This window comes from Rhinolophus sinicus, linkage group LG03 (genome assembly GCF_036562045.2).
Source record: "Rhinolophus sinicus isolate RSC01 linkage group LG03, ASM3656204v1, whole genome shotgun sequence".
In the NCBI taxonomy this organism is placed as follows: Eukaryota; Metazoa; Chordata; class Mammalia; order Chiroptera; family Rhinolophidae; genus Rhinolophus; species Rhinolophus sinicus.
The window spans coordinates 188,814,159-188,958,337 of NC_133753.1; the positions used below are offsets into that span (position 1 = coordinate 188,814,159).

Consider the following 144,179-nt stretch of genomic DNA (forward strand, 5'->3'; position numbering starts at 1 on the left):
TTGAAAAAATACAATCAACGTCGTATTAAACATTTTCTTTCTGTCTAAGCATTACTAACACGATCACTTTGACGACTGGGGATTTCTTCTACGTGTTTTTGGTTCTAAACCCACTTTATTAGGATAACATTTTGTTATACAAGTTGGATTTTTTCTTATCATCACTACCACCTCTCCTAGAAATACAGGTCTCACTCTCATTGCTATCATCAAAATATGTATTGTTGTTTAGCACATGGATTTCAGCATAAATGATATAAGCATGTCCCTTTATTTTAAAACTTAAGTTACTGGGAGTTTGTCATATTTCAAGTGTAATTTTTAGTTTCCATAAAGCTAATCTTAAAACCCAAATATCCTTTGAAATCAGGGGAACGTCTCTTCATTGAGTATTGAAAATTAAGCCGAAAGAAAGTAACTCTTACTATTTTGTTATGAGTTGCCCCTTGCTCATGCATTACTTTTAATCTGATTTAAATTAGCGTTTCATTGTGAGCATATGTCCTTGTATTATGCATAGCTGGTCCAATTAGTCCTTGTGTCACTGTCCTTTTCTCCTAATTGTTTCTACTTCTTTCAAGATTAAAAAAAACAACTCTAATATTTAACTTCTCATTTTTTACTTCTGAAACTTTTTAAAAATAACATCCTTCTTTGTGTAGTTTATCATTTTCTTTCCAGGGTTGCTTTTAAAATTTTGACTCTCTCTGCTATACTCAGATCTTGGAAAGAGTTTTGCTGTTATTAGGGCAGGGCTTCTCTGTATTGGCACTACTGAAGTTTGGGGTAGATAAATTATTTTTTGTGGGGGGCTGCTCTGGGTATCATAGGATATTCAGCAGCATCCCTGGCCTCCTTCCAACTCCATGCCTGAAGCACCACCTCCAAAATGTTGTGACAACCACAAATGCCTCCAGACATGGACAAGTGTCTCCCAGAGATGGGGGTGTGGGGCGGGAGTGGGAAAAGTTGCGCCCTGTTGAGAACCACAGAGCTAGTGAAGTAGGAACATTTTCCTGTGAGTCCCCAAATGATGGCAATGATGTTGGATTTGTCAACAGTTTCTGGGCGTGGGTCGGGATCCTGTCTCGCGAAGCTGAAGGGTGGAAACCTGGACCAGAGAGTAGAGAGAGGCAAAAAGTTGTAAAGGAAAATCGTTTATTAGAGGCAGGAGAAGAAGTTGCAGCTCCTGAGGGGGGGGGGGGGACCCGAAACTGGGAAGCTCAGTGACTGAGGCAAAAGCTGTACTTTTATACCTTCCCTTCCCTGTTTGGGGAGGGGGCTGGAGCCTTCTAATAGAATTCATGTATCGGGTTTCTCCTATTTGCTCATCCTGAAGGGATTAACGAACCAATCCACTCCTATCTATCAGATCTGCTCCTTTGTTGGCCAGAAGGGATTTGAGATAATTTTTAACCTCAAGGTGCGGTCTCATATCTTTGTCCTGGAATGAAGAAGACATTCCAGAACCTGGAGTTTCAGGATATGGCTGCTTTTTGTTTATTACACCAGGGGACCCCCCCCCATCTTCCCACCCCCCACCCCCCTAGCCCTCCGTCTACTTAACAACATGCTAACTAACGTGTCTCACGAGGGTGGGTTTTAGGCTTGTCTGTTTTCAATCATGATTTATAAATGAATTACTCTCTAAAATATTAAAATGAATAGGCTTTTTGCAGCAGGATATTTTTTTCAGACAGTACACAGATAAGAGACTAGAAGTGTCACACTTACTCCACTCAATGTCCCTTCTTCACTCTTGTTATTTTTCTCTCAGTCAGTGGCATCAAAAACAATTTTGAGAGTGTTGCTATGACACATCACGCTATCAATCTCAACAGGTCAGACATGTAACAGGGCAACCCCTGCCACCCCCATCCTAACTCTCCCTGCTATTCAGGAGCAGAAATGTGAAAATGTAGATGAAACTCAAGTTTACCTCTGTTAAAAACAACAACAGGCCTCAAATGGAGTCATTATGCTAAGCCCCATGTCACCAAACTGAGACTTACAGTTCCTGCACTCCTAGAAATGGATTTTAACCCGTCAGTCAGGAATTGCCTGATCAGTACTAGTGAGGTCATCTGCCTGATAGGTCCCTGCCATCCCCTAAAGGAAAGTGACTTTGCAACAACCAACCCGCTTGTTTGCCTTGCATAACTTCCCTGGTCCTGCTTCCTCTGCCTGTAAAAGTCTTTCATTTCCGGCAGATCCTTGGAGCTCCTTCCACTCTGCTAGATTAGATGCTGCCCACTTTGAACCATGTTTTACCCAAACTCTTAAAAAAAAAATCTTAATATGGCTCAGTTTATCTTTCAACACTGCACTCCCACGTTCGTTGCAACGTTATTCATACTGGCCAAGACATGGAAACCACCTAAGTGTCCGTCAGAGGATGAATGGGTAAAGAAAATGTGGTCTATATATACACAATGAAATATTATTCAGCCTTAAAAAAGAAAGAAATCCTGCCATTTGCAACAACATGGATGAATCTTGAGCACACTACATATACTAAGTGAAAAAAGTCAGGGAGAGAAAGACACATACTGTGTGATCTCACTTATACATGGAATCTAAAAATGTTGAACTCAGAAGCAGAGGGTAGAAGACTAATTTAAAAACTGAGATTTGTTTGATTTTGAACTGCTGAAGCTACATTGATGATCTTAGCCGCCTGTAGCAGCACAGGTTTCTTTTCTGGTCTTCTCTGGAAAACAAAGAGGGAAACAAACACAGGAGGAATATAACTGAGTGATTTAGGGGAAAGGCGTGGGAGCTACAATATGTGGGTGCAAAGGCAGCCTCTGTCCGGTGCTAGTTGTCTGAATGGGGACAATTCATCTTCTCTGGCCTCACTTTCCTCATCAGTATAACCTGCTTCATAGCACTGTGGGGAGGATTAAATGAATTAACACTTTTGAAATGCTTGGAATCAAGCCTGACGCAGTAAATGATCAATCGATTTTAGTTACCATTGGTTAAGTGCAAAAGAATGGTTCGTGTAGTTGAAGGCTCATCTATTTTTAACATAAATCTTTTTTAAAAGTGTTACAGCCACTTCATTTTTCTCGTTCGTTATATAAAACTTTTTTGAATGCCCATTATAGACTGACGCATGAGTATTAAGCACTGGGGACAAACTATAAATTTTACACGTATATAAATAATCTGGCCTCCAGGAACTTTGTGATCTGCTGGTGGAGAAAGACCAGAGATAAGAGGAGGGTGCTGGTGGCGCATGCCCACAAGGGCTCGGCGCAATAGACCAGGGGCAGCGCCTTGGTTTGCGGGTGGAGGGAGAGCAGAGGGCTGCCCAGAGGCCGGCGCGTGTGAATACTTTTTAAGTTGGTTATTGTTAAGTGGTAAATATTTGTAAATAACCATATTGAAAGGGAATCTTCTGAACACGTGTCTCACCATTCTTGAACTGTTCGTGGGACTCACGCCCTTCATTGTGAATGTCAGGGACGGCGCATGCGCTAGGCGAAAAGGCAAACAACCCCATCGGCTTGCTAAACTGCACAGAGAGCTGCTTGCTTTTGTTTTTTTGCTATCATTATTTGGGTTAGAAATTGTAACTTCCAGCCCAACTCTGCTTATCTATCACTTGTTCTCCAGTCTTAATTAGATAGCACATTTTGGGCCAGGTGTTCCATTAGGCCAGAATTTAAGAGAATTGTTCAATAAAATTTAAAGATCTGTCCTCCTCCCTGTGGGAACAGTGTATGCCTGAGCTCAGGCAGCTGGCAGGAGGGGAAGCCTCTAGCGACCACCTCCTGCCCCACCGGAAACAAACAAACAAAAAACAAAGATCTAACGTATTTCCAACATGAAGTAACTAAAATTTATTCAACTATTATTTTTCTGTAATTTTAAAATTCAAGAGTTACCACCTTAGTGCCTCTTCTTGATACGGCACGTTGTTTCAGGCAATGATCTGATCAGCTTCCTACGCGAACAAGATTGCTTTTATTTTGTTGTATTCCCTCCTTCCCTTTTCCCGTTTTTTTCTCCCTCTCTCCTTCCTTCTCTTCTTTCTTTATCCTTTTCTTTTTCTAGTCCTTTTCTTCTGTCCCTACTTCTCCCCTTCTTTTACCCAACAAGGAATTTGGGGTTTTCTATCCATCTTTCCCATTCCATTTAATATGTAAATAACATTATATTATAGAATAGATAAAAAAATGATGATCCAGATGAATTAAAGATTTATTTCCCCAGCAAACAATGCTTAATGATGTACGTTTATTAAGACATAACTAATCTGAGAAAACAATGCACAATAATTGATAATAATAGTAATAATAATAATAAAAATAAAGAAAAGAAGAAGGAGAGGGAGGAGGGGGAGGAAGGAGGGAGCAAGAGCTGTTTGCTCTTAAATGGACTCTCACTACTTAGATTTTTAAATTACTGGGTGGGCTTTCTTTGGGGGGAGGGCTAGACTATTAACTATTTCCTGAAGCTGCTTCTCTGCTTACATCTCCAAATGTATTACTTGTGATTTGCTGTGGAAAGGGAAATTACCAGGTAAGCATATGTATAAGGATTCTGTTTAACATCAAATAGAACAGAGCTAGTGGTCTGACCTGCCAGGAAGTGGAAACATTAGTAAATGGATGTTTATGCGAATGTTAGGTGGGCTGCAGTGGGCTATTGGAGGCTGATTTGCGTATTTCCTGGTTCTCAGGTAGTTTGGGGTTACATTTGATGGACTAGTGACTTCTTGGTAATTAAATGGTTTAAATTCTTCTTACAGTGGTATCTTTCCAACAGAAGATGTGTCCCGCTTGTGGTAGTTCAGTGTGTAGTAGGTTCACTTTTATCTTACTTACCACTGTCTTCATGTTTTATGAACGTGGATCATATCGTCTCTCACCCTTCCTTGTCGCTATATTCTTCATTCTTAAGTCTAATAGCCACAGCAGTTTCTTTTATGTTCATGCTGTTGTTCGTAGCTGTCATGGAGTACTTCTGGCACACTTCTGTCTAGCCTTCAAAGCCCAGCTCAAATGACCCATTCTGAGAAATTTTTTTTAGAATGAATCATCTTTCTCATGCAGAATTGTTGGTATCTGTACTTCCTTTACACCTTTCGTCCGCATACTGTAACTCTTAACCTGTGTAACGTATTTATGTCTACATGCTCACCTTAGTTGGACTATGGCTTTTCTAAAGTCAGGTCCATCGATCTCTCAAAGTGCATTACCAAAAAATTGTCAGTTGATAATTGTTGATTGCACAAAAAGATGATGTTTTTATGGTTTGCACTCAATCCCTTTTTGATGATACTGATTGTGGGGTCCACCACCTACTCAGCCACTCACTCCCCCACAAATACACCAACTTCTTGGGCTCATATTTATATCAAAGATTGTTTTCCTTTCAATGTATTAACTTATGTCCGCTTATTCCAAATGTCCTGCATTTGAAAAGCCTTGAACAGCTGCAACTTATAACTCTTGGTTTTGCATTTCAGTATCTTTTAGAGTGTAGTTTCATATTGTTGGCTCAGTTGAGAGGGGCTAAGTTGGGGAGTTCAGCTGGACAGAAGGAAGGAGCTGACAAGTACTGTAAATCATATGGGCTAGAAGTCAAATTCCAAGATGTGGGGAGCGTTGGCATTTATTTGCATCTGTCAAACAGTCATTCCTCTGGAAACGTTTCTCTTCCTTTGTGGTGTTGCTCCTTACTCACCCAAACCATGTACTTTTGTTGACAGTAGCTTCAGTGACTGGTCAGCAGCTCACAGGCCAGACTTTTCCTCCCATTTCTAAGGTCTGGAAAAGGGGTGGAATATGAAATTTGTGATCTGGTATAAACATGGAGCTGCCCCCTCTTCTTGTTTGAACAGGTCTCTTCTAAGGCAGAGGGGAGCAGACCAGTGTTCCTAAGCTACACAGAAGCCCTTTGAAAGAAGTGGATACCCTCGGATTCTATGGGTAGAGCAACCAGGATTCAGGCCAGTAGCCTGCTGCAGCCACCCTCCAGCACAACATACTTGTCTGTTTCTTGCTTTATATATCCATTCTTCTCAGAAGGGTGGTGAAACTGTCCAGGTGCCCAGGTGGGTGAGGTGAATATCCCGAGGGAGAGTGGGCAGGGAAAGGGAGAAGAGAAAGGAAACTTGGGCATTTCACTGTGCTTATTCATTTCTAACTGATCCTTAGGGGCTCTGATAAAGATGTCCATAGAAGAATTTGTCTCTGATAGTGAGTTCTCTCTCTAGTAAACTAATTTTCTACTCTCCGTTCAAACATCATGAAAGCATAGCTATCTTGAAGTTGTTATTTACATGGCAGTTTATGAATAACTGTTTAAAAGTATGTATTAGTTCTTTTGAATGAAGATTTCAGTTAATGTTTACTTATTTAATCCACATTTACTGAGCTATGACTAATGTCAGCTATCATAGTATATGCTTCAGACAATAGGTTCATTAAACAGACTCAAACTCCAATCTAGCACAAGGGTTGAGGCGGAGGAGGGGGGGACCCAGATAAGTGCATAGCTAACCACAATGCAAAGCATAATATGATAAAGGTCAGAAAAATAGCATGTGAGTTTGGTAGAAAAATAGATGATTTTCAGCTGAGGGGAATCAGGGCTGGCTTTATTGGAGCTCTGTCTACAGCTTGGGTGGCTCTATCAGGTCATGCCGATTCAATGGCTTTCTAGATGGCAATCAGGTTAAGGATATCCAATGGACACAGCAATTCAACATACTTGTATGTCTTCACCCTGTCAGATAAAAAGCCGTTCAGCATTTGCAAGATTCAAGGCAAGAAAACTAAGGGAGAATATAATGCTTGGTTATTTTTTGTAATTTTAAAAAAATGCAATATGATCCTTTCCAAATCAAACATACTCTTAAGATATTTTATTGTTTTGAAGGTCCTCAAAGCATTTTGGGCTAGACTGAAGGAAGCACTTTTGGCAGAAATTAGGAAGCTAATTATCTCATAGTTTTGATGGTGTTTGTATGCAGTTTGGATACCCACGAGCTTTTGGAGGAGGTACCAATTCTTGGAGATATGTCAGGTCAAAGGAAGTTGGTGAGCATCAAGGAACCTAGTAAGGCTAGAGAGGGTTAGATTTGGAGGCCTCGAGTGCAAGAGCCAGCAGGGAGAGGGAACAATGGAGAGACACAAGAGGCAAAGAGAAAGAATGAAGGAAAGAATGGTACCAAACTTACGGGTAGAATTCACAAACGCAGAATGCAGTGGAGTGTAAAATCAAAGCAGGAACGTGATGTATCATCAACGAGATTGGTCAGGTATGGAGACCATCCATCCCTACTGCATCACTTTCCCTTAAGACCAGTGGCATGAATTTTCAAATAGCTGATGTATTTGTGAGATTAAAGTCAACCAAGACTTTGACTTCACTTTTATATGGTAGCAAATGACTAATTAGGCAGCAATTACAAATTACTAAGAGAACAGAATACTTTTAATTTGGTTCAGCAATGACCAAAAATATTTTGCCTCACATGATGTGCATGAAAATGCTGTGACTGTCCTTCATTGTCTTGCAGACTGCACTCCCACCTGGGGACTATGGTTTAACCAGCTGCACAGCGCCTTAAACACAGAGGCTGGCTAATAATTACCAGCTTGATTGTCTGAATTATTCATGTATTTGTTCAATAAGAACTGGTTGAGTAACTAGTCTGACTTGCACTCTTCTACTGTGTTTCCCCAAAAATAAGACCTAGCCGGACAATCAGCTCTAATGTGTCTTTTGGAGCAAAAATTAATATAAGACCCGGACTTATTTTACTGTAAGACCAGGTCTATAATATAATATATTATAATATAACATAATATAATACCGGGTGTAATATAATATAATACTGAGTATAATATAATATAATGTAATATAATATAATACCGGGTCTTATAATAATTTTTGCTCCAAAACACACATTAGAGCTGATTTTCTGGGGAAATACGGTAGGCACCGGGGACAGAGCAGTGAACAGTCTTTGATGGAGCCAGTGTTCCAGTGGAAGATGTTAGATGAGAAGCAGATAAAATATGCACAATATGTAAACATATGATGTTGATAGTAAAGCGATATGAAAAAGAGTAAAACTGGGCAAGGGTTAGAGTTACAATCAAAGTGGAAGATTCTATTTCAGACGGGAAGGTTAAGGAAAGTCTTTTGGTTGAGGTGTCCCTGGGCAGAGATCTGAAAGAAGTGAGGGAGTGAGCCATGATAACTGGAAGTGTGAAGAGGGAGTGCACTTGGAGAATTCTCATGGAGGTCAGCCTGGTAGGAATGAACAACAGGGAGGGGAGATAGGCTGGAGAGGAGGATATGGAGATGTCTTCACAGATGTATCCAGGAGCTAGACAGAAGACTTAAAGGGTGTGCTAAGATTTTTGATGTTGCATGAAGAGTGATGGGCAGCCATTGGTGGGTACAAAGCAGGAGGGTAACATGAGTGGACTTATATTTGAATAGGATCATTTCAGCTGTTGCAGGGGACGGATTCAAGAGTAAGAAGCACGGTCGCAGGAAGCTATTTTGATAGTCCTGGTACACCATGAGGGTGGTTTCAACTGGGATGCTAGGGGTGGAGGTGAAAAATAGTAATGAAATTTGATGTTTTGAAAGTACCTGAAAGAATTTTTTTGATACACAGCATATATAATATGAAAAATTACAGTCAAGGATGACTCTAAGGATTTTAGTTTAAACAACTGGATGAATGAACAACTGGTTTACTGGCATAATGAACGCTGGGAAATGCGAGCAAGTTTGGGGGTCTGTTTGCCTTTGGACTGGGTTAGTTTGAAATAAGTCTTAGGTATCTAAGTATAGTAGTCAAGGAGATACTGTGTGATACATAGGTCTGGAGTTCAGTGGAGAGGTTAGAATAGGAGATACAATTTGTGGACTTGTCTGCATGTGGCATTGTGTTGTGTGGTGTTGACACCGCTTTAGTCCTGGTGTACAACAAAGCTACATACTGCATTGCGTACTCACAGTACAGATTGTTCTCCGCTGTTCTCTTTAAAAGTGCCCCTCCCACCCACACAACATAACCTGTTACTCTGTTACACAGAGTTCTTCATTTCTTTTCTCTCAGTTATTTGAGGACAACTAAGAATTCTGTGTATTGTACTCAGTGGCCACAAAGACAAATTAGTGCACTGTAAAGGTGTCAACTGAACAATTATGGAGCATCTGGAAGGGCTAAACTTAATAGAATTGGAAAGCAATTCTAAAGAGCTCCCTAGGCTAACTCTCCTTTTGTTTGGAGGACACATCAAGGTCACCATACCTAATCTAGCTTCAAGGTCATTCTGAAACCATTCTGACCTAGTGTACCCTAGATTGTTTTCTAGCTAACAACCCTGAGGTGACTGCAGGGGACACCTCCAGAATGTGGTCACTAGGAAAGACCAAGAATATCTATTAACATCATTAGAGAACTTTTGGGGACATACTTGCCTGAGCCCCTCCCACTTCTCACCTATCCTTGGACTCAACTCTAGAAAGTCCTGATGTTTAAGAGGTTTTGCACCTTCATAAAGAAAAGACCTCTTTTAGTGAAGGGTACATTTTACTGTGTGTGTATGTGGGGGGTGGGTCGGTAGGGGGGTAGACATGAGAATGGAGACTTTTCAAGCATTTGTTGTCATATTTTTCTCTCTCCTCATTTATACAGGTTGAAGTAGGTTGGATGTGCCTTTCAGCATTTGCTCAAATTGACAGAATTGCCTCTCATTCATTTTTTAGTTGGTGGAGGCACATCAGCTGTTGTATGGCTGTCAGTGGCTGTGGGCCCTGAGGTTCTTCCTCTGATGTCTGTATTTCTATCATTTCTTTCACTCGGGTGTCAGCAGCTGACTGTGGTTCATCTTTTCTGTGTCCCGCATTGTTCTCCATTTTTATGGCAGAGGATGAAGTCCAAGTTACAGAGGTGTTTTTCCTTCATCCATCGAAGACTCACTGAGTTAACTGAAGATCATGAACAAGTTCCCGGTTTTCAGGGAGAGATCAACGTTGGCGGTCACAGAAGTTGGGAAATAATGCTTTTATGGGGCTACTCACCATATCCAGGAAAGGTAATTTTTTTTTTTTTTATGCTGGAGCTATTTTTCAGAAACAATCAACTGAGAGGACACAGCTAGCATTGCGGCCATTTCCTCCTTTATCTATGTGACTTTGCTGTCTGAGTCATTCGGCATTGTTTATACAGAAGCCACAGCTTTCATGCTGTCCTTCAAATAATGTACTTTATCACACCTGGTAGAAACTTACTAGTTATAAATTGACTTAGGGGATTTAAAAAAAAACAATTTAGACACCTTCTAATTCACGAACTTAGGACCAAGGTTTATGATTATCTTAAAACTGTAGCAATATAGAAATTGTGCAATGTCATTTTGACAGGTGAAGACTGTGAATGAAAGCCTATCTACAACCACATTTCTTCAATGTGATAAGTTCCTAGGACATTCAGGGATTATTATTTTAAAAATGTGCTTGCTGCCTGCCACTCTGCTACCAAAAATAAGCTAGTTTGAGGGGCCTAAGTGTTAAGAGGACATTCCTGGGAACCATTTCATCAGGGACCATTTGTGACAGCATACTTGCCTTTTCTTTTACTACTTTCTTTCTCTGCTTTTCTGTCAAAAGAGCTGGGGCATTTATTTTTTAACCAAATATCCTTCTTACTGCCAAAATGTATATTGGAAAAATTAATTTAAGCGGGTAGGTTATCTCAACTATTTCTGAATATCTATTAATGGGAGTCAGTGCCATCAAATATACTTTGTAGTGCAATACTGTTTTAGGAAGCATGAGAGAAGATTGGAAGAAAAAGTCATTCTGTGTTTGAGCTAGAAAATCTGGAGTCAGTGAGCTCCAAAGTTCTTTGTTAGTAGTCTTGTGACCTTGAACACGTTACTTTACCTGTCTTATTCTGGGTTTTCAGCTATGAAATTCAGCCAGACAAGACAGTCCAGTGTGAGTCTGTTGTGTCCTAAAAGGTGAAGTGCTACACTGGTGCAAATCACTACTGATTTGGACAGACACGTTGCAGTACAGCAACGCAATGCTGTCATTTTACACTGGGCTAATTTGGCATCCAGTGCGTGTGCACGGTCTTCTGTTTAGTTCCCTGACGGTAAGGTAGTTTATTTTCAGAAAAGGACTGCGGGGACTGTTGCCCTGGAAGATGAGTCCCAGACAGGTTTTGCAAAGTGGAGTTACGGAGAAACTGGCTCCACGGTGGGTATGACTGAGCTCGCAGGTTGCAGCCCCTTCTAAGGGAGAAGGAGAGGTGTCACTTGAGTCCTTTATACAGTTGGGATGAAAGTGACCACCCGCCACAGAACGTGGCACCAGGTTTCCTTAGGAGGAACCACTCCAGGAAATGATTCAAGGTATTTACAAATAAATCGGGATACTCACTGTAGGAGAGAGGGGCGCGAGTAGGCTAGATGGAGGACACAGGTTCCAGAGACTTCTGTTTTAGCGCTCTGGTGGCTCAGTGAGGGTGCTCTCGAGGGCAGGGGTAGGAGCAATCGCTGGGCGGCGGCGGTTACCTTCCCCAGGATCCGCGCGCCCTTTCCCGCGCCCCCCGCTCTACCTGCTCCGGCGTGAACAGGGCACCAGCCTCACGCGCCCGCACTCCCACGAGGGTCTCGGGTTCACCCATCTCCGCCCCACCCCGCGCAGCACCGCCTAACACCACTCGCCCACCCAGTAACGGTTCCTGGACCCGCAGCCTACGACCCCTCCCCCTGCCCGCTCACGGGAGCCGCAGTGCCGCGTGGTTTGCAAAGGGGTAATCCGCCCCGGAACCGACGTGAGACGCCCCGGGGCGGGGTCCGAGGAGGCGGTTGGGGGATCCCCCCGCCTCCGAATTCTGACCGGTGTTCTTCGCACCTCACGCGCGGTGCGCACCCGCACCCCCTACACCTCCCCTCCCCCAGAACACCCCCTTCGCTCTGCCGCTCCCCCTCCCCCCACCGCGCCGCTCTCACGCGCAGCCGAATTCCGCGCCGCCTCCGTCAGAGCCGAGCCGGCGACTCCGCGGAGCAGCAGCCTTTTCCGCCGCCGCCGCCGCCGGGCCCTCCGCGTCCCCTCCCCGTCCCGCCCCCAGCCCCTGGAGCCCCAGTGCTTCCCCCACCCTTTCCCTCCCTCCCACCCTCCTTCCCTCCCTGTCGCCTCCCTCCCTCCTCCCGCCCCCGCCGTTCTCCCTTCCGCGGCAGCCCCAGCCCGGCCGGACTGGCAGGAGGGCGGCAGCGGCACCACTATGAGCTTTGAGGGCGGCCACAGCGGCAGCCGGCGCCGCGGGGCGGAGAGCCGGGACGCCGAGCCGCCCCCGTCGCCTCCCCCGCCGCCGCTGCCGCCGCCGACGGGAGAGCCGACCTCGGTCCCCGGGACCCCGAGCTACCTGCCGCCGCCGCCCGCGTCCCCCGAGCGCCCCGCGGGGCCAGACGAGCTGCCGGTGGTCCCACGGCGCAGGGGCGCGGACGAGCTGCCGCCGCCGCCCCTGCCGCCCGCCGACCAGGAGTTATCGGCGGCTGGTGACTCCCGGGAAGGTCCCAGGCGCCTTCCGGAGGCGGCGGTCGCCGAGGCAGCGGCTGGGAAGGGCGGCCCCGGGGTGCCTGAGGCCGGCGCGGGCGGGGAGGGCGAGCGGCGGGGCACCGGCGACCAGCCCGAGACGCGCTCGGTGTGCAGCAGCCGCAGTAGCAGCAGCAGCGGCGGCGACCAGCGCGCGGGGCACCAGCACCAGCACCACCAGCCCATCTGCAAGATCTGCTTCCAGGGCGCTGAGCAGGTACGGCCCGCAGGACGCAGGGCAGCTGGCGGTGGGCGCGGGTCCGAGACCGCCGGTTCGCGCGCGGCGGCCGACCTTTCAGCACCACGGACAGCGCGCGCCTCCTGCTTGCACCACCGTGTGGCTCGTCTGGTCCCGCCAAGTGAAAGGTGTCTGTCTGGTCTATGTTCGCCTTTGCCTTTCTGTGAAGGCAGATGAAAATGTCCCGCTGGCGAATACAGGCTTTAATTTGATCTGCACTTTTCCCCCTATGTGGTGTTGCAGCTACACATTCCTCAGGTGCTTTAATTATAATGCCACATATATAAATAGTATCTCTTTTATTTCCTAAATGGATTTTGGTTTCTACATAGAAACAGACCTATATCCTTTTTCTACACATGTATCCTGAGGCAGCTCATGTTAGAATACAAACTGGGGTGAGTCATGTCAAAACCAAAAGGGCAACATCTTCCCTTATTGCAAATTTGATCACTTGATCTCAGTGATGTGAAATGCGTGTTACAGTTTTATGAGAGAAATAGGAATGTACTTTGGCCTTGTGAAAGAAAGGCTGTTTAGGCAACCATGTACTTTATATTTTGTAGAAACACAATTCTAAAATGTGAATTCCATTAGAGCTGCAAACAAACATATGCGAGTAGTCACGGAGACAGCAGGATAATATATCTCTCTATAAAATGTGTGGTCTGAGCAAACATTAGGTTTAATATTTTTAAAAGTAAGGAAATTGCATAAGAATATGCAGGCTTTCAAGAATGTAGTGCCCTTAGTCAATATTTATGATGCTACATTTAGAAAAAAATAAAAGCGTAATGCTATTGCAGGCTACTTTCTGGGATGCCATGCATTTCTTCTTTAGCAATGATTAAGAATAACTGCAGAGGAAATGCATCTGACCATCCACTTAAAAGGTATTAAAGAGATTTAATAGTACAGCTTTCCCCCAAGGGTATTGGGAGCTACATCTTGAAGACATTTTGTATGTTGGTAGAACATATATGTCATAACTCTAAGCAATGTCTTTGAAATAGTTTTAAAACTTTAGTTTCATTCCCATCAGAGGTATAAAAATTTAATTTCATTTTCTAGACTAGATTTTGATACTTGTATCCTTCTGGAAAATGGCTTTGAAAGAAAAGAAAGCAAGTGTTAGATTTTTAAAATAGAAACACAAACATAAATATTCATACTGAACTGTTTTCTTTTCAGGGGGAGCTGTTGAACCCCTGCCGATGTGATGGGTCAGTTCGGTATACACATCAACTCTGCCTGCTAAAGTGGATCAGTGAGAGGGGTTCCTGGACCTGCGAACTCTGCTGTTACAGATACCATGTCATAGCCATTAAAATGAAACAACCTTGCCAGGTAAACATTTGTGATTTTTTTTTTCCTGAAATAATTTTACTAAACATAAGTGCACTTGAGTTTAGTTATTACTAGGGATATTTACACATGGTACTTAAAAATATTTCATGCAAATTATGGTAAAACCAAGATTTAGAATTTGTAAAGATGTGCTTTGAAAAATCTGTGACATTTTTATCTGAGAAACTCAAAAGACATTTATTCAAATGGTTTCCTGTATTAATTTGTTTGCTGGTGAAATTATACCCATCTTGTTTCTAAAAGGGCAAGTTGGTAAAATGTCTTATACTCCAGTTAAATCAACTTTATTAATTAGAAATGTTACATGATTTATTTTAGTAATATTTTGTTAATTTAAGCTTTGAAACCCTGGATGGGCTCTATTTATAGAAAACAGATGCAAGTAAGGCAAAACTTTACTAGGATGGAAACTTTGTTTGAACCTATTATTCAAAGAACAATTATGATAATCTAGTTCTAATCTGAACACTTTTTTCATTTAATCAGGCTTTCTTTTTCATAGGAGGATTTTTCAGTTAAATTTTGATTTCTTTCATTCTTTGCTATGGTCAGCTGTGTAGAGATGCAGAAGTATTCCTAACAATTACTCTCAATAATACTACTGAAATTGTATATATTCTTAAACTTATTGTGTATAATCACAGTACCTATAAACCTGCAAATGCCCTTGGAAAAATAGGCTGTTGGTTTTTTTGTCATGGTGCAACTAATTCAGTTCTTTGAAAAGATTAGTGTAATGTGAAATACTAAATACTAAGGAAGACATATTAAACTAAGGCAGAATAATGTGTAATTGACAAGATCTGGTAGTGACATGGGGCTGAAGTTAAGCAGACATGAAAGAGTAGGGATCAAAGCAGACAAAGGAGGTAATGGAAGGAAAAGGAAGAGGCAATTGAAAAGTTAGGAGGCAAGAAAGTCAAAAAATCTAGTGTTCCCTGTTTCCATTTAAATTACCAAAATTTGTTTGCATTGAGCAGTATAAAATAGGTGAAATTATGTTTTCAGAAGGAACCTGGAAACTGAATTGCTACTATGTCAATAATTTAAATTTTGTAGTTTTTAATTTGTACATCCTTCACATAATTTGCAATTAATTTGCATCTTTGATAGCCACCATTTAAGGCATGATTAATAGGCATGAAATGAAAATATGAATTTTCTCAAGCTGACCTAAGGCTTATAAATAATCTGGAAAGAATAATAACACTGTGAATGAGTGATGTTATCATGCTGAAGACAGGCATAAACCTGACACACTTTCCCAGGACCTGTAATTGATTGAGCTACTTGGTTATCAACTTATGGATCCATCATAGTTGTCTTGAAAAGCAGATGGAACCATGTCCAAAGACCAAGATATGAGGAGTGCAGTTGAATCTGCAATAACTTTATGAATAGAAATACATGGCCGTGACAAATGGAGAGCTTTGAGGCTCCAGTGAAAAATCCCATGAGAAGTGCTATGGTCACGTGTTCAAGAGCTGAAAGAGAATGCTAAGTATTTCAAAAGCTTTAACTTATGAATACTATATATTAATTCATTTGGGATGATTACTTTTGAAACAAAATAGATGCAGATCCTTGATGTAATTTTAAAATAGAGAAGAGACAAAGGGCTGGGGAAAAATACAATTTACTATTTCTAATCCTATCACAAAATGAATGATTACCACTATGTTTTGCTTCGTTAAAAAAAAAAAAAGTAATAATTATTTTAACAAAAGCTATTTCCCAAAGTATATATATATTATGACCAAAAAATCAAAACAACCAAAAACCATAAATTAACCCAGTATTAATAATACATTTAAAATTACTCCTTATGACATATGCAAATACCACCATGATCTGTAATCTGATCTATTTATTGCAATGAACTAGAAAATAATGTTTAGAAACAAAGTTGGGCCGGCCTGGTGGCTCAGGTGGTTGGAGCGCCGAGCTCCTAACACCGAGATTGCCTGTTAGATTGGGCCAGTGAGCTGCGCCCTCTACAGCTAAGATTGTGAACAGCAGCTCTCCCTGGCGCTGGGCTGCGGTGAGCTGCTGTGAGCTACTGTCAACGGCCGGCGACCATTGTGAGTGGCCGGCAGCTGGCAAGAGCTGCTCTGAGCTGCCATGGGCAGCCGACTGAGGACTGGTGACTGACTGCCTCAGTCGGAGGGAGCGCAAGGCTCATAATACCAGCATGGGCCCAGGGAGCTGCGTCCTACACAACTAGACTGAGAAACAGCTTGAACCAGAGGGTGGGGGGAGGGGAGGAGGCAGAAGAAGGGGAAGGGGGAAAAAAAAAAGAAAGTTGATAGGAGTGTGATGATAGCCCAGATCACGCCAGAGAAAATAACTTACCAGGACTACATTATATGTATATAAAGCTCAGTTTTCTTTGTGTGTGTTTTCTTTATTTATTATTGTTTATTTCCCCCCACATATATATTTTTATTGAATTAAATTTATTGGGGTGACATTGGTTATTACATTATATAAGTTTCAAGCTCAGTACTTTTAATGAACAGAAATCAGTTATAAAGTTTCCAAAGTGTGGATTCTTATACCTAGGAGTAGTTTATTGTCAGATAAAGTTTGACTAATTACCTGACATTTCTGTTACAGATAACCCATAAACTGAGCTAGTTCCGATATTTGGTTTTATCGCTTGCTGGTTTGAGACCAGTTAGATTTAGCATTTATCACATCCATGCGTTATGGCATAGCAGAGATCCATTTCCTCATGGTGCAGGATCAACTCGGAAGCATATTATGGCTTCTCTTTCACTTGTCATATCCCTCTGTCTCAAGTATAGAGCCTGCCCATAGCGTTTAGCAGGTGGTTTCTTGGATGTAAAACAGAACAGAGAATAAATAATAACATTAAGGGAGAACATTTACTGAAGACTTACTCTGTGTCAGACACTGTTCTAAGTGTTTTACATATACTGATATTTAATCTTCATAACAAGCCTATGAGGTAGGGGATATTATCTCTGTTTTACACAAAGGGAAACTGAGGCACAGGAAAATTAAGTAACCTCTGCTGGGTACATATCTAGTAAAAGGCAAAGCCAGGACTCACACTTAGTCTGGCTCTGAGATCCATGGTCTTAGCCACTGTGCCCCATATTGGCAAGTGTTCTTCTCAGCTCCATCATAGCTGCCCTGACATTTCTAGGTCAAGGAGGAACTGGTTTCAGCCTGGGCTCTAAGATGGTCTAAAAAGGCTTTGACTATGTATCGCTGTGAAACAAACCATCTCCAATATGTAGTGGTTTAAACAATTATCATTTATTATCTCTTAAGGGCCTGGGTTGACTGAGGTTGACCAGGCGATTCTTCCCACGTGTGACCTCATATAGTCTGAAGCTATAATCATCCAGAGGTTTGACTGGATTGAATCATCCAATGTGGCTCACTCGTTTTACTTGTTCTTGGTGCTGGCTATTGGCTGGAAGTTCAGTTGGGGCTCTCAACTGGTGCCTCCGTTCTCTTTCTAGTGACTCGGACATCTCACAACACGATGGTTGCATTCCACGAAAGCGAAAGTTACACACAGATCTCTTTAAGGCCCAACCTTGGAAGTGACATTTTCATGTCTGCTGCATTTGGTCCTCACCAAGTCCAAATTGGTCAGCAGGCCTTTACCATAATTTTTCTCCCGGGGCTCAGAAATCAAGAAGGTTAAAAAAATGTCTGGGAGGTCGACTCCGTCATGATGCTTGATGCCTACCCTCGAGTCCTTTCAGAAGTGATTGTCACTGTCATGTGCCTCCTGGTGCTCAGCGGGACATGGGGACAGAGAAGGGAAGGGCCAGTCAGCCAGGAAGCAAGTGTGTGTGTGTCTGAGGGAATTACAGGCAATGAGTCTGAAAACCTTAGTTTTACTTGTTTTTCTCAATGTGATCAGAAATGTTTGAAAGTTTGGGTCTAAACTTCCCCATTTCGTTGTGACGCTCAACACCATGACCCAAAAGAAAAGTGATGTATCCTCTCTAACGTCCTTAAACCTTAATTGCTGTATCATTAGCAGTAGGAGTTAATTAAGACATTTGAACTAATTTACACGCATTTTCCTCCTACCTACTTCTGGAATCTATTTTATTGATGAACATATTCAAGATGATGCATTAATGATATTTTAAGGGTAAAAACCAGTTCTGTTTTGAATCTCATAGTATAGTATAAACCTTGTGAAATGTAAGAACATATACAATCAAATATATTTTGAAGTGTTGGTGACATTATAAACCAATTAAGCTATATTCAGGTATGTGATTACTTTCAATATTTTGTGAAGAAATATAGATGCTTGAAGAGATAACATTTACTAGATAAAGTATTGTACTGGAAACTTCAAACTTGCTGTAAGAGACGGACTACTCTGCCTAAACATGGAAAAATATAATGTAAGTGGAGGGCAAGAGCTGTATTACCCTGGACAAGTTACTAAACTCTTTGTGCCTCAGGTAACTAATCTTTAAAAGATAATAATAGCACCTGCTTTATCCATTGTGTTGAGGATTAAATACATATATATATGTAAAGAGCTTAGAATAGTACCTGGCACATAGTAGGTTCCATTTTAATGTTGGCTCTGATTATTATTACATATTCAAACAGATGGGGACCTTTAGTTGCTCAACGCAACAGAGCTCACCAGTACCTGTTGTTTTCTTCAGTCTCTTGTGACCCAAGTAAAGTTAATGATGCCTCTTTTCATACCATTCTTTATCCCTGGATTTTTATTCCCTTTTTCTGGGAGATTCCCATCTCAGTTTCTGACCAAATTTGGTACCATAAATAATGAATGAGTCAGCATTTTAAAAGTCAGGTGTAATGAAAGTAGTGATCTCTGAACGTTACCCTCCAGATGCTCCTCCCCTGGGTTGGAGATCACAACTGGAGTTAGGAGATGTTTTTGTAGGTGGCCACGTACAAGGCAGTGCTCTTCAGCTTCCTCAAGCTGCCATTGTTTGCTTGTCCTTTGTTTGGCAGGAGGTGGGGAAGCCCCAGAGATCCATGGGGGCAGTCACAAAGGGGCAGAGGCAGGTGGCCAAACATTGCTCATGAGCAGTGGCGTCCATCACCCTTCTCTCCTCCTCCTTCACTACTCAGAGCACCAGACGAAAGGACTGGAAAGGGACTTGCCTGGGATGGGATTGAGACTTGCATGTAGGCCATGTACTCTTTGCAGATATTAGGCCCTTGGCCAATTTTACAGCCTGTAACATTTTTATTAGGCTTCTTACTGCTTTTTCCTTTCAACACTTAGAATGTGCTGTCAGCAGCAGGTGCTCTCATAGCAGTAAGAATGACTGGAGAGTCTCTTAGGAAGGAGAATGGTTTGAGAGTATTTTTATTTTTATCCCTATTCTTAAAACCTTGGGTTTCATCATGACAGTTTTGAATTAGAGGGGAAGTTGGCACAAGGTAGGTTCATTTTGGCAAATGTTCTAAGGTGTATTTGTAAAGTCTTTATAGAACTTTAATTAACTTCTTGAGGACTCTGTAGTCATTATTTTCCTAAAAGGGGCTCTGCCACGAAAGGGGTATTTTCACCTTCAGAAGTGATGAAGTCATTCTCATCAGAACTGATGCACTAGGAGAAGCTGACAAATTATCATTGAAAATTGACTGATTTGAAAATGTATTAAGAGAACATCAGAGCATGTATGTTATCAGCATTGCATGCTGTCATCTGAAATACTTGAAGGCATTTGCATTTTATGGATTACATGTCTGCATTCATACAACCTGGTGACATGGTAAGCCACCAGTTTACTTTTTCTGTTGCTAACATTCTCTGTAGGTTTAATAGCAAATGACCAGCTGAAGGGAAGCTTTTCCTTACCTTGCCTGAATAACTGAGAAACAATGTTAGAATGTAGTATTTAAATACATATACTAGCATATTTTATAGATAATTAAAAATGTCAAAATAAAGAACACATACAAGGCAGTTTGCGCGCCTTTGAAATTATTTTTGTTTCATTTGCTTACTAATTCTCAAAACCCATGAATCTTCATTTTACTCACTAGAACAGACGAATGACTCTCTACTGAATAAAATATGTAAATTATACTCTACTACTCATAGCCATCTTATCTGATTTACTGTATGGGCCACGTGATTTTACAATTTATCTCAAAGAGAAATGGTTCTGAGATGGTTGTAAAAAGAGATGGAGGCCGTTTAGGGAATTGTGTGCTGGTGTTTGCTTTTACCCTTTCTGGAAAGAGGACTGGGGGCAAAGTTCCATGGATGATACCCTCCAGTACTTTCTTCTCCACATGTATCTGCTCTTCTACATTCTTCCAGCTCTTTTTAAGCGTACTTCCTTCTTGACACCTTTCTCTTTGCTCTTTTAAGTCTTCCCCACTCAGCTACCTGTAGAAGAAAGAAAATCCCTTCCTGGGTGGATCTGGGCAGACCTATTGACCAAACAAATCAAGGGGGCAGATTGATTGACAGCCATTGAGTAGCGGAACCTTGTTATGGCTCCAAAATATATCTTCACTTGATAACATTTATCTTGTTACTTAAATTGGAGGTCAGCAAATCTTTTCTGTAGTTAGATAGTAAATACTGTAGGCTTTGAGGGTCCCATCCTGACTACTGTTCCGGCAGGAAAGCAGTCAGAGACACTGCACAGATAAATGGGTATGGTTGTAGTCCAGTAACACCTTACTGGTAGACCTGAAATTTAAATTAGACATAACCGTCATGTGTCAGGAAGTAGTATTCTTCTGTTGATTCCCTCCTCCCCTAACCATTTAAAATTTAAAAACTCATTGCTGACCCAAAACAGGTGGTGAGCTGGATTTGGTGGTAGTTTACCAACCCCTGATTTAAAGAAATGGCATATTAACACGGACTTAGGTGTTTTCTGACCTGAGAAGATTAAATGGGTGAAGTGTTTTAAAATTTTTATGTTTCTTTGTAATTTTGAGTGCAATCATCATAAACTTTTATCATTTAGGAAATGGTGGTATTGTAGCTCCATAACAAAATACTGTTAACTTCTTAATATTAAATATTAAAACCATTGTTTCTTCTAAACAGTTTCTTGGTTGTATCAGACTGCAGTCCTAAATTTCCAGGAGTAGTTTTAGTTAAGGCAGAAGCAGAAGGCAGGGATATCTCAATAAGCCCTCGGTGTCCCTGGGACAGGCCACCATCTCTCATCTTAGTGAGTTTTGGAACACACTTAGATCCATCCTGAAAACAGGTTCTCCCAGGCTCTCTGCTGCCCTTCAGGTGTGCTTTCCCCTTTCCAGTGTATCGCAGTGATACTGTTTTAGTTTTCTTGGGGTTTCCGGGTTTGTCTTCTAGGAGGATAAGCATAGTAGTGGTGAGTGGGACAAATTTTAGAATAAATTATGTAACACAGATCAGTATAGCTTGAGATTCACTTTCATGGTCACTTTGTAGGCATCCAGGGAACATGTGTGGTATGAATGAATGAATGAATGAATGAATGAATGAACGAGTATTTTAGTACGGTAGACAGAATCATGGGGGTCATGTGCATATTTCTGCAGTGAGAAAACGACTTAAGGAAATCAGGCTGCGTTCATTGCTCATACATTAGCCATCTCCTGGCGGTCAACTTTCAACCTGCTCTTAAATTGATCTTCTAATAATCCTATTCTGATTCTGCCTGGGCCAATATATCCAATTCCTAGGCCATAGGAAAAAGCCTTAAGAGTGGGATCTATTTTTAAAAATCTAGAATAAAAAGTTTTCCAGTGAGAGATATCTACTCTTTTCAAAAAATAAAATGTCATGAAAAATGACTCTGCATGTGAAATTACCCATGTGTGACTCACTTGCTTTCTTGAGGTTGTCACTGGTTGAAGGATTTCATCTAGTGTTTGTTCAGAGTATTCAAATAATTCGTTGGACATTTTACTGTATGATCATAGGCATAGATGAGCTGCTAAGAATGTCTACTGGGTATAATGTTTTTTCTTTTTTTTTTGGTGTGAAATCTGCCACCTGGCTGAAAACAAGGTGACGTGGGTTTTTTTTTCTTTTTTGATGAGTGCTGTGTCCCGTTGTAACATAACTTCAATAATGATTTTCCACTTGTGAATACAATACTCAAGCACAGGGAGATGGAGCAAGAGAACAGACCATTTCCTCCTTGCTCCTTTCCTGCTCTGCCTGGTGTGTGGCTTTGCTGTGATGTGGCTGATGTTTGCTAAAGAGATTGCGACAAAGGAAACTCGGCTTCCTTCTATTTTCGGACCTTCTAAGGGTAGAGTGGGACGACTCTGAGAGCAAAGTGGGAGTGCTTCCGACCCTTCTGCGCGGCAGGGCGTGGACTGATGAGGAGATAATCGTCTGCAATTACAAGTAAATGGATGGCAGACAGTGAGGACTCAGCCAAGAAAAACTGCGTGTGGCCTGTGCTTTCCGTATCCTTGGATATTTGACAGAGTCTTCCCTGTGAGCATAACTCATCATTCAACAGCTGTTCTACGTGATTTAGCCAAACGAAGCCCCACATACGTAGAGGTGGACAAGAAGCAGTCGCATGGGAAGGTGTGAGAAAACCTGGAAGCATTACTTTCTGGACAAAGTCAGAGAGAACTTACTGAGGAGATGTTTCTTATTCCATCCTTCCTTCAGGTGTGGTGCACTCTGAAAACGACCGCCTCACAACCTGATCTCGCCAGTTTTCATCTCTTTGAAATAGTTCATTTTGACTGCTGACACCTGGGCAGTGTGTCCTTATTGGAGCAATAGATTTCAATTCCTTAATAGGCCTTTTAGTTTTGTTTCTCATTTTGGTATGCTAATTATGTGCAACTGGTCAAGGCCTAATTTGGGCATAGGGGGCCCTCCCCATATGCATCTAACTCTTATTTCAGGAACCTCCTGGGCGCTCCTTTGTTATATATATGGATTTGCAGTTGTGCCATGACTCTGAGTTACAGAATAGTTCAAATAAACCAGGAACTATTTCAGGAAATTTACACGCCTTGGTTTGTTCAGCCTGTATTAAAAAAAAGTTGTTAAGAAGGTTAATATCTCTCACAAATATCAGGGGATTTCACTTATATTCTTGTGGAAAAATACTCCAGAAGCCACAGGAAATGCTTTTGCTCTTTTCTCTCCCCTTCACTCCCTCCCCTGCATTAACTTCTTTTCTATGTTACATTTGTAGAATTTTAATATAAATATGTATGTAAGTGGCCAATGCATTAACTTAAAGGAAAAAAAAAATAAAGAAAATAAAAAGCTTATGGTAGAGTAGAAAAGAGCACAGGATTTGCCAGGCATATATTGAGCATTTAGTAAATCTTTGTTTTATCCTCCTTTGTTCTCATTCTTCCTTTTCTTGACAACATCTCACCCTTACTGTTTTAGTGGGGGCAAGTAGATGGGAGCTTTCCAGGGGAACCTCCAGTCCTTTGGAGAAAGACACAATACATAGGAGTGACAGCCCTTGCCCACATTCTGTTCTCTAGGATCCAGCATGACCAAGTTCAAACCTGGAAGTTGGAAGAAAAACTTGAATGCAATACCACCTTTCAGTCCCTCCCAAACTGTCTTTATCTTTCATGGCAGACTCTCTGTCGTAGTGCCATGGCTTCTATTAAAGTCATTTGCAGATCTAGATAAGACTTTTCAGCAGTTTGAGAAGTAGTAGTAAGACGTGGAAAAATGCCAAGCCAACAAGTTTAGAACTAACTGTACCCAAATTTATTGGATAGTTTTGGGTGATGCATGGTTCTTAGACTCGGTGGGAAAGATACTGACATTGCTCAAACAGGGTGCTTGGTAGGACACGTAAGGATAGGTGGTGAATCTCCTTACTTCCTGTCTGCCCCTTCTCTCTGGTCTGTACCCTACTAAGACTGAAGGTAATATCTGTTACAGAAAAGAAAATATGACATAGAAATATGTGACTTTCATTTTGGACACGATTAAGCTCTCCTACAGTAAACTTTAGGGAAAATAAATACCAACCATTCCTTGAATTGCCTGTGGGGAAAATTTCAATGCCAAGTAATGAGAACTGCATGGAGATGATTAATAGAACAGGGCATAGCGATAAATTAATGTGCTTATTTTTGGTCTAGAAGATGATTTTACTCATGGCAAGAGGTAGCCTCAAAATGTCTCATCTTTGTTTTTTCTGCTATGAATTATATAATCAATACTTTCTTACTGGTTATTTTTTTAAAAATTCATTCAACAAATTAACCACTATCCTGTAGCAGACACTGTTCCAGAGTTTGTTAGAATAGATAACACCTCTGCTTCTAAATTTTAATTTTTCATGGTGAGGGACAGATCACATGTAAGCAAATAAATTAAAAAAAAAAAAACAACCCAAGTAATTATAGATTATGTTAATAACTCTAGTGGAAAAACACTGGGTGATTAAAAAAGGACATGCTAGAATGAACCATGTGCTACTGGATTAGAGTTGGAAACAAGTATAAACTCATGTTTTGCTTACTATAGATACAAATGGTTACATATAGAAATGTTTATAGATATGTGCTTTGCATGGGTTAGTATACACAGAACCATTTCCTGGCCCTGTCTGTTGAGATGTCTTTATAGTGTCACCCCTGTAATACTAAGCTCACCTAGCACCAGATCTTGATTTCCAGTACTCTTCCCCAATAAAAGGAACCAGTCCAAGACAAGATGCTATTCTTATACAAGATGAGACTGCAGTATCTTGTAGCTGGAAAGTAAAGAAGTGCTCAGAAAACACAAGGATGGAGGCATAGCATGGATGTTAGCAATATGCAGACCAGGGTCCAAATTTCAGCTCAGCCACATACTAAGTAAGCTAGGTGGCCAACAGTGATGCCACATGTGTTAATTCCTTAATGTAGTTTGGAAGGTTAAATCAAGTAACATTTTCAAAGTTCTTGGCATGGGATTGTTTTGTGTGTTTTTTGTGGGTGTGTTTTTAAAATCATCCCAGTTTTTGTTTTTTGTTTTTTAAACTTTTATTTATTTAAGTGTGTGTTTCCAGGACTGATTAGCTCGAAGTCAAGTAGTTGTTTCAATCTAGTTGTGGAGGGCGCAGCTCACAGTGGCCCATGTGGGAATCAAACCAGCCACATTGTTGTTCAGAGCACCGCGCTCTAACCAACTGAGCTAACCAGCCACCCTGATGGTGTTTAATTAATACCTGACTCCTAACCTTGTTAGAACAAGAGTTGTACCATATACAGTTCTGCCAGATTTTGCAATTGTTGTTTATTGATTTATTTATTCATCCATTTAATAATACAGAAAGTATTTATTAATTACTCACTAGGTGCCAGACACTGTTCTAGAGACTGGGGATGAACACAAGAGTGAACAAAAGAAATAAAATCCCAATAAATAAATATACTGGAAAAAAAAAAAGAAATAAAATTCTTGCCCTCGGGGGGCATACATTCCAGAGAGAAAGGCTGACAATATACAAGTGACTATTTCAATTATAGTAATCCCCCCTTCTCTGCATTTTCGCTTTTCACTGTTTCAGTTGACCTATGGTCAACCATGGTCTGAAAATATTAAATGGAAAATTCCAGAAATAAAAATTTCATGAGTTTAAATTCTGAGTAGGGTGATGAAATCTCCTCCAGCCGTCCAGCTCCATCCGCCCAGGACATGAATCATCCCTTCGTCCAGGGTCCCACGCTGCGTATGCAACCACTCAGTCACTTAGTGGCCATCTTGGTTATTAGATAGGCTGTGAGAGAGAGCGAGCGGGACAGCACAGTCACATAATTTTTATTACAGTATATTGTTATAATTGTTATATTTTACTGTTAGTTGTAATCTCTTGCTGTGCCTAATTTATAAACTAAACTTTATCATAGGTATGTATGTATAGGAAAACACATAGTGTGTGTGTGTGTGTATATATATATATATATATATATATATATATATGGTGTGGTACTATGCACATTTTAGTCACCCACTGTGGAGTCATGGAATGTATCCCCTGCAGATAAGGAGGGACTACTGTAAAAGAATTAGGAAATTAATTTGTGGTAAGTGCTAAGGAAAAAATATTGGGCAAAGGAGGAGGACAGGAAATGTTGAGAGGGGTGGTTAAATTTTTAGATAGGGTGGTTAGGAAAGGCTGCCAATCCATTATCTTTGACTTTGACAGAAATCTTCCGTAGATGGCTTTCTAGAAATAAGGCATGCTAGTGAATGTTTGCCATAATTAATTTTCCTACTGAGGTTTTGTTCATTCCATTCTGAGGTTTAGTTTTCCATGAGTGAACTGGAGCGGTCAGTATTTACAGCCTATAGTTTTATAACTTGAATCAATATATTAAAAACCTTTAGAGTGGACCAATTTCCTTGATCTATATGTATATGTATATCCTGGATATTATGGGGAATATTCAAGACATTGGTTTTAAGAGCAAGAAAAAAAGTACAATCAGACAGATATTAAGAGAAAAAGAATAGTGAAAAATGTATTTTAGATTCTAAGGATCACAGATGGTCAATTTGCTCTTTCTGAGTTACTTAAAATATTTATGATGCCACATTCACTGTTCAATCTACAGAGTTATCAAAGGGTTAGGATCTTAAATAAAAGCCATATATGAGAAATTTGGCCAATTTGGATTATAATTATATATTGATTCTATAAACACAGTGATACTAACACAAGTAAAAATCTAATATTGGGCTTGTTTTTTTCATGGATAAGTACATTTTTTTTTTCTGTTGAAAAACACATTTTCTGAGATGGATTGTTTTGAAGCGAAGCTCTGTCATCTTATGGAATGTCATCTTGGCTTTTTGGAGAATGAATGTTTGAAGCTGTAATTTTCAAGGTAATATAATTGGGAGACATTGAAGTGGCTTGTACATGACGTGGCCACTATGAAAGTCTTATAATGACACAAAGAAGGGAAATGACTTTGTGTGTTGTTCATGGAGTTACAGAAATTGATATTTGGGCTTCCAAAATCCATTTGAAGTAAATGCCTTCCATGAATCAGTGCAACTGGATGCTGGGCAGCCCATCTGTTTTGAATCGCCATCATTGACAGAGAATATGAATATAAAATAGTTTTGAAGGGTGAAGACTCTTTCCTCCTCTTCAGGAAACTTTCAATAATACGGAGACATTTTGCTTGAGCTTATGGTACTTAGCCAATGAAAATGGGATAATCAGTTCTCAAAATTTGATGGGAAATTTCATCTGTAACTTAAAACCCTTAGCTTTCAAAGGCCATAAGCATACGTGGGTTATTAAGAATCTTTTCATTTAGGAGAAAAGTGATGGTCATGGGGAGTGAGATGTTATATTGATGAACACATGCCAGAAGGAAGGTAGATTATTCTTAGAGTAAGTGTCCTCCCTGCAGCCCTTGTGATGGGTTTCCTGTGTTTGCCTGATTGCCTCAGTAGCAGACTCAGTTAGATTAACTGTCAGAAGTTTAAAACCTTTCCAAAGTAGTAGCAGCAGCTCTTGAGCAAGCATCCCAGGGTTGGCATCTCTTTCCCCATTAGATGTCAGAAGAGCTTCGCTATGCAACTCTGCCCTCTAGTGTTTTCTGTTAACTAGAGTCCTGTTGAAATTTGACCAGTGGTATACAGAATTCCACTATTTTGAGATAGGTCTACATATTTTTTCCATTTTGTTTGAAAATAAATTTGGCCCAGGTTCCATTTACTTAAAAGGCTTTGACATCTGTTATTGTTCACCTAATTTGTTTCAAACAGGGTGCTTGTTTTTCTATCTGATTAATTTTTTGATTAAATCACACATTTTCTGTTTCTTTATTGCACTAAATAGTTTAAGAAAATAAAGCATGTGAATGCAAGTAGAATGTTAAATCCATTTAAAGTTATTTTAGGGAGTGCATTCAAATTTTGATTGCCCATTGACTATCTGGTCCAACAAGTTTTAAATAGAAGATAATTATAACATCGATTTCTGCTAAAATATTTCTGCCAAAATATTTATAATATATTGATGATCAAGTATTTTAGATGTTTTTGTCAAACAAAAAAAAATCCCTTATTTGAAGTCATGTACCTAAAACTGTACTATTGAGCAAATATTAGGACAGTTTTATTATTTGAAAGAGAAAGTGATTGCATTTTGGCTTCTTTTGTTTGGCTTTAGTTTTTTCAAAGAGGGCCCTTCATTTTGCTTAGGACACCATTTTTAAAGAGAATTGGATGGGAAGCAGTTTTCACAATGTCATACTTGTGAACTGTGTTTGAAAATGAGGTTTTTAATTACTACTGATTGTTTTACTAATGGCAAGCCATCCTGCTTGAGGGAGAAAATTGAAGTTCTTAGTTAACCACTAGAGGAACCTAAATTAAGTAGTTCCTAAATTAAGTATTGAGGCACCGGACATCTCATGGGTGTGTCGTTGGTGGGAGGAATTATGGAGAACAATCAGTCCAGCTGGTTGTGAATCCACAGGAAAAGCCTTGGAAAGAACTGGGAATAGCAAAGAAATAGAGGAAGCAGCAAGGAGAGGTAAATACAATTTTTCTAAATGGACAATGCAATTTTATTTCAGAGGGTCAAGGCATTTCAAGAACACTAATAGTAGGTGTCAAATTATTTGTCTGCAAGCACATGCATACCCTTTCCAGATCAATGAGGCCACCATTAGCTTGGTTTGATGCACAGAAAATACGACCCATTAGTGAAAATAAACATTGTGTAAGTAACTCAGAGAGCTTGGTTTCTCTCACTGTCCCTACTGTCTTGGCTGAGCAACTCATTTATTAAGAAGTACAGGATAGCATGACAAAAAGTACAAGGAATGGCGCTGTCTCAGGGAAAACCATGGCAACTCTATGGTTTTCAGGGCTCATAGGTGGGACTGCGGCCTATAGGAACACGGAGCTTTTCTTAAGTGATGACGTGGCTGTAACGTGCATTAAACATATTTGACATAGGGGTAAAGTGATGGAGTTTAGGTGAGTAGATAAATATATAAAACAAATACACTGCCTTTTACGTACAAATGTACACATAGTACTTTGGCCTTATCAAAAATTGAAATGTATTTCTAGGCCAACGTAGATTTCAGGGAATAGTATTTAAAAGCTAAACATAAATAGCATGGTTAATTTATAAGTTGAGTATCTTGGTAGTGTATGTTTTAGTTTGGGCAGCTAGAAAAATATTCTTCATCAGATATTGATGCAGTAAGAAAAGTGACCTATGTTACTTGGTAAGTTACTTTTTCTCTCAGCAGCAAACCATAGGGTACTAAATGATATAAACACATAGTAAAGTAAAATTATTTTACATGGAAATAACATGTTTTCAGCAGTTAAAGCTTTAGCAAAATGCAGAGCATATTTTTATGGCAATACTGCAGCAAAGGATTGATATAAAACTGGGACAGCACAACGTTTCATTGAGAGTAAGGAGAGAAATACTGACATTCATAGTGTATCTGCATTGCACGTTCTGTATTAAAATATATTCATTTAAGCATTTCCTGCAGCTCCACAGTGTCATAAGGTTAATATTCCCAGAAAGAGCTAAGAGAATGTTGGCTGTTGTTGAGGGCAGTTTCAGTTTATACTCTGAAGACAAGGCTCTTACCTCAAGTAAGGTGCTAACTATATGAGTATATGGTGACAAATGTATGATATGAAAAGTAATACAGGGTTCCTTAACAATTGTGAGTCTGAATGTGGCCAGCATTTTAGAAGTAAGAGAGTCATTTCTCATATGGAATAAGAGTCTGAAAATGCAATTTCTTCTAGTTGTCTGATCAAAACCAAGCAATGCCTGCAAAGTGACTTTACAGTGATTAAACTATACAATTATCTTTTAAGTAACTACTAAATCCATTCAGAACTCAGCAGAAAGAATATATTGCTTTATATACTTACAGATATTTGTGGGTTAAAAGTAACTTGATTGCATAGCAAATAGCAGTGGAAAGTGATGTATTAATAAATTAGATAAGCGCTTACTTTAAGCAAATTCCAACATGTCATTTCCAGGACTGAAAATATTAAGTATGGTCGAGAATGATCTGAAGTAGAAGAGTATGTTTGGGCATCTCCCACGTACACACTTTCTCAGGCTGACCATGGCTGAACCTTTGATGAGCTTGGTAAATCAGCACATTTGTCCTAAAGTTGGTGTCACACTGCAGTGACTACTTGTAGAGATTCTTACTGATGATAATAATACCTGCCACTTATTGAGCTCTTCTGTGCCAGGCACCTTGCAAAATGCTTGAGAGGCACTGCCTCATTTAAGTCTCAAAAATGCTGTGAGAATGAGCAGTCAAGAAAAATGTGTCTTATTTTGAGGTGCTTCAATTTCAGTTGTACCAACATTTAACAGGATTCATCAAACTCTCTGGAATCCAGAAAAGTTTAAATCAGGTTGGGAAAATGGAAAAACAACTTCCAATCAGTTAGGGAGCCTGAATGCTAGTTTATGAGTCATCACACATCATTATGGGTTTTTGGGTAAATCTAATAATTTACTAAACTTTTTAACTACACAAGTAATTCAGGAAAAACACACTGTTAAAATGTGTTAAAATTTCAATGATTCCGATAATATAGAAACCAGCAGTGTAAAAATGGAAAATCCTTCCTTATATTTACCTCCTGGGCCCCACCTCAATCCATTACCCCAACCCAGGTCATCACTGTTAAATGACTGGTCCGTAGCCTTCTCAGACTTTCTGAAGATGCATTTACATGCATATATGTATGTATCTGTGTATTTATAATATTCTTTCCTTCATTACCTACCTTGTTCTAAAGTTTCTTTTGCTCGACAGTATGTCAGTACATACGTCTCTCTATTATTCTTTTAACCCCGGTGCATTATACTCCTTAGAATGAATCCAACTTTTTATAAACAGTTTTCCTGTTGAGAGACATTAAGGTAATTTACAGTTTTTCACTGTTAAACAAATGCTGCAGTGAACTGAATACATACATTGGGTTGAGTCAGATGTGGAACTGTTGGGTTATAGAGTATGTGCCATTAAGCTTTTGATAACTTCCAAATATTCCGCTGTCAGCACTGTACTAGTCTGACGAATGTGTGCTAATATCAGCATGTAGAGCAGTGGCCATTTCCCCTGTTCTCACCAATACTGGAAAGCATCAGTTACTCATAGCAAAGTAAATTATTAATGGTTGATAAATACGACACCTCATTATTTTAATTTATATTTCCTTAATTACTAGTGATGTTGAACATTGCTTTCCATGTTTACTGACTACTGGCATTTGCACACATGTACACGTGTGTGAATTATATGGTTGTATCCTTTGCCTGTTTTTAATTTAAGAAATTCATACTCACATCGTTATAAATCTTTTTTTCTTACTTTTTGGTCAACTTAAGCTGTCATTTTCTGTTACATAGCTTACAATCTAATTGGGACATTGACACTAACAAATTATTATGCAATTATTTTTTAAACATATGAGGATTATCTTCGTGTTACTGATTTCTAGCATAATAGCCTTGTGATTAGAAAACATACTTAGTATGAATTCATTCTTTCAATAATACCTGTCACTTGAATTTTGGCCAAATGTGTAGTTAATTTCTGTAAATGTGTGATGTGTACTTGAAAAGAATGTGTTTTCTTCAGTTGCTGAATGCAGTTTCTCAGGTTTCACTGGATTGTCCAGTATGGCAAGCTCCACCCCTTACAGAATTTTTGAGTGAAGCTCACAGATTTGCTGGACATGTAGCCACATAAAGCGCTTTGCATGCTTTTCCCAACCATCGCAGATAGGATTTTGTTTAGATGCCAGGGGTGGATGTCCAAAATAGCTAAAGCTCAGAAAAGACAGGAATTTCTTTCTTTCTTTCTTTCTTTCATAAGTGTCAGGTGAGGTGCTCGCGGGCGGTGCAGGTTCCCCATGTGTCGGAGTCCAGGCTCTTCCTCTTACTATCCTGATATATGTGACCTCCAGCCCCAGTTCATCTTATGTCCCAAATGTCGGCTTTCATTGCAGACATTACATCCACATTCCAGGAGGAAGGAAAAGTAAGGGAAAGCACACCCCTCTCTAGATGTCTAGAAATTTCTGGAGGCTGTTTCCCAGAAATTGTGTATATAATACTTCAGACTACATTCCATGGGCTTCAACTTAGTCATAGGGTAACATCTAGCTGCAAGGCAAGCTAGGGAGTGTGTGGTATTTACACATACTCCCTAGCCAGTGACCAGCTGAGTTTGGGGAGTTTTTAATAAGAAAGGGATGAGTAGGTATCGAACAACAATTTGTAGTCTCTGCCATAACCAATTCTATCAATATATACGAGGTGTGATCAAACAATATGGTGAATGTTTAAATAAAAAAAATTTATTACAGTAAAAGACACATTGCCATTATTCCCCTCAGAAATCCACTCCCCCCATCCCCCCCTGCCCCCGCTTCAAACACACTTATCCCATCGTTCTTGCCACTTTCTGAAGCAGTTCTGGAAGTCCTGTTTCATGAGTGTCCTTAGTTGCGCTGTCGTGGCTGCCTCGATGTCCTGAATCAGTTTGACTTTGGGGAAGAGGCAGAAGTCGCACGGTGCAAGATCCAGTGAATAAGGTGGATGAGGACACACTGTAATGTTTTTATTTGACAGAAATTGCCATGTACCAGAAGCGATATGTGACACGGAGTGTTGTCATGATGGAGGATGATTTATGGCACACTTTGAAACACACATTCTTTCAACCATAGCTCACACCTGACTGACTGCACCGAACAAGTTGAAACGTCACACACTGTTACTAAAGTTTGACGTACTGCTTCTCGTATTGAAGATCCCTGCCTTTCCTTTGGATGGCACTCAGTAGCAGCATTCACCGTATTTATTGATCACAATGGAAAGGCTCTGTGACACACATCACTTCTGGTACGGCAATTTCTGTCAAATGAAAACATTACGGTGTGTCCTCATCCACCTTCTTCACCGGATCTGGCACCGTGCAATTCTGGCTCTTCCCCAAAGTCAAAATTATCACGATAGGTCAATATTTTGAATCAATTCAGGACATGGAGGCAGCCATGACAGTGCATTTAAAGACATTCATGAAAGAGGACTTCCAGAACTGCTTCAGAAAGTGGCAAGAATGTTGGGATAAGTGTGTTTGAAGTGAGGGGGAGTACTTTGAGGGGATTAATGGCAATGTGTCTGTTACTATAATATACATATTTTATTTAAACAGTTGCTGTATTTTCTGATCACACCTCATATCCATCAATTAATACTCAATTTATTGAATACAGGTGTTTTAAAGTGTAAAGAATACTGCACTTAACTTGGTGTGCAGTCTGTGCTAAACTACTTAGAATTACACCTTTTCTACATCCTAAAACACTGTGAGCGTGCTGTACACCCTTCTTAAGATTCTCTTAAGACTCCCAATTATCTACAGCATTGCATTCATTCTCCCAAGCACAGAACTCAAGGAAGGTCTTACGTGAGCCAGCCTCATTGGAGATTACCAAATGTGTGCCCACTACCTGTGCATTTTATATCCTGTTATCCTGCTGAAGAGTTAGTCATGTTTTCCCACTACAAACCATGAGTCAAGTCTTAGTTCCTGTGTCAGTAACACTCCTTTCTCATCTAGGAATTCCCTTTCTTTATAAGCAAGAGAAATCTCTTGCTTTCCAAGTCGAATCCAAAAGCCACGTGTCCACTAAGACATCTGATCACTCCAACCTGTGCATAATCTTCTCCCTCGGGGAACTGCCATGCATTTTATCTTTTCTGTGCTTCTGCAATTGTGCACACATTTTTGTCCCTCCATTACACCGTGAGGGACTCAAGGGCGGGACTGGTGCCTGAGTTATTTTTCCATCTGCAGTGCTTGGCCATGTGTATAACATTGGACAATACATCAGTAAAGGAAGTTTAATAAAATGAATGATTGTAAAATGTGTGCATTTAGTGCCATCATTTATTTTATACAAATCTAAATGATCAGACTACCTTAACGTAGTTTATTCTCTATGTGGTCCAAATGACATTGTTGGTGCGTGATCATAGTAATAAGCCGAAAGATGCATGTAGCTCTCAGATAGCATTAACTAGCTGCAGGTGGTGAGAGAAAACATGATACCACTTACTGGCATATCTTAATATTTTAACAGACTTATTCTTAGCCAACAAGAAGAAGCAGAATTTAGACACAATGCCAGTTCCTACAATTGGATTCATCAGGGGGCACTTTATTTCATAAACTTTGGGAAGGAGTGATGAAATATCTTGGACTCCATTTGTGTCTCTGACTGAGGGTAAGAAATGAATGTCAGATTTTGCTGTGAAAGCTTTGTGTAGGTAATGTTATTCCTTGGTCTTATTCCTGTCTTGTCTCGCTCAGGATTTCTTTGCACAATACTGGATCCTGCCAAAATTGGGCTTAGTTTCTCTAAGATGAATTAATAAACAGGGCTTAATAGAGCTGTGAGGCAGATCTTGATAACACTGTTATTACTCTTCTGCCATACATATACTCAGAACACATGTTTTAACTGTATTTTTGCATGTTGGTCCAGAAACTTGGAACAAATCTCATGTTTGGACAGAAACTGAAGTTCTTTGTTAGACAGCTGGGTAGACAGGTAGAAACTGGTGTATATCACACCCATTGTAAGTATACCAATCACTGTGTATTCATCTTGGTAGACGCACAAAAATGCATTTGGTAGACGTCATTTAATCATAATAGAACTGTGAGTGAAATATAGAGAAAAATGTAAAGCTCAACTAAAAACTTTCATGATTAATGACGGAGATACTAGAAATACAACTATGAATGTCAGGATCAACATGAGTGCCTGCTATCACTATATAACTTGGAAATTGTTCTGGAAGTGCTAGCTAATGCATTTAGGAAAGAGAACAAAAAAATAAGCATATGTACCATTTCCCTATGCTGGCATCAACAGAGAATATTACTCTTTGCGTTCACCCCAAATGACAACAAGAAAAAAGGCAAAACCAAAAAAGTCACTTTTATTTTATTCACATTTCTTTGGTTAGTGATGAGATTGGGTATTTTTTTATATGTTTATTGGCAATGTTAAGAGTGCAATATGAAATGTTTATTTGTGGCAGTAACTAGTGGCATGGAAGGAAGAATTCTGATTGACATCACCTTTCAGTAGCTCCCATCACACACACATAACCTTAGGGCAAAGATGCAAGACTACAAGCTGCCAGGTTTTTGTCCTTCTAGAAGACAAAATAATGAATCAGTCTCAAAAAGTTGGATGTGGCAGGGGAGTGATTATGGAAAAAGTACTTGGGGTCTATAAACCGATACTGTGTTTTGGAGTGTGGATCTAGGGCTGTGTATCTGAATGTAGAATCTTTGACTCCTTGACTTGGCAATCACACCTCAAGAGGTTTGCTCTAAGGATATAATTATACAAGTCTGAAATGATATATGTACGTGGATATTGATTTCAGCCTTGTTTGTGATCGAGGAATATTGGAAAAGACCTAAATGCTCATCCATAAGGGCTGGTGAATGGGTATGTAAATTATGTCACCTCAGTCCAGGGGAGTATTATGAAGCCAGTGACATGTATTGATTTGGAAAGATTTTCGCAACCTATAGTTGAGGACCAAAAACAGGTTACAGAACACATGTGTGTTCTAATTCCACTTAGTAGTTAAATAGACAGATAGATTCATATCTATATATCTAAACATCTATAAATATAGAGAGATAGCTAGAGAAAAGCATTTGCTAAAATATTGACATTAATAATTCAAATCTACTGGGCAAATAGATACATGCAAACACAAAGCCATTGGGAGTAATGGAAGATATTTACAATGAACTCTTAGGGTCACAGGGTTTCAGAGAGGGGGAAGGTCAGTCAGCGGAGCAAGAGAGATCAGAGAGGGTCTCATGCAGTGGGAAGCACTTAGGTTGATTCGTTTACCTGAGTTTGAATGGTGGAGAGGCAGGAACCGCTTTCCAGGTAGGGATAAAGCATTCATCCACAATATTTGTATGAAGCAATGAGGCAGGCACCGAAAATCATATATAAATTATAGCCTTCAGACTCAAGGAGCTTATGGTCCACTGGAGAATAAAAACATAAATTGCAACCCACTGTGGAAAATATATCTATAAAGAAGGTCCTGGGGCACTGTGAGAGTACTGAAAATGGGTTCCCTCCTAAGCCTTGGGTGTGTGAACAGGGGTAGAGGACAGCGGGCTGCATGGGGGAGGTTTCTAGGAGAGGTGAGTGGGAATTGAAACTCAGAGGATGAGTTAGCTACATGGAGGGTAAATAACACTAGAAACAAACATGAATGTTTACCTCAGACTTGACCGTTACACTGATACAAAAGGCCATCTCCAAATCACTGACAGGTAACGTGTTAAACCTGTTTGGAAATAGCAATAGATTTTTACTTACAGAGACAATGTGGGCTCCTCAGGCTTGCCCATGGAGGCCATTTAGCCAGGATGCCCTGTAGCACCACATACTGCGTTTCTTGAGTGAATTAATTTCTGGATCTGGGGAGGGGGCAAACCCGTTTGTCCTCGTCTTCACTCTCTCCAGCTTTGCGACTGGCTTCCAGGGCCTGGGAAATCGGAGCTGTCCCAGTCTGTACTGGTTCTGAGCAGTGCAGCCTTCTTCTGTCAGTAAACTGCAGCCAGAATTGTTTCTTACCGCTTCCTATTGACCCTGAAGCAGACACGTGACCCTCCTAAACTCTAAGAATGATATAATTTATTTCTAATAGTGTACCTTTTTATCGAGGAATGCCTCTTAGGGAATGAAGTACATAAATCTCAGGTGTATGGCTTGATGAATTTTTACACGTATCTATCTGTATAACCACTGTTCAGACCATCCCCAGCAGGGTCCCCGTAGATGAACCAATCAAAACTTGTCCTGTCGTGGCTGTGTCCTACTTTAACAGCAGTCAGCTCAAATGTGGCATCTACCATGATAGCAAATGAAAGGGAGTTCTTTAAAAAGTTCCTTTCTTTGAGAAAATGGATCTGAGAACTATTGAGATACTTTCCAGTATTTCCAGTCTGGTAAACGTGAAAGCAGTTAGCTCAGCATCTTCTCTGTGTCTGTTTCTGTCTGTCAATCTCTGTTTCTGTCTTTGTAACATTTTTTTAGCACAGGATAACAGCTAAGCTAGAATTTCCGGTTTTCCCCTTGATAACTACCATCCTACAAAGTACTAGAAAAGAAGGCAAGAGTTGTACTGCTTAAGAAATGTGGCTGCTACATACAGCCTGCATTTCTGCTTCTGCGCTAGCTGGACTGCTTTCTAATTACGTTACAGGAGAAAGCTAACAAGAGATTATTGATTATTCTCTAGTTTAGCTATTGTGCCACACACTTAAAAACTTGCAAATGACCTACTCCAGTTTCCTGCTTCTTTTAACTTGTTAAACCAGAACTTTGAATTAGTTTCAGGTCTTTAGTTGTTAGGCCCACAGATACCTTAGATATCATATATATACTCCAGGCCTCGAGGTCACAGAGCTGGTGGACTGAGCCTGACGTCCTGGTCCCTGAGTCCAGGGGTCTTTTACTATTCTCCAAGTGAAGGTGAACTGGAGAGAGTTTTGCAGTTTTGAGTGGAGGTCTTCCTCTCTCAGCCTGAATATTTTTAAAACTATTTCAGCCTTCTGAAGAGGAAAAATAAAGAACGCTTTTAGAAAATTAAAGCTTTGCTTAACTGTACTTGTTTTGCCTCTTTGTAATTTTAACTGTGAGTAGCAGACATCAACTTCCACCAATTCAGATATTTGGTATAATATACAGAAGTCTCCTGAGAGAGGTTATAGGGACCCTGCCTGCCCCTTTAATAAAATAAAAACAAATTGGGTCTTGACATTGAGACAAGGAGGTTATCAAGATCACCGGCTCGTGGCTGAAGCTGTTGACCTTATGTCCCAATTCTTCTGATTATTTACAAAATCAAGCAGTGTTTTGCTGTTCTTGAAAATTATGAGTTTTGTATTCAAATGTCTACTAACTGAATGTAATTGGATGAGACACCCTGTTTATGAAATTTGGGAGAATATTAATTGAATTAGACATAAGGGATTTGAAATGCTTCCACACAAAACCCTGCAGTGCATTAAAAGGGTAAAATTTTGTCAAATTAATACACTTAGACAAACATGGACAAAACTTATCCAGAAATGAAAGGAAATTTACTCCCAGGGCACCCATCTGAGGGTCATGTATTACATGAATATTGATATATGGAGATAGTGATTCTGTAAAAAAAGTACCACCCGTGACATTCATGAGGAAGAAAAACATCTTTATGCATTTCATTGGATAAAAGCATTTACTGCAATGAGGAAAAAAAGACATGGTTTATATCTTTTCCAAAATACAGTTATGGGGAACAACAAACTGACCTGTTCATCACATATACCATTTTGTATGGAGCAAAATATGTTTGGCCCCGTATTCCAAAACCACTTTTTTCTTCCATAGAGAACTGTATTAGTCAGCTCGGACTGCTATAACAAAATAACATAGACTGGGTGGCTTCACCAGCAGAAATTTATTTCTCACAGTTCTGAAGGCTGGGAAGTGCAAGTTTAAGCGCTGGTTGTTTCGGTTCCTGGTGTGGCTCTCTCTGGCTTGTAGAGTGCTGCCTTCTTTCTGTGTCCTCCCCTTTTGGACTCTCTCCTTATCAGACCACAGTTCTATCAGATCAGGGCCCCACCGTTACGACTTCATTTAACCTGAATTACCTTCTAAGTATACTATTTCCAGATACAGTCACATTGGGGATTAGGGCTTGAACATACGGATTTTGTAAGGGATGCAATTCAGTCCGTAGCAAAAACTTACTTCTGGAGGTAAGTGGATAACTACAACATGAGAGCATTTTGGGTATTGATTTTATTTCAAGTCTGTGAAGGACACTGAGATTTAGTTTACAAATTCTGTCCAACTGTCTTGGTGAAGCGTGGGCCCTTCCACATTGCCTCGACATGACGGAAAAGTCTAGAAAAGCTTGTGTTGCCCCCAAATGTATAGGCCTTTCCCCATTAAATTTACTTCTTTGTCTTTAAATATTTTTCCAGAGGGCCTGTAGATGATTTAAGAGCTGTTGGTAACATTAACAGGAATGAATGGATCAGTTCATCCTAGAGAAAAGTGAGTGGAGGTCATAGTAGGGGTCAGGAAGGGGAGTGAGTTTTAAGGCTCAGTGAGGGGAGCTGGCAGAGAGGGAGGCCTGTCCTTAGGGTCTGGTGGCAGACACCTAGCACCAGGGTACATGGGGACAAGAAAGAGGCCCTGTTTGGAATTCGAGGGTCTAGAAACAACAAAACATAACTGCCTCTTACTTATTCTAGCCCTACAAAATGCTCGCAATAAAAGTAATTAATTTGTTTAGTTTTTCCAGTTAGTGGTCTTTGACATTTTGATAAACTTATTTTAGACTAGTTTTATATGAGAAGATTTTGCCTAGTGGTTGTCCCACAAGCTCCGGGTACTGTCTCTGTTTCTCATTTCTGTCAGCTGTCACTCTTCATTTTGCCTTTTTTTCTGTTGTGTGCACATGGCATTAAAATCAAGATTAAGATCGAAAAAAATTCAGTTGGCTACCCCCATGTTTCCACTTCATTTAAATGTTTGCCTAATAGCCTAAAAATGCAAGATAACGAACTGAAAATCATTTTGTAATCACAGTGTTTGGCGCTGCTAAGTGATGTGCTTACACGGGCACCGTGAATTCCTCACTCTGCTATTAAATTATAATTTCATTGGATGTGAAGCTACGTGACTCGTATCTGAGCGTTCCGCTGTGGGCTTGATAAACAGATTGCAATTTGTTGCTTGGATTAAGAATCAGAATACACACTTTAAAAGCCAACCCCCCCAAATCAAACGGGCTGATGGAAAAACAAGAGGTAAGATTAGGGGATAAAGTGGAGAGGCGGTCACTGAGCACACGTTGAATATTTAGTGCTGGAGAACGGAGGACATAGAGAATAAGAGTGTGTAGAGCAGTGCTTTAGAAAGTGGTCTGTGATGGAGAGGGCAGTGAGGACCTGCTGATTATCGTACATCGAGGTGAGTAACACACTGGGAGCGTACGTATGACATGTTCTGGGCATTGTGGAGCAATTTGATAAATCCCATTGTGAAGGGCGTTAAGTTACCGTAATAAACATTTAGAGTATTTAAGAACATGTCCTCTACTTTTTTATTTATTAAACTCATTTTACAGTGTTTATTCTGACTTCCTCTGAGAAAGAATAAACATATTCTTCTTGTTTTTCCATGCACAAAGTGCTTTCATATGCATTAGTCAATAATCCCTGAAGAAAACGCTGATGTTAGTTTTATCATTAGTCCCATTTTACAGATGGGTACACTGAGAGGAGGCTAAGCAGATCACTCTGGATCGCTTGGTCAGACATAAAGAACCAGAAGTTTCTGTTTGTTTCCATTCAAGTCAGTTGGTTCCAGTTAACGTGGAGTGAGCACTGCTGACTGGGGGGAATCCTGCACGTGGATCTCCAGACTGCAGCTCTTAGCTTGAATCCACTGCAATCCATTTAAGTAAAACTACTTCTGAAGTCCTGCCAGTATTTTGAAGAGATGTCATGCGGGGTGGCCTGTGGGGTCTCAGCTCCTGCTCCCCACACAAGAACACAGGATGTGGCTAGGCCAAAAAGGAACACCCATGGAGCCATAGGTAGGGGAGTCATAACACTATAGTCTCACTGGAGGCTGGATTCACATAACGTGTGACCTGCTGTCCGCTTCTCTGCCAACCGATCGACCCCCTCGCTAGCTGCAATCCGCCGTGCTAACTGCAATCCGCACTTGCAGGCTCAGCCACCATCTTCTTGCTAGCCCCCATTTGCTGCTAGCGTAGCCACAGCAGTTATATTAGTGGCCAATGGCTCACTGGTTACAGCTGACGGCCAACTAGCCACAGCTGATGGCATCTAATCACAGTTGATGGCCATTTACTGCCTGAGCCAGCACCTTTCTATGTGAGGCCGAGAGCCTGGAAACTGCTCTCTGGGGCTCTGTCCCCACAAGAGATTTCATGTCTAAGCTGGGTTTCTTTTTGGGGGGCTCACCAAACTTAGGTCTGAGGATCATGACTGCACCTCCCACTCCATACCCATGCTCCCCTAGATCTAGACAAAATTCTCTCCAATACTTGCCTCCCTCGCTTTGACCTTGCTCTGTTTTGCAATTAGTCTCTCTGGTTTAGGCAAAAAGACTGAATCAGAGTTGAGGGAAAATGCCTGTGTTCCATGGAACACTAATTATGCAGGGCTTGCCTTTTGCTTAGGACAGTTAGTTCTCTTCCACGGGCACTTGTTGAACAGCCTATCAGATTAGCTGCTTGAGAGATCACTGGAACTCTGCAGACACAGGGCTAGGCAAGTTCATCTTGGCTGGGGACTTTTACCATTCGGTGGCATGGTGAGCCGGCTCCTGGGAGAAGGGAGGAGCCACAGGCCCGATGGGGTGGACCAGGGCAGTCAAATGGCCTTGGCCCAGGGGGCCAGACACACAGTGTTAGAGGGACAGGGAGTGACTGGGAAATAGGAGCAGAGACATATCTCCCATCAGCTGTCCTCTCCCACCCCAATGACCTCCCTGGCTCCAACACATTCATGGTGGCCTCTTACCCTCCCCCTCCCTGTGCTATTTTAGGAGTCAGAATAGAGACAGAACACAGTAGCTAAGTGATCAGCTGGAAGAGCTTCCCATAGAATGAAGAGCCAAGGACAGGCAAGGAAATGAAGGAACAGAGAAAGGAGGAGGCAGGAGGTACGGGCACAGGGCATTTTGCCCCTTGTAATGTCTGATACGATGTGCTTTTATACCTTAAAAGGTAAAATGCACTAGTGCAAACAGGGCTGCCCCCTCGAGTGGAGCTAAGAGAAGAGAGGAAGGCAATGGAAGTGAGTGATAGTGGCCCTGAGTGGCCAGAATGCGCACACACTGGGCTCCATGGAAGTGCGAGTAGCCACAACTTGTAGGCAGTTTGCATGAATGCTCAGGGCAAAACCAGGCTGCCTTGCAGTCCTCTGGAATATATATACTCTGTTACCTGATTGCCTTATGAGCCATCTACTTGGCTTAAGACACTGTTGGGCTTGGAAGAGGGGTTTGAAATCTGTGCCGATGGTCCTGGAGTGGAATTACTTTCAATGTTATTTTAACAAGGAGAGTGAGCTTGAGTGGAGAAGACAGTGACATAGGCACCAGAAAGTCATGTTATGATTGTAAGTTCTTGGATGCTTTTGCCTCTTAAAATCTCACCTTAGACATGGTTTTTCTTTGGAAAACAGAGTACAGTTTAATAGTTTTCACCCAATTTTAACTACTTGATAACTGTTTTGGTTTTAGAAACCAACTGCTCCAGTGAGGTTTTAGTTGTTTTGGCCTGAGTTGATACTGTGTGACTAAGATAGAATCTGCTGTTTTTCCGTTTAGAAATGATCATAAGCCTGCCTTCTAGATTTTTGGCAGTGAGTTATGTGGAATCATGGGGTGGCTCTGTTTTGACTTTTGAAATCTTTGTATTAAAGTGATTTGCCAGGAAAACGGGAAAGAAATCCCTAAAAATCAAGCAACATCCTGATTGACGGCTGAAGGCCTTGAGGGGGTCCTTGTGCCATGAGGTAATGAACGTGGAATACTTGGATAATGGAAAGTAATTTTCACGGTATAGATATTTTTGGAGGCAACGCCGCTCTTTTTGCTCAAGGTCAGAATATATTGTTCTCTCGTTTCTTGGCTCCTGAGTTTCAGTTCACATTTTCAAGTTGAACGGAAAGTAGATTTTATTGGTTTTTAAAAATGTCAATTTTCTTCAATTTAATGTTTCGAAACATCAAAGTGAACGTGCTGTGTAGACGGGGGTGTCCGAAGCTGGTTAGCTTCTTGTGGATGTTTCACATTTTTGTTTGATGACTTTCCAAGGACTCCCTTCTTTTATTTTGCCGATAGCAATAGAAAATGACCGAGGTAGTCACAGGTCGTCAGTTTCCAGGTGGCCTGCACGTCCTTGCGACGCTGTGGGCTCCTTAGGAAAGGACCACACTTTTGTGTTTAGTTGACTCAGCGCCTGAGATTTGGCGAATCTTTAACACCAAGAAAGAAGATTTGCACTGCTGAGTTCTTCCTGCTTTTAGATTTAGGACCAGAAAGTGAGCCAGATAAGGATGGTTTGTCTCTACTGGCATATCTCTAACACCTAAGACAGTATCTGATACCCAGTAGATAGCCAGTAAATATTAGCACCCTGGAAAGGATGTGCCTGCCATCTGACGTGTTATAAATCAGCTTTTAGATAAAGGAGAGTACTCCATACACAGTCTCTAAGGTGTCCTGTCGAGAAGGTCGAAAGACCTCTGGGAGGGAGAATTTAGACGTTTCTTCTTTTGTTGGTTTGGTAAAGAGATGAGTCCTCCATCTTTTAAAACAAATCAAGAGTCTTTTAGTGCTGGCTGCCCACCACCCCACCCACCCGGCCTCTGCACTGCCATTGCTTTCACCATTACTTTAGGAAAAGAGAAAAGGACAATTCTGAATAGGTACCCAGCCACTTAAAACCACGCCAGGCCAATAACAAGCACGATGTAAATGTTAGTCATTATTGTAGTATTAGTGATGTTTCCATATTTTTATTAAGAGGATTGAGAAATTAAAAATGGATACATTTAAAATTTTACTAAATTTTGTTCAATTCCTTCTGAGCATTAATGGAGAACATAAGATTTCTCTCTTTTTGTACCTAGCATAGGAAGAATTATATTGATATATTTTTCTAACGTTAAACAGTCCTTGCACACCTGTTATGAGCCCCATTGTTTTGCACAGTTAGGCTTGCACGTATTTACTTTGAGATTTTTACATTGAGAATGTAAGTGGAATTTGTCTGTGGTTTCTTCCTGTGTGGATGCGCTGTCTTTGGCAGGTGTTAGTGTGGAGGTTATGCTGGTTTCCTAGGACGATCCAAGAGCTTCCTTCCTCTTCTATGTGCATTGTAGATAACATTGAAGTTATGTGTTTCTTTTAACGATCTGTAGGATTCACAAGTCTGGTGCATTTTGGTAGGGGTTATTTGTTGAAAATGTGCTGCAGTTTCATTGTTGTAATTGGCAGTGTATAAAATAATTTATTTTGGTTTTTACATTTATTATGATATTTTTGAGCCAAGTCTTTTTTTATGATTCACATATTTCATGAATAATTTGTGGTTATTCCTGTATTTTCACTTCTATTTCTTTCTTCTTTATTTTGGTTAGTTAAGGCGTTATCTTATTTATTGCCCTTAGATTTCCTGACTTCAAAAAACCCTTTCTTTCTTATTTATTAATATAAGTAGTTGAGGCTGTGAATTTTCCTCTGAGTACATCGCAGGTGTATCCCAGAGATTCCCATAGAGAACATTCCATTTTTTTGCTATTTTTGCATATTCTGTATTCTTGGTTTTGATTTCATTTTTGACACAAAGTTTATTTTGGAGAATTAAACATTTTCAGAGGGTTGGGTCCCCTGATTTTCTGGTTTTGTTATAGGTTTTTACTTTTATTGCATTATGACCAAAAATTATTTTTTATTTCATTTCTACTTTTGTAATCGATTGAGGCTTTATTTATTTATTTTTTTTACTGGGGAATATTGGGGGACAGTGTATTTCTACAGGGCCCATCAGCTCCAAGTTGTTGTCCTTCAATCTAGTTGTGGAGGGCGCAGCTCAGCTCCAAGTCCAGTCACTGTTTTCAATCTTTGATTGCAGGGGGCGCAGCCCACCATCCCATGCGGGAATTGAACTGGCAACCTTGTTGTTAAGAGTTCACGTTCTAACCAACTGAGCCATCCGGCTGCCCCGAGGCTTTATTTTTGACCTGACCAATGGTCAAAATATTCCATGGAGATTTTTGAAGAAGTCAAATTCTTTATTTTAAGATATAGAATCCCATTTATATGTCAATCAGAACAGCTTCGTGATTTTATTCTTATTTCTCGTTCAAGTGATTGTTCTTTGGCAGAAAGAGATGCATTCTAATGATTCCGTATTTCTTATACTTTTGTATTTAATATAGGTTTTTCTATATAAATGATGATGCCATATTTATAATTGTTAGATGTCCATTGTGGATTGCACTTGCTACAATTTTAAAATAGCTTTTTCTTGTTGGAGACTAATTGCTTTGAATTCAGTGTGTCTGAAATTAAATAACAGTTCTTGGGCTTTTTTTGGTACTCACCTGGCATGCCTTTTTATCCAACCTTTTATTTTCAACTTTTCTGAGTCACTTTAAATGTTTCTTACTTATAGCGAGCGTACCATTTGTTTTTTTCTTTGGGAACCAGTTTGGGGGTCGTTTTGGTTTGATTTCTTAATATAACACAGATATATTTATTTATATAATAGATGTATTTAGTCTTAAATCTGTAATCATGTTTTATATTTTTGTTTTATTTCTTAAGTTTTTATTATATGGTCTTGGTTTAATTCTATGTTTTTTCTTGTTTGTATAAGTTCTTGCCTTTTGTACTGTAACGTCTTTAGTGATAACCTTTATAACTGTAGCTTCATAGTTATATTTGGTCCATTACATTTCTTTAGACAGTATCTGTTTATGACCCCTGAAACCTATGAAGAAATAAGTATAATTCCACTTATTTCTACTTTCTATTACTTCCTTCTGCCACATAACTTTAGTTGATTTCACTGTATATTTTTAGCTATTCTGTATTTACTCTTATATTTTAATATACTTAAGCTGCTTTGCCTTTTCCTCTACCAGATCTAAATTTGATATGTTTACCCTCACTATAAAAGATAAGGTGATCAGTGCGTTTTACCACCTCTCTGCTTCTCTTCCTGTGTACTCCCAAGTGTAGTTACCCTGTTTCTACCTTGTCATGGTATAAGTACTATTTCTATTCCCTTCTATAGCCATAGTTTTCACAATGGCTTTAATTTGCATTCCTTGTTTAAATGCATTGAATGATCACTACTTGTCATCTTGCTAAGGTTTTTTATTAGTCTCTTGACTTTCTTCGGAGCCTTCTGCCATGTTTTAATATTAAATGTTGCTGGGGAGAAGCCCAAGGTTAGCCGATGTCTTTCCCTACAAGATAAATTTATTTCTTTATCCTAGCTGGAGGCCTAAAGGATTTTTCTTTATCGTTGAAGTCCATTAACTTCATGTTTATTGTTATATATCAAATTTATTTCTGGTAGCCAATGTGCACTTTCAATCTGTTTCTTTTATTTCCCAAACATTTTCTTGTATTACATCTCTCCACCCCCCCTCCCCACCCCGGGGCCTATTTACTCTGTTCTCTTGTTCTGGGCAACCATTTATGCAAATACACTACCTCTTCATCTAACTGCTACCACTTTCTCCATGAATTATAGCAGCATATTTCATTTATCATCCTCCTTAGTTTATAGATAAGGAACCGAGGTATAGTAAGCGACAGGGCTGGCTAGGAATCAGAATGGGCCGTCTTCCCTCTCTTTTCTCAGGTGAGCCCCTCTTTTCCTATTGAAGAGCCTTCCAAGTTTGCCTGCCCTCCCTCCCTTTTTCCTTTTCTCTTTTTCTCTCTCTCCCTCATTCCCTCTATCTCTCCCTCAGCCCTTACCTCTCCTTCTTTGTTTTTTTTCTCCCTCCCTTCCTTCGTTCTTATTGTCTTTAATATCTTTCCCATGTCTTTGCATGGGGGTCATGTTCCGTATGAAAACGTGGCCAGTAGGGGCCAGGAGGTGGTGAGAGGGAGGGAGATGCTACAATTATCTATCATACGACTTACTCATAATTTGGGGACATTTTTTCAGATGACCACCTGGCCATTGCCAGCTACGTAATAACTACTTTTCATTCCAGGATTTAAATCTTTTCAACGGCGTTCTTTCTCTGGGCTACATGATCTCATTTCTAAAGCGATACTATTACTTATAATATTTTTGTTTGAACCTCTGTTCTTAAATTGTGGAGCCAAAAACTGTAGATGATATACATAAAATACCATACATGGCCAGTAGAGTGGGGAGGAACTGATCTCATGTTTCATTTCTCAATTTAGGTTTCAATAATGTGCTTGATTTTACACTCAGCTTTCTGATTCACATTCAGTTTCTGGTCCACTAACTCCTCGATCTATTGCAGACACACTTGCCCTCACTCTCTACATCATGCTGTGTAATTAGCTTGTCCTCCATAAATGACTCAGCAAAGTTCCCTTTTGAATCTCATCCTGTTTATTATCTCTGATAACCTCAGCATTTAACAATGTCATTTTGAATTCATAAAGTCTCCCGGTTTGGTTAACGACCCAAAGCTATTAAGCTTATATACTGTGCCAATGTGTAGTCACGGATGAAAAGATTATAAAATGTATAGAGCTAGGAAATTCACCCAAAGCTATAACCAATAGTTAAAAAAGTGAATTTATTGGCTGTAGTTTTAAAATGTATGCTTACTGTAGGCAATTTGAAAACTGTGCGTGTGTGTGTGTGTGTCTGATACTTGTTTGTACCTGTGGGATACAAAGATCACTTAGTATGATTTTGTTTCCTTCTAGTCTTCAATATACACACAGATACAATTTTGTTGAATTATAATCATGTTTTAGATACCTAAAATTTAGTATCAAGTTTTTCTTTTTGTATGATTGTTATCTCATTTTGGTAAATATTCTTTACATACGGTTTTTGTAATGGTTACCTAATTTTTAATTAAAAGGCTATATCAGAATGTATATAGCCACTGCCTTATTTTTTAAATTCTGTGTTATCAAATTTGGTCCATATTTATAACTATTTAATCAAGATGTGATCTGAGTAAAATTAATAGGTGACAGAGCATCAGGATTTTTGGGTGACAATTTTTCGGTTTATATTTGTTTTTATGAAATACTACATGTATGGAAATATAACATAAGCATGAGTGTTTTTCAGACTCAGGATGTGAGAATTGACTGCCTTTTACATTCTCACCAGGAGTGTGTGTAAGTGGTTGCCTTCCCATGTCAGCCTCAGCATTTGTTAAATTTCATCGTCAATTTAATACGGAAAAAATGGCATTTCTTTCCTTATATCTATTTATCAATGAAGTTGAGTAAGTTGTGATGTTTATTAGCCATTTGTATTTTTTTCTGTGAATTGTCTAAAGAGATTCTTTGCCCATTTGGCTGTTGGAATATTCAAATTTTATTTCCTTTAAGGGTATTTTAAATATTTCAAAATTTTTCATATTTTCGCAAATATGGGTTTGTGTGTGCCCAAGCATGTTACAGTTTTTTTATTCCTATTTAGGTAAATTAGATAGCTAATGCTGTGTAACAAAACCCTCAAACTCAGTGGCTTACAACAATACTTCGTTCTTATTGTTTGTTTGTCTTTGGGTAGTCTCTGTGGTCTGTGGTCTAGGCTGGATTCGCTCATGCCTCTGTGGATCTTAGCTGAGATCCCTTACATTTTGGGTATTGGTAGGCTGGCTGAAATCTGATGGTCTGGATTGGGGCAACTGGGCTCTCTCTCCTCGAGCCTAGGTTGGCTTGTTCAAATGGCAGAGTTCCAAGAAAGGCTTGGAACTGGTTCAAAGCTATTTCTGACATATTTACTGGCAAAAAGAAGTCACAGAACCAGACTAGATTCAAGGGATGGAGAAATAGACCCTACCTCTTGATGGGAAGAACTGTAAAATACATTGCAAAAGGCGTGAGTACTGGGAGGAGTGGATGATTGTGGCCATTTTTTCAATTTTCCACAACAGGTGACTAGCTTTTTTTTTTTTTTTTTAATGGATTCTTTTCGGATATTTCTTCATCCTTTTGTTTCAATAATTTTTCTAGGCATCTAAGAGACATAAAAAATGAACTTACTCATTTTTTTGAGGTTTTATTCAGCACATCTTTGATTATTGCATCTATTCCTATTGTATGTGTTAATGTCAATTGCTTACTCCAGTGTGAATTTTGATTTTCCTGTTATGTTTTATTTTTTTGCAATTATTTATCTTTATCGCACCCAGTTGTCTTTCTGTTCCTACTGACTTTTCATCTGAGGTTATTCTTGCCTGTTATTTTCTACTTCTAGTACTTATCAGGTGTACCTTCTTTTATATTTCTGAGGCTTCTAAGAAGTCTTTTAAAATGTTCTTTGGGTTCTGATAATAAAACATCAGCTGTCTTGCTCTTGGTCCCCAGGCTAATACTCCACACTATCTTGTTCTCTGACACTCTGAATATAAATCATCCATATCCAAATACAACTCTTACTTGCCTGTTGCTCAAACTTTTCCCATATCTTAGTCCTTTGCTTGTAAAAAAGCCTCTTCATATCCAAGGCGATTTCCATATACAAACGTTCTAGCACTGACCATCATTGGTTCTGGCAATGTAGACACTGTAGGAAGACCACGAGGGCCGCTATCAGGAGGAGGAAGCCAAACGTGGATGTGAAGTGGGAGCCCTTAGACCAGCACGGAATGGAGCCCGGAAACAGGTACTCAGTTGGGTGGGCGGGGCGCACATGACTGGCCTGGAGATTGGTAAGACTAGACCAAAAGGAATACATTCAGATGGCTGTTCTTCACACTTGGTCCCTTCTCCTCCTCAGCTATATAGTCATCTCCTTTCATTATCTCTGATCTTACACCATTTAAACACCTTGAGAATAACTCATTTTATACTTGGTTCCGAACATGGACACCAACCTGCTTCATGGAGAAGAGGAAGAGCTGCCCGTGCCGAATTCTCCTGCATCTCCTGGGCAGCCTCCCCAGCCACAGTCAGGGGAGCTTTGAGCTCTTGCCTGGGGCTCTGGATCAGGGATGAGAGGAATCCTCTAGCTGCTACAGTGGAGGGCTGCAAGCAGTGGCTTCCACTCAACTTTTATTTTCTGTTTTGTTTCTAGTTAGGTGAATTTTACCTTACCTCAGAGCATCTGTGACTTAATTATTGTGTCTCTCTTAAGTGGTGTCACCTCACCACTATTTAATATCTCACATGAAAAGTTGGCAGAAGTTAGAACTGAATAGGTATTTAGAAAAAAAAAAAGACATATATTCCATTTCCTAAACACAAAGTAAAATGATCTTTCTATTCGAGCTCTCCTTTGTGAAATGGCAGTGTTCCCAGAATATTTGAGCTGGAAAGGATCTGAGAGATCGTGAAGTTCGACAGGAGGAAATTGAGCCTCCGAGGGGTTGGACTGACTCATTCATGTTTCCAGGGTGGGCAATTGGAAGGTAGGATTCATATCCAGATCCCCTCACTCTGCTGACTTCTTATTCTTTATTTCCCCCCAGTTCTTTATAGTGCTTTGCTGACAACATGACATTTTGTTTTCAATTGTAGTTTTTCTCCCCTTTGTAGTACCAGAGTCCTTTTTTCACCCTTGTCCTAGTATAGTTACACATTTGTGTATTTGTTATATTTCAAAATTGTAAATAGTTCCAGACACTAAATAACAAACTGAAATTTATTATCTTCTGCTTCCATTTCTCCATAGCAGGTAATTCCCATGGGGTTATGTTACTGCGTACTGAACCAAACTGCATTACTGCAGGCTGTTTCTTTCATGGTGATTGTTTGCTTTGGTCCTTACAAATTAATTAGGAGTTACCATAATTAAGATTAGAATTTTGATTTTTTAAAAAAAGAATTACTTTCCACTCTTGTAGCAAGTGCCTTAATATTATGTGTAGATTCATGTTAATTTACCCTTCCCTTCTATCTACTTCTTCCGGTTTTCCTCTGTTAAATGGAATAAGCAAGGTACTGAAATGTGTACTTAAAGGCATGTGTAAATATTCAACATTGTTTCATCTGTTTAAAAGGAGGGATCCATTAGATCGTATTTGCCCGGTAAATTAACATGAGCCTTCAGGCATATGGATTAAAGTAAATTTTGTCAGATAGAAAAAGATTTAGGAAGTGAGTTTCAATGAGAATGGACAGTGTAGTGCCTGCAATAGAAACGTATCTGGTGGTAGACTGTCAGCTTATGGTTCGATCTCTGGCAGTGACACTCGGTTGGTTTGTGGTTACGCAGATTGTCTTCTGCTCCAATAATTATAAGTTAGAAGAGTATCTTAAGCATTTCTGACTTCCTTTAATAATGCTTTCTTGGTTGTTTTCATCTATGAAATTGTTGCTGTCTTTGCCCTTTTATGTTTCCTCCTTTCATGTATCTCATCATCATCGTTATTTTTTATTTTCCAAAGAGTGATTTGTCTTCTATTCAGTAGCACCCTGCACTGATTTTTATCTATAACAGCCCACTGCTCTACAGAAGTCTACCAAACAACAAAACCATATTTGTAATGCCCAAATATCATCAGCACATTTTGTGTCATGACGTCCTAATTTGTGAATGTATTTAGCATAGAAGTATTCAAGTTTAAGAGCTGTGCACACTCAGTCTTACAGAAGTGCTCAGGATCTTTGTTGGTTAGAAACGTGGATCAACGGTTAATAAATTGTTGATAAAAATGTGAACATACCTATTGTGTGTGTGTGTGTGTGTGTCTGTGTGTCTGTGTATGTCACCTAGAGTTTATGGTACTTCCACCTACACAGCAATTAATATGAATTGTTAGCTGAGAGGTGGACCTGATTACTCAAATTAAATCTGGATATAATTATTGAATTTGTTAAAATGAGATTTTACCTGTATTTATGTAGTACAGTTAGACAAAGTCTTAGAGGCAATAAATAGCTCTCATTTTTTTTTTTCTGTAACTGATGAAATATTTTGTCTCTGTTAATTTCTTAGGAAATATATCTTGAAATTCCATAAAAGGAAGACATGGACATTTTAATTTTACCCATTTTGAGTTTCATAGCAGACAGTTAGCTGTATATTCCTCTTATCATTTTGATTTTTGTTTTGTTTTGTTTTGTTTTATTTTCTTGGTGCTTGTCTCACTGGTAGGCATTCCTTACTCTGGTAACAACATATCCCCAGTCCTGTGTAAAGGTGGGAGAGGTGTCATAAAATGACCTCAAACAAAAGAATTATGTAACTCATTGGAATGAATATCAACTGGAAATTACTGTTTCTCTATCGAAATACCTGAAAACAAACTCCAGAAGGGTATTAAAAGTGCCTTACTCAATTCTACAATTAACTTTTAAAAGTCTTTTCTGGAATTGCTGAAATACTGTAGAAACAAATTATTGCTCAGCCAGCAAAGTTGTTTGAAAAATAATTTAGTTAAGGCATAATGGGAATGTAAAATAACTCTAAAATGAGTATTTTAAATATCTTTATTTGAACATCTTTATATTAACTAAAATTAAATTTGGCATAGCTACTTCAGTATAAAACACCTAACTTAAAAAAATAAGGAATTTAAAAATTTATTCTAATACATTGCTCTATAGGAAAAAAGTGAAGGGCACAAACTATATGTTAGAAAAAGCTTTCCAGAGCAATGCAAAATAAAAAGGACAATAACCAAAGAAACTGATAATAGTATGTATTCCACAACTGTAGATACCTATAAATGTCTTTGGATGGTCTGATGTTTACTGTTACAGCTGTAAGACATCTGACTCTTCAGAAATGAGAAAAAATGTTGTGTCAAGGTAAGTTGCCGAGTTGCAGCTTATGTCAATTACATGCCAATTGCATTAAGTGTGGTGAACAGTTTATAAGTTTTGAGTTGCCCCCTAAAGGACTGAGTGATGGTGTTAAAATTAGAGATATTCAGCAGGAATCTAATTTTCTAATCAACACTTGCCAATCAAGGGTTAATGGGACTTCTTTGTGTCAAAATATAAATGTGAAAAGGGGAGGTCTTGTGTACAAAACAAAAGCAACAGTTTTGAAAATGAGAACTAGGCACAAAAGGGCAGAACAAGTGAATATCTAGTTTAAATATTGAACTAGAATTGATGTTTTATGAATTACTTGTGTGAACGGATGGCCAAACTTGCTCACATAATTTTAACCTAAATTTTTGAATATCAGATCTGTTTTCCTACGGACTTTGAAATATGCATTTGAAATGGTGTTCTCTCTCTCTCTCTCTCTCTCTCTCTCTCTCTCTCTTCGGTGTATGACTCTTAAAATTCATCCTAAGGAGGTTATTTCTTTGGCTGGGCACATTTTCCCACACTACTTTCTCTAAGAAAGATTATATCCCCAGACCGTGCCAACTCAGAATTATTACATAGGTGGTGACATCCAGAGCATTCAATTCTGTTTCTCTGGCTCTTGTCCCTGCTTCCTATAGTGAGACCCTGAATGGCTTCAAACCCTTTCCTATCCATTTCTGGGTATCCTCCGTGGTTATGTCAGTGGGTATGAGCATGCCTTGTCAGTTAATAGCTGTTCAGCAATTTGCAAAGCTGTGCAAAAAGACCGGGCCACTGCCTCTTGTGCCCACATTTGAGCTCCCTGCAGACAGGTGCTGTCCCTGTGGGGTCCCTTCACCTCTCAGACATGTGCTTACTGCCAAGTCACTCACTAGAGCTCTGCAAATAGCCAACCTGCATGGTGCCTTGAGTCACAGTAGGGGGACACCTCACTGTCTCTGTGTGGTCCTGCTTTACCTGATAGTGGTGCCTGGTGTGTGTCTTGGTGTCTTACTTACAGACGTTTCAATAAAGATAGTTTTAGTTTCATTAATTACATGCAACCTGCATCAGCTCTGCTAGGAAACTGATGGATCACTCAACAGGTTTTGTAGGTGGTATGAGCAGTATGAAGAGGTAACAAGAGGTGCTGGACCCCTCTGCTGTGAAGGAGCAGGTGGAGAGTTCCTGGACACCGTCTGTTCAGAGCTGTACCTGTGCAAAAGGCGATGAACTAGGGAGTCGAGGAATGTAGCTGCTGCCATGTTCATGGTCAGGAAGGCAGAGTGCAGGGGGAGCAGCTTGCCCCCACTTTACTCCCTCCATCTGACCTCCTGCCGGCCCCTCCCGTTGGCCCCATTCAGCATCCAACCGGAAGTCAGAAGACAAGGAAGCTAATGGGATGGTTTCATTAGAACAAACAAGCAAAACAACAAAACAGGGCAGGAAAAGACAGAAATCAGAGTGGGAGGACCAAATGAAGAGTATTTGGCACACACATAGCCTTTCACGTCCTCTCCCCTTTCCCATGCCACACTAGACGTGGGTCCCAGGAGCTGGGTCACGTAGAAATCTGCAAAGCGAATGCCTTGCCACACTCAGAATAATTCCTGTCCTGTGTGGAACAATGACAGATTGTAATGGTGGCACAGCATCCTTGTCCGGAAGGCTAACAGACTTGTGCTATGCTGACCCAGGCACTTCACGTACTGCTCAGACACACTTGTATGAATCAAAGGAGGGTAGTTAGGCTGTGCTGTGGGGGCAGACCTCCAAGTCTCAGTGCTTTAACCCGGCAGACAGTACTGCTTGCTCACGGTCCAGTCCCATGTGGCTCAAGTGCTTTCCTCCATCTTGGAGACACACCGTCTGCAATACAGAGTCTGCAGGATCCAGAGGAGGAGATGCAGGAGACAGCATCCCATAACATGATTTATGGCCTGGCCTGGTGTGGCTGACATCTGGTCACTCATATCCATCAATGGACATAACAGAGTGAGCTGTACTCCTTAGCACATGTTTGTTGACTACTCAGCCCCCATGTTTGCACATATCTATTCATTCCTGTTGTCCTAGGAATTCCCTCCATTCCCTGTGAAACTTCAATGTTTGATCAGTTACTCTAGATATGCTACTTTTGTTATCTAATTATTTAATTATATGCGACTTTAATTATCTCCACCATTCGCTTTTTGAAAGACCCACTAGAGATGCTTTTTATTTTATAATTTTATTTTTTGACTGAATTGAGATGATGTAAGTAGGTAGGTCTACATTGTTATTAAAGACTTATGGTCCTTCAAAAAGATTCCCCCAATTTTTAATGCTTCAGTCTAGTTATTCATTTGAGTTCTTATAAAAGGTCGATGCCTGTTAAAAGTAGGTGTTAGCCAAAGCAGGACTCTTAAAAATGCCATATCTTAAGGTTACAACAATGAATTGTGTTATGGTGAACAGTTAAAATGGTGAGTTTATTTAATGTCAATTCTTATTATAATAGAATCTTAACTCTGCAATTAGAATCATAACTCTGCATGTCCCATTACATGAGACATTTTGAAATATTTGAAACAAAACATTTAGGACCAAAGAGTGGTCCAGAAGAAGAATATATCGTTTAACTTTTTTTGGCCTAAAAAATACAAGACCGTCATAGAATGCTAACTTTTTAATTCTATTTATAAAGCACTTAGTTCTTATTTATAAAATGTCTATACAGGGCATTAAGAAAAAATAGCTACCATAATAATAAGAACAATGTCAAATAGGGGATTTGCAATGAAGAACTTGATTCCATCTGCAAAGTATTATTTGAAATAACGTACAAAATAACTCATGTGTTAAAAATTAGTCTACCTGCCAACATTTTCTTGTAAATGATTTAGTTGTTAATTAGTGGCATTTATGTGGTACATTCTTGGCATGTGGCTTCATGGAGTTGGTGAGCACGGTGCAAATGAGGAGATGATTTATCTTAACTCTTGGTTTAACATTTAATTTTTGTTATAGTTGACACACAATATTATGTTAGTTTCATTTGTACAGCATAGTGATTGGACATTTATATATACCTTAACAATGTGATCACACTATGTATTAATCATCTGTCATCATAAAAAGTTGCTATGGTATTATTGACTATTTTCCCTGTGCTGTACATTGTATCCCCGTGATTGATTGATTTTATAACTGGAAGTTTGTACCTCTTATTCCCCTTCCACTTTTTCTCCATCCTCCCACCCCCCCAGTTAATCTTCATTTTTGCTTTTCTTTCTTTTGCTGTCTGGTGATCCCTGTGTGCTGCCCCCCACTTGAAACCATCCAAGGTTTACATTACAGTGATGGGTCCTTTATTCCTTAATTAACGATTTCTCCTTGACTGCACCAGGTTGCAATGCTTAATGTTGACAATAACTGTTAGCTGCAGTGATGTTATTTAAGAAACCCACACTAACAACTGTAACAGTGAAGGGATTCATCTGAATCCTTCACATCGAACACTTGTCCTGATGACTTTCTAAAATGGGTAAGCAAGAATTTATGTTCGCAAGTCAGAATGAGGAGATTCTCATCACACTGACTTATTATATGCAGATTATGGGGTACCACATCTTTACTGTGTCTTACTTATAAAGTGAAAATGTCGGTTACCTGCTGTTTATCAACTGAACCTGAAAACAATTTAAATTTCTCCTGACTTACTTGTGTAGCTTTTCTCTCCCTCACAGAGCAAATGTTGTTAGACTTCCTCCTAGTCAGGCTGCATATTCTGGGTTTCTTGACGAATCACTTTGATGTTGTAATGAAGCAGTGTACGTACAGGCAGTGAGGGTTCATCCGCTGAGGACGTGTCCATGGATGAATCAGTCAAGGTCTCAGATGCTTTTACAAGTTCCAGATCCATTCCTGGATGCCAGGCTTGGGACTAGATTCTTCATGGCAGCCCAAGCATTTCTGGGAAGTTATTCTATGCTTTAAAAGCCATGTGGCAGGGGGCCATTTTGGGGACTCTACAGAACTGAGGGCTCTAGGGTAATGATAGGATTTATTGAGTTGAACCATGTGCCGTTCCAGTTCTAGGATAGTCATATATCGTATCCTCAATCCACACAACAGAAGCTATACCAGTTTTTAATGCACAGCTTGGCTTCTGTGCCCAGTGCTCTGTTCTAATCCCAGATGATCGTGAATATGCTGTCAGTGGGGTTCCAAAGAAGCAGCGGTTGACAGGGTCACTCTCATTCATGTAGCATTTCAACTTAATGTGACATTTCACAGTTATCAGGGCCTGTGGAATTGATAGTGCAGATTACAGTACTTGGTTAAAACTCCATTTTTACCATCACACAACTAACAAGAGGCTGAAAAATATTCCTACAAGAAAACCTCAGATTGAAGGCAATTATAATAATCAAACCTAATCAAACAATTAGAACACGGCCAACCTGGCATTTCTTGTACGAGTGCAGCTGTTTCTAGAAAAAAGACAATGAAAAATATAATCAGATCTGTCAAAAAGCCAAAACTTAGAAATGATGAAGAGATTATTAGAAATGTGGATTTTTATCTCTTATTGTTAATTATGAAATTTGCCCCTAAGTGTATTGTTGTGTCTGTGATGTAAAGTAATGATTGTATAAATCCCTGGCTCACAAATTTATGCCCTGAAACTTCCCCGGGCCACTATTGGATATTGTAAAATTTCAAGAAAAGTACAACGCCCTCTGTCCGTCGGAAAGGGTGAATCGCTAGTTCAAGGTAGCCTAGGGTTTCAGGTTTCAACGTCAGATCTCACACCTTCCTTTTGATATCATTCTTTTGTGAAGCCAGATTTTAGTGACTGCTCTGATAAAATGAAAGTGACCCCCTGAAATCGAGGAGGAACAGGGAATGGAGGTGGTAGTGTCTTATACGAGCCCAAAATTTGACAAGCTGTGCAGTGTCTGACGGGGTTACTAGTTCTGTTACAAGTAATTATGGTCATTTAATAATGACATTTCTCTATATTATTTTTTTCAAATGGTTACTAAGTTGTTGGGAAATAAGTACTTATTGGATCCAACAACTTAATAAACAGAACTGTAAGCTCTTTCTTTTGGCCTAGGAGCGATGTGAGAAAATTTACTGTGACACTAAGGGCTCCGTGAACTGAGAAAATTTGGGAGTCTAGGGTGTAAACCCATAAATACCTTTTCAAAACAATATGCAAAACAGGGAGACAAATCTCTTGCATCATTTCCATAAAGATAGTTTCAAATTATGTTTGAATAGGGCAGACCATTTTTATTGATGTCCCTTGAATATTTTTGAAGGTCTTTTCTGGGAGTTCTTATCATGTCTACAAACTTGCATTAGGCTTACATCAGTTCTTATCTTGAGATATCAATTTTCCTGAATTGGTTACTGAATTTGCAAAACTCATGGCTACCTTGGATTTTAATTTATTAAACTGAGATGAAACAGGCTGAGGACACACCCCAAACACCAAGCTCCCTGTAGCTGTCACTCTTTACAGAACTGAGGGCTGTGAAGTCCGTGTGATAGCCTCTTTTACCTTTCCCTATGGGAAGCAGGAAACTTTATTGATAGAGCGTAAGAGAAACAGGCTGTGCCTCCAATTTTGACTTTAGTTCCAGAATAATTTTGTATTCCCTGCATGTCTACTTTGCTTAAATAACAGAAATTTAGTGTCTCAGAGTTCTGGATGCTGGAAGTGCAAGATCAAGGTGTGGGTATGGCTGGTTCCTTCTGGTCCTCTCTGCTCCAGGCCTCTGTCCGTGGCCTTTGGATGGCCATCCTCTGCATCTTCACATGATCTCCCTTCTTTATGTGTCTGTATCTCCAAATTCCCTCTTCTTAGAAGAACACCTGTCATACTGGATTAGGGCCCACCTTAATGACCTTATATTACCTCAATTACTTGATATTACGGACTGGATGTTTATGCACCCCCCAACTCTTACCCCTAATTTGTATGTTCAAATGTAATCACCAATGTGATGGTATTTGGAGGTGGGGCCTTTGGGAGGTGATTAGGTCATAAGGATGGCACCCGAATGATGGAATTAGTACCCCTATAAGAAGAGGGAGGCCAGAGATAGCTACCCCTTTTTCTGCCACTTGAGGGTATAATGAGAAAACTGCCTACAACCTCAAGGAGGAAGGTTCTCACCAGAATCTGACCATTCCGGCACCCTGACCTCAGACTTCCAGCCTCCAGGACTGTGAGACATAATTTCTGTTGTTTGTAAGCCAGTCTATGGTTCTTTCCCTTAGCGGCCTGAATGGACTAAGATACCTGGTAATACCTGTAAACACCTGATCTCTGATACAGTCACATACATTCTAAGGCACTGGTGGTTAGGAAATCAACACATGAATTTTGGGGTGGGGATGGGGAGACACAATTTAGCCCATAACATGTGGGAAATAAGTGGAACAAATAAGAAGTGATGCCTTTGGAAGAGGCAAAGACTTGCGTTGGAGCAGATGGCCTCTGAGTTGTCTCTGCAGAGTGGGAACCCTAAGCTACCTTGACAGGGAAAGACAAGGCAAGTTCATGAGGAAATGCGACTGCATTTACTGTTCATAGCATCAGCATGGTGGAATGACTCATCATAGATGTAAATGCCAAACCAAGATGACACAAACTAGCCTTTCTGGCTTCACGAAGTGTGACGTGTTAGGTGTCCTTTTCTTCAAGGAACATGGACATGAGCGTGGGGTCAGTTTTTTCAGACATCTCTGTGGCGCTCTCCTTTGTGATGTGCCCTCTCTTCTGAAATGGGCAAACAAAACTCCATCTCTCCAGACTCCTTGCCTTTCTACAAAGATGGTTTGATCTGCAATAAGGAAGAAATAACCATGATGGCCGAGGCAGAGGGAAGCCAGGGCCACTGTGTCACGAGTGGTGTCATGAGAAAATGAATGCCAGAGAGGGAGGAAGAGAAAACCATGGAGCTTCCCTGCGGATCCAGACGACTGGAATTGACAGAGCAGATGGTCCTGGCCACCGTTTTGAGACAAAAAAGCAAGGCGATCACTGGGCACAGAGAAAAGAAAGCCATTTTGTGAGCTTTTAGCATTTGTGTAATTCTCCTTGTTTTTACAATATTGTCCTTAAATATTACTTATTTTTGCTAGGCTTTTGAAAGGCAGTAAATACAAATGCATTGGTATTTCAGATTGCTGACCGAGAGATGGTCCTGGAACTTGGTCAGATGGTAGGTGGCACGACGACACTGGCTATCATTGTGAAAATGGAGACACTGATTGCAGTTCTCTCCTAGGAAGCTTTCCTTGTCTCCAGCACTGTGCCCTGTGCATGCTTCCGTGTGTAGGGGAACAAAACGCCATCCATTCCCAGGCTTCTCAGGGAAACCACAATGCCTCATGGCCAGTACCCGGAAGTTTCCTTGTGTCAAAGTTCAGGGCAAAGCAGGAGGATTGATGTGAGGCAGTGAATCATGGATGAGAAAGGGTGTAGGTGTCAGAGGCAATTTACCTGTGTTTAAACCCAGCCTGGCTGTTTTTTAGCCTTTTTAGCCTTTGGACAAAGTACCTAAATGCTGTCTCCTCGTTTCTATCTGTAGGAAAAGGATAATAATGTGCCAATGCATTGAAACCCATAGTGTGCCTAGAACAATACCTGACACAGTGAAGTGCTCAGAATAGTTCATGTTGTGATTATTGGCAGCTGTGATGGTGTAGCTGTAACAATATTGGTGGCATAAATGATGGGAGTGGTCAGGATAAGTCTGCCTGCTTATGGTAAGGTGATTTTACTGGGCATGGAAGCTTTGGTCCTGCTTTTAGAATCTGAATGGAGACTGTTCCTGTGCTGAAGTAGCAGCGTCAATTGTAGTTGGGAACAGTGACACTGCTGGTGTGGTACTTACATGCAACATGGACCTTTCATATTTAGAAGAACTTGAATTTATTCAGGTGTATATTCAAGTGTCACCTCCTCAGTAATGCCTTGTCTCACCACCGACTCTGAAGTGGACACCCGCTCACTTACTACTTCATCCCCCTATTTTAAATCTTTTTATAGTCATTATTTGTATCTTATATTTCCTTGTTTGTTTCACTCATTCATCCACTTATTTAATCAATATGTAGTGTATTTCTACCATGTACCAGGCACTGTGTTACTGCTGGAGACATAGGGATGACAAAATAAGAGAAAGTCCTCATTCTCATGGGACTGATATTTTAATGGGCAAGGCAGATTGAAAATAAATAAATAAATAAATAGGTAAATATACAGTAAATATAGCATGTCAGATGGTTACAAACTCTTTGCAGAGAAACAGATGATTGGGCTAGAGTGGGCACGTGGGTTTGCAATTCTATATAGTGTGTGCAGGAAAGGCCTTACTAATGGGTCACAGTTGGGCAGAGATCTTAAGGGAGTGATATATGTGGTTATCTGGGTGAAGCGCGTTCTTATTTATTGGGAGTAGCAAGTACAAAAGCCCCGAGTACATGAATACTTGCTGTATTCATGTAACAGTAACGAAGTGGGCAATGCCAGAACAAGATGGATAAGGGGCAATGTATCAGTTAGCTTTTGCTGCATAACAAACCACCTCACAGCTTAGTGGTTGAAGACAACTAACATTTATTTAACTCAGTAACCTCTTTGTCAGCAATTTGGCTGAGCTCAGCTGGGCAGTTGTTCTGTTGGTCTTGACTGAGCTCACCCCTGTGTCTCTGGCAGCTGCCAGGAAGTCGAGTGCTGATTAATCTTGTAAACTTCAGGCAAGATGGCTTGTCTCTAGTCCACATTGATCTCTCATCTTCCAACAGGTTATCCCATGTTTGCTCACATGGCAAGGCACTTTTGCCACATTCCATTGGTCGAAGCGAATCTCATGGCCAATCCAGGATTCAGTGGGTGGGGAACTGTCTCCACCTCTTGATAGAAAGAACTGAAAAGCATATTGTGGCCATTTTTGCAACCTACCCTAAAGAGAGTGTCAGGACATGAGGCCAGGGAGTAGCTCAGCTTTGTAAGTTGTAAATGCAATTAGATTTCATTTATAATGTAGGTAGCTTGGAAAGCCATCTGAGGGTTTGGAGCAGAGGTTACACATGATCTCACTTAATTCAAAAGTATCTCACTGGCTGCTCTATGGAGAAGAGACCATAGAGTGGTAGAGTAGACGCCTAACAACCAGTTTGGAGGTTATTGTAATCATCTTCAGTGAGACTTGATGGTGACTTGGACTGGAGTGGTGGCACTGAAGGTAGTGAGAAGTAGTCACATTCTAGATATAAGTGCTAGAATGCCTTTCTGTGCTTATATTCTCTCTCTCTCTCTCTCTCTCTCTCTCTCTCTCTCTCTCTCTCTGTCACCTTGACAGAAAGCTCCTTGTGAGCAAGGATTCTTTTATTTTCCACAGTGTTCTCAGCACTGGACTATATCTGTTGAATGAATGAATGAATGAGTGAATGAATCTGTTGGACTTTAGATTTCCAAGGTGAATTCACTTGCAGAAACAAATAGAGCCCCATTTTCATAAACTCCTTAGGGGACCCCACTAGCTCCAGGCTGCTCATGGCAGGCTGTGCTGCTGTAGGCCTCCGCTTATAAGATCTATGAATGAAACTTGTCCTTGGACTGTCGGCTGGATGGGGGTGTGCTTGAGTTAAGCACTTAGCAGCATATATATGGACAGAAAGCCTAGGGCGCTGCATTTGTGAAGGGTTACTTAGAAATGCATTTTCAGCCAGCTCATTTTACTTCATTGCATTCCGCATGTTTATTTGAATCTATGGGTTGAGTTTCTATTACTATAAATAGAAATTAAAAAACCACAGAGCCTTGGGTTTTTTGCCTTAGAGGAATAATCGGGGGAATAAACTCAAAACTTGAGGGTTCCTAAATGGTACTGTCAGCAAGTGAAAGATCTTAGTTGTTTTGTTGGCTGATGGGACTTTAAAACCTCAAACATAGAATGTCATGAATAAGCATCGTTTAACATTTTAAATTTGCCAGGCTTCCAAGCTTTATAGCTCCGGGAATTTGGAAAAATTAAAATCACTTTCTTTTTCAAGTCCTATGTGGGATGTCAGGGTGGTGCTTCCTACGTAATTTCTGTCTGTCTGGTACAGCGCTCAGCAGTTCAAGGTTTTTGTTCCCTGGTGGTTTCTTCTTTTTCCTGACTCTTCAGTGTCTCTGCTCTGTTGGATTATTCCCAAGAGTAGTTGTATAGAATTCCATATTCTTTGCTTCCTCATCTAAGAAAAAGCAAAAACCTAACAAACCGTCCCTTGACCCACCCAGCCACTGCTTTTTTTCAAAATCTCAGCCATAGACCTTAAAAGTACAGTTGACCCTTGAACAACACGGGTTTGAACTACACTGGTGCTCTTCTATGCAGGTTTTTATCATAAATATTGTAAAAGTATGTTCCCTTTCTTATGATTTGCTTAGTAACATTTTCTTTTCTCTAGCTTGCTTTATTGTAAGAATATAATACATAATACATGTAACGTACAAAATATGTGTTAATCAACCATTTACCGTATGTTATCGGTAAGCCTGCTGGCCAACAGTGGGCTACTAGTAGTTAACCTCTGGGGAAGTCCAAAGTTATACGAGGATTTTCACCAGCCTCTTGTTGTTCAAGGGGCAGCTGTGTCGCCTCCACTTAACTGTTTCCAGCTCTTCAATCCCTGTCATTTTCAACCCACTCTAAGCTAGCTTCTGCCTCTTACTTTGCTGAAACTGTTCTTGCTACAGCCAGCCATGGCCTGGAAGAAGGGTCTTCAGACATCTCAGACTGGACACAGTGAGCAAGGCCATCCCCCTTTCTTCTCTGGCTTTTGATTCCTCTCTCCAGGGTTTCCCTGAACTCTGACTGCTCTGTTCTGTTTCGGTTTTTAATCCTGTTTCTTCCTTCTCGATTGCAAATGGTAATTCTTTCATGGTGATAAATGCAACTACCTACCTGGCATCTTCAGTTGAATGTTTAATGGGAATTTCAAACTAACAATCTATTACAACTCTTGGCCTTTCCCCTCAAACCTCCTCCTCCTCTAGTCTCCCCACCTCAGTGTGTCACACCTCCATTCACTGGCCTTCTTGAGCCACCCTCTGGCCGAAGTCATGGCCCCCTCTTATTTGGACAGTCGAATGACCTTCTCCCCTGCACAGATCCATTCTCTGTACAGCAGTGAAGGGACCGTCACCTTCAGCTTTAAAACTCTTTAGTGGTTGGTTCCCCAGTGAGCTTGGGGAGAAAACCTCAATTCTTAAAAGGACTCACAGGCTCTGCCTAACCCCGGCCATGCCTGCGCCTTGGAGCTCATGTCATGTTGCTCATTCTTTCACCTGCCACATTCCATCGGCAATCCCGCATGTCTCTCAGCATCGTCACGGGTACTTCAGTGCTCCACCCTTTGCCCTGCACACCTGTCCCCTGCTCTTCTCCTGATGCTTACCCATCCCTCAGGCTCAGGATAAAAGTGCCTTTCGCTCCTACGTGAGTTCTTCCCGTTTTCCTCCTTCGGAGTGGCCAGGGCTCTCTCATAGCACTTGTCACGGTTGATAGTTGTATGCCGACTCCCTCTGTGCTGTTTTTTTTGGTCTAGCGTCCATGTTTCCTGCTAGTCTGTAAGCTCCTTGTGAGCAGGGACTTACCTGTTTCTTCAGCCAGGTGCAGAATGAGCACGAAGTTACAGGACGGACGAGTGAAGTTTGTTTTCCTAGTTTATTTTGGAAGGCAGTGGAGACTAACAAAAGCAGTCACCAGTTTCTGTGAGCCTTTGGCTTTCCTGAGGGACCAAGCCCAAATGCGGGTGTGCCTGTCCTCTGCTGCTTTTTGAGGAGCACTCTCTGCATGGACTTTTTTCCCCAGACGTGTAAATGAAAGTTAGCCCAGAGATGCAAGAAAGAAACTAGTGCTGAAGCAGTCTACCCAAATGAATCAATTTAAGAAAAATTTGCACCATTTTATCAGTGGCTTTCAAAGGTTGGTGAATAAATATGCCGAGTAGGTACATACTCAAGAATAAATAATTCACAGCATCCCAAATGAGCCATAGTATATAGCACAGCTAAATTAGTCATATTTTATTTATCACCATATTGAAGAAAATCAATTTGAGAAAATTTCCAGAGCAATCCTGGTGCTGAGTGACGCTCCCTCCTTTGTGTGTTAAGTTGGGTGTTTCTTTTCTGATGGAACAGCTACAAAACTCATCCTTTCTCTTCCCTTTTTCGTCCTCTGGTAAGTTCCTCACTGCTGTTATTATTGCAGTGTTTACACATTTGCCCTTCTCAGTGTATTTCTGGCTTGGAATTTAAATAATCGCTCTGAGGTTCTAAGAGTGAGTGACACTATGTTAGAGTTTAGTTCTCTCCCATTATTTGCGTCCTCAAATGTGCTGGCTGGGCAAGGTCAAGTCTTCTCCTTGAGCTTTTATCCCTGTGCCTGGAAACAGTCTTAGCGCCTCCCGCTGTCTGACCTCGCACGAGGTGGAGGAACTGTCTGAGAAAGCAGTTTCTCTGGGAATTGTACCCAAATCCAATTTCTTAAAACATTTATCCATAGGTTCAGGTATTTTGTGCAACTGTTCATTATTGCATGAGGTCATACCTTTGAATTCTTTCCAAATATTCCAAGATGTGATGTCATCATGCATGGGTGGATAGCGACTTTTATTAATTATTCCAGTGGCCCAAGCATAGCAGCTTTTACTGATTGTTCCAAGTAGTAGCTTTTACTCATGATTCTAGTAGCCTACGATTCAGTTTTCTCAAGTCGCTACAGTCTCCTACTCTGTCCAAGTAGACAAAGGGCAATAAATACCTCTAGAAGTTCATATAGTAGCAGAAGCTATATTCTAAATCACCTGTAATAACAGTTTTCTGCAGTTTGGAGGTGGGGGTTACACTGAACGAAGCCATTTGAGCTCAGAGTTGTTTGGTGGAGTCTTAAGCATGGAAAAGCAAGCAGTCTCAACCCACTGTTAGCTGGGGCTCGTGTGTGAAGGCAGCGTAGTGGGTGCAGTGTGTGCCCTGGTGGGAGAGAATCCCAGGCACGGATTCTGGAATGTGGTCAGTTTCATGTCAGAGAGATACATTCAACTTCACGGCTACAGACGGATAGACAGATAATAAGCTTCATGGGACTGAAATGCTTCGTTTGTAGACACTAATTTCAAGAGTACTATCTATGGACTTGATAAATGTGATTGTCGCCTGCTGTGCCTTCTGACGGTCATTCATAACCACATGTGTGTCCCAAAGGCTGGTATCATGCCACCAAACATACCATCTCTCTCTCCAAGTGATTTTTCAGCCTCAAAACACGGATCAACCTATGCTCAGGAGCGGATTTTGTCCCTACGCAGGCATGTGCAAAACTGTCTCAACAAAATGGCTTATATTGAAATTTTCCCTCAAAAAGGTAAGAATTTTGTGGGAAAATTTCCCACAAAGCTCCAAGTTTCAATTTAACTGGTACAAAATTTTGCATAAATCTTTTTCAGTCCTTCCCTCTTACCCAACATGTTCAAAATACCGGGTGACCACTAACATACATTCTTTCTGAAAGTACTTCTGTAAGAAACACTATTCTCCTTTCGTGCCATTACTTCTATCCTCTCTTCTACTTTCAGGGCTCTTGATTCAGATTTACTGCTGACTTCATTCTTTTCTCGTACACTGATGAGGCTGTGGCATCAAGCTGTACGTGACAGTCTCCTCAGCTGAGGAGAAAGCACAAAAATGGAGTTCAGAAAGCATATGGAGGAACTAAGTGCATATCAAATGCAAGTGTTAGGATGAAAGTCGATGAATGAAGGAACTAGAGGGCACTTATTACAAAATAATGGTTTAAATTAGACTCACAGATTTTATCTTAATAAATAGATTAACTAAATATTTCATTTTAAGTTATGCTTTTTGCAAAATGCCCTTTGCAAAGATGCACCTCAGCCTCCATTAAAAATGTTACTGCAGGGTCATAATCTTATTCATGAACCTCACTGGTGACAGGAATTTAGTCCCTGCCAAAGGATGAAATAATTGCAGCAGTGTGAGCCATGATGTGTAGTTAAATGCTGTCGATAAATATCGTCAACTGAAAAGGCTTAGATAAATGTTTTTTGATTCCACCACACAGGTTTTTTAATTCTTAAAACAACATCCAAAATAATCAAAGTAAATTTAATCAAGGGAAAATGAGAGAAACCACATTGTATTTCATTATCATGTTAATAATTAAGGCAGCCATTTCTTCTTGATTATAAAAGAAAGACTTCTAAGAAGGTCAACCCTTGTACACATGGAACAAGGTCCTCCAAATCTACTCTTTGGGAAATGTGGCAATTCTGGACAAAAATGGGAGATTACCACTCTACCAAGAGTAATGATGCTTTCTGGTTGATAAATGAGCTGGAATTAAGGAAAAACGGGCATGTGGGCAATTGGCCCACAAACATAATCTTTGCAGAAATGAAGCGCAAGAAATTTTTTTCAGATTTTAGATTCTTTCTGTGTTTTTTTTCCCTTTAGTTATCTCGGTTTTCATCTTAAAACCAAGTTTCTGTTACTTGTACTTCTGGCATTATAAACCAGCTCTGAAAAAGTAAGATAATAGACTTCTTTTGAAAATAACAATACTCCCTTGATATAAAATATTGAAATTAGGAGGGTGGATGGTATTGTTAACAATTTTTCAAGACAGCTTGGTGTTGAGATTCTGATGTCATTCCTCAATTATGCCTTCTTTATCCTCATTCAAAACATATATTACTTAACTGGAGAAGATAGCCTGTTATCTAAAAAGACTTTAAAACTCTGTCTTTTGAAAATTCAAGCACTGGTAACATACTGAGTTTCTTCAGCATGCTTAGGAATATTCTTTTACATTTTAGTCATACTTTTCATTTGATCACTAGTCAACATTAATTATGGTTGTTGTATTAAAATGGTTAACTATATGTTAGATATATGTTACTTCCTTTGGCATGGAAATCTCCATTCTCCACCACCACCAAAAAAAAATAAAATCATAAGATACCTTGAATATTGCCATTCCAACATGTAAAGAGCTTTCTATAGATCATGTTAGACTACTAATAATTTTAAGGAAACACAATATGTCTATTAGAGCCGATTTAAAATATATCATGTATTGTCTAGATATTAGTATACTAGTGGTTTGGGCAATGGGGCAATTTTCTGTCATGGAGACCATAAAAAAATCATGCTTTCTGTTTGTATCATTCTTTAATTTGTCAACTTTTGATATTAAATAAATTATTTTCTTGTCAGGCCTCAAGGAATACAGTAACTATTACTTCATAGGCTGGGGATTAGAAATATAAATTCACACCATTTCTGAGTCTCCTATTACTAATTGTAAGGTAAAGATCTGTAACTTTTGTTATGTTGGCCATTAACTAGCTGTGTGACTTTGGGTAAGTCACCTTACCTCTGTCCTCAGCTTCTATAAAATGGGAGTTTGGACCAAAATGTTTCTAAGTGTTTTTTTTTTAAACCTCTAATATTTTCAAGTTCAAATAAATGTCCACTTTATGTGATATGATATTAATCATTTGTACTATGATTGTGTACTTCCTACATGAAATGCGGCCCTTCACCCACTACTCGTAGTCCATATTTGAGTACAATAGTGGAAACATGCAAAAGTAGATGGGTGGACAGCCTTCTTTGTTACATCCGGTCTCCTTTGAGTCCAGTGACATGATTCAATGATTCATTTGTAACAAATAATCTTACAAATACAGAAAATGAATTATGTGATCCTGGTCTCAGGCAGTATCCTAACCAAGAATTCTTTGCATTGTCATTTTTGTCTTTTAAAGGGAACCTTCAGAATTGCACATATTTTAAAATTTTCTAAGTTAACAAAGAACATATAAATATAATTTGCCCAGTTTTTTGAGAGAACTGGGAAGAAAATGTGTTCCTCAAAGGGGACTTCAGTGACATATTAGTTCAATGGTCCTGGGGAAAAACAAAACAAAACAACAGTGGCATTTGCTGTCCTTGCCCACGTGAGAACACATCCCCGGGCCTACGTTCTCTCAGGGCTCTGATGGTGAATTTCTGGGCACTCCATGCTCTTAACAGCTAGATACTGCTCTTTAAGTGCTTATGTTCTAGGGATGCTACTAAACATTTCATGAAAATTTTCTGCTGTGATGCTCACAGTAGCCCTCTGAGGTGAGTAGTACTATCCTGTTTTGCAAATGAGGACACTGAGACTCTGAAAGGTTAAGCAAATTTCCAAGGATATATAGGGAATGCCAAAAGTGGGCCTCTCACCGAGGTCCAACCACATTGAGGTTTGTGATGTAAATTGACCATCACCAGGCGGAGGGCACAGGCACGTAGTCAGAAACATAGACGCATGCGCACGGACACCAGCATGCACACACTCGCTACGCACATGCCATCTCCATGAAGGAGAAGCACAGCCTGGAACACACCCTAACGTGCCTCAGCTGCCTGGAAGGACAGGCGCCTCGTTTTGTGCTGCCGCCTCTCCCGCTGCCCTGGTCTTGTAATGCCAGTGAGAGCAGCTTTCAAAGATCCCCTGGGCCACCTCCCCTGGCCTGGCCTCCCAACTGCGTGCTCTCTGAGCCTCTGGCTTTGCAGTCCTCTCTTCACCGTCCCTCTTCTGTCCCAAGCTGGCTGAGGCTTCCAGAAGTGACCCTCTGTGCTCCTTTCCCCCACATGGAGCTTGTCCTGTCCTAGGAACAGTTCTGCCACTAGCAGGTCCCCTTCCTCTTTGCAGGACTTTCCAAGTTCTGAACCACCACGGCTACCCCGTGCCTGTCCTCCTTCTTTGTCTCTTAGACCTGGAATGTCAGATACAGGCTTTATTTATTTTAGTGAGGGAGCACATTTAATGTTGTTGTAGTTATTTAATAATTTATCATTTATTTGGGCGTACAAGTTTCCTTATTTTACCATTTGCAAAGTATGCTTAGCTCCAGTCGGGCACGCCTCCTCCCGGCCCCCCCAGTTTTGTTTGTTCGTTTACTTTGTTCTTTAGATTCCACAAATAAGTGAGAGCACATGGTATTTGTCTTTCTCTGTATGATTTATTTCACTTAGCATAGTACCCTCTAGGTCCATCCGTGTTGTCACAAATGGTAAGATTCCATTCTTTTTTATGACTGAATAATATTGTTTGATTACAAAACTTTTGTCAGATTTGTTGAAGAGTCAATTATCCTTTAATAAGAACATAACCTCCAAAAAAGCAATAATACAGGATCTGATTTCCAGAAGAGATCAATAGTACTTCCCCTCAGGTCCTTCACTTTTCTCCAAGCCACTTAGTTTATTTTTTCACTCTTAGGCATTTCTTGGGGGAGGTAAAACTCTAGAAAATGCCTTTATATCTTCTATCAGATAAATCTTGTTCATAAGTAAAGTTACTTAAAAGCTAGTTCAGCTGTCATGTGGCTAAATTCATATTCATCCCTTCTGTAATGTTTATTATTTTGGAATGTTTTTCAGGATAGACTGAAATTTCCTAAGAACTACAGGTGCAGCTTTGTTAATACCTTGCCTGCAGCCAGGGCCCTGGCTGTCCTCTGGCATCACAGGCCCTCCCCCAGTCACCTCTGATGTTTTGGGTCCTGGGGCAGGAGGTTTCTGCCACTGTCATAAGTAATGGGCCAGCTCCCTTGGATAGGCAAACAATTCAGAGTGAATAGTACACTCTTACATCTTGTGAATAGTTCATTCACAAGAGTGAATAGCCCATCGTATTGAGACAACAACCCAAGCTGAGGAAGGGAGGAGTTGCAGGGTATTTTCAGAGTAGCTGGAACACTGGACCGATTTCAGTGGTCATGCTCACATCCCACCGGGCAGCTCGGTGGCCTTGCCATAGCAGTTCACTTCTCTGCATGGACTACTCTTTTCCTTAAGATGAAAGGCCTTTGAGGAGCTTTCTGTCTTCTTCTAAGTGTGTTTTTTTGAGGACGGGTTCTAAATTGTGTAGATTCAGATGCGGGATAGGCTGAATTCAGTCTTCGGTGGACACATTTTTCATTCATGCCCACTGTTTCTCTCAGTACCAGGTTTCTTCTGCTTTTCTCTCCTATCCAAAGAGCCATCCCTTCTCCGAAACAATACAGTCATTTAGTCTGTAGGGCAGTTTCCCCCCCTGAGGCCTAAAGGTGGCCTGATCCAGGAGCTGCTTGGCACCAGAATGTTAGCATCATTCTAACCTTTCTAGATAGCTTTCTTCCAATTCCCAACCCCAAACAGAAAATGCCAACTGTTTCTCTTATTTTGCGTGATTATAGTGTGTGCAGACGTAATGCAGGATGGCCACACAGTTATTATGAATGTTATAGTGACCTTAGCCTTGGATGAGGGTAGCTCAGCTTGTTCATACGTCTATCCATCCATCCATCCATCCGTCTGTCCATCTGTCCATCCCTATTCATCCATCTGTTTGTCCATGTGGCTGTCTGTCTATCATCTATCAATCATCCATCCTCCCTTCCTCCCTCCTTCCCCTCTCTTCTTCCCTCCCTCCCTTCCATTCACCCATCTATCTCTATCTTATAAAGAACTGTTATAAAGAACTCTTTATAAAGAAATCTTTCCATAATGAATATGCTTTTTCCTTATCAATGCTTCATGCATTCATTAAAAAAATTAGCATGCTGTGCTAATATATACATGCAGATTATTACACGCAGAATCACAGAGTTTGAACTTGTTTTTAACTAGGCATCTTGAACATATCAGCACATGTGTCACCACCTGACATTGTCCTCTCTGCATCACCCATTTCTCGTGCATTTTCTGGCCACAGTCACCACATAATGAATGCAGTTTGCTGGCATAGCTCATGGCAGTATCCCCTTCTGCTCTACTGCCTGGCCTGGCAAATGGTGGGTTCTCAGTTCAAATGTGAGCAAATGACCTAAAGTTTAAGCAAAGGGAAGATCTTGTTAGTAAGAAAAAGCTTGTTCTTTATTATTCTTATAAAACCCTTATCAATGGGAAAACTGCTAGACAGTAAGGAATTCCAAGAACTAGTGAGAAGGCATTTGTTTACTTATTTTATTAAAATATTGCTCAAAGTAAAGATAAAATATAAGAAGATATCATAGCTTTTCCTCCTCCCATCCCTTCCCTTTAAGAGATTTGTATGAGGTCAGACAATTAAGTTTGCGAACTCATCCTAGAAAGAGTGCTACATACCTCATTGCTGAATGTCACTACAGTCACCTTCAAAATATTCCCTTTAGGAAGCTGTGCACCAATGCCAGTGCTTAATCCACCCTTCAAAGCAACTTTGGAACTCTTTTTCTGAAATGGCCATCAGAGCTGTTCTCGTATTACCCATGAGGTCCTGAATGTCATCAAAATGTCTTCCTTTCAATATTTCCTTCATCTTTGAGTAAAGAAAGAAGTCATTGGGGGCCAGATCAGGTGAGTCGGGAGGGTGTTCCAATACAGTGATTTGTTTACTGGCTAAAAACTCCCTCACAGACAGTACCCTGTGAGCTGGTGTATTGTCGTGATGCAAGAGCCATGAATTGTTGGCAGAAGTTCAGATGGTCTAACTTTTTCACGCAGCCTATTCAGCACTTCCAATTAGTAAATTTGGTTAACTGTCCAGTTGATACAAATTCATAATCTCTCTGATATCAGAAAATGTTAGCAACATCGTTGCAACAAGTTCGTGAACTTAATTGTCAGACCTTCATAGTTTCTTATGTCAGTGGAAAAGGATTTCTTTGCACTCAAGCAAAGTGTTATGCTAACCATGGCAGCATGTCAGGAGTTGGGACGTGGCTAGAATGTAACTGGGAGCTGAGTGTCAAGACACACTGATGATCACTCTTCCATCAGACTTCATCTAGAAGCAGAGAAGTTCTCAACTAGGGCTCTTGAAATAATGATGATAAATTATGAATGAGCACCAGCTATGTATGTGCCCAGGCACTGTGGTGTGTGTGTGTGTGTGTGTGTGTGTGTGTGTGTGTGTTCTCATTTAATTCTCACCACAACCTTATAAATAGTTACTGTTACACCATTTTAAAGACGAGGACAATAAGGTCCTTCTTGCCCAAAGTCATATAGCAAAGAGGTGGGAATGTCAGACCCTGTCCAAGGTGGAAATGTCTGGCACTTCCACACTCTGTATCTGGTGTGCAACTTTCTAGGAAGAAAAAAGCTGAGCAGACTTAATTTAGGTGAATGGTCTTTTTAGAAGTTCCTTTTCTCTTGGTTTGTGCTAAAAGTTATATTTAATTTTAAAAATTAAGTACATTTCAAGTATTTTAGGATAGAAGATAACACACATGAACTAAGCAGATAATTGCCAGAATAATTTCACTCATTTTGCAATTTTATAGATTTTTTGAGGGTTTAAAAAGTAGTTTCTTTGAGGTATAATTTGCATAAAATTTACCCTTTTGGTTGCGTGCAATTCAATGATTTTTAGTAAATTTATAGACATGTGCAACCATCACCACATTCAAGTTTTAGAACATTTCTGTCACCCGCCCCCCCATGAAAAAAAAAAATCCCTCATGTTTTTAAGGACATTTTGTTAGAGAATTCCTAGGGGGTTATAGGAGAAGGAGGTGGAGAGGGGCAAGAGGAAATGTGGGAAGGAAAAGGGAAGGTTACGTAATAAAAAGAAGTGGGTGTTTGGGGGGTTGTAGAGCAAAAAGAGGTCTTAGGGGTGATGTAATTGAAATCTTCATTTTAAAAATGAGAAGAGAAGGGTGGAGAAGTTGGGCAGCCTGCCTGCATTGGTGATACACCAAGAGTCTGGTTTACTGAATCTCAGCCTATTGTTCCTGGAGTTACCACAGTGCAAAGAATGATCAGTGATTGGAGGACTTCCTCAAAACTGTCCTAATTATTCGTGATTTCAGACAACTCTTTGTTTGTTTGTTTGTGTTTTGCTCATGATTTGTGGTTGGAAAGGGTTCAGCTGCATGATTTGTCTGTGATCGCTGTGACGTGTCCTGAGGGGCTGGGGCTGGAGGATCCACTTCCAGGCTAACGCCCTCACTCACATGGCTTGTGCCTCGGTGCTCTTTGGTCTCCTTTGGTCCACATGGCGGTTCATCTCCCAGGGCCTGTCCGCGTGGTTTGAGGTGCTCCTGGCATGGTGGTCTCCAGGTAGTCATACTTAGATGACGTGGCTTTCAAAAGGGAGGAAGAAGACGCTGTCAGGACAGTTAACATAAATGCTTGGATTTGATATGTAAAGTTACGTCTGCCATAAACTCTTGGTGAGAGCCTCCCGTACACGAGGTGGAGGGCTCCATGCGCTTCTTGGTGGGGCCAGGCCTGCTCACAGGGCAGAAGAGCACATGGGATACGATATGTTGTTGTGCTGACCTTTGGAAAACACAGGCAGCAAGAACAGGACTGGGCAGGTCGACCTCCGAGACGTCCTGTCACGTTCAGACCTGGTTCTGTCTTGGGAAGATCTAGTAGCCATGGCCTTTTAGGAGAAAGTTGAAGCTCCATAGCTAATCCTGGAAGCCCCTCACGAGCCGGCTCCCACCACTTACCAACGTGCATTCTACTCTCCAGTAACAGTAAAAATCTCACTGTCTCCCAAGTGTACCAGCTCCTGTGTACTGCTTGGTCCTGTCTGCCCTTCCCATCTCTTCCCAAGGCTTCAGCACACTCTCTCTACCGAGCACTCTTCTTAGCTGTCCTTTCAGTCTCAGCTCACATGTCACATGGAAGCCTTTTGTGTGTCTTTTTCTGTTTGTGGGGTGATCTTGTGAGAAGAGGATGTTTTTTCTCAGTCTAATGACTTCTTTAGGGTCTGGCACATTCTAGGCATCCAATAAGTATATGTTGAATGACTACATTCATACATGTCACAGATTAAAGGGGGCAGCCTTCTGTGTGCATCTGTACATTGGTGGTGTCACAGTGAGACTTCTCTAAGCAAGAATCGTGGCGGAGCCCAGTTCCACGGAGTAGACACTGACTCCTTAGGTGTCACTGCTCAGTTTGACGGGCTGTGTCTTCCCTGTTACTGACTCAGCCACTTGATAGTGTTACAGCCACTGGTTCAGTCCCCAGGACCCAATTATGGAAAGAGAGTAAGGCATGGAAGCATCAGTACACAATTATTCTGAGACCACTATGTCAAATGTCATTTTATAGAGAAGAACACTGAGGTCCTTATGAGAAAAATAACTCACTTGGTACTAGAGCCAATTCACAGCTCTCTGTCCCAGCACATCATGTTGCTTCCCGTAGCCAAAAAAAGCCGCTTTGTAAAGACCCTGCCGAAATCTGACAGAAGTGGTGATCTGCCTCATGCTGTGGTACCTGGTCACCAACAGTGCCGTTCTGACCACTAGGAGAATGCACAGTGTTTGGTCTATGTGAATAGAGGTATGTAAATGGGAAGGTAATTGCTTTCCATGAAAATTCTGCTCCAAAAGCAAGGTTGAAAACCATAGCAGCCCATTGAGAGTTTCAATAAATTCCTAGAGCAAAGATAGTTTTCAACTCCTTCTGGAGAGAACAAGTAAATACAATTATGACCACCTCCTAATTACTTAGATAGAGATCCCCTGGGGTGCCTGTGTTTAAACATAATTAATACTGAATATTGAGAAGAGTAATGAAGCAAAAATGCATTATATGCAGACACAGTTTTAATTCATATGGGGCAAAACCTAGTTACTAAGACTAACTATATTGGACAGTCGACACTTGGGGCAAATTTCCCTGATTTGTAATAATGGATATCACCTGCTTTTGTTACAAAAAAGGAATTAGCACAGAGAGGGAGGCAACGGAACACTGAAGAGCTAAAATGTCTTTTTATTTTAACTTTTGGGCTGTTAAATCTGGACTGACAAGCCGTTGACAAGTGTAATTATATTGAGAGATGAGCTATGGGTGGTTCTGGAATTAGAAGAAAGCAGTGGAGGAATAAATATGCTGTTTTCTCAAGTGAGATCCAGAATCTTTGGTACTTCTATGTGGACTCCATACCCTGCAGTTGCTAAATTAAGCTGACTTGTTAGTGAGTTTGAAAGTTGTTTTTCCTGTCAGTGATCATTTGAGAGATTTTTCTCAGTCAGGTGAAACCTTCCAATTAAGGATACGCCTCATCCCTTACAAGAAAACTTCGTACCTTCTGCTCTTTGACCTACCACTTCCTGCGAATCTGGAGATGGCCAGATAGGGTAGTCTGCAGGACTGTCTTCAAAGACTTGGCATCTGGATAAGTGACAACTTTTGTTCGGAGGGTTTTTCTGGACAGACGTTTTATTGGAAGGCTCATGGCACTTGTGTAATCAGTGTCCTGCTGCTGGCCATTCACAGATGCTTCTCCTGTTCTGCGTCCCTCCGACTGTGTGTCTCTGGGCCCCCTAGTCTGGCTTCTCACTGAGTAACTAAACCTTCACTTTGGATTCATTTCCTCCCCTCTTAGAATGGAACTTTCAAACTTCCCCGGCTTCCCTCATCTCTCTGGCCCAGCTCTCGATTCTCTGTCCTTGTGCTCCTTCTGCAGGCGGCCTCAGGCCAGTTTCACCTTTGTTTCGGTTCATTCCGGACTTTGTTCTCCTGGCTCTGGAGTCAAAGGACACCCTTGCCTGTTTGCGCGTCCACCACCGTTGAGCCCAGTTGTTGTGGGGAAAGCTGGGAAGACTCTCAGTACGAGAATGAGTCTTGTTAGACGTCTTCTTCTCCCAGGGGCTTCCTTTCTGGGAGAAGACAGTTTCTCTCCTGCTTTAGTCCTAGGACCGCAACACACAGCCCTGGACACTCAACCCAGGAACCTCTAAGGTGACCCTCTCCTCGAGGGGCTCAGCTTCTCTCTGAGCTGCAAACCATACTGAGCCTATCTCCACAGGCCTGGGACCTGGCTTGCCAAACCTCTTGGGATGTCCAGGTTTCTAGGAAAACAAAATGTATTGATGTTGTGAGTTCTGTACAATAGCATGAACCACTCAAAACATTTCCTAGTACGCGGGGGGCTACCTACCCATCCACCTCTCTGCATTTCTGTTGGTCACATGATGTAGTTTCAGGTATTTTAATTAAACAAAGCAATAATGTGTTGCCAAGACACTGTCCCTGGAAGGATATGCATTACCAACAGCCCAGGGAGCAGTAGTAAAGGTGGTTCCCCCAAGAAAGTGGTTCAGAGGGTTTTCTCCTGCCTAATTCTTGTGGAAATTGCAACCAGTGATGGGAGATACATTTTTCTTCTTTAATCACTGTGAGTTAAAATTAGATTGATCACTGATCGATGATCATTCTGCGTGGTTTCTTTTCCAAAAAGGTGAAAATGACAAGCAGCCTTTGTTTTTTTGATAACTATTTTTCTTGTATTTTAAGTTTAGATGTTAAATTTGGGAAGAATGGTTTTCTGAACAATAGTCTTCTAATACATAAGTGCTATTTATTGAGATCTTCTTTAGTTTAATTTAATCTTTTAGCAATGATTTGTAGATTATCTTTCAAAAATTTTAGTCCTGTGTAATTTTTAATTTGTGGTGCTTTTTAAGAAGTATTGTTTTTGTAATTTTATTTTCCAACTTTTTGCTGCTGGTATTTCAATACAACTGATTTTTTTTTTTTTTCTACCTGGTATTTTGAGGCGTTGCTAAGTTAACCCCCTAATTTTATTAGGTTTTCTTGTCAATTCCTTTAGATTTTCTACATAGATTAATTATGTCTTCTACAAATAGAGACAATTTTATACTTCTTCCTTTACACTCCTTTTTTTTTCCCCCCTGGAGTTTCCGCGTTGTGGCCGTCATCCTTTATTTACCGCTAGAACGTCTCCTTTACGCTCTTTGTACCTGTCTTTTTTTTTCTTTTTTCTTTTTTTTCTTGCCTATTCCACTGAGTAGGGCGTCCAGTTCAATATTGAATAGAAGTAATAAGGGTAGTATCTTTGCCTAGTTCCTGATCATGGGTGGGGTGGAGGAGCATTTTTTTTTCCAACGTAAGTATTACTTTAGCTTTAAGTGTTTTGTAGATGCTATTTTCAGGTTAAGAAGTTTACTTTCTGTTCCTAGTTTTCATCATGCATAGGTGTTTGTCATAATTTACCACATCTATTGAGAGAATCTTTATCTTTTTCACTTTGTTGATAAGGTCAATTACATTGATGGATATTTGAATGTTATATCAACCTTGCGTTCCTAAGGTAAACTCCACTCACCCCTTTATAAATTGCTGGATTTTACTTGCTCATATTTTATAGAGGATTTTTAAAAAATCTGTGCTCATAGAATATTTGTCTGGAATTTTTCTTTTCTCGTAATGTTTTTGTCAGATTTTGGTATTGGGTTTATGCTGGCCTCATAAAATGAGTTGGGAAATGTTCTGTCCGCCTATGTTTTCTGAAAGAGCATACGTACGCACGTGTAAGATTAATATTATATTTTCTAAATGTTTGATGACATTCTCCAGTGAAACCATCTAGTCCTGGAGGTGTTTGTTCATGTGTTTGTAGGAGTCTTTTGAATAAGCATTCCATTTATTTTATATAGGGTTATTCATACATTTTATTTCTTCTTGAGTCAGTTTTGATAAGTTACATTTTTCAAAGAATTTGTTTCATCGATGTTATTGAATTAATTGGCATAAAGTTGTTTATGCTAACCCCTTAGTATACTTTTTATCTGTAGGATCAGTCATTATACCTCCTCTTTCATTTCTTGGTTAGTCTTGCTCAAGCTTTATCAATTTTATTAATATTTTAAAGAAGCAGTTTTATTTCCCTAATTATTTTCTCTAAGTTATTTAGATTTCATCTTTTTCAGAAGCGAATTTCTTATGTCTGATATTTATCTCAGCTATGATTAGTTTATGAAGATGCTTTTCTATCAGAGAAGACCCATAGCAAACCACGAAGTCACTTTTAACATGCAGCCTATAAATACAACTCTACGAAGAATGGGCGTATAATAACTGAATGTTGCATCCACATGTCAAATTGATTACACACTGAGATGTGTTCTGCCAGCATTTCCAATCCCAACTTTAGTGGTTCAATTTAAAAACCATCTCAAGATGATTGAAAATATGTTTTAGCTAAATTCATTCTACAGAAGAGGACACTTCTTAAGAGCAGATATTCTGTCCTGTGACACTGGTGAGTAATCCCACTTGTCACCTATGTACTATAAATCATGATACTACAAATCTATTAGCTTATGATTCATATCTGGCCTGCCTTGTAAAAACAAAGATAAAACATTACTTTAGACTGAATGATTCAATGCACACTGAATAAATACACTTTCTCTGAGTTCAGCCTTATTCTCTCTGAGCACTTGTTATTTTCAGGGAGAAAATTGAGTTCTAAATTGAGAAGGTGCATTAACTCTTTCAGATAATGGAATGACAGCTACATCTTCCTAAATAGCTTCCTGGAGGCCTAATGAAATGTATGCCTTTCTTCAGTTCTTATCTTTCTGATTGGAAGTAATTTATACTGTGTTTCCCTGAAAATAAGACCTAACCGGACCATCAGCTCTAATGTGTCTTTTAGAGCAAAAATTAATATAAGACCCGGTATTATATTATATTATACCTAGTATTATATTATACCTAGTATTATATTATATTATATTATATTATATTATATTATATTATATTATATTATATTATATTATTATTATACCTAGTCTTATATTAAAATAAGACTGGGTCTTATATTAATTTTTGCTCCAAAAGATGCATTAGAACTGATGGTCCAGCTAGGTCTTATATTCGGGGAAACACAGTACAAGGGGGAGACTCTTGTCTTGGTCTTACCTTGGCTTGGTCTCCCATCATTTCTTTAAATTCCTAGCTTTTCCTTCCACCCTTTTTTCTCTGAAGGCAGTAACAAACCTGTGTTGATTAATAAGATTTCATTAATAAGGACAACAATTTTTGCCATGGTTTCACAGTTATGTGTGGTAGTTATTGGGGTACTTATTTAATTTTCCATGAAGAGTGCCACAATAACATGGACCCTCACACAAAATGATACTCAGTTCTGGGCCACGTACATTGTACCTTTTTACAAGTGGTGGACCTTACTTGGTGCATCTATGAACAGTCGTGTATAAAGAGAATATTAAATAATTTCCAATGTGAGTTTATTTAATTTTTTGTAACGTTCATTAAAATTAAAAAGATATGCTTCCTTGAGATTGTCTTCTTAATGTTAATACTTATTTAACAAACTGCAATTTTCAGACTCAAGAAATATTTGAGGATGCCATTTAGGAAGCTGTAGGTCAGATTTAGTCGGTGCTCTACTGAGCTGCTTTTTGCATAGGTTGACTTTTCCCCATCCTTACAACTACCTTTTAGACAGGTGTAAGCATGTCCTTTTTGTTTTTGCTTTCAGATGTAGGATGTGTCAGTGCAAGAAGGCAGAAAGAAAGAATGACAACAGATAGAGAGAAAGGCATTCTAGATAGAACTTAGTTAGGGTTTGAAAACGAATCTGAGTTTAAATTCTCCCCTCTGTACTTACTGGTGGTTTGGTCAGAGATGGAGCTTTATCCCACAGGCAAAGACAGAATGGCCGTGAAGAGAATGTTCATCTGGCAGCCAGGTGGATGATGGAAACTAAAGTAAGGACACCGTATATTTATAGCATTTATTGGGTATTGGCTGTGAGGGGGAGAATTTCCCCTCTCTACCCCTCTTGCGTTCTTATGGGTGAACTAATAATAAAATTGAAAAAGGCCAGAATAATAGGAGAAAAAATAATTTAATATTTGCACACAGGAGACCATAAATGATACTCTCAGAATGATGAACTAGCAGCTTTCTGTACTTTTTAGGCAAAGAAACAATAAATTTGATGAATTGACAGGACAAAGATACTTGAGTTTGGGTGCTCCCCAGTGAGGAATCTAAACTGAGTTTGGGCTTGGGTAGCAAGGTTTGTTTATGGAAGCTTTTTGGCCCTGGATTCCTTAACTCTAGTGATAAGGTTATCTCTCTTAGGAACCTCAACCCCCCACCAGAACAAGTAGGGCACCTTTCACAGGGGAGATTTATATCCCGCCTTCAAAGCAAGGGAGAGCCAACATGCCCTTCTAGCACTGGCTGCTTGTCAGGTAACTTTAATTCAGAGTAATCAGTATGCCATTTTGGTATATTTTATGGTACCCGGCTCTGGGTCCCAGCAGTGTGTTCAGCTGTTTAGTGAACATAAGGGGAGATGAGACTCAGCTTCTGCTGTTATGAAAACTGTAGTCCATGAAAAAAAGGGAGATAAACATCTATCTGTGATCCAAGTGAGTGAAATCTGCACTAAACAGAAGTATAAACAGTGGATTGTGGGGTCCAGAACGAGGGATTCTGCTTAGAAGAAGAGTGGCAGGAGGGGGTTAGGTTTAGATGGCATTAGAGTCAGTCGTAGATGGATGAGTGATTTCGTGAGGTGAAAAGGGGAGAAGGGCATTTCATGCTGAGAAAGGAAAATGCTCAAGGCAGAGAAGGGGCCGAAGTGAAAAGTACATGGCATTTGGGAGAATACCAAGAAGTCAGATGAAGCAAAATTGAGGAGTGTACCTCTCAACCTCTCTCCTTCCTCTCTCTCTCCTTTCTCCCTACCTCCTTCCCTCCTTCTTTTCCTTCCTCCCTCTCTCCCTCCCTCTATCACTCAATTCCTTCTTTCCATCCAACTTGTAACTTCCTTCCCTCTCTGCCTTGTAATAGTCCTCCATCTTTTCTTTCATCTTCCTGCAACTATCCTGTGCCGGGCACTGGGAATATGCGCTGAACCAAGCATTTAGCCCCCCTCGGTGGAGCTTAGAGTCCAGCCTGGCAGGGGCAGCTCTCCTTTCATTAGGAATGTAGGCTTGGGAGTTACACAGAGAATCAGGGAATGATTCACAACTAGAAGGATTCACAACTAGCTGGGAAGCTATTTCAGTAGACCCAGAGAAGACAGACTCAAAGCTTTTATCAGTAAAATCTCATGGCCCTGTGAAGATGGGGTATATGCAATTGATTGTTATCAGAGCTCAGTGGAATTATTGCACAGTATAGTGTAAAGGTTCAGAGCATGAACCCAGCAGCCAGACTACCCGGGTTTGTGTCTCAGTTCCAGTCCTTACTAGGTGTTTAACCTTGGACAAATTGTTTCATTTCTCGGACTCAGTTACTTATTTACAAAATGGGGATTATAATAGTAATACCTCCCTAATAGAGTTGTCATGGGGATTAAATCAGTTCATAGGTGTAACTGCTTAGAAAAGTGCCTGGCACATGTTAGCCCTATATAAATATAGGCTATAATTATTTAATTATTTCCAGTTTGCTAAATAAGAATGAACTTCTAAAAGAGGAGCTAATCGGTCCCTCTTTTGCTAGAAACAATACGTCCTGTAGTTTGTGTAGAAGTGACTAGCTTTTCAGGATTATAAAAGTATTAACACATATCCCAATGTTACGGGGAAAAATAAAATAGTAGCAATTATTCAGAGCCAATCTAGTTATTGTTCTATTACTTCCCTTTCCAATCTTGGGAAGAAATTTAAGTGAAAAAAAGTAAACATACACACACACACACACAGATCAAGTTTTAGAGGAGAAAAGTATGTTCAGTGGTTTACTAATTTTGCTTAAGATTCAGAAATGTCTTACAAACTGAAATCCAGGCCTTGGGTACCATTGGGGTAGAGAGAGAAGCCCCAAGAGACTCATCTTCTATTTTTATTGTCTAAGCTAATGGTCCATTAGCACAGCTCCTTGAGGCTGAGCCTGTAGATAATGTGTACCGTCCAGGGCAAAGATGCTAGGTGGATGTTTCCTAGTGGTGGAAAGCAGCATTATTTTTCCTAGAGGAAGAATGTGAACATTCCCACTTTTTGCACATAATGGTAAAAATAAGAAAGATCAGTAGATAGTGGGCAAAGAAATTCCCAAGATAATATCAGTGTTCAAAGGAAAATGCCTATGTTCATAATTAGTTTAATAATTTTGGTTTCAATAATGGTTTGTTCTTATTAGCTATTCAGTTAAATGGTGTTAATTTTAAGGTCCATCAGTTGAAGAAGAACATCTATGCACTTTCAGGCAGGTTTGTATTATTAGCGAAGTGATATAAAATGAAAAATTTCAGTAAGCTCATTACAAATTTGAACTGTTTATCTTTTAAAAATAAGCTTCAAAAATCTTAAATTCTTATATCCACAACAAAAAATAATATCTAATGTGATAAGGATCAATAATTAAGCTTCCCAGTGTATAGTAATCAAGAGTTGTTCTTTTTTCCCTAGGTTCTGACATAACTTTAAACACATTAATTTCAAATTGCCAGGTATTTACATCTTTAATCATTTTAAATTTGGTATCACCAAGCAAGCGTGAAGCATCAGTGTTTCTTATTTCTAGTAAGTCTGTCCTTTAATCACTCAGCTTTTCTGCGAAGGAACAGCTAAGCCTCATGTGTCGGAAGCCTGCCATCTGAGCACGGCCTCGCACTCCTTGCAGTCAGGTTGACTCTGAGACGAGAGCCACCACAATTTCCGTGTTTCCCAGGAGTAGCACCACCACATAAAACCAACCCCACCAGTTCACCCAAATCCGTAGTAGGGCCTATGACCACCATGCTGTTACTGAATTGACCTGCAGGCAGTCTTGGATCAATTAATTAGTAAGCCTAATTGAAGTGAAATATAATTAACCATACAATATTAAGCTGTCCAAATTTAACTCCACTGAAATTATGTAATGAATCTGGAACATAAAGGATTACTAGCAAAAAGAAAACAGGTATCAGTAAAGATCACGCTTGGTGAATCCTCCTCACTCACCTTTGACTGACTACCCGTGACTCTTGTGACTTAGGCAGTATGTATTTTGAAACATGTGGCCCACCATGTGAAAATCAAACACGCACAGACACACGTGCATGCACAAGTTGGACGCCTTTGCCTCATGGATTTAATAAATCTGTCTGATGTGATTAATAAATCGATAAAAGGTAACCCAGTACATATAGACACGGTAGCACCCATCTAGGATAGATACTAGTTGGAAGTAGTTTTCTATGTGGCTTACCATGTGGTTGTATTTGTAGAAAATCTTAGTGAACATCAGAACTCAACGAGACATTGACACTTCATCCTTGTTTGATGACACCAAATTTAAAATGGTTTAACAGTCAAATGCCTGGCAGTTTGAAATTAATGTGTTTAAAATTATGTCATGAAGTTAGTGAAAAGACAAATCCAAAAACATGCTTGAAATACAACATTGATTGATTTGTAATGGTAAAAAACCATATTGATTAGTTTAATTATTCATCCAGAATTATAAAAGCAGGCACCATTTTTCCACAAATGAATCTTCATATTGAAACAATTAGAAATATCTTTCTTGTAGAATCCTACCAAACTGTCATTCGATTCTGTTTTTTAAAATAAAAATAAATGATTTTAGACAACAAAATATTTCAAATGCATTTTGATATTTAATCTTTAATAAGTGTAGAATTTAAAAGTGTATGCATGAATATGCATGGTCAAAGGCATACTTAAATAATATATGTAAATTATTTATGACGAGAGAGACACAGAGACAGTAAGGGGGAGAGGGAAGTTATGGGCAGAGATAGACGACTTGCCATTTGGCGATGTACATATTCAGACTGAAGGTAAGTAAAGAATTTAAGAAAATACCAGATTCACCTAATGGACGCTGATTGTTTAAGCTCATTTGTTTTTAAAGGTTATTTAAACTGTTTAGGAATTATTTTTGACAAGCCATATGTTGCAACAGCCAGAGCTCTTTCACACAGAAGATTGCGCAGGTTGTTTTGAGTTTCATTGTTTACTGGCAAACCGTAATAGCAATTTTAGTTTTGTTTCTGTCTCAATTATGTGAAAGTGAGAACATGACTAATTAATTCTCTCAAGTTGATAACACCCTTGAAAATTTTTGAACATTTATACTGTAAATCCTCTCAAATTACTTTCCCCACTGAATAGTGTGTGCTGCATACAGTTTGTGAGTTTCAAAGATTCTCCATTTGGGTACAAATTCTAAATCTTGACAAAAATGGCTTCATGGATTACTCTATAGATAATTAAATGTCAGTGATAGCTGAGTAAATATACCAATAACTGATAATGTACCATTTTATAGTTCCCGTATAATTATTCTAGTGTTTTACCTTAAGCAACTTTTTCACTGATGTTCTTATATCATTTACTTATTTATTTTTCACATTTTCTCACAAAAAACAAGAAATTCCCTTTTTTGCAGTAGCCACATATGTTTAAAGCAAAATAAATTTCCAAATAGAGGAGTCCTCATCATGTTTCTTCAGGTTGTTTTTAATTTCATGCATGTGTGAAAGAAGAGAATGTAATTCCCAGGTACTAAATGTCCCTCAGCCGTTCACGTTCAGTACTGCTATCTGGAATAAAACGAGATTGAATTTGCAGAATGGCGAATTACTGAAAATAATGACACTAAGGCGACTCATTAATCTTTATCTGCTTGTCTATTTGTTATAGCCTGGATGAAATGGAAACATTCATTTGGGGGGCCAATCAGATGGAAAAGGGTCTTACTATTATGAAGAGAAACATGGGGCTGAAAATGTGTTTTTTTTTTTCCTTTTAAAATTATACACAGCGCCTTTTTCTTACATGCCTCTGTTTTTCTTTTAGTGGCAAAGCATTTCTATAACACTGGTTGAGAAAGTTCAGATGATTGCTGTAATCCTAGGATCCCTGTTCTTAATAGCCAGTGTGACCTGGCTCCTCTGGTCGGCCTTCAGCCCCTATGCAGTGTGGCAGAGAAAGGACGTCCTTTTTCAAATCTGCTATGGAATGTATGGTTTTATGGATCTAGTGTGCATAGGTAAGACCATGCTATTGAACGTTAACAAACTGTCAGTAATCCGTTTCTTGCAGCTATCGTATTGTCACCAGTTGGATGTAATAGAGAATGTTGGGGTTCGCACGGTCTTCATTCGTGCGAACGAATTAACTATCTGGGGCATCACAATCTGGCCACTTTTCTCACAAAGCAGAGCATCTGTATTCCCAAGTACTCTGAAAAAATTAACAGGATACTGCCCATGTAAAGTGATATATTTTGCAATGCGAAGGAAGGAGGAGTGGAAGAAATTATTGGGAGTGGGCGATATAAGGACAGACATTGATTTCTAAGGAATCAGAGCAAATCAGTCTCCCTTCACAAAGCTGGGATAGTATTGACTGGTGACGATGGTGATCATTGTGTTTGGGGACAGGACCCACACCTGGAGGTCTTAACATCATGGATGGCATGGTGACTCAGATTCTGCAAGGGCGCAAAGGGCTCCTTGGAAGGGTTTAGGCTTGGGGACAGTTTTCCTTGCTGCCCTGTGTCTCTTTGTTTCACATTATATTCAGTGGCTTAGAAGAGAAAAAGGATCAAACATTTTAGCTTAAACAGATCCTACGATTAAAGGTTACTTACATGTTTCACCTGATCTGTTGTTTCCCTAATGCCATGAGGAAATGGAAACCGATTCATGCCCTGGTCCTGCAGTGCATACGGTGACCAGTTGGCAATAGGGGGTAGGGATAGAGAGGGACAACACTGTACCGAGGAGCCATTCCCTGTTGTGATGGGGTTTAGAGTTTAGTGGGATGTACAAAGAGCTGAGGGCGGCAGCCATGGTTTAAAGCAGTGATTCTCCAAGAGTGGTCTGAGGACCACCGGCAGCAGCAGCCTGTGGCCCCTTTTTAGAAATGTGCATTCTCAGGCCCCACCCCAGACCTGTCGCATCAGAACCTTTGGCCCCAGCCACCTGTGTTTCACAAGCCCCCCACAAGGCTCTGATGCACGTAAAGTTGACAACTGCTGACTTCAGGGGATGGTACTCCACTGGGGTCAAATGACTTAGCCTATAATCCTGGCCTCCGCTTGAACACATCAGTTCCGTCTGTCCATATTCCTGTTTTCTCCCCTGTAAAAATGGGAATAACCAGTCCCAGCTCACAGGCCTAAAGAAAGGAAATAGTGATTATAAAATAATGTTATTAATTACAGGTTGTAGATTAAGTGTATTTGAGTAAGTCACAAACATTGAAATAGTTTGACTCACTTAATGCCTCTGCTCACTAGAGCCTTAATGAGGCTAGCAGTTTCAATATTCACAGTCATTTTTTTCCAAGAGAACTCTATAAATTTTAAAGTTTGATCAGCTTGAATTTCCCCTCCTTCTTTTCTCTTTGTCACTAGTGCAAGACTAATAAGAAACAAAATGATCAAATTTCAGGCCAGAAAGGCAAAAAGAAGGAAGGGAAATGCCATGAATAATATGTGAACTGAGCAGATGTTGCCTGGATAATTGGACTAATCATGTATATGAACAATTTGCATTCAATGTGATAATGCATATGTAAGCAATTGGAAATTCTAAATCTCGGTACAAGTATAATCTCTAGGGTGATGCTCTAAATAAAGAAGAATCACAAATTGTTCTATAAATCCCTCAGCAAATTCAGAGGTAGTGTTTATTTTGTTTTTCAACATTTTCAAATGTTATAAGATGTGGTATTCCGTTGATATTAAAAGGGGAGGTGAAAAACAAAAGAACCATTGGATTCCCAATCCAACCTGGAGGGAAAAACAATTCCAGTTGGCTTTCTTGATGTTATTATAGCACTAAAAAGGGCCATCTATTTCCTGGCTAGGAAATCATTTTCCTGAATTTCACAGCTTGCATTTGAGTTATTGTATCTCAAATTTTGACTGTTAATGCCATACTTTTAACCAAGGGTATTAGAATTCTGCTTTTGGAAGCACTATATAGATGAGCTAATGATCTTTCAACAGTATATGACATATTTGGGATTTTCTTTTGAAATCTGGGTGTTTACGCAGTTTATGAAGTCAAGTTTCATAGGCACAAAAACCAATTGACATTTTCCTGGAGACACTTTGGAGAGTGAATCTTTATCTAAATTTTAAATATTGACAATACTCTCCATTGTCTTTTGGCTCAAACCTAAATGTCATTACTCAATGATTTATTTGTATATTTTGAAAGATATTAAAGAATTCAGACTGAACAATATTGTTGATTTCCCTTAGCAATCTCATTAATTAGTCTGTTTGGGCCAAGAGAAAAATCTTATTTTTTTCCCCTAAGAAATTAGGCAACTACCATAGCCAAGAAAGCAAATACAGGTAGGCTTCCAATCGCCAAATGGATCATAGGCTGTAATAGAGCCGATGCTTTCCTGCCCCCAAGGAACTTCCACCCACATGGGGAGGATGGACATGTAAGTAGGTAACTGGAATGCAGTGGGATTTCACAGTTATGGAACTATGCACAGGAGATGATAGTTAGACAAAGTAGGAAGAGATTAATGCTGGGGTGTTGTGTGCAGAGAGGGGACAGTTTCAGGCAGATTTCATGGGCCAGTGAGAGCCAAGCAGGCTGATAAATGAATAGATGCTTTGCAAATGGGAGATGGCTTCCTTGTCACCGTTGGAGGATGAAATATTGGCTTGCCATTCAGAGGGCTTTAAATAGTTGGAAACAGTCCTACATTCCTGTTCGGCTAAGCTTTTCAAACGTGTTTATACCTAAATGCTCTTTTTAAAGAATAATTCTTAAAATCTATAGAAGATTATTCTAGAATCAAAAAATGTTATAATCCAGCCAGGTGTATGTAATACTTAGTAGGAGATTATTATTGGATTGTTAAATAGCAATGTAAAGATTTGTAGAAAATTTATTTACTTGGGGAAATGTATTTACTTGTAACCAGACACAGTGTATTGGTTTGTTGCTTTCATTCATTATTAATTACTGCATTTTCTGATTTCCCAAGATCTTTCTTGGAAAATTTTCCCAAGTTTCTTCTTGCTATTAAAATTTTGAAGTCTCCCAAGGGTCTAGGTACTATTGTAGTTGAAATACCTAAATCAAGGCTGCCCAGTAGAGCTTTCTGCAGTGATGAAAATGTTGCATATCTGTGTTTTCCAGGATCATAGACACTGGCTACCTTCGGCTATTGAGCACTTGAAATGTAATTAGTGAGAATGAGAAACTGAATTTTAAACTTAATTTTATTTAAATTAATTTAAATTTAACTTAAATTTAACTTAAACATGTGGCTAGTTGGCTTCCATATTGGACAGCTTTTGAGATGACGGAATTATAAATGCATGAGAGTTTTATTAACAAGTTTCACCTTGTCTGTATAAATAGGTGGTGTTTCCTTAATGACAAAGAAACTGTTCCACAAGAGATGAATAAAGTGAGAATGAGTTTAATAGGATTAAGAGAAGGAAGGGTATTAAAGGTGAGGGTGGTGCTCAAGAGGTATACAGAGCCATAAGAGGGAGACGTGTCTTAAGCAAATGAAAGTACAAAAAGATAAAACTTTATATTTGGGGAGCTCTTTTATATATTTAAATAGATAGCATTCCAACTATAGTTGCACACCAGGAAAAATAATATAATGGCTTTAAGTCACTGAGATACTGTAGCCCAGGGGCAGTCATTGAGGGAGAAGTAATAACCAAAGGAGGCTCCCATTGGCTCCCTCCTAAGGTTTGCGCTGTGAGCACAGGAAGATTAGCAAACTCAGGACTGAAGAGCAAATGCTGGCAGAAGGCACTGGGGGCCGGATATGGTTTCTACCTCCGTACTTTGCACATTGAGAAAATGGAAGGCTCTCGCTTCCATTGGTCATGTGATTCAAAGGAAGTTTGGGCCATGAGAGGAATGTGCTTATTAGTGACTGAAAGATTGAGGGACTAAGCGATGGCCGTGAGGACAGGGAGTCATTTGATTAACTTGCATCTAAAAAGTGAGAGTAGTTACCAAGTCCTTTTGGTATCTGGTAGAACAGAGGTGAGCTCAGTTTCTTGTAGAAGCAACAAGCTAGAACTAAAACCCTATTATGAGAGTGGGATTCCGGAAACAGAGATAGCAGTGCTTATACTTAATCTCATTAACACATAAAGTAGTGCCAAATCCATGTCTGGAAAATGTTTTCATCTTCTCTGAGATACTAAGGGAAGGAACTGTTTATGGTTACAAAGTTGAAAAACCTTGAATTACTTTTGTTCTTTTAGAAATTTTTCTTAATTGTCCACATAAATATATACATATTCAAATAAAAAACACCTTTTGTACTTATAATTGTGAAATATATAAAGTTTTAAAAAGACCATTTTACTGGGCTTTCTGTTGCGTTTCTCCATTTACAGAAATGTCCCCTCTCAACGTTTTGATGCATAGCCTCTAGATCTGGGCACCGAGACATTTACGTATTTTATTTTTCATATAAGCAGGACGTATTATTGAATAGGCTTCTTCATTCAACAGTCTGATCTAGAGCTCTTTCCTTATTAGATGTATACTATTTACTTAAACTTTCTTCTGCTGGCGGATATTTAGGTTTTCTCAATTTTTGCCATTAGGGACAATGTTGCAAAGGACATCCTGTTATGTATTTTTGTAGGCAGGATTCCGAGAAGTGGAAAGTCTGGTTTGGGTAATAAGTGCATGTTACATTTGGCACCCTGAAAAACCTTTACCAGTTTATACCCTCCCCCTAATATATGGCATTTCCAGTTTCCCCACACCTTGACAAATGTGGATGTCACTTTTTGACATTGTAATTGGTAGTTTGAACTATAGTGTGTAGTTTGAACTATACTTAACAGCACCAGAGTGGTTTTCTTAAAATCCATTCTACAACTATTTAGGTCTGTGGGGTAGTTTTATCTAAGAAAATAAGAGTGGCCACACTGGGCCCTGTGTATATGCAGCTCATCCGTCTGATGTCTTCGGGGATGCCGGAGACGTGATGTGCGGGGACATACTGATCTTTGCTGTAAGCATCCAGGTGTTCTTTCTGAAAAATGCAATCCAGCAGGGTGACCGGGGGCGGAGACCACTGCCCCTCAACCCTGCATTCTCCAGCACATTAAGACGCTCTGGGGCCAGCGTCTTCTGTTACACTGTTAACACCGAGGGGATTTCACTCCTCAGTCTGTCTCTCTTTTTGTGTGTAGAAAGTGCTTCCTGAAATTGCTTTAAGAAAAATTGCTTCTCTCTGTCACGTGGCTCTGTGGCTAAAGTACTGATTCTGTTATTGCTTGTTCTCCGTATTATTTTATTTCTCAAATTAAAGCACAAACATGCAGACTGGAGGATAGACACACACACACACACACACACACACACACACATCAGGAGCCAAAACTATTTCTCAGGGCTCTTTTGAAATAATGAAATATAGTATAATATGATTGTTTATCCTGTCTTGCTTTTGAGAGCTGCAAAGATTAGGGAATTTTGAAAAATAACCTGAGATATAGTAGAATGAAGATCAGACCAAAATGTCTTCTCCTCACTGTACCAATTATAGTCAATACTGAAAAAAATGCTCCTTCTGCAGAAATGTCGTCCTCTCCAACAAACTTTCATTTTCTTAGATTTCCAAACTAAATAATATTTTAAAAACTCATGTAAATTTTATTACTGTTAGTATAGCCCTTTAGAAAAATCTGTTTTTCATAGTTGGTAATATATCTAGCTAAAGCAACTTTGGTCATACACAAGAAAACTATTTAGAGTTCCCAGTTGGTAACTTTGATTCACATTTCATTATAGAACTTCAGAACAATAAATAAATACAACATATTCTTATGGTCTTAGGCTGATGATATTAGACATATGTTTACATTTCTAAAAGCTAAGGTAATATTTCTGTCTTACTTTTTATATTGCTTCACTTTGCTGTTTTTTTCTTCAGGCAAAGTAGCTAAAAGGAACGCATGGTTTAACACTTTATTGACATGAAATTTAAAATGTACATTTTCTAATACTTTGATATTATATGAGGAAAAGTGAAGAAGTTTGACAACTATTTTGGGGATAATCAAAGTCTCGGTTACCACACTGAGCTTTTGCCATCAAGGATGACCTGTCCTCTATATAATACCAAGGTTGTTTCCTTCTAAAATGGTGCTTTCAGGTCACCTTCTTTCCTGTGGCTTGCTTTCAAGTATAAAGAAATTAGCACAAACAAAGCATAATTAAGGAAGTAAATCAACTAAGGAAAAAATTTCTAATGCATTCCAAGCAAATATAAATGACTTTTAGACTCTCTCCTGTTTAAAATTTTCCATGCTCTCTGGCTCTTCGCAGCATGATTCAGAACTTGAATATTTCTTAAACTATTTTAGGTGAAAAACATATTTACTGAAAGAGTTAGGAATTAGTATTGGAATGGAAATATGCTGTAATTTAGAGCGGAAAAAAAAGAGTTTGCTGGAGGGCACAGGAAAGCGTCCAGTTCTTTCGTAGCCGCCCAGGGTCATCGACCACATAGATGAATATGCCAGGTTTGCAAAATGTGCAGCCCTTGGGTCATTGTATACAGATAGCATTTTTTAAGCTGTAAAATATTTATAGATAAAAATAAAATTATCAAATAGTTCCAAGTGAAAATGTAAAATTACCAAGAGAACACGCGTGTTCACTGGTTCACCGAACTCTTTCCGGCCTGCACAGGTGTTTGCGGATGTCTGATAGAGTGAGCTTTTTCCTAGCCCTCCCTAAGGAGAGCCAGGACCAGTGTGACCTGACGTGGGCCATTTCCACATTGAAGATACTTTCTCTGTGGGGAGTGAAGATGATAGCTGTCAGCCACCAACACCCCCACACCTGCCCCGTCCCATTTGAAATTGTCAACAAGTTTAATCCTAAGACTTCAGATCTCTGTAGATTATTTTTTCCATCACAAAACATTAGGAGCCTAGATCTAACCTTCCACCACACTCCACCCCCTCCCAACCCAGTCAGCACCCCCACCACCAGCACTAAGTCTGGGATCTGAGCTACTGGGATCTCTCAGGAAAGCAGAGCTCTGAATGTCAATAGGTCAGCATTCAGCCACAGAGTTGGCGCTGTGTTACAGTGGAAGGCGGATTCTAGGAGGTGTTGTTGCCGTTGTCTTATTCTGAGTTTCATAGGAAGCACTAATGTGGATAAGCCTGTATGAATCATAGACTTGTGAAAAAAGAAGCTCAACTTCAACACTGTTTGGCAAAATAACAAGAGAAGTTGATTCACCCAGTATTTATTTCCTTGTTGAATCTTCATATCACAATTTTTCCTCCGACAGAAGAAGACTATTGGCCACCTCCCATTTCCTGATCTATAATTTGACTGGGGACCTACATTCCTCAAGTGCCACAATTTGGCTACTTAGGAGACTGACCTTGGCCCACCTGCTAGTGTAGGGAGGGCAGAAACCTACTCTGGCCCAGAGCCCCTCTGGGTTTCCCTTCAAAGTTCCTGCCAGTCTTAGGGCTGTGTTGTGAGATTGGCCGTGCTGGTAGCTTCTGTCATCCCTGAAGCCATGACTGTTACCAGAGTCGCATGATCTGCTAGCTTGTTTGGAGTTATTTGTTAGAGTAGAATTCCTTTACAAGCACAGATCATTATTTCCTGATTTCATAATATCTTAGCATGCTTCATACCCCAGGAAATGCCACAACTTCATTTAGAAAGAGGCTGATGCAGTATCGTCAGCCTGAAACGCAAGCGGGACTCTATCCTCCAACACCAGCCCCAGCCTCGAGTCCTTTACGGTACTAATTTCTGAGCACATTCTCCTCAGGCGCCTTGGAGGGAGAGGCGGAGTAGACCTTTGCAATTCAAAATTCATAAAGGAAAACCAAATTTTTATCCTTTGTATGTTTGAGAAGGCCGTTATTATCTCTTTACTCTGGAGATACAAATTATAAGTTTTTCTGTGCCTTAATTCTACTGATGTTTACCAATTTCTCTAAAGATTATTATCATCGTTAGTTATTAGTGATATCGCTGCCTTTAAAACCCCAGGAAATTAAATAGAAGGGAACTTGTTTTTGCTACTTGCCTTTCATGCTGTGCCTGAAATGGTCTCTCAAAAAGCTAATTAACTCTTTAGGCCTCCTTGGGGGAGAAAACCCAACCCAACACCTTCCTTTCATTTGACCTTGTAAAGTTCAAGTTCTTTCAGAGAAATAGTGGCATAATTAGCAAAGCAGCAGACCAAATATATTGTTATTGTTGACTTCCATTTCCTTCATAGGGAACAGTGTGAGTCTCTCAGCCATCTCTCTCAATTGGAGGCAGTTTAGCCAAAGAGGTGTCAGTCATCTATTGGGCCAACAGTCATTGAGTATTTACTGTGTCCAAAGCCTGGGGTGCCAGGTGGAGATGTGAAAGGCACAGGGATATTCTTGGACAGCCCATGATGCAAGAATGGTGTTTACGTTTTGAAATGGTTGGAAAATATCAAAAGAGGAGTATTATTTTGCAACATATGAAAATTGCAACAAATATAAATTTTAGTGCCCGTAAGTCAAATTTTATTGGAATACAGACATATCCATTCATGTGTTATCAACAAGTAATTACAGCCGTTGAGAGACCATAACATCACATAGCCTAAAATATTGACTATCTGCAGAAAAGGTTTCCCTGGTGAGAGACAGGGAAATATGCAATTCAATTACAACATGGAAAGTTCCAAGAGGAAAATATATGGGAGAGCAGATGGGTGAAGGTTAATCATACTTAGGGTCAGTAAAGTCTATGGGAGGAAGAAATCTTGAGCTCACTTTTAAAAAAGAGCAGGGGGGGGGCTGACTTGTCAACACATGAAAACATGTAATATTTTTAGGAGTCATATGTAACTTGGTGTGGCAAGAGCAAAAAAGATACTTGTTGGAAACAGGGCCTTATCATCTAGAGGGCTGCTATGGTGGAACCTGGCAGTGGGACCAAACTGAAAGCTTGGGGAGCCCCTACAGGGGTCTGCACCTGATTGTTTACTTGCTATTGAAGTCAGGGCCTAGATAGCCAGGGGATGTTGAAGGGGAGGGAGTAGGAGGGCCATGCAGGAGAAGGTAAGAAAGATGTTCCAATAATCCAGGCATGTGATTAGGCCTACATTAAGACTGGAGGGGCAGCTGTTAGAATATTAGAATATTAAAAGTGGTTAATCATAAGGTGGTGATCGATTCAATGGAGGTAGGGCGGAGGCAGGGCGACTAACAGAGAGGGGCCAACAGAGGCTGATTGACAGGCAAGTGAGAAGATGGTAAGTTCCTTTTGAACATTTTCTTTTTCTGGGGGATCTAAGCGGATATGGCCAGTAAGCAACTGGGTTTGGGAGTCTGGAGTTCAGGATAGAAATTTGAGCTGGAGATTTATATCTGGTAGTTGAAACCAGTGTCTGCAAGAAAAGTGATTCGGGTGAGATGAGCGGCAGTTTGAGGAACACAGAGAAACTTGAAGAGAAGGCAGAAAGGAGCATGAGCAGTGAAAGAAAGAGGGGTCAGGTGAGGAAGAACCTCAGGGAGGAGGAGCAAGTGGCGAACAGTGCCAGATGCCAAGTCAAGAGTAGATGAGAAAAAGCTGAAGTGTACTCCCTGGATTTGGCAACATGGGGGTTGGATGGATAGACACGATTGCAGTAGGCTAAGAATGGCTGGGATAGGCAGAAGCGGACTCAGAATGTAAGTTCACAAATCTTGGCTGAAAAAGGACACAGTTAAATGAGGGCAGAATCTAGAAGGGCGGTGTGTGGAATTGAAAAAGGTTCCTGTTTGTTTTAATGGCAGAGGTAGGCATGGGCAAGTGCTGAGCAGAAAGACTCAGAAGACGTGAGAAGATTGAAGACCAGGTGGGAACGGACAGCCTGATGCTCCTGAGAATGCAGAAATAGAACCGAGCACACAGGGGAAGGGTTTGCTTTGCACAGGGGGACCTGGTGTCCCTGAGATGGGCAGGTGGGAGGAGAGGGTGGCATATGTGAGATGGCTGCATATGCCACTCTGGGAGAATAACCTGAAGGGCCCCCTTGCAAAAGACCTCCTGTTTCTCAGACAGGTAGGTAGTATGGTCATCTGCTGAGACAAAGAAGGCACAGTGTGGGGAAAGGAGTCTGAGGACAGCGTTCAAAATGGCGCTCAGCTGCTGAGCGCTTTGGGAGAGGGAGCTGACCTCAGAGACACTGGGTATGATCAAGTGCCCTCCTGAGGCGGAAGCAAGGATGGCCCCAGTCCCCACGGCTTTGTGACTGCAATTTTACCCAACAGGGCTGAGGAGGAAGTGCGGAGCAGTGACATGGTGAGACAGGGCTAAGATGGGGTTTTGTGTGCAGAGTTGCTGGAAGGCACCAGCAAGCCCAGCCTTGCCTTTCACCTCCAGCGGCGGGAGGAGGATTACAGGACGGGCTGTGCTTTCTCCGGGAAGGACCCACAGCCAGAAAGACGCTGGTGGATTGGGGAAAGATTGTGCTGTCCGAGGGCTCCAAGTCTTGAGGAGGTGGGACAGGATGCACTGAGATTAAGAAAGTGGGTGAGTGAGAAGCAGGGCATGTGTGATTGTCAGCAGTAGCGTTTCAGAGCTTGCTGCTGGAACCGTGTCTGGAAGGGAAAGGCCCAGGCTGGAGTGAAAGACGGACATGGAGGGCAAGGCCTATGCACGTCAGGTCCTGGCTGAGTCGTCCATCTGGGTCTGGGGCCTGAGGAGACCCGGGGTGCACATAATCTGTGGTGGTGGAGAGCGGCTGAGAAGTCAGGAGGGGACGTGCCTTGTGGCTTCACTCTGTAGACAAGTGTGCACATGTGTGTGTTCGTGCAATTTTACTCTTTCTGTGACTTGACCCTTTTCCAGAAGAGTAGTGGTGGGAATTCTAAACAATGAGACTTGGGAACAATTGCAACATTAGAGAAATCTGAGTGTATCCATAGATCACCAGAAATGAGGTTATTAAAGAGGCCGCCTTGATTTGGGACTGGGAGGGTTTCCTTGGAAGAGAGGGCAAAGTAGATTGTGTGATAATGGGAACCGTGACAAGAAGAGGCAGCTTCCTTAACCTACCAACCCAGAGAACTGGCACCCGCCTCCTTGGGCACCTATCTCCTGGCCTCGTTCTATTTTGCAGCAAAGAACATTTTTTTTATTGAAGAGCATATGTGAATATGATTATTCTCTTAAATGATGCTTTTCTGTGCAATACAGAGAATGAGGGCCTGGGTGTGCTGACAGGGAGCAGGTGACAGACTCGTGGGTCATGAGGAACCACAGAAATGAGGCCCGTGTATGTTTTAAACTGCTTCCAAATACATGGAAATACAGTTTTAAAGACCGTATCTCCACTGATAGCTAAGATCATGTCTTCTGTGATCCGGGCAACACCTAAGCCCTTCACCTCCGTTTTCATACATAACAGTCCTGTCCTGTGTACATACGTTTATCAGTCTTATCTCAGAGATGAGAAAGCTACAGCACCACTAAGCGGTTTCCCCGAGGTCATACAGATCGGAAGAGGTACCCAAGATTGGAATCTGGACCCTGGCCCTCCAGAGCCTGTGTGTTTATGTGAGTCAGTTAATTCTATTATTTGGTAAAAATCCCTCCTTCTATGCTGAGCTCGAATGGCTAATTTACAAAAATGCTATTGTCTATTCAAAAAAGCAAAACTACTTCTTTAGTTGCTGTCTCAAACACCTGACATCATGAATAAATACTTTTTTTAAAGTACGAAGGAGTTGATTTTAGGTTAGAAATGGAGAATTTTTTTTCCCCCTAAAAACTCAAGGTAATGTAGCTCTTTTGTGAAGTCTTTACTCATTTATTCTAAATTAATAGAACCAAAAACATACAGAAACATTAGTAATGAGAGTGGAAAATATTTTATACACCACTCCAAAGCCATCTCTCTCTCTCCATTGGTCTGAGTGAAACAATTTCTTAAAAATTATTTATATAAAGAATCACATCTCAACCTTGAATTTTGTTGCTAGATCACAGACTAGAATATTAAGGACACCGGAGGCCTGAGCGTTTTAATATTCAGGTTAAAAATTCCATTAACATTTTTAATTAAATGAATCTGATTGATGTGTGAATGAAGTCGAAGAGTTAGAAATTTTATTTATTCTTAGGTGGTAGCTTCTGTTTAGAATTTTTGCCCACTGCCTGTATGATTTAAGAGAAATGAAAAACAAGGCCAAGAAAAATGAAATAGCCTATCACAGGTCACAATGATAAACAGGATTTAATTAGATATTTCAGTTTAGATTTTTAAAAATATGATTCTTACCCTGAAAAAGAAAACAATCAGCACCTTTGTGGTTTACCCTGCAGATTAATAGAATCATGTTCTGTGAGTTTGCAGAAGACAATTTATCCATTGGAGGAAAAGGGGGAAATTAGTGGTGTTTATTTCTACTTCCCAGGAGGAAAAATCCACTAATAGTCAGTCTTCTAAGAACTGGCTTTAGTCCATATAGTAGAGCTTGGAAAACGAATGGAAATGTGTCCAAGTAGATTCCTGATCCTAAAAGCTTTAATTAACACAGAAGATGGAGGTTGATAGGTTTTTTTTTTTAACCAAATACTGTTGCCTCGAGATTTGCAGAGTGATCTGCTTTTAGAAATTGTGAGGATCACCGGAATCCTCCCATCTCCATGTCCACATGCTGCCGTGTACCCTGGAGGATAAAGGCCGGAGGACACTTTAGCAGCCCAGCCTCTGATGTCAGGAAAGGAGGCTTTGATTCTATCTGTTTCATAGTCGGTGTAATATCTCTTGGCCCAGAGACACCATGAGGACTGGCTTTGCCCAGGGCTGGCTCCTGTGGTCTGAGTTCTTGCAGTGAGGACGCTGGACCAGGTGTGAAGGGTCTGGCTGTGATTCTGGACCTGGACTCCAGCTAAGAACCCTTTGCCAAGCCGTGTCACTTCTCTGGGCCTCAGGGTCCCCATGCCCCTGAATGAAGGGATTGGATTAAATTAGACCCAATATTTTCTAATTTTGAAATTCAGTGACTGTGCTTGTCCACTTCTGATCCGTGGGGTACATGACATTAAACTGTTGCTACAAGGTGTTTCGCCTGCCCAGGAATTGAAGGGCAGAAGTGAAGTTGCATTCAACTGAAATTAAACTGATTCTAATCCACGCTTTCAGTTTTACGAGCATTCCAAGATATCTTTGTTATCTATAAGAGTGTTGGGCTCATTCCATTATTTCTTTTATTGAAATAATCATAGCCATAGTTTTGTTTTTTTCTTCTCAAGTACTTTTGGGTAGAAACTTGGATGATGTAACAGTTCTCTCCAGTGAATTCTTTTAATCCTCTTATAAAAACTTAATGTATCACATATTTTATAATTGTGTAACAAAGTTTTCAACTTTTGAGGAATATTCTGTGAATATACTAATGATAGATTTGTGCTGCAGGTTTAGTAATTGGAAGATCAGGAGATTCTCCTAAGGAATAAAGAAATCATTAAAATGATTGATTGAGGATGGATTGGCTTCTTAGAAAAGCAAGTGGTCAGATGAATGGGCAGCACCTTTTTTATCCTCTCTGTTTTGCTTGGAATCCATATCTGCCTCTTAAGCTGTAGGCCTGGGTACAGTCATTTTGTAACTCTCTGGGTTCATGAGTATTTGATTCAGGCAAACATTTGATGACCAGGCCAACAAGCCAGTGGGGGAGGCTGCTACAATTTATTGGGGCTGAAAACAAATCCTTGTAAATAATTTTGGCTCTTCTGCTCCTGTAAGACATGCACACACAATCACACACACACACACACACACACACACACACACACACACTATCCCCACCCCCACCCAGGTCCAAAGTCCACTGTCATGAAATATGGGTCCTGATCCCTGAAACCCTTTTCATCTCTAGTCTTGGAATTCATGTCTCAGTTTGTCTTTGGTTTCTTAAGATATTACTCTAAAAAAAAATTAAAAAAATAAATAAATAAAAACAGATATTACTCTCACATTTCAAAGAGCAATACTTGAGACCTTTTTCTGTTTTGATAACACTCACAACTAGATGAAGATGAAGTCCATCCTAGTCATCCTTTAGGGTCCAGTGATGGCTGTTGTCTTCTTTCTGGCTCCCTCTCATTTAGCAAAGATTTACTGAATTCCTACTGTGTGGCAGGCATTGAAGTAGGAATAGGGCACCTATCGTCAGGAAGTACACCGCTGACCAGGGTCACGGGCATATAAACAGACTGTTCCGAAACAAGTACAACAGTGCAGGTATTTCTTGGGTGGAATGGTGGTAGAAGGTAGGAGAGAGTGATTAAATTTGAGTGGTTCAGAGAAAAAATGAGTGTCTGGATTTTGAAGCATGTTTAATAGTTCATCATGCAAATGTAGGAGAGTGCTGCTTCCGGGGAATTCTCTGGTTTACGCTTTTATGTCAGATTTGCTAAGCAGTGAGAATTAGCAGAATTTAGTGCAAGAGGATAGAGAGGAGTCTACGTGATTCCCAGGTTTCAGCTTAATTGACTCAGGGGACGGTCCTTAACTGAAATAAGGATGGCAGGTGAAGAAGCAAATTCAGCCTATGTGAGGACCTTCTGCTTCAGTCACCGCAAGTTAGGAAAAGGTTGTAATCCTTGTTAGAATTTGGCTTTGCCATCTTGATCTATTCCCAGGCAGTGATGTCATCAGCATTGAAGATGCAGCCCAGTGTGTCTTTGCCTCCAGGCTGACGACTGCTGATTTCATTCAGCAGAGAGGAAGACACGGAGAGTGGTGGTTACAGGACACACACCGTGCATTTTCTTTTCTGAGCTCTCAGAGAAACAATCATTTAGGGTCTTCACTATTTAGTAATCATTTCTTCATGTGCAATGTGATCTGCTTTGGAGGTGGGGTGGGTTAGATTGTCCGTATTTGGAAATTAGCCAGCCTGTGGTGTCAAAGGATTTCATGGCTTCGGAAGTTCCTGAATACCTCGTTGTCCTTATGTTTCTTGCACAGATTTTGTTACCATCGATTTGAGTGTTGAGCCCCTAAACTTTAAGCTGTCATGACCAGTCTGCCATTCTTAACTTGGTTCTGTGTCTATATATATAAAATTTATACTCAATAGTAGAAAAATCAAGCCATCTTTTATAGATATAAGTGCATTTTGTGCGGGATCTTTCTTTACATTATTTGTTCTGATATGGGAAACATTGGAAATACATATTCACAAAAGTCTCCATGTATAATCAGGATATCATGGTTCCCAGAGACCTGGCTTTTAAGATAGCAGTTTGCTGCAGCTTTGTTTCGTGAGCTTAGGGCCCTCTGTGATAACATATGTACTGCTTTCAGCCTTCATCTCGCTGAGTTTGATATTTTTCATTGCTGTTTTTTTTTTTTCTTTTCTTTAAGCTCCATACATTGTTCCGCCCCCAAAGCGTTCAGCACACACAGCAATAATGACTATGGTTATTTCTTCAAGATTCATCTTAATAAGATTCAACAATGGAGGAGTGACTTTTCAAGTGATCGCTGCTACACTCACATCCAAGTTTCCATGACTGCTGGGCATTTAAATTTGGGGTAAATTGGGAAGATGTGCCAGGAGGATTCATGCATTTTATTACATTCTAGCAAGGATTATCGCAACAAAGGGTATCTTGGGCCAAAGTCTCATTTGATTGACCCTCTTTGATCTAACCATGCTCTAGTGTTCACCAAGTAGCGGTGAAAATTAAGACGTTACAAAGGGGCCACTTTAGGAGATTGACGCTAAACTGTTCTTGAACGGGACCAAATGGGACCCAAAGCCCCCATTCTTCTGGTGCACGCTGACTTCTCAGAATGACACAAGGTTATCTAGAGAGTTTGGTTATGTGTGGATTTCAGAGAGAGGGAGAGAGGGAAGAAGCTAGGCTAGGGAGGATGGTGAGATTGAACCTGGACATCTTGGACATTTTCACAATCAGGAGCCTTTTTTGGCCACATATCCATGGTGAGTCGTGAGTTCTTTAGGTTTCTTTCCCATGAGTCATTTTGATTGAACAGCACACAGGGTTTTAGCCTGTGTTTCTTTGTGGTTTCACCAGGATCTTGCACTTGTTTGAAGGCTCAGTGTGTGTGCATCTTACCAGATGAAGCTCTCTGTACTTATAGCGTTGCCTTCAAATTAGGCTCCCCAACCCTTTTCCCTCCTGTGGGTGGGGAGGTGAGAAGAGCTGTTTCATTGACAATTCTAGAGATATAACAGGTGTAGTGACACCCAAGGATAGTACAAAGGGCAACTGATTGTATAACTTTGCCCAAACCACAGCCTCCAGGACTTAATTTGCTCGTATTTTAAATGAGGGTGATGTAATTTATCTACAAGGTCTGCCTTCGTCTGTTCGAGCTATTGTAATAAAATACCACAGACTGGGGACTTAAACGACAAACATTTATTTCTTACAGTTCTAATGACTGGAAAGTCCAAGGTCAAGGTACTGGCATATTCAGTGTCTGGTGAGGGCTCTCATCTTGGTTTCCCGATGACCGTCTGCTCACTGTGTCCTTCCGTGGCCTTTCCTTGGTGTATGCACAACAGAGGACAACAGAGAAAACTCATATCTCTTCCACTTTTTATAAGGGCATTAGTCACATCATGAGGTCCCTACCCTGATGACTTAATATAACTCTCCCAGAGGTCCCACCTCCAAATACTGCCTCATTAGGGATTAGGGCTTCAATATAGGAATTTTGGGGCGATAGATACATTCCATTCAAAGCAAGGTCTCTTAGTCGGTCATCATTCTATGACTAGGAGAGACTGCCTTCCATTAGAAATTTAGCACAAGTAGGAATGTGATACTCAAGGTTTGCTAATAGACAAATTTGAGCTCCAATCTCATCTCTGATTCCTAGAGCGTCACGATGTTGAACAAGTTGTTAAATCTCTCTAGGTCTCAATTTCCTCAACTGTGAAATTGTTCAGTAATGGTATCTACTTCTAGAGTTGCCATCCAGATTAAATGAAAATGGTGCATGTAAAGCATGCAGCACAGTGCTTGGCTATCAAAATAGATCGTTGATAAAAACTGGGCTTTTAAATTATTAAAAACAACCAAATTGATTAGGACACAAGCTGAGACTAGTAACACTAAAAATGAAATGGTTTTACTAGTGGCTTTCATCATTAATACCAAAATTTGTTGGTATTTGACCATAAATTTTGGAAGTCTCTGTTAATTATACCATACCACATGTCTATATTGAAATGAACATAGACACGTGTGTGTGTGTGTGCACATGTGTGTGAACACATATACCTGACGGTCTTCACCATCATTTCTTTGGGTAATGAGCTTATTTTCTACTACCATATAAGAATTTCAACTAACATCTAAATTTGGGGTATATTTTACCCAAGTAAACACTGTGCTTTTACTTCAATGAAGGCAGAAACTATTTAACCATGCTTTGTTTTTAAAGATTATTCCCTGACAAAAATGTTCCTTTGTATATCAATAAGGGGGTGCTCCAATTAGATGTTACTGGCAAGGAAATGATGAAAACCACACACACTCACACACACACACACACACACACACACACACACACACTATATACCACACACACACACACACACACCCCTCAACTCTTAAAAGCCCAAATTCCCATGAATCACACCTTGCTGACATGCCTGCCATTAATAATGTAAGCAAGTATCCTAAAATATTTAATACTTTAGACTTCATAGAAATTATAGATTGTCCCTTCAGGTTTAGTGACATAGACAAAAAAGTAAATCTAAGCCTGTTCTCATGACCTGAAATGTCAAGGTGACAAATTTTTTTTAAGGCTTAACTGGTATTACTCAGAGGGTAACAGCTACTAGGAGAAGTAAGCTTCTCAGTAATGAAACAAGAGACCAAACAACATCAGTAAGAAAGGCTGGCTGTACGATTTTTAATAGCTGGCTTTGCAACACATGAACTAGAATCGAATGAATTCTTACCCCTGGATGGCAAGGATCAGAATAGTCATATCTTCTCATAACCACTAATACAAAAGGCATTGGCTGTAACTCCAGAACATTTAAAGAAGGAAGGGGAAAATGTACATTACAGAGGACAGTTTCGGGGAGGGGATGGGCTGCCTCCTATTTCAGTAAAATTTAAGCTTCCAGGGCAAAGGAGTCATTCTGAATGCTCATGGGGACTACAACACAATCGCAGCATCGTTTATAACTTGAAATGCAATTAAGAAACAGCACATGGAGCTGGAAATTCAAGAGCACTGTGTCTTCATGAAAACCTCAAGTAGTTCTCTCTCTTTAAATTAGGTTCAAAATGTGCTATAAAGATCTGTGGGATTTATTTCTGCACACTGGGTGGATTTCTGTATTTAGAAAAGGACTACCAGGAATATATGCCCAGAAAGTGACTTTAAGCTCTAGCAAATGATCTGATTTCTGGCCTTCCAAAGGAAATCAATAATAAAAAAAAAAGAATAGGATTCTATAAAATGAGTGGTTTTCCCCGGTAAAGCTGTCCCCCGCATTGCTGCACTTATCTAGAATGAGCCTGTCACAAGCTGTAATAGTTATGTGATTAGTGTGAATGGATGTTCCTCACCACGTAGATTCACTATTGATTTTTTAATTAATAATAATATCTTGTATTTATATAATTGCCATCTTCGAGGAACTCTGAGTGCTTTATAGTTGGTGAATTATAATTTATCTTCATACTATGCTGCTGAGTGTATGGATTAGGTATTCCAATTGCATTTTAAGGAAGAAAAATAGACCCAGAAAGTTAAATCATTGGCTACGGGGATTTCAGAAAGCTAATAATGTAATCATCCATTAAAATCTCATAGTAGACTTCTAATTGTGGCTGTCTCCCAAAATCATCTGATCAGTTGGGTCAACTCTGATTTTTCCTTAGGAAAAAGAAGTTGATCCTAGCAATTATTTGAAATTGCTGTGATTACAGATGTTTACATTTCTCCTTATTAATTGGGCTTAAGACATTTTTATTTATTAGGCCATAGCATTTTTAGGGGCCTGTGACAATATCTTGAATGCTGTTAAGTCACTCGTATCTGAAGTTGATCTCCTGGTAAGGGAGTGATATAATACTTAAATTCTGCTCTTAGGGAGGTGTGATTTTCCAAGGGCTGGATAGCTCCATTGCCTAGCTGATATCGCTTTAGCTGACAAAAAGATGAAATAATCTCCACAAAAGCATGTTCAAAACTCATTGTTCTTACCATGCTTTTAATCGCCTATTCCTTCAGCCTTAAAAGTTTTTTGTATTATAATTTCTGTCAATTTTTCCTCTGGCTAGTTTATTACTTTGTCGCTCTGTACTGCTGCCACTCTACCCCTCACATGTTATGGGGTAACCTCCTTATTTGTCTCTCCTACTTCAGTTGTCTATTCCTCAATCTGTCTTAGATCAATTTTTCTAATAAACTCTGTAATTTTTGAAATTATGAATTATTCAGGAATAATTTAAAAAGTATACAGAATAATATGTTGACCACCCTTACCCTCACCATCCAGCTGAAAAAAATGCGACATTAGAGATATAGTTGGAAGCCTTCTTTGAAGTCTCTCCCTAATCTCTTTTCATTTTTTCCCTCCCCACTACTGTGAATTTAATAATTATTCTCAGGCATGTCTTTTTATACTTTTACCATATATATCTATAGCCATGAAAATGGATATTATATTTTCACTCCAATCATTTATTTCTGAAGATTCCATTTTTTTTTTTCATTGTGGCTTTGAGATTTTCACTACTGTTATTTCCTGTGACTGTTTCATCGCTATAGTCCTTTGATTCCACACACTACACACTATCTGTTCTCCTAAGGATGGATATTAGGATTGTGGTGATTTTTTATCCTCAAAACCAAACAAATAAGTAAATAAACATTTTGAACATGCTTCCTTGTCACATTTATGAGAGGTTCTTGAGGGCGTATGCCCAAGGTTCTGAATGCCCGGGAAGTAGGAGCTGGTCATCTTCCAATTTATTGTTAAAAAGTGGTGGTGTCATCTGATGCATTCTACTTACGTGCCATGTTCCTTCTAAAAAAAGACTTCACTGGCCTCTCCACTGACTTTCAATGGAATTTCAAGGTCCTGAAAAAGGGAGCGCCTCCTCACATTTCTGTCTGAAGAAACCTCCCCCCAGGGACTCCTTTTTATGAGGGGGTCACAAATTCAAAAGCTCTCAGACTCCATGCTAAAATATAAATGTGTGCAAAATACAGGGTGTGGTGGGATCTGGGTGGAGGCCATGTGTCAGGACATCGTATCCGACTTACTGACTGCCAGTTTATAGTCCCTAAGCTTCTTGTAGGACCCAGTTTATTTCCTTGAGACTGTCTCAGAAATGTGTGAGCATCCAGTTCACGGTGCCGCAGCAAAGACGAAGGACCCAGAACCAGCCTGCTGGGTTTGAATTCCCGTCCTGCCGCCACTAGTCTGCTCTTGAACAAGTTCCAGAACATCCCTGTGGCTTGGTTTTTTTGCGTGTAAAATGGGGGGCGTGCTCGTATTTATGTCATGAGGCTGTGGTGGGAACCAAATGAGATAATACACATAAAGCCTTTAAGGAGGTGCTTGATAACTTTTTGTTGAATTGTTGAGGAGAGTGAGAATAACAAAAAAAGTTGTATCATACTTCCTGGCATTGTTTTAGGACCTGGGGAGATGGTATTGACCTTAATATTAGTCTCTTTCCCCAATTAAGTTGCCAGCTGGGACCAAGCCCCTAACACATTGTTTGGTTCACGGTGGGCACTCGAGAAATATATGTCGAATGAATCAATGAACCTAATGATTCGCCTAAGGCAATGACAGCAAAGGTATGTTCTGAGCCATAATGGAGCAAGTAGATTACATCCGAGATACCTTTGCTCTCTGCATGGCAGTGGATTCTTATTCCTTGAATATTGACTATTCCTGTGTCATATGGGTAGTGCCTTGTCATTAGTCAAAATACCATACTTTTTACAAAAAGAATGGGTAACAGAGATTTGACTATTTCATTACTTCCTTAATTGTATATAAAATAACATTCCCGACTTTTGATTATGACCAGTTATTTATTTATTTATTTTCTCCTGGAACTTTAGGTCTCATTGTTCATGAGGGAGCTGCAGTTTACAGAGTATTTAAGCGCTGGCGAGCCGTTAACTTACACTGGGATGTATTAAATTACGACAAAGCCACAGACATCGAAGAAAGTAGCCGGGGACAGTCTTCCACAAGCAGGACTTTGTGGCTGCCGCTGACGGCGCTGCGGAACAGGAATTTGGTCCACCCGACGCAGCTGACCTCCCCCAGGTTTCAGTGTGGCTATGTGTTACTACATCTGTTCAATCGGATGCGGCCCCATGAAGACCTGTCAGAAGAGAACAGCTCGGGGGAGGTTGTGATGAGAGTGACTTCCGTGTGAGAGAAGCAGCTGACGGTGCAGCGCGGACTCTCCTGCCTACTCTGGAATGTAATTGCAATGAATGGCAACACCCTAACACGTCAACACACACACGTCTCTGAACTTTTTAAAATTTATGCTTTTTATATGAACATTTGAATTGCAAATACATTTTTCTGAAAAAAATAAAAGCGTCCTCTTGTTCTTTGCTTTCTGATTTATCACGTATTTTATAAGTTGGTACTTGAAATCATTATACATATAATTTAATTCTACTTGGTGAAAAAAATGATGAAAGTTATCCTTAAGGCCAAAACTATTTTTTCTTGCTTGTTCCAAATATATTTTTATCAAACTTTGTGCTCCATGTGTAATTTTTCAGACGTGCCACGAATGGGGATGAGTGTATTTAGAATGTCATGGGCAGGTTCCAAAGTGCCTGGCACGGGTGCAGCCTAGGGGTGCTTCCCACTGCTCTGCCCCGAACTCCTCATGCCTCATGCTGCTTGGCAAACTTGACCATGACTTTTGCTGAGATGAAATAACCTGTCATCAGGAATGCAAATTCTAGGAATTTGGCTCGTTTTCTAACTTCAGAAACAGTACCAAGGGCTTATAAAAAGATAAGGATGAATGGAATAGAATAGTTTTACTCCAGTACATGTTACACAGGCAGGGCATCCTGCATACTTACAACCCTAAAAGGTCACCAAAATGTTGCCTCATTGCATGTGTAATAGTAATACGGCCGCACCTTTGCATAACCTTCTTGTAGACCTATCACAATTTTGGTTAATCATTAGTATCTTGATTTTTATGAGTACCATCTTAGTTAGATTTTCTTTTTGCAAAAGCGTGTATACCTACTTAATCATTTAAGCACTGATCCTATTACTTGGTTGAATGAAATCAAGGGGAAATGTATTCACCAGCAGTGAGAAGTGTTTCTCTTTCATTAGATAACTATTTTTTAAATGAAAAGAGGAAAAGAAAAATGAGGCTATTGACTCCCCAGGAAAAGGTTGCTAACTAGTGGTACCTGGAGATTTTCTACCTCTGGATCCTTCTAATGGAGGTAAATGGCACATTTTAATTGGGAATGACAGACTAGATGAGGAGGTGGGGTTCCTGCTTTCCCTAGAAATTCGAGTTGAACATACAGGCCATTTGAAGTAATTGATCACATGAAATAACATTCTTTATATTCTACTTTCTAAAAATAACCTTTGAATGATTAATAATAGAATAGTGAATAGTTTACAGGTAGCATTGTGATTACTAAATAGCAAACTCTACCGAAATTTGAACTAATATTTTCCCCTTTGAAAAACTGTGTCACAAATGAGTTAAGGATGTGACAATTTGCAGAAATGTGAATGAATCAGCAAATCATGAAACAAGGGCAGTTCAGCCACCACTTAGGGACAGATTTAGGAAGTGAGAGAGTTAAACATTCTCACTCCAATTGTTCTTTGTTTTAATCTGACATGGCAGGAGCACGACCCTGGGTGTGGTACTGAGATGTCCAGGTCAGTCCTGTAAAGCTGGTTTCAGTCTCTCAGCATCCTGTCACCTGGGACAGGAGGCAGATTATTTAACAAAGACACCAGGGATGCAAATCTGCTGTCAAAGCAACTGTCTATTATTTGTACCCTGAAGGTGTTAATATTTGTCTTGGACAGTTTAATCACTAATGGCACCACATTTCATAGAGAATAATTGTGGGTACTGTAGTTTAGAGCATTGTATTAAAAATGATAGAGATTTTAGATGCAGATTAGACTGTCACTACTCCAGTGTACTTAGCAAGCGCGCCTTTCTAATTAGTGTACAGTTTGTATTCAGATCAACTCATTGGAAAACAAAAAGGAGCAGTGGGTGAGCACCTCTCTGTAACATCTGTGTGGAGTACATGAGGTAGAGATGTCTGCAGATGAGAGTGCAGAGTAGAAATGTCAACCTGCAGGGAACACGCACCCCTAGACACCCCCCTTTCCAGCACCTTGCCCTTTGGATGGACCTTTTGTCTACACCCATTATTTCCCGTCACCGTCTTTACCGCTGCCCCCTCCTAACACACTCATGCCTACACTTGACCCGAATCAGCGTTTTAGTAAGGCTCTGGCAGAATTTCCACTCAACAAAACATACCGCCCTTAAAATGATTGCATAAAGTCTCATACACTCTGAGTGTGTGTGTGTTGGGGGGGGGGCGGTATGTATTTAGAGAATTAAATGCACAGCTTAACATAATTAAAAATTTAATATGCAGTATGAGTTATGACATAAACAACTTTGAATTGTCAATGCTGTAATTCCAACTTGGGCTGCCTTAAATTTTAAAAACATGGCTGGTAAGGAAATGTTGGAAATATTTTAAATTAATTATCTTAAAGATCTTTTTCCACATTATAAAAACAGAGCTGCGTGCAATCTGTCCCTTTTCAACCTCTAATGTGCAGTACAGATATTTATGGAGCGCCTTGTGTGTGTCAGGCTCTGTTAGCAGTGGGCCAAGGAGAGACCCAGGTTCGCAGGGAGCCTCGGCGTGTGGAGACGTGCTGCATCGCGTGGTATGTCTCGGGATATAGGGGAGCGAAGGGAAGCGGCAGTCCAGAGGAGCCGTCAGTTTTCCTTGGGCACCTGGAGAAGGCATCACTGAGGAGCTGGCCGGCCTGGGGTCGTGCAGCATGAGTAGAAGTTTGCCAATCAGACAAGTAGAGAAGGACATTCTGGAAACAGCTTGGATGTGATAAAGGATCATGTAATGGTGAGAGAGTTCACATGGGGAAGCATGGGATGTATGTGAAGACAGGATCCAATGTGGGGGTGGCTAGGTCGCCGGGATTGAATTCGTGGAACCATGAGAAGATGGTGTCCAAGCAGCACGGGTAAGTGCTGGCAAAGTCATCTCAGGGATGGGGGTCCTCTCTCGACCTCTGGGTGACACTCCCAGTTCTTGAAGTCGGGGATAAAATGTAATGAACGGTGATCATAGCCTCAAAAGAGTATGGAGAAATCCTACAAAATGAAATAGTGGACAGCAGTTACACACAGGTGCAGTTGATATAAATGAGATAATACAATAGAAATATTGGGGTATCGAATGAGCTTTCCTCACCTCTTCCAGAAGATGGCAAATCCCATAATTCTAAAGAGGGAAGCACATTGTAACTCTTGTGAAGTAGAAAATAGTTTTTTCTCTATTGAAAGTACCCTGAAACACTTCCCAAAGTATATCAAGTTTATCATCTGAGTTGAATTCTTTAATATTTAAAAAATTTTTCTTCTGTATTTCCCATTAACTAAAATATGCCAAAATGTAGCAAGGTCTGTTTGCTGCTTCTGTTTCTGTCTGGGACTACTTTTTCCTTTCTATTTTTTCTCATAGGTTAACAATATTAATGTAGCCTATTATTTTTGATCATGTACTATGATAATATTCAATCATCCCTATCTAAGGAGTTATACAGTAAAATTAATTTGTCTTTGCTAATCCAGAATCAGATTAGTTGCCATGTACCAGTTGATATGTTATTTTAAACAGAGACCATGCTTTGTCTATATTTTCCTTTATAACTTGTTTGAGTTACAAATTTTAATGACTAGATTACAAATAGTCGATATTTAAAATTTTTCTTTCTAAGTTCATCCTTTATCATGCTTCAGTGGCAAAGTTTGCTGTTCAATTTTTATGTATATGTTTGTATAAATGACATAAAGATAATTTGATGTTCGATATATTAAGAAAAAGTTGGTTAAAGACCTTAAGGAGATATAGGCAATTACTTCGGTCCTAGTTTATCGTTCAGAAAAAAAAGTTTCCATCATGTGTTTGAGATACAGAATCACAACAGGTGCGGTAATTTATAGCAAAGCTCAAAGTTCAGGCTCCAGTGGGAACTAGAGATTAATTCATTACCTTCATAAAGATGCCTTACACACGCAGTGGCTTTATCTGGTAAATTAGTCAAAGACGTCAAAGCTATTTTAAGAGATATTTCTCTAAGGAATTAAAGGACACTAGGAGCCAGTAGGTGAATGAAAACAATGCACAATTTCCTATCAAATTTTGATGGTATGTTTTTTAAAAAACACAGCATCAGCCTCTCCCTAAAGTATTTTATATTGATTTTCCAAAACAAGTTCACAGTCACTTAATTTTCTGGTAACTTTTTCATATTTTTGAGAAGTTTTATATATGCAACATGGCTTCGCAGGGGACGTTATCTTTTTCTAGTGTTACAAGTAGGAAAAAGCAGTTTTCTGTACTATGCCCAGGGAATGGAGCCTAATGTATGCAGGTGGATAATGGTGACCTGGGCACTTAAAACTCCTGCCTTGTGGAGCCATCACGTAGGAATATTCATTCCAGCTGCTGGACCACAGAGTGTGCATTGATTAGTCTTGTCACTGCATATCTAGAATTGGTCTAACAGCTTTTGAATAACCAATTTTTCATTATGTCAGCTTCCTAGGGACTCCTCCATGGGTTGTCAAAATGCCTATGCAATTAATGTCTAAATGTCCTGTTGCAGCATATTGGTGATGAACAGAGTCAAATAAAATTAGTCTTTTAGTTACATAGAGGTCTTCCCACTTGGAGAAAGAGTGAGGGTCTACAAAGAGTTAACATGAGTTGTCCAGTGCCAAATCAGAAAGAAGCATTTGGTGCAGAGGGAGTTTGCCAGAGAAGACTTCCACGTGGGGTCACTTCTCAGACTATCAGCTGCACGACACGAGATGCACTGGGAGACGGTGTATAAATACCTTTTTCCTAAATCTTCCAAGCTTGGAATGCATGCGTCAGAAGTTTGGATTTGGCCACTGTAGCTTACTGAGACCATACTTCAAATAAATCTCATTAACTCAGGTTGGATGTCCACTGCCTCACTTTTGGCTGGCTTTTGGCCAACTTTCAATAGTCCCCGTTTCCTGGTGATTAATGGAACTGTGAGGAATAAAACAGACTCTCTAACCTTATTTCTGGTGTCTTGGAGGCATGTGGAGATGCTCTACCTCCTACAGCCTGTGCCTACAGAGAGAAGCGTGTGTGTGTGTGTGTGTGTGTGTGTGTGTAGGGGAGTGAGCAGAGGGATGTGGCCTGGAGGGGGGACCAGAAGCTGTGGCACTTCATGTGTCAATGTTACTTAACAAGTACCTTTCAGCCTGGCCTCCTCTCTAAGAGAAATTGAATAATTCATGAGAAGGAGGTGACACATGACCACGAAGCTAGCAAATGATAAGGTCTTGTATTAGTTTCCTGTTGCTGCTGTAACATGACCACATACCCCAGATGACTTAAGACAACACAAATTTGTTATCAGATGTTCCTGCAGGTCAGAGTTCGAAATGGATCTTAAGGAGCTAAAATCAACAGGGTTGGTTCCTTCTGGAGGCTCTAGGGAAGAATTGGTTTTCTTGTCTTCTAGCTTCCAGAGGCTGCCCACATTCCTTGACTTTTGGTTCCTTTCTCCATCTTCAACGTGCATCACTCCAACCTCTGCTTCCCTGTCACATCTCTCTTTGACTCTCCTGTCTCCATCTTATAAGGACCCATGTGGTTACATTTGGTTCCCCCAGATAATCCAGGATAATCTCCCCATCTCAAGATCCTCAGCTCAATCACATCCGCAAATCCTTTCTGCCGTGTAAGGTATTTACAGGTTTCGGGTATTCGGATGTGTTTATAGGGCCATAATTCTGCCATCTTCAGTCTGTGCACATGGGCAAGCACATTATTTTGAGCCTTTTCCAAGTTCGGGTCCCAGTTGGGCACGGGTACTGCTGAGCACAGTTTTCTATACAAACCAGAAATGTTTCCAGAGATGTCTTCATCACAGTCATCAAATTTGTTTTTTCTGTTAAATCTTTGAAGCATGTAGCATCTAGGTCACTATCTAGCCCCACAAGGGAGGGTTGGGGAGAAAGAAAGAACTGTTCGGCTGTTACCTCCAGGATCCAGAGCTGCTGTTCTACCAAGAAGAGTGCTGCTTTCAGCAGTCCTATTGAAGTTGCAAAGTGCTTACCTGCTCAGCCTCCATGAAGACCCCAGCACAGAGCAATCTGCTTCAGTTTCTTAGGAATCCCTTTATGGCAGAGCACCTTTTATCCCAGGGCTGCCTCTGGAATTAAGAAGCCCAGTGGAATTCACTGGTAATGGAATGGAGTCAGACCTGCAAGCGGCATGTGTCACTCTCCAAATTTCCCTGCTCTTAATTATGTATGTATGTATGTATTTATTTATTTATTTATTTTCTGTTGTTTAATTTGAGAATTTTATTTAGAAATTATGGATGAGCATGGTTTTTAGAAGATACCGCTTTAGGCTTTAAATCAACTGATTATCTCTTTAAATATAATTTTCTATTATAATAATGAAATACAATGACTTATTTGAACGCCTTCAGAGTGCATGATTTCATAAAAACAGTTAACATTAATGAGTTCTTGTTTTGAGCTAGGTACTGTTTGAGATGTTTATGATTTGTGTCTTATGGGTGAAGAAACTCTGGCATAAGAGGCTAAAGGACAGTGGAGGGCTACCCAGTTTCTAAGGGGCATCGTTAAATGCAGGCAGCCTGATTGAAATTCCTCTATCTTCATTACTCAATGATATCCCATTTTCCACTTAGTTGTTTTAGTGTCATATAAAGATAAAGCTCTCCAAATCATCTCTTTTCTTTCTTTTCCATTTAAGGAAAGGGGTTTCCATTAAACCCTTTCAAATAAAGGGGTTTTAAAAATCTATTAGAATAAGGTATAAAGAAGATGCCCCGTGTAGACTTTCCTCACCACTAACACTTACGTGTTGCTTTGGCCAATCTGACAACCATCCCCTACTAGCGTATATCTTGCCTTTTGCAACTATATATATAACTTCATAAATTTATTCTTTCAGTATTTGGGCTAGGGATGCTATGTGCCTCTGTTCTGGAGGAAGAGACAGACGCAGGCGCCTGGTAGTTAGTGCTGGGAAGTTTCTGATTTCCTGATGAAGAGGGTCAGAGTGGTGACACTCCCTCATCCTGCCTGCTTTGAGTGGGTGTGGTGGCCAGAGCTGAAACAGCCATCTTGAAATTGTGAGGACAAGAGAACTTCAGATATGTTGATTCTGACATCATTGAACAGTTAAGCCAATGTCAGCAAGGACTTACCTCTTACTTAGCTTTGTGTTATGTGAGAAAAGGAAAACTCTAAGTAGTTGAATTTTCTCTTTCTGTTTTATGTATCCTTGCAAATAGAACAGCAAATCTCCCAATTTTCTTTACCACTCTGGAATTCTCAGCCAAGCATTTACTTTAGTTCTTCTTGAATCTCTTTATTTTCTTTAAGTCCATGCCAAAACTCGGCTGAGTTTTAAGACGTAAAAATCAACAGGACCTTGGATGCCTCCTTTTGGAGGTCCCATGTGCATCTCAAAGGAATACGTTAAAAGTTAAACTTGTCATCTTTTTTTGTTTGGCCCTCAAATTCACCCACCTGTATTCCTTTCCTCAATAAATGGTGTCACAGTCCACCCCGTTGCCCACTCCAGGATGCAGGCACCGGTCTTGTATTCCACTTTCCCACAGATTTACTTCCTTGATGTTATTCAGTCCCATTTCCTCCATGCCCACTACCACTATCTCAATAAAGACCCTCAGGATGTCTTGCTTAGCTTTCATCAACAGCCTCTTAACTATTCTCCCAGTTTCTAATTTTGATCACACTCAATCCCATCCATCTGTCAGAGTGATTTTTCTAAGCCACAGATCTAATTGTGCTATTCTCTGATTTAAAATTTCCCAAAGCCTGCTCCTCTTTGTCTTCAAGGTAGAATCCAAACTTCTTCACATAACACCCAAGGGCTTGGTTCTTTCCTGTCTCTCCAGCCTCATTACTTGCCATGGTCCCAGCTGCTCCAGCCAGAATGAAGATTCAGCATCAGAATGAATGATCAGGATTGAAATATAAGTACAGTAACCCAGGTGTTCAAACATAAAACAAACAGGAATTTTAGCTTTGATAAGCTGAGGATCTGAACTTTTAGAGTCTCTACTCTCATTGAGGGTACTAGTTGGGGTGGGGGTAGGATATTTGAATTTGCCATTTAAAATAACTCCATCTTTTATTTACTTACTTTTAAAGTTAAATTTATTGGGGTGACGTTGGTTAATAAAATTATATAGGTTCCAAGTGTACAGTTCTATACTACATCATCTGTATATTGCATTGTGTGTTCACCACACAATTTAATGAAAAAAATAAAATAAAATAACTCAATCTTTTCTGGTTGAACAGCACCATTTTCTAAATAAAAACTGCATCTTTTGGACAAATTCTTTTTCTAAAAGACATAATTTTTTAGCCCTCCTTTTTCTTCTCTTTTAGTTGGAAGGTGGAAGGGCGAAGGGAAAAGGTTTGCGACCTGTCATGGTGGTGGGGAAGGTTGTCTGGTCTACACGTGTTCCATTTGGCAGGCCCTACTGTCCTCAGTCTGGGGTGTACCTAGTTGCCGCAGGACTTTGGGCATCAGCCTTGGTGCTCAGGGCATCTGCTGTTCCAGAAGCCTGCGTGCCTCCCCTCTCACCTGGGCGTGCATAGTGGCTGCTCCAAGGAAGTCTGGCCATCATTCCCGCTGAGTGTCCTCCCTGCCCCGGCTCTCACTAGGATGCTGACCATCTGAGTCTCACTCAGGTCCTGCAATCAGCTCCCAGTTTGGGGTTTTCTTCCCAATGGGATTTACTTGTCTCAGGACTTAAAAATTCCCTGCAGAGGTGCAAATACATTTTTTCTTATAAACTAATTTTGAGTTTTAATGTACACACAGCAAAATACACACACATTACGTATGCAGTTGATGAGTATTGACAAATGTATACACCTGTGCAACGAATATGCCAGTCAAGATGTAGAACATATTCATCACCCCAGAAAGTTCCCTTATGTCTCTTTTCAGTCAGTGTCTATACCCTGCAGTGGCATCTGCTGTTGTAATTTCTATTGAGATAGATTATCTTTGGCTGTTATTGAACTTCATATAAGTGAAATATGTATATACTATATACTACTGTATGAGTCTTTATGTCTGATAACTTATGCTCTTCCAAATGTGTTTGAGATTCATCTATAATGTTGTAGGCATCTATTATTGTTATTTTTTTTTATTGTTGGGTAGTATTCTTTTTCTTTTTCTTTCTTTTTTTTTGACACTCTCATCTCAGTTTATTTTTTATTTTTTAAAATATTTTTGTTAAAATATAGCTAACATACAATATTAGCTTCAGGTATACATCATAGCTATTCAACAGTACCCACCTAGTACTGTACGGTGATATTATCACATTATTGATTATATTCCCTATGCTAAAGAAGTTAAACATCTAAGTTTTGCTTTGTCTTGTGCACCTGAAACTAATTAAAAAAATAAATTAATTAATTAAAAAAAAAAAAGAAGTGATCACCATGATACGTCCAGCATCCATCTGACACTGTACCACACGATCACAATATTATTGATCTTTCCCCCATTTTTAAAAATTTTCAATTAGAGTTGATATTCAATATTATTTTATATTAGTTTAAAGCCTATAGAATAGTGGTTAGAGATTTATATAATTTAGGAAGTGATCCCCCTGACCAATACCACCTGGCACTATATATAGTTATTACCATATTATTGATTATATTCCCTATACTTTACATCCCCATGACTATTTTGTAACTACTAATTTGTGTTTCTTACTCCCTTCACCTTTTCCACCCTGTCCCCAACCCACCTCTGATGTATTACCCCATAGACCTAGTACCCTTCTGACACCATACAGAGTTATAATATTATTGCCTATAGTCCTTATACTGTACCCTACATCCCCAGGACAGGACTACTGTGTAACAACCAATTGGTACTTCTTAATCCCTTTCCCTTTTCAACCATTTCCAAACCCCCTCCCATCTAACAACCATCAAAATATTCTCTGTATCTATGAATTTGATTCTGTTTTGTTTGTTTGTTTATTTTGTTTTTTAGATTCCACTTATAAGTGAAATCATATGACATTTGTCTTTTGCTGTCTGACTTATTACACTCAGCACAGTACCCTCTAGGTCCATCCATGTTGGCAAGATTTCTTTTTTTACGGCTGAGTAATATTCCATTGTATACAGAAGGTGCCAAAAATGTATACACATTTTAAGAAAGGAAAAACTATTAAAATTGTAATACTCAATATATACTGGTAACAAAAGATGAATACAAGTCACGTTTGACTTCTGCAATTACAAGAGGTGCTCAAAGTGGTTTCCATCAGCGTCCAGACACTTCTCGTTATGGCAAAGCACTGCTTGAGCAACGATAACCAGTGTCCGTTTGTATACATTTTTTTGGCACCCCTGGGATACCTCCTCTTCTTTACTAATTCATTCATTAATCCATTCATCCATGCAGGGGCGCCCAGGTTGCCTTCATATCTTGGCTACTGTAAATAATGCTGCAATGAATGTATGGATGTATTAGCATTTTGGGTTTGTTCAGATAAATACCCAGAAGTGGGATTACTTGGTCCTTCTTTGTCTCTTGTTATAGTCTTTGTTTTAAAGTCTGTTTTGTCTGATATAAGTATTACTACCCCAGCTTTTTGATATTCAATAGTGTGTATATATGTGTGTGTGTGTGTATATACACCGTGTTTCCCTGAAAATAAGACCTAGCTGGACCATCAGCTCTAATGCGTCTTTTGAAGCAAAAATTAATATAAGACCTGGTATTATTTTATATTCTATTATGCCCAGTATTATATTATATTATATTATATTATATTATATTATATTATATTATATTAAAACTGGTCTTATATTAAAATAAGACCAGGTCTTACATTAATTTTTGCTCCAAAAGATGCATTAGAGCTGATGGTCCGGCTAGGTCTTATTTTCCAGGAAACACGGTATGTAAAACATAGGGAATATAATCAATAATGTGTTAATAACTATATATAGTGCCAGATGGTACTAGTCAGGCGGATCGCTTCCTAAATTATATAGATGTCTAACCAGCTTTTTGTTTGTTTGTTTGTTTGTTTCTATTTTCATGAAATATCTTTTTCCATCCCTTTACTTTCAGTCTATATTTGTCTTTCAATCTGAAGTGCGTCTCTTGTAGGCAGCATATGTAAGGGTCTTGTTTTCTTATTCATTCAGCCCCTTATCTTTTGATTAGAGCATTTGATCCACTTACATTGAAAGTAATTTTTGATAGGGATGTAGTTATTGCCATTTTGTTATTTATATTATTTATTTATTTATTTATTTATTTATTTATTTATTTATTTATTTTGTTTTAAGGAAGTCCCTCTAACATTCCTTGTAACCCTGGTTTGGTAGTGATGAACTCTTTTAGCTTTTTCTTGTCTCAGAACCTCTTTATCTGTCCTTTGATTCTAAGTAATAACTTTTCTGTAGAGTAATTTTGGTTGTAGGTCCTTGTTTTGCATCACTTTGAATATTTTCTGCCAATCTCTTCTGACCTGTAAAGTTTCTGTCAAGAAATCAGCTGACAGGTTTATGGGGGTGCACTTGGAGGCAATTAACTGCTTTTCTCTTGCTGCTTTTAAACTTCTCTCTTTGTCTTTAACCTTTGGCATTTTAATTTTGATGTGTCTTGGTGGTGGCCTGTTTGGGTTCATCTTGTTTGGAACTCTCTGCACATCCTGGGCTTGTATATCTATTTCTTTCACCAGGTTAGGGAAGTTTGCTGTCATTATTTCTTCAAATAGGTTTTCGATTCCTTGCTCTCTCTCTTCTCCTTCTGTACCCCTATGATGAAAATGTTGGTATGCTTGAGGTTGTCCCAGAGGCCCCTTAAACTCTCCTCAATTTTTTGGATTCTTTTTTCTTTTTGCTGTTCTGGTTTGGGTAATTTCTGTTTCCTTTTCTTCTACATCATTGGTTAGATCCTCTGCTTCATCTAATCTACTATTGATTCCCTGTAATGTAGTCTTCATTTCCAATATTGTATTCTTTATTTCTGACTGGTTCTTTTTCATGTTTTTTTTTAAATCTGTATTTTTATGTTTCTTATCTCTTTGTTGAAATTCTCCCTGAGATCACTGAGCATCCTTATAACCAGGGTTTGGAACTCTGCATCTGGTAGGTTGCTTGTCTCCATTTTGTTTAGTTCTTTTTCTAGAGCTTTGTTCTATTCTTTTATTTGGGACATGTTTCTTTTTCTCCCCATTTTGACTGCCTCTCTGTGTTGTTTCTGCATATTTGGTAGGACTGCTGTGTCTCCCAGTCTTAGTAGAGTGGCCTTATGTAGTAGGCGTGCTGTGGGTCTCTGTGGTGCCGTCTTCCTGGTCACTTGAGCCACACACTACAGGTGTGTGTGTTGTGCATGCTCTCCTCTTATAGTTGATCCTTGGTTGCAATTTACACATCAACAGGAGGGCTTGAACCTCGGGCTCACTGGTTGTGAGGACTGGCCGTGACTACAGTGGATAAGTGGTGGGGCAGGGGCTGATCCTACAGAGCAGCGTCTGCCTCAGCAGAACTCTGGTGCCGGCCCAGTCTGCTCCTTGGGTGTGTTGTTCTTGGAAGTGGTGGGTGATGCTCCAGCTCATTCCAAAGCTGACCACTGGGGGCGCCAGCCCCAGGACCACCTTGGAGGGTATCTGCTGCAGGTCAGGTTTAGGGGCAGCCTATTCCCTACCTGGGGCCACCTGGCAGGAGCCATAAAGAAATCTGAAGATGGCTGCTGCCTGAGCCGTGCTTGGAAGTGCCTCAAGAGGCCAAACTGCGTACCAAAGCTGGCTGCCACTAGTGCCAGGCTCAGGGCTGCTCAGCCAGAGGTACAGGATACGCTCAAGCCGGATGCTGCTTGTCTGGGTTCTGCAAACCTTCCAGAGACCCTAGGAAAGTCTGCAGCATGAGCTAAGGCAGGCAGTTTGTATGAAAAAGTCACTGGAAGTGGCATGGGTGTGCCTGAAAGTTGAGCGGGGCGGGACCTCGAATCACCTGGCTGTGGTGAACAATCAGCAGAGACTCGGATATAGCAGCCGCCTGCGTCCTCACGCTGGGAGAAGGGAGGGCTCAGCAAAGCGACAATGGCCTCTGTCTGTTCCCCCGTCCAGGAGAAAGCCGCCTCTCCAGCCCCCATCCCAAGCCAGACAACTCAGTCCCCCACCATACATCCCTACTGCCTTTCCAGCTGCTGCCCCAAGAGCTCAGAGCCAGTGCTTCAGTAGGTAAGTAAGCTCGTGCGTCGTCCATTTAAGAGGAGCACCTGGGCTTGCAGCCACTCTCTGTCTCACTCAGTCACAATCTCCGCTGCTTTTCACAGCCAGAAATTATGGGGACTTCTCTCCCTGGCGCTGGAACCCTGGGCCGGGGTGGGGACCTCTCGCTCCTCCATGGGGGACCTCCACAGCCAAGATATCCCTCCTGATTTTTAATGGTCACACATGCGTGTGGGACCAGCCTGTTCTGCATCTCTGCCCCTCCTACCAAGCTCAGAGAAAGGTGGCTTCCTCTGTATGTCCCCAGTTGTCGAGCTTTGGTTCAGCAAGATTTCAGGCGATTCTCAATGATGGTGGTTTGGTAATTGTAATTTTGACGTGGTCGTAAGAGAAGGTAAGCACAGCGTTTACCAGTGTGCCATCTTCTATTGTTGAGTAGTATTCTAGTGCATGAATAAATAACTTCGTTTATCCATTCTCCTTTGATGGACATTTAGGCTATTTCCAGTTTGTTTGGGGTTATTATAAAGAAAATGGCTGTGAATTTTCTTGCACAAATCTTTCTATGACCATGTGTTTTAAAATATTTCTTTTGGGTAAACATAACTAGTTGTAGAACTGTCGTTTATAGTTTAGTGTATACGAGGTCTGACAATTAAGTTCGTGAACTTGTTGCAATGATGTTGCTAAACTTTTCTGATATCAGAGGGATTATTCATTATGAATTTGTACCAACTGGACAAAAGTTAACCAAGTTTACTATTTGGAAGTGCTGAAAAGGCTGCATGAAAAAGTTAGACGACTTGAACTTTTTGCCAACCATTCATGGTTCTTGCATCACGACAATGCACCAGCTCACATGGCACTGTCTGTGAAGGAGTTTTTAGCCAGTAAACAAATAACTGTATTGGAACACCCTCCCTACTCACCTGACCTGGCCCCCAACGACTTCTTTCTTTATCTGAAGATAAAGGAAATATTGAAAGGAAGACATGTTGATGACATTTGGGGCATCAAGGGTTAATATGACAACAGCTCTGATGGCCATTCCAGAAAAAGAGTTCCAAAATTGCTTTGAAGGGTAGACTAGGTGCTGACATCAGTGCATAGCTTCCCAAGGGGAGTACTTTGAAGGTGACCATACTGATATTCAGCAATGAGGTATGGAGCACTTTTTATAGGATGAGTTCACGAACTTAATTGTCAGATCTCGTATGTCTTAAGAACTTTTGGTATAATCATACCCTCCAACTTTGTCTTTTTTATTTTTTCCAAAATTTATTTGGCTATTCTGGAATTGTTGCATTTCCATACACATTTTAGAATCAGCTTGTCAATTTTACAAAAAAAAAAAAAAAAAAAGGCTGCTGGGCTTTTGTTTGGAATTGTGCTGAAGTTATAGATGAACTTGGGGCTAATAGACATTGTAAGAATAGTGTCTTTTAATAGATGATCATTTATTTAGGATTTCATGAATTTATCTCAACAATATTTTATAGTTTTAAGTGTGGAGTTCCTTTACATCTTTTGCTAAAATCATTGCTAAGTATATTTTTATATTTTTGTAGGTGGAGTTTTATTTTAATTTATATTTCTAATTGTTTGTTGCTAGCATGTAGAAATATAGTGATTTTTCTGTGTAGACCTTGTATCTTGAGACCTTGCTAAATTTCCTCATTATTCTAATAGGTTTTTGTTGATGTTATTGACCAGGCATTCTCTACAAACATGATCAGGTCTATATCTGTAAATAATAACGTGTTCTTCTTTTCATTCATGAAATTTGGGTTCAATTTTTCTCTTCTTTTTCTACCTTCCTAAGCTGGAAGCTTGAATCAATGAATTTTAAACCTGTATTCTTTTCTAAAAGTTTAAAACTATAAATTTCCATCTAATTGCTATCTTAACTGCATCCTATACATCTTGTTATACTATTTTCCTTATCATTCTGTTCAGAATATTTTATAATTTCCCTTGTGATTATTTTCTTTGACCTATACATTATTTAGAACTATGGGCTTTATTTCAAAATATTTGTAGACTTTCTAGATATCTTTTTGCTAATGATTTATAATACTTACAATTTAACTCATAGTGGTCAACAAGATACTTTGTATGGTTTAACTCTACTGAAACTTGTTGAGATGATTTTTATGGCCAAGTAGATGGTCCTCCTTAGTGTATCAGAAGTCTATTGCTTCATAACAAGCCACCCACAAAATTAATGCCTTAAAAACAATTTATTATTTGTGTTAATTCTCTTGGTAGTCTGAATGGTTCTTGTGTTAATTTCCCTTGATCTCACTCATGAGGCTGCATTTAGTTGGAGTGACAGCTGGGGCCTGGGCCCAGCTGGGACATTGGCTTAGCTGGGCCTCTCTCCATGTGATTTTTCAAACTCTCTGAAGTTAGCCTCAGCTCCTTTGCATAGTGGCAGCAGCATTTCAAAAGGGTGGGGACGAAGGTCTTGAGTAATAAGTAGTAGAACATTGATTCTGCCCTACTGTATTGGTCAAAGTAGGTCAAGAGACCAGCTCAGATTAGAAGTGGTAAATAGATCGTGGGGGAAGGGACAGTTAATTTGTGGCCATGTGTAATGTACTACGTTTCATGTCATTTTTTATGGATTCTTAAAAAAAATGCTCTTGCAATAGTTGGGTGTAGTGTTCTATACATTTATATTATGATAAACTGGTCAGTATTGTGAAAACCTATATCCTTACAGATTTTTAAAAATTACATGTCTTTATCAATTGCTCCACTATGATTGTAGATTTGTCTATTGCTTTGTCCAGCTTGTATTAGTTTCATGTGAATTGAAGCTCTGCCTTTAGGGGTGTGTGTGTGTGTGATCATTATGTCTTCTTAGATAAATGGACTTTTATTCATTATGAAATGTTCTTCCTTATCTCTGGGATGAAAATTTACTGGGTTGATATTCATTTTGCCATACCGGCTTTTTTATAGCTATCATTTGCAAGGGTACACATTTTATCATCCTTTTACTTTTAAATTATTTGTGTTTTCAGACTTAGAGTTTGTCTCTTCTAAGTAGGATATCGTTGAATCCTGCTTTTTATTTTGCCTTTTACCTCCCCTTTGTCACATAAGGTCACATAATCACTGGTTTCAGAGATTAGAATTTGGACATATTTGGAGGGGACATATTTGTGGGGGGAGCATCTCTTATCTCCCATCTCTTCCAGGACCCAGTATCATTCTCCTCAGGGAAAATGACAATAATAATAATAATAATAATAATAATAACAACAATAAAATGAAACAACAACAAAAAACTGTCCACAACCAGAAAAAGATGCAAACACAGTGTTGGGAATGGGGAACGGAGAATTATTCTCTTACATGTTAGTTTCCCATGGACATGGGGGGGGGGTGTAAAACAATTAATTAATAGTTAAGATTAATAAATTATTTCCCCATAGTTTACTTTCTTCTCTCTCAAATTCATAAAACTGTCTCAAAATCTCTAAAGATAAAAGTACCATTTAAAACATCAATTTATATAATTCTTTGTCAACATCTATGCCCAGCGCACCAATCATGAGTTTAGGCAAAGATGGATTTCCTGAAGCTGAGGGACCTTTTAAATGTCAGAAGAACGTTCAGGGAAGGAGTACGACATTCATTTCTCACAGGTTTAATCTTTGTGCTGGCCTTAGATGTGATTAGCCTTACAGGAAACAGAATTCTAAGTGCACGTTTGAATTACACGTGGGGAGAGTTATATGCCTCAACAATCTCTTTTCCATTAGAAATCTTCATACGGCCATGCTTATGAAGAATTCATTTCCAAATAAAAATAAATGTATTGACAGAAATACAGGAGGAAAATTTTCTTTTACTTTTCTTTTAACTTTTACTTAAAATACCCTGGGGTATAACCTATATTGGTCTTTTTCCGAGGCTAGTAGAAGTAAGTTTAATCAAAATGACAGGCAAACTTCTTTTTTTGTAGAATGGTATGACTCAAGTCCTTTAGGTTTGGACTAAAATAATATTAAAACATCTAGCTGCGATGAACTAAAACTACTACTTCCGTGGGTAATGATTTTTCTGGATGTGGCAGAGGATGTGCTTCGAAACAGCTACTAAAACAGTAAGTGGATTTCGGTTTGTGACACACACAGGTTTAGAAAGACTGTGTCTTGTAAGTCTGGTGAATAATACTGTACTATTACTATTACTGGTGTTGGATGTGGAAGGTTCTGTGGTTCCGCAGAGGCTGCTCTGAAGATATAATCAGGATGAGTCGTTCTTTTTAAATTAATCTTCTAAATGTGCAGTTGCAACATTCTACAGAGCAGCAAAGTGACCCTGAGCTCCAATCATTTCCACTTTACTTGGTTATCATTAGCAGAAGAATATGTGTACTGGGTAGGGAGATGGGCAGTGTCAGCTGGGCATGGATGGGAGGAGAGATGACAGCAGTTTGTCAGTGTCAGTGGAAAATGTCATTGTTAGGACAAAAGGTTGGGACAGTCAGTGCTCAAGGTTTCATTCTCAAACGTCTAGTGCTTGCTTTTTGTCACCATTCATTGAGCCAAACTCTCCTCTCTCATGCTTTCTCTTTGGAGTCACTTACAATCAATTCTAGCTGCTCTCAGAGGTGTGTGCAAGCCTGGCTGCTATCCCAGCTTTGTGACCTCACTCAGGGCTGACAGTCTTAAACCTCAGCAGCACCCAAGATTGAAAATGTAAAACTTGCCTTCGGGATTAAGGTTACTTGATTCAGTAAACATTTATCTATCATCAATCATGAGCCAGACACTGTGAAGGATGGCTGGGGTGAGAGTTTGCAGAGAAACACCAAGAGGGATGTGGGGTCAGTACTGTCCTTAGAGTTAAAAAGGAGCCGTGCCATGGTTCCCGCACTGTACAGAGTGCTGCTCTAGTCCCTCTAGCTGTAACCCTGCCCTGGCACAAGGAGACTGTGTGCCAATAGTCCATGCAGAGCCCACCTCTCTGCTCTAGACACTAGGATCCCAGAATTGTCGACCCAAATGGCTCAAGTCCACTTCCTGAGCCCACATGGCCCTCTTCCCTGGGTTCATTCACCTGGGGCTGACCGTTATCCAGCGTGGCCATCCCTGGACCTGGCTCTGGCCAAGAGGCAGCTGATGGAGCAACAGGATGTGAGCCTGAGCCTTGAATGCATGGGTTGTAGGTTACGCACATGTGAACAAAGCCCTTGTAGTGAGAAGATCCAGAGGTAGGAGCAGAAGGGAATAGTCATAGAGTCCAAGAACTCAAGCCTGGCCATTTAGATTTCATGAAGATATCTGTAATATTTGTAAAGTTAAGACTATAAAACTTGCTTTATTTACGTTTTTAACTTTGTTTTTAACTTTCAAGTATTGGACTCCCGGTGTTAATATGAAGGGCTTGTCTGTAAGAATGGAGTTAAGAAATCAAACCAAATTATTATGTATCATCCACAGCTACACATAATTTAGTAAGGGCTTCTCAAACTTTTTTCAGGGATATAGTGATGTAATTCTAAAGTCAGACTTCTGAGTTCAAAACTAGGCTTTATCTTTTAATGCTTGTGTAATCTTTGAGAAGTTACAGGGAAAGTTTACCTCACAGACCCACTGGTTGACCTATGTCCTCCATTCCCTCTGTGAAACGCACCAATGGCACCCGAGTCCTCATCCAGTTATTTACTGCTGCATAACAAACCACCCACACTTAGTGGCTTAAAATAACTACCTTCTACTCCGCTCACTAATCTGTAATTGGGAAGTGCTCAGCAGGGACGGCTCATCTCCAGTCCAGATGGTGTAAGGGCAAGTGGCTTGACGGGGACTGGAGGATTGCTTTCGAGATCTGCTTTCACATGGCTGGAAAGTTGGTGCTGGTCTCTGCTGGGAGCTCAGTCCAGGCTCTGGGCGAAGGGCCCTGGTTGCCCTCCATGTGGCATCTCTGCAGTTTGCTTGGGTTTTTCTGCAGCATGTGGCTGGGCTCCAGGGAGCAGTGGCATTTTATGACTTGAGCTTGGAATTCACGGAGCATCATTTTTGCCATGCTCTGCTGAGGTGATCACGAGGCCCCTCTTGATTTAAGGGGAGGGGACATAGAGCATGTGAGATGGTACATGTAGTTTTAACGATCTTAGACTATAGAACCCTCTCTAACAGACCCAGACCTACATTCTCCTACCAGGAGATTTGGCTGAGTTACTTCTCAAATCTCTTAATACCAGTTGTCATTGCATAATTTAATTAAATATGATAACTAATGATGAAATCTGAGTGTGAAAAAAAGGTGCCCTCCGTGCCCCATGAAAACTAGGCTGAATGCTTTGGAAGGACTGGATATGAATGAGCCATGCAAGTTGGATGTTGAGAGAATAACTATAAAAGGTTATAAAAAATAAAAAGAAGTCTAGAAGGATTCTGCATTGGATTGCTTCACACATATTTCCAGGTTTATTTTGCATTAAAGAAACTGAAACTAAAAAATGTTGAGCATATGTTATGAGTATGGTTTCTGCCAGAAAAACAGTGCTGAATTCCAATTAGCAATTTCTACTGAAAGAAAATGCCTTGTGAAATTGATATACATTTATATGTTTAAAAGAAAGTAAAATGTTTAAGGTGTACATGAATCAGTTTTTAACAATTCCTTGTTTCAATTTGCATTTCAGTTAACTAATTTCTAGTACTGATTGCATTCAATACGAAGGCTTCCATTGTACTCGACCTTCTTTTGCCTCGGTTTACTTATCTGTAAAATGGATATCATAGTTATATTTATTTCATAGTATTTTTATTTTGTTTTTTCTTTATTTTTAAAATTTTTTCTTGTCTATTTTATTTTTTCATCGTTTTTTCTTTTTCTTCTTTTGTCTTAGTATTTTAAAAATAATTAAAACATAAAATCTACTTAAAACATTTAGCATATAATAACATTTGATCATTATAGTTATTATTATAATTACATTGGATCACAAGGAGGAGAGATACACTTGAGATACCTCAGGTGATGGGGATCCAGCAAGGAACACTTGGTGAAGTGAGGAGAGTGGGGAAGCCACCTTACATCTCCCGTAGTAGGTGTCACAGGAACTGAAGCATCATTCCAGATCCTCAGGAGCTTTGGTTCCCTCTTGTCCTCTCAGCGACAGCATCTGTTGGTACCTTATCTAGTGAGTCTGTCATTCTCAACAGTCAGCTTCTTTTCTAGCTGCGTCTCCTTCTACTCTTGGGTTCTCTCTATGGCTGCCCTGCCTCTATTTCTTCTTTCTACTTTATTACTCATTCAACTCTCCCAGAGAGAAGACTTGGCTGGCCTTCATCCAAAAAGGAGCACACTTATGTGGCACTTGGCCACCTCGTAAGCCACTGGGATACCACAGATTTCATGAGGCTCTTAGCTGAGGAGCCAATCTCTGGTTTGACCTGTTGCAGCCAAGATATCTACATCTGATGGCACAGGGCAAGACAACACGTGCACTGGCCATAGGTGTCACAAGGACACAGAGTCTCTGGAACTTCGATTCATGGCTGGTGTTCACATGATGTATAGTTACGGCCCTGCTGGAAGTTTATAACTGGCATTCACTCTGTTTGAGCAGTTTTGGGTCTGCACCTGTTTTCTGGACTCTCACCTTTGCATAGTGATTACTTGATAATAACCATTTAGAAGTAGAACATGGGTGGGAATCAGATCCTGGTTTTTAATCTTCACCAAAAGAATCTCTCTCTCTCTCTCTCTCTCTCTCTCTCTCTCTCTCTCTCTCTCTCTCTCTCCAATTACTCCTAAAGCTAATTTGAAATAAAAGTCATGTTTCATTATTGCAAAATATCCTCACAGTGTGCATCTGAGCAGACCCTGCAGATTCATCCTGTGATCGCTGTCCTGCCAGCGTTACTGTCTCAGATGTATCATAGCAGCACCAAGAAAGAGAAAAAGAAAAACGAGAATTGAAGCCATGTACCCAAAGTGACACCTGAATGCAGCTAGATTTGCCATTCTAGTTGCTTAATATTTCAGTATCCTTCAGTCTTTGGTGAATATGTACATTCTATCTTTAGAACTCATTTAGAGAAACAATTCCAAAAATGATACAAAGAAAGTCCATCTGGAAACAATTGTTTAAAATATTCAGCAAAACTCTCCTTCTCTTTGGAACACTCCAATCTCCTAAATAGAGTTAAGATTACAATAACTCTCCCGTCTCACCCCTGGCCAGTAAGTGGGGGAAAGGGATATTCCAACATTATGGAGTGAGAATTCCCACAAAAGATTCCTTTGTATTATGTCTAAGGGGTTTCTTCTGGCCTTACACCTCCCTGCATTTGCCCCTAGCTTGCATGAACCTAGCAGTTCATTTCTTTTCTAAATAGAGTAAAGGAACAGTGAGCTCACCCAAAAGAAGAGACGTTAACAGCAGGAGGTACAAATAAAATGACTGATAATCAAATGGGCTATCTGGGCAGCACACCAGCCTTAGCTGACAGAATCCAGAGCATGGCTCAGTGGTGTGCATTTTATAACTTGGCAGAAGAAAACATGTCTGTCCATACTGGCTAGGAACAGAAGACCCATTCTTTAGTAGGCAGCCAAACACACTCACTCTTCCCAGTTTGGACACGTAAGGCCCCTTCAGATTGGGTTTCCTAGAGGTTTATCAGAAACAGTTTTGGTTCTTAATATGTGCAAACTTCAGGATATAAATAATGGACCAGACACTATTCAAAGTGATTTTCAAAAACACCAGGAAAAATTGGTTTCCTCCCGTCAAGTGGCTTTCACTACCCATAATCCCAAGCTTCACATCTCCCAGTGTCTCTTTTTATTCACCCTAATTAGCAATAAGTGAATCCAGTCATGTTCTGTGGTCAGCCAACTTACAATTGGATTTTATGTGCACTTTAGACTCAGCAACCTGCTGTTATTCAGCTCCAGGCACCGCCTCATCTATGGTCAAGGAAGTGTCTGTGTTTAATTTGTTTCTACCAGAAATCAAAAGGTTGATTCTGGATGCGTATCTGCTACCGTGTTCATTTTATATATTTCTCATTTTTGAGATGTTTAAAGATTTAACAGGCAAGGACTGATCTGTGCTGCTGAGCTGAATGTGTGGGGTGGGCATTAAGATTCATTTTGTAAAGAAAAGTTATCCAAGGTCATAGTGGTCATGCAGAGGGAGTGGGGTGTCGGACAACAGAGAAGGACGAGCACATTGTCGATGCAGAGTGGGCCTTCTGAGCAAAGATTCGAGCACAGTGGTCTCTGATGTAAGCCCACCTGAATGGTAACCTACCTGGAAACATTCTCTGTATCCCCTTCTCTGTCCACCCCCCCCCACCCCCCGCCAGTCGCCTCGCTCTCTTCTTAGTGATGGACACGCTGCAGCTGGGGCACAAATGCTTTTGTGAAGAGGAAGAAATGCGCTCTGCATGTGTCATCCAATTCAGAACAACAAAAAAAAACCCCTCTGGACCTCAGTGGTTTGCCATCCAAGTCTCACAGATCATTTGCAAATGATACGCCACAACCCTGCTGCCTTCTGGGAAGTCTGATTTATCCCATCCTAGGCTTGAGCTGGGCCTGCTGGGATTTCTCAGCTGCTTGTGAGGGTGAAAAGGGATTGCTTAAAAGCCCAAATCACCCCCATGCAGTAGACCCAAGAGCTGTGAACAAAAAACTCCACCAGCTTGTCAAATACCAAGCCCCTAGGCTCCTGTGGCCCAACAACACACAATTCCATACCCATCTGTCAGATGGGGAACTTCCCCAGTGTCCCTTTTTGTTCGTCCTAATTAGCAATGAGTGACTCCCACCTAGGGTCATGCCCTTGGCAGGAGCCTGGGAGCGGAAATTTCCCTGTGGGTTGGCTAGAACTTGCCCTGAAGCAGCAAGGCTCAGTTACACAGCCAGAAGGGTCAGCAGCCCAAGCAGCTTGACCAAGTCCATCCGGTCATCCTTCCCATGGTCAGTGTGGTCCTCACGGCTGTGAGGAAGGTGCTTCTTACTCGGTCCTAGGTTCCATATGAAAACCATGACCTAGAGCACCCAGGGACGGGGACTGGCAAAAGACCGAGTCATCTTTCCTGACCACTCATCACCCCCGCACACCCTCCACTGACCATACTGTTTATTACCATTCCCAAATGGCTGCTTTATTTGATCAGGGGCCTTGTAAAAGGGCTCCTAGAACTGACCTCGTGACATGCTTTCCATACTAGTCCTCTAGGGGAGCTCTCACATAGCCCGATTCTCTGAGAGCCTCTCTCTCAAAAGACCTGGTGTTACCACTGATTGTACAGTCTAAACGTTTCCTTTCCAAATCATCTGTACTTCCAGACATCCTCAGTGGGGGAAGGGAGGAGGTAGATACAGAATCACACTTTCGTTCATTCTAAAAACATGTAGTGCACACCGGCTCTGGGCAAGATGGGATGGGTGCGTGAATTACAGTAAGGAAGAAGACACAGTCTCTGAGCCCAAGGACATGACCAATATCTAGCCAATGGCCAAGAGAGGGTATGATCAGGACTTGGATCAGGAAGGCTCGGGAGCTGAGGGGCCTTAGGGGAGGGGGCCTGACCGTGCACTGCCAAGGTAAAGATGCTGTAGTAACAAGTCCACACACCCACGTGCTGCTGCACCTGCTGCCTTTGGACGGAAAAAATAATGCCTCTGACGTATTACTTTTTCAGCTGTATGAAGTTGTCAAGTGATACTGGATGTAGGGAATCCTTCTGTACTCATGTGGCTCCTTTAGCAAGAGCAGGTACAGTCAGGAGGAAACATAGCACGGATGTTGAGGGCTGGGACCGTGGAGCCTGACTTCCTGGGTCACAACTCAGCTCCACCCTACTGGTGGGGCTGTGGCTGGGGCAAGCTGCCTGAACTCGGTGCCTTGGCTTTCTCATCTGTAAAACGGCACAATACGATTTACCTCATAGAGCTGGAATGAATATTAACGGAATCAATACACAGGAAGCACTTAAATGGGGCAACATGGGGATAGGTCTTCTACCATGGTAGCTACCATTGTAATCAGGGACAGGGGCAGGGAATATTTTGTAGTTAAAAAAGGGGTTGTTGGAGAGTTTGGGAATGAAACTCTTTTCTAAAGGTCTGGATGGGAAGAACTGAGCCAGTTTCATCCATAGGCATAAATCCTACAAACTGTTGTCACCAATTCCTTAAAATAAATCTCTATCTATCTATCATCTATCTATCTTATCTATCTATCATCTCTCTATCTATCGACCTATCGATCTAATGTATTCTGTCTTCAGACTGAAGAAATGATGACAGGAGTGTTTCCAAGATCCCTGGACTTCGGGAGACAAGACCATTGCTGGAAATGTGAACGTTTGTATAAGGGACAGAAGCACATGAAAACCCACCCAGAAAATAAATTACTAAGCAACTGCTCACTGCCAAACGTTGCCCTAGATGGATTGCATAGTCATCTCATTTTATCTCACAACAATGCTATGTGGCAAGTTGAAGTCTCTCTTTCACAAAAGTGGAAATATGAGCCTCACAGAAATTAAAAACATTCCCTGGTGTCACATAGCTAGGAAGAGGTAAATTTGTCCCAGTTTAGCCTCCTGACACACAGGAAAAAATGGATTCAGGAGAGAACAATTTTAAATCAATTAAAAAATAAATTAAATAAATAAAAAAAAGGCCTAAATGCATGTTTTTTGGGACCCAAATCGTTTCCACAGGAGCAGACAGCCCTTTAGCACCCAACTGGACACAACAAACCGACATCCCTCAGCCTGTGCCTCTGTGTCATCGGTCCTCTTCCTCCAGCTAAACATCCTTTCACCCATCACTCCTTCCTGGACGAACCTCCTTAGCTCTCCAATAGGAGCACCTTGGCCATCAGCTGCTGACCTGGGTGCCCCCTCCATGCTGACTGTGTGATTGTTCTCAGGGTGTTTTTGGCAGCGGACTCCTCACTGGGACAGACGGCCTCTAGAAACTCCTATGATACCTGCTTCTTATGCTACCTTCCTCCCCTCAAATCCTCACAAATGCATGAATGGGGAGTGTCAGTTTTTGATGAGATTTCTGGGAAGTTGGGTTTTAAACAATATTAAGTATTTCAGGTTGTTTTTGTCCATAACCAAAATATGCTTCCACAAGTACTTCAAGGCTAGTGAGCTAAAGCACAAACATGCCCTGTTAGACGCTTTGGTCTAGTTTATCCATAACCATTGAGTGAACTGGAACAGAATCAGTAGTGTTAGTCTTTGCCCTGAGGGTGGAAACAAAGTCATTCAGCAATTGAAGAAGGGATTGGTGGTCCAGTGAAAAGAACATGGGCTGTACATATAACACTAACTAGCTTAACTAGTTGTGTGACCTTGGTTAAGTCACCTTTGCACTCTGTAAGGTAAGACTAAGATGTACGTCCTTCTGGCCCCAGAAGGTGCTATGTTGATCAAATGAGATATTGGCTGTGGGATAGTTTTTAAAAATTTATTTTATGTAAAAATATATTTTACATAAAATTTATTTTATATAAAGATATATATATACACATATGATATTATATAAACTATAAACACCACTTCCATTAAGCCAGGAGCTGAGTCACTCAGACTGGCAATGAGCAAATGATGAAAGACAAAAGGTCAGGAACAATCTAGACGTGATACTGAGCTGAGTCATTCTCCTTGGGTCCTCATTACATTGTGGCAAGTCAACAGAGGGTAACAGTGGAGGGCACATCAGGTGAACAGTAGAAGGAGAGACATTGAACTTTTGTTTGGGAAGTGGTTCAGATGCTAGAAGGTGACTAAAAAAGGAACAGATTGGCAGCTGAGGACACCCCATCAGTGAGCTGTTATTCCTTCCTTCCTTCATTCAGTCAGTCAGTCATTCTACTCATAAGCATTGAGCTCCTATTATGTGCAAGGCATGGGGCTAGAAGCCATAGGGGAGGCAGGTGGCAAGACATAGTTCTACCCTCAGTCATATAAGTAACATAGCCTGGAGAACTGCAAGTTGAAACAAGTGTTGTAAATTAGGCATGGAAATCCCTCCCTCCTCATGTCTTAATCTCTGTTTAAATTTTAGGCAAGTTCACCATCCCATCCCAAGAAAGGATGTAGGACTAGCGCTTCCTACGTATGTGTTCCCATTTAGCCCTTTGGATGTAGGTATTCCACTGAGGGGCTGTGCATGTGATGGGGAGGTAAACCAGATGAAAATGCAGGAGTAAAGTTTTGGTTGTTTTGAAAGAAGACCTTTGAAAAAATTACAATGCTGTAGGATAGGACATAGTTGCCGAATGAGGCGTAGGACAGTCTCCAGGTTGGCCTAGTGGAAAAGAGCCAAGGGACAGTTCTAGTCTTGCTTCCAGGGCACTGAACTACCTCAATCCACTTAGCCCTCAGTGTTTCTGCACCCCCATTTGTAAAATGCAGATCATGATATCTACCCATTTGGAGTGTTGTGACAATTAACATAGTAATAAGTGTAAATCACCAATCACGGTGCAGGTCAGATTGGTGCTCAGTAGAATTCATGGCTCCTCAGGTCAGCTTTTCCCCAAGGGTACATACTGCCCCAGTTATTATCTTCTGGAGTAGATACTCCTTCAGTTATTGTCTTCTGGAGTGGATAATGCCCCAGTTATTGTCTTCTGGAGTGGATAATGCCCCAGTAATTGTCTTCTGGAGTAGACACTACCTCAGTTAATACAATTGGAAGGAACTGGGTCTTAATAATACTTTTCTTCCAACTACACAACTTCTTTGAAAATGCCATATCAATATCAAGCTCCCACTCCCCCCGTGTTTTGGATATTCTCAATATACAGAAAGGACTCCTTCCTATGAGATCAAATGTTATTCTTTATCTGGCTGGATACATGAGAGGTTGGGATAATAACCAGGGTCCTGTGCCTTGTGACCTTTGCATTTGTCTAAACAGGGGCTATAGTCTTTGGAAACATAATTTTCAAGGGTATTGTGACTCTTCCCTGAGTCTGCAGTAGGATGTATTGGATAGAAATAATTTCACCTGCAATATTTAGAGGTGGGACTAATGTATCTTCATATCTTTTCAAACTCATCTATTCTTATTTAAAAGCAATGAATAATGACAGTTTGGAAAGATGTACTTGTTCATTGGCGCAATAAAAAATAAATGGCATTGCAATGCAACGTTCTTAATGTCCTTCCTGGAGAGGAAAAAAATAATTGCTACAAGGAATTAGAATTTAACTCCTTGCTCTCATTCCTTCACAAAGGTTCACAATCATTTTTACCTTTTTTCAAAAAAAATTTTCCCTGTGCTTTGCTCAATCTAAGTGCAGAATATTTTACATTTACATGTACACATTAATATTATTTTTTATCTGTATTTGGTCTATTGATAACAAAATAAACTTTCGTTTTTTTAAACTTTCATTTTTGAATTTTTTTGGTAAAAAACTTAAAGAGCTTTAGAGACTTAAATTCAGCTTATAGAGTTTGGGTATCACTCTCCCCAATTTACAGATGAGTAAATAGTAGGGACTGGCAATCTTTATCTCACACTTTCTAACATGACAGGAGTCTCAGGAGAAAGCTCTAAGTAAACGCAAAGTAAACATGTCCTTGAGGGAAAAAAGCGGATAAATGTATGTTAAGGAAGAGAGGCTCTTAGTATTATTTTCTGGATTCATTAGAGAATGAAGAACAGAGTTAAGTTATATTCATGCTTCTAAGATTGTTTCAGTGGTATCGTCGAAAGGGAGTCAGGATATATTGATTCTGAAACACGCTTTTTTGCTAACTAATAATGTGACCTTAAGGATATCATTTAATGTTCTTGGAGCTCAGTTTCCTCATTTATCAGAAGGAACAGTAGACTTAGAGATAGAAAATTGTTAGCATGTCTTTCTACCACTCCCAGTCTTGTGTTCATAGCAGACATTAATATCAATGTTGGCACTAGTCCCTGTTGAGACCACACTTGGCCTTGGCATATTTTCAGTATCATGCTCTAGGTAGCTACAATCAATTGATGAGGGTTAACAATTGAAGTAAAATCAATTTGCTACCACTGGACTGGAAGATTTCAAAGGTGTCATCTAAAATCTTAGGCTTCTCTTTCTTACACAGCTTGCCTGAACTTAATAACAATGATTTAAAACAACTGAACATTTGGAAAGCACCCATAATACCCTTTGTTAGACGGAAGCCCCCGGGCACATGGCCCCAGACTAATGAAGTACGTAAAACATCACATGCATGGCCCACAGCAGTCAAGTGCTCTCTGATGGGCTGTTGGGGTCTGACCTCAGGATACAGAGATATCATTTGGTTTCTCCTAAACATAAGCTGTACTGTGTGATTTAAAACTGTGCCACAAGCAAAGGAAAGAAAACACTTAACAATAAAAGATCCAGATATTGGCAGCAATACACTATTAGACCTCTGAAATTTTTGTTTTTGTTGCTGTTGAGATGGCACACCAAAGGCCGATAGCTCTGAGCCCTATTTTGCTTAGCCTCCTGGACCTAACTGGAGAATGACATATATTATTAGCAGGCTGGGTCTGCAATAAGGAATTCCATAGTTACATACATCACCCAATGGAAATGACTTACTGGAACATATTGTTTAATGATTGCACTGATTAGGTACCTAGGAATTGATGCTAAAACACATTGTCCCAGCTTGTTTTATTTTATTCTGGACACTAAGTTTCCTCAGGCTGGAGAAATCAAGACATCAATACAAGAAACAAGGCATTTTGAAGTGCACTATTGATTTATACTTACAAACGGTCAATAGCCTTGGGGCAAATGAAGGCTTTTGTTTTGTGAGTTACTTGTGATATGATTTGAAGCTCAGTCTCCTTCCAAAATGAGTCTATAAATTGATACTGATGAGGACACGCTGTTTCTCCTCTGTCTGCAAATAGCTGCAATTCTTCCCAGAATTTCCTCACTGACTTAAGAAGACAATCCAATGCTACTGCTCTGGTGCCAGAAAGATGGAGCTACTTGAGGTAGTTTAAGGTCAACTCAAGGGGGAAGTTGTAACTGTGTCAATTCTTCTGTAATGTCCCATGTACACGTTCATTTTTCCCTTCCTGCTCTTCTCATCTCTGTATAGCAAACATATATTGAGCATTTTTATTAGTTTACTTAGGCTGCTGTCGTAAAACACTACAGGCTGGGCAGCTTGCACAGCAGCGATTTATTTTCTCACAGTTCTGGAGGCTGGAAGTTCAAGATCGAGGTGCCAGCAAAGTTGGTTTCCTCTGAAGGTCATAAAGGAAGGATCTGTTGCAGGTCTTTCTCCTTGGTTCCAATATCTCAATTTCTTCTGCAGTCACTTTCCTCCAATTAAAAAAATCTGTCAGATCAGACAACGTTTCCTGCCACTTGCACAGACATCATTTATGTGGAAAGGCACGAAACTAGATAGAGAACGTTTATATAATCAATATACTTGTTATTTCGTTAGTTCAAATTTGAAGCCTCCATCAGTTGCACTATCCATTCACACACAATTCCACAGTAAAATCTTTTTATTTCTTCATTACCTCAGCCAAAGGAAAACTCCTAAGTCCATTTCAAAGACAGAATTTGCTTAGAAATAACTGAAGGTTTCCCTTTGCTCCAAATCCACAGCCCCTGCACAGGAATCCTATAATATCATTTCCTGGATTTTCTTTGTTGTGGTCTTGTTTCCCTCTTAATTCACACCAAGGTATAGTGATGAATACCACCATTATTTTTTATTCAGATTTCTTACCCTCCAAGTTCTTGCTCACTAGAAGTGCAATTCTTTCTAAAAGGAAGGCTTAGAAAGTATGGTGGCCCACTCTTAGAGCTTACTGCAAGGAATAAGAAAAAAAAAAAGTGGTGTCTTGAACCCTTGTCTCTGCTTTCCAGACCTTGTGTGTGCAGGACTACAAAATGACTGGTGATCAAACAACCCAATAGAAAGAACCAGATGAATGGAGGAGACTTGCCTTCACATAAGCTGTTCTGTGGCTGGGAGACTTGGCATAACCTTGACATTACCCAAACTTTGATGGATATAAGCCAGGCTCTTAACTCGATTTTAATGTGGTTTCTGAGCCTGAGACACACACTTACATATTGTATACAGCTGTGGCTGCTTTCAAAAGCAAAAACCTCTGTGCTAATGATTTTGTTTTGTTTTGGACAGTAGTATCATACTTGTATTCCTCAATATACCTCTAAAGTTTTCCTCTCTATGAAACCAGCAATTTTATCTGGCTTTTGGTTTCTAATTTATGTCTCTAATTTGGCTTTGATTCAAGGTGGATGGCTTCTTCAAATGTTATTTCTCTGGAAGTCATCATTTGTCTGAGCCCACTGTCAAGAAATAGCTGTGATGAGTGACTGAGGTCTCATATTCAAATATTCTCAAAGCGGGAGGGTCCTTATAGAGTGAAGAGTGAAGTCCTTTCCTACCCCTCTCTCCAATTCAAATACAAACAAAACAATGACCCAGGCTCTTATGAAAGAGGCTTACATCCCACCAGATCTGCCCATGTTTCAATGTCAAGGTTGGCTGAGCCCCCATTTCCAATCTGTAGATGGAGGAGGAGCTGAGTTCTTCATTTGATGCTCTGTTTTAAGGAAAAGGAAGATGCTGCAGGGTAGGGAGTACTTTTTTCCCCAGTCACTCTTCATCTACCCGTATTAGTAAAAACTAATAATAAAAGCTAATCCGTATTAGGTCCTTATTACTACCCAGGCTCTATTTTTTTTTTTTTTATCCCTCCCTCACCCAGCTGCCATGTCTCAAATAAAGCCACAGCCTCAGTTGTTTTCACAACTACTCTTTGCCGGGAGGAAGTGGGAACAAGTCAGATCCCAGACCTCCTCAACGCCATGTCTCCCCATTCACAATACAGACCAGGTAAAGGGCTTGGGCTGAGGTGTGTATGAGGTGGGTTTATTCTGCCTCCTCTTTCTGTACAGTCAGTGTAAAAACACAGCCTGTGGTAAGCACCGGGAGGCCCCAGGCCCTATTTTAAGCCTTTTGCAACTGTTAGATCACTTAACTCTCACAACACCCCTATAGTAGTTTTCATAGAAGGGGAGACTGAGGTAACATGAGATTAAGTCCAAGGTCACAGACTAGCAAATGGCAGAGCCAAGATTTGAACCCAGGATGTCTGGGTCCAGAGTCTATGTTTTTAATTTCATACATAATTTAATAGATATGAACCACAACTTCATATATATACATCTAATCAAGTAATTTTTGAGAAATACTTTAAATTTAACTAGTAATAATGACTATCTAATATACAAAATCCGTGTCTTAATATAGGAGTTGGTTGTAGAATAAAACACAAGGAAATTTGCAGACACAAGGAAATTTGCAGACAATAGAATATCTTCAAGCATTACAAAGTGCTACACTCAAGGGAGAAAAACATGAGCTTACATTATAAAGCCATAATTTGGGGAATTCTTTGACAAAATAACACTCCCCTCACCTGCCACAGAGGTACCACTCATCTTTGGACAGCTCTTGCCGAGTAGGGCTTCGTGGGCCACCGGATCAAACATATTAGTTCTGGAGAACACTGGCCAACATGTGTAAAAAGTAGGCCATCCTAACATCCATATAAATTGTGACTCTCCACACTTTCCATCTATAAAAAGATTTCCTGGATGAAGGAGAGAGAATGATAACAAAGGCCAGACAGAGAGGTGATCTTCGCTAAGAATTTTGCCTCAACGGTAGAGAACCTTTAAAACCAAAGTCAGGTGCACTGGTGCAGCCTGGCCTGCAGGTGGGTGCCTGGGAGCTCGGGATTCTGCTTCCATGTGTCTGGGGTTGGGACCCAACACCTGCATGTTTAAAAGGCTTTCATCCCGTTGATTTCTCTGCCCAAGATGTCTTAATCCATTCCAAAGCCTTCGGTTTCCTATTTGGTTTATACATCCAAAAGCAGACTCATATACAGAACTCTGGAACGCTCAGTGCTTGTGTTTAGCTCATTAAAAATCCTAACACATTAACAAGAGTGATGTTTCCATCCAGTGAGCATTTTGCCTACTCTTAATATAGAGATGCACTATGGAGCTAACCATTTCTAGAAATGTACTTAAAAACCATGCAGTTTCTCTTGTCTCACCGCTGGCCTTGAGTTCTGTCTACGGCCCTTGACTGCTCACTCTGCTTGTTGAGTGAAGACCCTCTCAGGCCCCACCCGGGGCAAAGACCAAAGCAGGAGAGGAGAGTTAGCATTTTATTGGTCAATGGTGACATCATGCTTTAAATATCTGACTTTGGGGATTAGAGTAATTGAAAACATGCTTCCATTCTCTAAACACCACTGTAACACTGCTTGTCTCTCACATCTGTAAAACTTTTCTCCAACTACAATTGTCTGTGTATCAATGTTTTCTTGAATATAAGGTTTTATTCTGTCCTGTTCATAGGCAAGGAGAGTAGTCAGTAACTAACAGATTAATCAGTGTCTCCCATTTTACAGAATGAAGAGTTTCTAATGTTGGTGGAGCACTTTATTACTTATAAAACTATATATTATATCAGTACATGTATGTATCACGCATTATATCATGACATAGCCATTTTCTTTTTCACAGACTTGGAAGAAATATGAAAGATCTCTTAGTTCAAATCTTACACAATTTTTCATGTTATAAAATGAAAAGCAATTTTTAAAACTTCAAATCATAAGTTCATGATATCTTCTTTTGAAAAGAACTTGCATTTTTCGCTCGTGCTCTATCTTTTTCTCGTTCTCTATTAGGCTTTTAAAAATCTTGTCCACATATGTATACGATATATTGTATGTCCTTATTTTATCTGCTTTGACAGTTACTATGTCTGACTACTGTTCCTATAGACAGATGACCGATATGTATATATATATACACAGATATATAGGAACATACATGAAAGGTGCCAAAAACATGTATACATATTTCAAGATAGGAAAAAACTGTATTAAAATTGTAATACTTGATATATACTGATAACAGAAGGTAAATACAAGTCATGTTTGACTTCTGCAATTACAAGAGGTGCTCAAAGTGGTTACCATCAGCCTCCAGACACTTCTGATTATGGCAAACATTGGTAGACTCCTGTGGCGAGCGTGTAACCTGTTCCAACACCTCAGCAGAAGCAGCAGGACGTGTTGCTGTGTGAGGCCTCCTGGATCTTCTCTTGTGCACGTACACCCAGTACCATGCATCTCAAACTTATCACGAATGCGTGCAATTGTCAGGCGTGTTGGAGGTTCTGTGCATGCTCACGCCTCCATTGTCATTGTACTTCCACAACGTTCTCGAATTTCAAATACCACTTCAAAATGGACTTCCGCTCCTTGAACGACAATTGTGCTTCTGCCATTTTCTTTGACTGTCCTGCCTGTCACATGGTGACACTAGCATTCATTTGATGAACGCCATCTTTTGAGCGAATGTCATACTACACATTGCTACCGTAATTCAATTCAACCTGGAAAAGTAATACGTAGATAACATCTCTTCAAATGTGTACACATTTTTTGGCACCCCCGGTATTTGTGGTGTATGTGTATTCATAGAACAGAGCCCAGAATACTGCGTTGTATAAGTATTTGCCATTCTTATGATGAAGACAAAGGAAGTACAAGGTGCTATGAAATCGCAGAGAAAATTAAGTTTCAAGCGGACACCCGAAGATGGGATGGAGAGTGGGCAATCAAAGTGAGGGGTGATGGATGGGTGAAACAGAACACGCGGAATCTCTGAGGCAGGAAGGAGGAGCGCAGTGTTTTACAGGAACAAAGGCAACTTCTTTGTGGCCAGAGCAACGTGTGAAGGGAAGAAGGAGAGGCAAGAATTGAAACAGGCGAGGTATCCAGAGGCCAAGGGTAGGACATAAAACACATGGTGTTTTCTTTTGCCGTTCACAATCTCTAAGATTGATATGACAGCCATAAAAGTGACTTTTGTTTATAAAATAATAGTAATTGATAAACCAGTAATTTCATAATTGTTATCTGGAACAATGTGTATATTATTTTAGAGAAACTTTGGTGGGTTCAAATGAACTCAATTTGTCTTTCTGGTTGGTTTCCAACATTTATAAATTAAACATAATAAACTTTAAGTTACTGGACAAAAAGAGAAAAACCAGCCCCTTCAGCATTTCACTTGCCTGCCACGGCCGAGGTGAGTGTGAGGGACCATCCATCCTTCTCAGGGTTTGCTCAGTTGCCGAGGGACAGTCCTGAGCCACAAGACAGCTGCCCATGATGCCAGCCGGGCAAACAGAAAAGCTATGGTTCATGTCAATTAACTTGTCCTCAGGCCTCATCTCTCTTTGGGAGTTCCTGAAGGTCAGCGTCATGGAACATACCTTCTCTCACTGACAGGAGCTAACCCAAGCTTAGGAACCCAGGGCTGTAAAGGGCAGAAGTCGTTTCACGGCATTTCACTAGTTGTAAAAGCCAGCTGAGATGCTCTCATGTCAGGCAGAGCAGCACCGGAGAGGCTGGCCTGGCTTCTTCCAAAGAGAGCTAAATTGCCTTCCACAGTCTTTTCCAAAGTTCCTGCTTTGACACAGTGGTAGCAACACACACTGAGCCATACCGCTGCCACGCGTGCTGCCTGTTTCACAGCCGGGCACTAGAAACATCAGGCATTCTCTCTCAGTATTGGGAGCCCATACTCTGCCTTCAAAACAATCAATGCTTTTGGTTTTCATAGCATCCCCATTGTGTAATCCCATCGGTTCAGCCCATCATTCTGGGTAGTTTGATTTCTATCAAACACACCTACAGTGATTTTCCCATTTTTGCTTTGAGAACAGTTGCTGACTTTTACTGAGACCATTGTAGGATTTTTTGTTGTGTTCTGATCATGAAAAATAATGCAACAAACATTATTTGCTCAGGGTTGGCATTTTGGCTGGATCAAGCCACACAAAGTTGGGCTGGGAGATGTAGGCTGTTAATTTTTGATAGTTTATGTAAAAACATTTTGTAATTGTCAAAGTGTTCTGCAAATAGTTATTTCTGTTACTCTCATTATGGCTATTCATCACCCCTTCCCCAGATTGAGGAAGATGTAATTACTGAGCTGTGAAATGATTTTCGTTCTTACAAGCTAACCTTGACTAACCAAATGTTGAAGGAAAAGACACACTCTTTATGTATTTGAAGAGGTGGGAGGCCTGCCCCTGAAAATGATAGATGTCATAGAGACTCCACAGCTTAAAAGAATTGTTTTCAGAATCTGAAGGAGGAGAAGATAATTAAAAGTTAAGGGGCCTATTCTGGTTACAGGAAAGCATCAGTAATCAACTTACAGAGGGCTTTTTATAATTACCACGTATCTGCCTCAGAGTGAGATGGAGAGCATACCCCATTGTGAAACACTAGTTGTCACCATAGATCAATGGAACAGAATAGGGAGCTCAGAAATAGATCCATCCCTATATAGTCATTTAATCTAAGACAATGGAAACAAAAATTTACGGTGGGGTAAAGACAGTCTGTTCAATAAATGGTGCTGGGAAACCTGGAGAGACACATGCAGAAAAATGAAGCTGGACCACCTTCTTACACCATATACAACAATAAATTCAAAATGGATTAATGACTTAAATGTAAGATCTGAAACCATAAAACTCCTAGAAGAAAATATAGGAAGTAATTTTGCAGACATTACTCTTAGTAATATTTTTACTGATATTTTCTGTCAGGCAAGGGAAGTAAGAGAAAAAATAAACGCAAGGGATTACGTCAAACTAAAAAGTTTTTCACAGCAAAAGAAACCATCAATAAAACAAAAAGGCATTCTATTAAAGGAGAGAAGATATTTGTCAATGACACATTTGATAAGGGATTAATATCCAAAATTTATAAAAAACTTATTCAACTTAATACCACAAAAACAAACAACCCAGTTAAAAAGTGGGCAGAGGACATGAAGAGACATTTTTCTAAAGAGGACATACAGCTGGCAAACAGACATATGAAAAAATGCTCAACCTCACTAATCATTAGAGAAATGCAAGTAGAAAGCACAATGAGATACCACCTCAATCCGGTTGGAATGGCTATCATCAGTAAGTCAACAAACAAGTGCTGGCACGGATGTGGAGAAAAGGGAACCTTTGTGAACTGTTGGTGGGATTGCAGATTGGTGCAGCCACTATGGAAATCAGTATGGAGGTATCTCAAAACACTGGAAACAGAACTACCTTATGACCCAGCAATTCCACTCCTGGGTATCTAGCCAGAGAAATCCAAAACACTAATTTGAAAAAATTTATGCACCCCATTGTTTACTGCAGTGCTATTCACAATAGCCAAGATATAGAAACAACCAAAATGCCCATTGGTAGATGACTGGATTAAGAACCTGTGGTACATTTATACAATGGGGTATTACTTGGCCATAAAGAAGAATGAAATCTTACCATTTGCGACAACATGGATGGACCTAGAGAACATTATGTTAAGTGAAATAAGTCAGACGGAGAAAGACAAATACCATATGATCTCACTTACATGCGGAATCTAAAGAATAGAATAAATAGAATAAATCAGAAACAGTCTCAGAGACATAGAGGAAAAACTGAGGGTTGCTGGATGGGCGGGGTGTGTGAATAAGGGGGAAGGTGAGGGTATTAGAAAGCATAATCGGTAACCACAAGATTGCCACGAGGATACGAAAGTCAGTTTGGGGAATGTAATCAACAATGTTGTAAAGATTTTGTAGGGTATCCGATGGACACTTGTCTTATTAGAGAGATTACGTCATGGGCAGTGTAGATGCCTGATCACTGCAGTGTACACCTGAAACTGAAGCTGAGCAATAATGAATGCCAACTATAATTTAATATATAGTGACAGGATGTGGAGTACAGCATAAGGAATAGAGTCAGTGGAACTGTAACAGCTGTATATAATGTCAGAGGGAAGTAGAGTGGGGGAAGGGAGTTATCACT

General features: G+C 40.2%; 1 protein-coding gene and 1 non-coding gene across 2 annotated transcripts; one reads left to right on the forward strand and one right to left on the reverse strand.

Annotated features, from left to right (window-relative positions):
• The first annotated feature begins 11,980 nt into the window (after positions 1 to 11,980).
• Positions 11,981 to 107,783, forward strand: MARCHF11 (membrane associated ring-CH-type finger 11). The gene is made up of 4 exons (XM_074329058.1): positions 11,981 to 12,805; positions 14,018 to 14,173; positions 85,431 to 85,623; positions 106,704 to 107,783. The coding sequence occupies exons 1-4, from the start codon at positions 12,278 to 12,280 to the stop codon at positions 107,024 to 107,026; spliced, it is 1,200 nt and encodes a 399-aa protein (XP_074185159.1). The 5' UTR covers positions 11,981 to 12,277; the 3' UTR covers positions 107,027 to 107,783.
• A 30,297-nt stretch (positions 107,784 to 138,080) lies between these two features.
• On the reverse strand, positions 138,081 to 138,212 carry LOC141570924 (small nucleolar RNA SNORA51). Its single transcript, XR_012495366.1, has one exon. It is a non-coding gene; the product is annotated as a small nucleolar RNA SNORA51 (small nucleolar RNA).
• Positions 138,213 to 144,179: the final 5,967 nt, after the last annotated feature.

Bases quoted from the DNA above. Each gene is read 5' to 3' on its own strand.
- MARCHF11 (XM_074329058.1), top strand. From the start codon at position 12,278: ATGAGCTTTGAGGGCGGCCACAGCGGCAGCCGGCGCCGCGGGGCGGAG. The intron at 14,174-85,430 runs GTAAACATTTGT...TTTTTCTTTTAG, and splicing joins AAATGAAACAACCTTGCCAG to TGGCAAAGCATTTCTATAAC. The intron at 85,624-106,703 runs GTAAGACCATGC...CTGGAACTTTAG, and splicing joins TATGGATCTAGTGTGCATAG to GTCTCATTGTTCATGAGGGA.